This window comes from Corvus moneduloides, chromosome 6 (genome assembly GCF_009650955.1).
Source record: "Corvus moneduloides isolate bCorMon1 chromosome 6, bCorMon1.pri, whole genome shotgun sequence".
Taxonomy (NCBI): Eukaryota; Metazoa; Chordata; class Aves; order Passeriformes; family Corvidae; genus Corvus; species Corvus moneduloides.
The window spans coordinates 16,983,929-17,094,631 of NC_045481.1; the positions used below are offsets into that span (position 1 = coordinate 16,983,929).

The window sequence follows — 110,703 nt, forward strand, 5'->3', positions numbered from 1 at the left end:
CATGTACAACATTTGGAAATTAATTAGAACTTGACAAACCCTTTACAGAAGTGTACTACCCAGGATACTTCATAAGGAGTATATGCATGACTACAGCTGCTGAGCCAACAAACATCCAGCCCCCATGGGAATGGAGCTGCACAGATTTGTGTAGAGGGGAAGAATTCAAGGTTATGCTGTAGAACACCAAGCATGGGATGTGTAGTTAAGAGTTTCTCTGTGCACATCTGCTGCATGACAGACCTGGCACCTCTAGCACTGGGGCTGGTGCCTTATGAGCACACATGTCCTGCCTTGGGCAGCATGGTGCTCCTATGTTGGTTCCTTTCAGAGACATTCTCTAGCTTGGATACTTACATAATGAACTGTAACCTTTTTGGGAAAAACAAATTTATAATCTTACAAGTACCCTATCCAAACGTTTTGATGTTTAAGGTAAGATTACTAATGAGCATCCATCTTTCTCTCTTAAAAGCTGCAAGTGCTAGAGATGGGTACCTTTAAATTGTACTCAGTGTTACTCAGGGTTGCACACTTGTTGATTTTTGTGTATAAATGACTGATGACAATGAGGTTACTTAAAAGTCACTTGTCCTAGTTAGCCCCTAAAAAAAGATAAAAGAAGGTAATCAAGAACAACAGCAATTCTAGAGTAGTTGTAACAGACTGCCATGCCTCAGGAGAGTTGGGGCACCTGCACTGCTCCCTGCCCCATGTGGTGTGGGTCGCTGACAAGCACTCTTGGGGCACCAGCATTTGTTCTTGAAAGTAAGTCAGAGAATACAACAGTTCCATGTAAACAGCAGGACTTTGCCACCAAAACAGTTCAATTCAAATAAATGTTTTATTGGGAGGTGAAGAGTTACACCGACTGAAAACTCACAGCCCACCAGCTTTCAACCTGTTCATGAATGCAAACTAGCTGTGTGGTTTTACAAGACTCTCATCAACACAGAGAGTTCTGTATAGTTCCCAAAGAGACAGATGACTTAAAGATACAGTCCCTCAGGGGTTCCCTCTTGCTTTTTATAGAGAACGTTCTCTTTAGACTTTTTGAAATCTTCATTTGTTACTTTCATTCTCCGTTCCCTCAAAGCCATCAATCCAGCTTCTGTACAAATGGCCTGCAACACAGAAAGCAAGAATAGTTACAGGTTCTTTGCACCCCCTTCAAGCCACACCCTCAAAGGCAGCTGCATCTTCCTACTGCTCTGGTAACTGTAGAAGTGAGGAGTGTTAACAAGATCTACGTTCTTAAGTTTGATACTGTTCTGTAGAACTGAAGCAGGCTGGATAAAAGCAGATGAGTGTGTCCAAAAGGACAGAAGTAGTCAAGAGTTACACATCCCTGACAGAAAGGCAGCTTTGTAACAACAGTAATTTCCCCTGTGCAAGGAAAGACATGCCCAGCTGTGTGATCCTTCTACAGGGATGTGAGGGTTGTGTCATCTTGGTTTGAGCTCAAGAGTGTGGTAACTGTAGCAAGGCCTCTATCGGCTTTAAAAAGAGCAGACTGGGTATGGCTGAAGCTTCCTAATAAACAGTTACATTTTTATCTGCTTGCAGCCTAGTCCCTAAAAATGCTACTTACCCTGCACTATCTTAAGTAACGTTTAAGATACCTCACACAAGAGTCCATATTCTCCTTAGAGTTTCTACTTTGCTACTTTAAAATTTCATATTCAGATAACACAGGTACATACTCTTACCACCACAAGCTACCTCACAATTAGGATTTTGATGATTTCCCATTTGTAAAGCAGAGCAAATAAAAAGATGCAGCAAAAATGAGATTTGATTTTTGCATTGAAGTATAAACAATGGTGATGTGCACTGACCTTAATATCTGCACCACTGAGATCATCTTTTGCCATAATCAGCTCATCCAAAGTCACATCATCTGCCAACGTCATCCTACTTGTGTGAATCTGAAAGATTCGTTTCTTCGTCTTCTCATCAGGTAGAGGGAACTCTATTTTCCTATCAATACGTCCTGTGCAAAAGAAAAATTCAGTCTTGGATTTTTTGCATGCAGCCATTGGAAAGAGCAGGAAGAACACCTGACGGGTTTGACTGACAGTAACTGCTAAGCTGCAGCGTGTCCAGAGAAGGGCAATGGAGCTGGTGAAGGGTCTGGAGCACAAGTCACATGAGGAACATCGGAAGGAATATCTGGGGATGTTTAGTCTGGAGAAAAGGGAGCTCAGGGATGACCTTATCACCCTCTACAACTACCTGGAAGGAGGTTGTAGCCAGGTGGGGGTTGGTCTTTTCACCGAGGAAACAGGTCAAGAGAAAATGGCCTTAAGTTCACATGGGCAGGTTTAGGTTGGATATTAGGAAAAATTTCTTCATGGAAAGGTTTGTCAAGTATTTGAACAGGCCACCCAGGGAAGTGGTGAAATCACCATCCCTGAAAGTGCTCAAAAGAGGTGTAGAAGTGGCACCTGGGGACATGGCTTAGTGGTGGACTTGGCCATGTTAGCTTAATGGGTGGACTCAATGATCTGAAAGGTTCTTTCCAACTTAAACAGTTCTATGATTCTTCCTGCCACAATGAATCATGACTTGGAGTAGAAAGTGAGGTCAGACTATTTGCAATGAACAGGAAGTTACTGAAGCTGAAAGATACCATGCTGCTGAAACAGCCTGTCATTGCAGGGAAGAGACCCCTCACCTGGGAAACATGAGAAACCTTCCTTGAGTCGTATATAAATACAAAAAATTGCACTGTCTCAGTACAGGGAAGTGTTAAAGAAATACTTAGGTTCTTGTAATATATTTTATTCTACACTTAGCTTACATTTAGCTCTGAACTTTAATTTTCTGCTGCATACGCACACAGAGAAGATAAATCACTGTGCCAACTTTAATAACTCGCCCTATTAAAAAAAACCTAAAAAACAAACAAAACCAAAACCAAACTGAGGAAGAAAGGTTTTGCAAAAATAGTTGGAAGTTGCTACTTGCTGTTTCCTCTATGTCAGTAGGGACTCTGCATGTTCTGGTACCTGTTGTTTCAACTGAGCAATCTTTTAAAATGTGTTTTCCATCTTCAGATCCCTCCTTTTTTTCTTTACAATGCCTTTTCTGAAGAGGGTGATGGTACCTCATAACACAATCCAGATTATCATAAATCCAGACAATGGTAAATCAGTCCATCGAGCTGCTCTAAGTGCCCTGGTTGCTTCAGCAGTAGTTGTAATTTAAATACCTGATACACAGGTGTAGGAAGCTTCCTTCCAACAACTTCCAGATCATCTTAGCTCTCTTTCAATACTGGCATAGTATTATCTCCTCTGTATTCTAACAGCACTAGGTCTGACCTGAAGGGTCTAAAGCTAAATGATGACAAAACCAGACCAAACACACACCTCAGCAACTTCATACCATGGAAGTATTTCAGCTTATTCCATTGATCTCTGTGTTGTTTTCTACCTTCCAATTTAACAGACACCACAGACATACTGTGCCTTGGTACATTTTTAGTGGTCATTTGGAAATACTACCTGGGGGCTTGCTCAATATGTAACACACGCATCTCCCTCACTCATCCCCCAAATGGCAGGAGTGTGCCAGGTCAGTAAGGAGCAGCCTGCATTCCTTGCACCAGAATCCAGGCTGTCTCTGGTGAGGCTTAGGCTCTCACTCCCAAAACACAGGTGGTACTGCCCTGCCTTCCCCAGCTGCTGCAGGTGTGCTGCTGCTGCACACAGCCTCCCTTAATAATTACTTAAAATGGCTGTGCCATCTTAATAGAAAAGAGGAATATTCAAATTGCTTATGTATATGTAAAGAAATTAACAAGTTTCTTCTCTCCCAAAGATTTTTCTCCTATTTAGAATCTTGTGAATGGGTTCTGATTTTAACAGATGCAGCAGCATACATGAGAAGGTGAATAAGGACAAACTTGCAGTCTTTTTACCAGCCTGTGTTTGTCAAGTTAAGACAAGTCCTTTCACACAAAAAGTGGCTTAAGCATACACAGCAGGGAAGTCCCTTACCTGGTCTAATTAAAGCTGGGTCCAGTGTTTCTATTCTGTTTGTAGCCATGATAACTTTAACATCCCCCCGAGAGTCAAACCCATCCAGCTGGTTCAGCAGCTCCAACATCGTGCGCTGGATCTCTCTCTCACCCCCTGAATTTGAGTCATACCTTGAAGAAAAAAAAGTGTAGTCAGAAAAAGCACTATGTAACTGCCAAAAAGGTATAAACAAAAGGGGGAGAAAAGTATTTTGTCTGTAAACATCCGTAAGAGATTTTAAAAAAAAATTAATGTTTATCCATATAAACAAAATGCAGGTTTTCAGAATCATGTTGTGACAGCTAGGGAAGTAAAGAGACACTGAACTATTTTTGTAGTTGGGGAATGTAACAGCCATCATGTGAAGGAAATCTGTTCTTTTTCTATGTTTGTTATTTATTTGGAAATATCTTTTCCCCACCTAATAAAGTTAACATAAAAAAGGGAAAAACTTAATTCTTAAAAGCACAGACATCCATACATAAGGCAGCAGCTGGTACTTTGGGCTAGTGGCACTTTGGGCTTATACTGGCACTTCGAGCTAGTTGCCATGTAGTAAACATGTATGAACACCTTTTTATTTATTTAAAGAACACTGACTACTTTAAAGACTATTTGCATTAGACAGTTCCAACAAGCCTAAAGAATTTTTGAAGTAATACAGTTTGGATATGGGCTGAACAAGAGTTTAGTATGGCACAAGCAATGCTTCTCCATGACATACACTGTAACTTTCTGTAAAATCCTCTCAGAGCATAAGTATTTAGTCACCTACTCGAGAGGGAAACAACAAATGGATATATTCTATATTAAATATTCTGCTTTACTGTTGGATTACTAAAGCCAATTACTGTATGTGGACTTGCAGCTAGAGGACCCCATATACACAGTGTCTCTGGTTTTGACACTCTCTCTTAGAGATTCTGCCATGTAGCAAGACAACAGAGGTTGTCTCTGGTCATGTCTATTTAGTATGAAAAGGCTGTGATATATTGTGTTTCCATGGAAATTATTTGAAGTGTTACTTGTTACAAATGCTTACATCAAAACAGTATATGCAAATGGTAGCAGAGCAAAGAAACTGAGTCTCAGTACAGTTACAAAAGAAGTGTTTCTAGTAAAGCTTTGGTTGTGCTGGCAATCCCTATGTGTGAAGCGGAGCTCACAACTGCACCTCTTTGTACCGATGGCATCAATTTCATCAATGAAGACGATGGATGGGGCGTGCTCCTCAGCCACACGGAACAGCTCGCGCACGAGCTTGGGGCCGTCACCCAGGTACTTCTGGATGAGCTCCGAACCAACCACTCTCAGGAAGGTTGCTGAAGTTTGGTTTGCCACTGCTTTGGCGAGTAAAGTTTTGCCTGTTTTCAGTTGGAAAGAAATATTGTAATTAGTTTGCAGAGAAAGGAAAGAAAAAGAGAAGGAAAAAAGTGCCTTAACAAAACAGTTGTATGAAATTTGTGACAGACTTGGCAATGCTTTAAAGACTAACGAAGTGTAAATTATTTTACTTGCGTTATCTCAGCACAAGTGTTAAATAACTGTAAAATACCTGTCCCAGGTGGGCCATACAGAATGACTCCTTTGGGTGGCTTTATACCCATCTCTTCATAATATTCAGGGTGGGTGAGAGGAAGCTCCACAGACTCCTGCAGCGTAAGAAACACAAACGTGTTTTTATAAGAGTGAGTGGTCTCCAACAAAGATCTACAGGGATCTTCAGAACAGCAATAATGAAAGCAGTAAAGGCAAAAAGAACCTAACTGATTTCAAGCCAGACCTTAAAAAGCACGGCTTTCTGGTGCATCCATTTCAAAGGCAGACAATTACTCTATCTGCACAGGTCTTCCTATTGTTTCCACTTGATGTGTGGTAGAGCGGCAGTGAATGTTCCCCCTCCTCCATCCTCAGTGCATCATCCCAAATTTAGAACCCTGAACCCCAAACACTCGTGGATGACCTTGGGGCCAGGGAACCCTTTATGAAAAGATGCTTTCTATAAAGAGTTACCAGATACTACAGATCAGTATTTTAAGAGCATTTGTGTTTTTAGACCCCTACCCAGAAAAATAGGGTCAAGTTTTAGCAAGGTTCCGATAGAGTTCTGCTGGTAGGGAAGAAACCAACCAACCCAACCCACCCCAACCAAACAACAAACAAATGCAAAAAACCCCCAATCATCTCCGTCAGAGACTAAATCTTTAGACTGCACAGCATCAGACACTCAAAATAACCTCTGCAGTTTTTACAATTTAACTTTCATCTTACAACAACTGAAACTCTACATGTTGCAAAGTAATAAGCTATTAGAGAGATTTTATGAGCGCTGGGCTCTATGGGTTCCTGAGCGACTGTGAAAGGTTCTTGTGCACACAGCCTCTGGTGACCCACTTAAAAGACTGAGGTCCACAGGTCTGCCAAGTGAACTCTAATGAAGAAATGCCCCACAGAAAGACAAAGGACACCACTACAGGAACAGCAGCCAGTCCTGCTGTTTCCCTTAGCTCTTAGCACAACAGCTACATTTGTAAATGAGTACAACTGAGTACCTTGATTTCTTGAATTTGGTTGTCAAGGCCACCAATGTCAGCATACGTTTCTTGAGGAGCTTTCTCTACTTTCATCACAGTCACTAAAGGGTCTGTGTCATCCATCAGAACTCCTATCACAGCATGAACCTAATTCAAGAATTAAGAGTTGTCGAAGGCAAGCAGGATTATTAATACAAGCTGAAGTCTCATCCCTATGACCGCCTATTTAGGTGTGTGAAATAAACAGCATTCTCTCTCCTGTGGTCTTCAGAAAAAAAAAGACCAGTTAAAAACAGTACAAGAACTTGCAAGAAACTTCATTTTATAAAAACAACTCACCTTATGATTTAGCAAAACAGAGCAGCCTGGCTCTAGCAGGTCCTTGTCCACAAAAGACAGAATACTGACATAGTGTTCTGATCCCACTGATGTGGACACAATTGCGTGGTTGTCATCAATGATCTCCTCCAAGGTACCCACCGACATCGGTGTTCCTCTCAGATCATCCACCTTGGATCGTTCTTCCTGTTGTCAAGAAGAATCCAAGAAACAACTGAACAACACAGCCAAAACATTCTTGTACAACACTGGCTCAACAACTCAGACACAACATAGCAGAACCAGTCTTTCTTATTGTTGTTTCACTGCCCCAAAAGGCATAACAGCAGAGGTCAGTAACAAAATCCACTATTATTTTAGTCCTACCCTATAGACACTATTTATATGGATGTAAATAACTAGAATCTTCTTTCACTGTTGATGGGTATCTGGGAGCTGCACTTTGATAGAGCATTAAGAAAATGAAAACTCATGTGGCTTCATCTGTAGTGATCTGTGCTTGGTCTAAAACAATTTAGCCAAATAATGAGGAATTGCGATAAACCTGATATGTTTGCATCAACTTGCACACTGATGGCACTTTATTTCCACTGCTTTGGTATGAAGTAGTTCACATTAATTAAGAGCATTTCCTGTAACATTAGAAGTAACAGTTCATTCAAACCTCACCTCTTGTTTTTCTTCCAAAGGTTTCATCTGTTCTTGATTTCTGATAAATTCTTCTTCCATTAAGAGGTAATCTTTAATTCTCTCCAATTTCAACAACTTGAGTCTGCACTGTGTGTGAGGAGTCACTGTAACCAAAGCAGAATCACAGTATTTTAGAGCAAGTTTGACATGGTACCAACTAATCACTAATTCATTACTAGAAATCCTGCTTTATTTCCCTCACAGTAACTTCTACCTTACTTGTACCACTGTAATTCCAGGTGAAAAACAGATTTAATGTTTCCCTTGCATTCTTCCTCAGTTTAATTTCTCTCTCTCTCTCTTACCTGGGAATTCAGGGGCTGCATCTTGCAAAACAATAATCTTTATTCTATGGAGGGCTTTTCTACGTTAATTAAAAATAAAACTATATTTGACTTTGTGTCAGTGACCTCCACAGAGCCAGATCTTGAGGAGAGAAGAGCTCTGCACTTCCCAAAAAGCGGATAGTCCGCAGCTCTGCAGGGGAGGAAGAATGCTTACCCAGGGGGAGTTTGCTGGCAGCATCTGGTCCCTTAGTCTTCTTCTTCTTTTTCCCCACTCTGGTAGGAACTGGAGGTTCATATTTCTTCTTCTTATCCTTATTCATAAAAAGAATTCCATAAGAAGACAAAGAAATCAGGATAAAAACAAAGAAACAACACACACAGGTGTTAAGTGCACAGACTAAAAGAGAGCTCAAGGTGAAAGACTTCATAACAAAACTTTCTCCTTATGATCTGCAGCGAGAGGCCCAAAAGAAATATGACTCTTGTTTCTCAGGAAAGTTGAAGAATTTCTTCTCCTGCTTTCTAATTTAGACTTCTGCCAGTTTTCAGGGAGTATAGACCATGGAAGGCTCAAGACTGAAGTAAATCACAAACAAAACGAATAGATGAGACAATAAGGAAAATATTAAATCTCCACCCTTCTGCTGCACTCTAATCAGTAAGTAACACACATTCAGTTTCCCAGCCTAGACACTGCTTGCTGTGTACACTGTACTTCCAGCTCCAAATAAGACCAGAGAGGCCTCTGATGTTCCACAATGTGAAGTACAGACCTATTGCAGATCATTGTGTGGTATCACTTTCAAGCCAATAACAAGTTCCTTTAGTGACAGCTTGAAGGCAACTAGTCTTTCCTAACCCTGACACATTTATACTTCTATTTTTTTAAAAAAACATGTCACCGTCAAGAAATTTCAGATTTTCTTAAGCTCCCTTTTCTATTTATGAACAACAACTGTTTTCCCCAATGTGCACCCAGTAAAGACATTCATCAGAACCAGCAAAAGTGTAATTTTATGCAGTTCCAAATACAAGAATAACAAAAAAAAGTAAATTAAAAAAGCTTATTGCAGCCAGGCTCCAAAGCAACACACTTGTAGTTCATTCTGTAAGTATTTATTTGGGTTTCAGTTACCTTGTCATCCTTCTTGCTACCACCAGGACCATGTCCACCACTCTGACTTTGACCCTAGACAAAAGGTAAAAAACAAACGAAAAACCCTAAATATGTGTACAGTTCTATAAATCGAGAAGCCTATGGGCAATTTCACGTACAGAAATCCCATAACTGGATTTCTCCTATCTAAACAAAGCGATAACATATTCCAACTTATTGTCCAAAAATAAAAAGAAGTGTCCCGCCCGGCCCGGCCCCACCGCCCGCGCTCCCCCCCTCGCCGGGCCGCGGCCTGGAGGCGCCGGCGGTGACTCCGCAAAACGCCGGGCGCTGGCGGCGGAGCCTGAAGGGGCTCCCGTTGGGCGCCGCAAGCAGAGCCGCGCTGTGCCCCCCCGAGGCCGCGCTCGGTGCCGTCCCGGGCCGGGGCTGCCGGGGCCGCTCTCACCATCGCCGCGACCGCCCGGAAGCGCCCCGCACCGCAACGCTACGGGCCACGGCGGCCGCGTCACTACGGGCAGCGGCGAGGGACAAGCGAGCGGGCGGGGCCGAGCGCGGGTCCCCGGCAGCCGCGCGCCTGTGGTGCCGGCAGCGGCCGACAGAGGGCGCCATGTGCCCGCGGTGTGTGTGTGAGGGGCGCCGTGACCCCGCGGTGTCGGTGAGAGGGTGTAAGGGTGGGGGTGTGTGTGTGTGAGGGTGTAAGGGTGGGGGTGTGGGGGGTGTGTGTGTGTGAGGGTGTAAGGGTGGGGGTGTGGGGGGTGTGTGTGTGTGTGAGGGTGTAAGGGTGGGGGTGTGGGGGGTGTGTGTGTGAGGGTGTAAGGGTGGGGGTGTGGGGGGTGTGTGTGTGTGAGGGTGTAAGGGTGGGGGTGTGGGGGGTGTGTGTGTGTGAGGGTGTAAGGGTGGGGCGGGTGTGTGTGAGGGTGTAAGGGTGTGTGTGTGTGTGTGTGAGGGTGTAAGGGTGGGGGTGTGGGGGGTGTGTGTGTGTGAGGGTGTAAGGGTGGGGGGGGGTGTGTGTGAGGGTGTAAGGGTGGGGGTGTGGGGGGTGTGTGTGTGAGGGTGTAAGGGTGGGGGGGGTGTGTGTGTGTGTGTGTGTGGGTGTAAGGGTGGGGGTGTGTGTGTGTGAGGGTGTAAGGGTGGGGCGGGTGTGTGTGAGGGTGTAAGGGTGGGGGTGTGGGGGGTGTGTGTGTGAGGGTGTAAGGGTGGGGGTGTGGGGGGTGTGTGTGTGAGGGTGTAAGGGTGGGGGGGGTGTGTGTGTGTGTGTGTGAGGGTGTAAGGGTGGGGGTGTGTGTGTGTGAGGGTGTAAGGGTGGGGGTGTGTGTGTGTGAGGGTGTAAGGGTGGGGGTGTGGGGGGTGTGTGTGTGTGAGGGTGTAAGGGTGGGGGTGTGTGTGTGAGGGTGTAAGGGTGGGGGTGTGGGGGGTGTGTGTGTGTGAGGGTGTAAGGGTGGGGGTGTGGGGGGTGTGTGTGTGTGTGTGAGGGTGTAAGGGTGGGGGTGTGTGTGTGAGGGTGTAAGGGTGGGGGTGTGGGGGGTGTGTGTGTGTGAGGGTGTAAGGGTGGGGGGGGTGTGTGTGAGGGTGTAAAGGGGGTGTGGGGGTGTGTGTGAGGGTGTAAAGGGGGTGTGGGTGTGTGTGTGAGGGTGTAAGGGTGGGGGGGTGTGTGAGGGTGTAAACGGGGTGTGGGTGTGTGTGTGAGGGGCGCCGTGACCCCGCGGTGTCGGTGAGAGGGGGTGGGTGTGTGGGGGTGTCAGGGGCACAGAACTGAAGAAAAGTGGCAAATCTTCATGCCTTATATTTGAAGTTACAGGGTTTTTTTTCCTAGACCTGATCCTTCCTTCCACCTCTTGTATCAGCTAGTCAATATAAAAACATATTATTTTTGTGTGTGCTGTAAGAATTGTTTTTCTTGTGGGCAGCACTTTAAGAACACGGGTAAAATTTTCAGGAAATCCCTCCCTCCAGAAAAACATAACTTTTATACCTACAATGAGTTCTACTGGTCTGTGGTATTCCTGGGGAAATGCAGCAGAAACTTTGAGTGTCTGCTTTTGACATTTTCAAAAGTAAAGCTCAGACTGAACTCAAGCAACGTGCCCAATCCCGGATGAAAGCCACTTTTGGGCCAAGCCTGATTTACACCACTTCTTTGCACCAGAGGTCCCGTCCTTGTGCCGGGCCACAGCAGCTGCTCTGTGCCTGCCTGCCAGAACCAAAGCTCCTGCCTCCTCCTGGGGGATCTTCAGATACTTCGCTGCTTTGGGCTGAAAAGAGCATCACTATCAGCAGAAAGTTACAGTCAAGATGAGGGCATAGTCTAAAAATACTTACAGCCTGCTCTCACCCAGTTAACCAGCATATAGATTATATCTGCATCCATCACTGTTTTCAGTGTAAAGATCAGAGCATTTGTGAAAAGAGGCTTCAGTTCACAGCAGTCAGTAGGATGTGGGATTGTTTTGCTTTGCTTTGATATTGTTTTTCTTTCACACTTTCTCTAGAATTCCTGTCTGAGTAGGGAACGTTATTAATTATTAATGTAACTGGCTGAGCTGTGTAGAAAGGTGTGAGGTTTTGATAATTTACTTTGGTTTGGTTCCATTTTTTCACAAGGGTTACTGTTGTGCACTGTGGATTTAATTTGAGTTTTCTATTGTTTTTATCATTTTATGAATTACCTGCCTTTTTGTTACAGTATCAGCTGTTCTGTAACTTTTAAGGACATTGAAATGAAATTAAATACAACAGGTGTTCTTTGCTTTAATAACATTCATTTTTTGGAGTTTACAGTCTTACAGAATTGCATCTGTATTTCTTTTAACCTTACAGTGTAAAGATGCTAGAACATTCTTTCCATCATGCAATTTTTCCTCACCTTAACCTCCCTTTAGACTCAGACATACCCATATTTATTTCAGATTATACCAGTAATTGGTAGTTCTAGTTATGAGAGAATTCTTGTCACTTTTTTCTTAGAAAAGCCTGATTTTAGTGCCGTGTAGCTTTGCAGCCATTTTAACTGAGAGGATTATGGCGTAAACTGACCTAAATGGTAAAGGTGTAGGATGAATGTAAAAGCTGAACTTTCCATTTATGAGCTGACAAGACAAATCTGTGACAGCCTATCTGGTTTTGTAGTTTTTATAAGTATTAGGAAATTATGAAATTATAAATATGGCAGCAATAGTAAAATGATGTTGTCAAGATTGTTTCCCAGCTCGTTCACTTAAAGGCATACTATGGAACAGCTGTGACAGAAAACATGAACCACAGCAGGGAAATACTGTGTTTGGGGTGATCTGGTTAATGGCTTTCAGTTCTTGGGGTGAATAGTGCTGGCAAACGGGAAATGAAATAGAAATGTGGTTCTCTCACCTGGCTGCTTGCCTTAACTTTGCACATCCAGAATTTTGGTTCGGTTTCAGAGTACAGATAATGTCAAATTAGGAACTTTAAACAATAAATATGTTTAATGATCCAACTGCCTCTGATTTCTAGGGTATGCTTACTAGAAAAAAAAACCCAAAAGAGTGAGCAGGGGTAACAGGAAGGAACACACAGTCCTTGTTTGTTAAAGATGAACATAGCCTCAGGGGCATCTAAAAGCTCTTCGTATCAAAAAATACCAAGACTTGTTCAGAGAGGGTGGGGTTTTTTGCACTTTGTTTTTAGCTAGTGTTTTCTACCCGTCTTCTTTATTCTGCAGTAAGCTTACTGCTGATCTTTTAGGCATATTGTAAAGCCCCCAGCTCTGTTCCCAGGCCTCTGTGGAGGAAGAGGGCAGCTGAGGGCTGGGGGAATATTGGTCTTGGGATTAGGACATAAAGAGGTTTATTTTCCCTTTGCACATACAGGAAATTACTAGGATTGCTTATGTTGCTGATGTTGATTTGTCTTTCTTAGTATATGTCTAGCTGCCTAGAGCTTTTTATGTTTGCATAAAATGAAATAAACCTACAGATCAGAAAAATATTAATCTTGCTATTGCAGCTACATATAGTGGGTTGCATTTTCAAAAGCTGCAATTTGGACTCCCTCTTTTCATAAATGGGCTTTGAACTTACATCACCTTCAATAAATGAATAAAAATGCAGGGGTTTAAGGACCATTTGGATTTTTTTTTAAGTGTGAATGTGTCAAAGTACCAAATTAACTATTAAGCTTCTCTGCTGCTTACAAGTTATTCGAACAGTTTAGAAGTGGAAGGTATTCCTACCACTTACTAATTGGCAAGTAACAATGTGAAGGATAATTATTAGCAGAATACTAATTCTTGTAGGCTCCTCACAGAAACAACTCAGACTAAGGCTTCTCACCTTCTGGAAGGGTCTTTTACTTTACGTTGTCTGTCCATGGAACTAGGGACATGACTTTTTAAAATTAAGGTGCTCAAATAAATGCCTGATATCAGGCAACATGATTGCTTCCTCCTTCTCCCATCACCAAGATTCAAATATGATTTTAAAAATAGGAATGTCACTTTCACCTCCAGTGTTTTTCCTGAAGTCTGTACTGTACATTTGAGCCAACTCATTTTCAAAAAGGAGTGGAAGCCAATAAGCTTCAGCCCTAACTACATCAATGTCTCTTAGCTAAAACCCCTTTGATGTGAATTATTGGGTATTCACAAAGATGGCATTCCCTTAGGAAAGATTCACCTGATGTTTCATGACTTGAATCATCAGTCATAAGTTCTCTGGTCTTCCTTGACATCGTGCTGTGTTTCTCAGCTGTGAAGGGCTGTGGTCCTTATGCCTTCCTGGTGTTCTGTGCCTTGCTCCCAATGTGGATGTCAGCAGCTTCAGCCTCCTCTGGTATGCAGTGACTCTGCTGCATCCCCAGGCACCAAGAGCTCTCGCCCTGCCTTTGTTTCCTTGCATGTGCTGGCCAGGCTGCTGCCCAAGGGAAGAAATGAAACAGGAAATGAAGGCAGTTTGCTAATTCCTCGTTTCACTGGAGAGCCCAGAGGGATGCCCAGCTTTAGTGCAGCTTCATGGTTGTGAATTACCACCAAGAGGCGGTAGCAGAGTAGAGGGTAAGGGCTGCAGCCACGAGCTTATCCCCCTAAAACAGCAATGCATGTTCTCACCAGTGAAACCAAAGACTCCAGTGAGATTCTTCTGCTACTCAAATTGAAGCAATTGCCAAGGTGGACAGATTCTACTGTGCATTGGAAAGGAGATGCTAAAATAGAGGAGGAGTCCTTACACTCTTACTCCCCAAACAATTTGAAAACTACATTTTCTGCATGGCTAGAAATAATCTGGATGAACTTCATGTTCTTGGATATGCCATCCTCCATTTACACAATCTTAGTTGGCATTTATTATATTCCTAAACATATTTATGCATAGTTTACTGTTGTGAAATTTTATTTCTTGGCAGCAACCACATTAGAGCAATGTTTAGGTATACTAAAAATTAATTGTCTTGACAGCATTAGCTATGGACTTGCTTTGAAGCTTTGATTACTACAGTATTGTTTAGAACAAGGTCAGATATGAAAGGTTTCTGAGACCATTCTTTAAAAGTAGCTGATGCACTTAATTTTAACAATAACTTTAAGATTTTAAGAGGTTTATTATTTAAGCTCAGCGTATACTGTAGAATTTTCTTTGAAAACAGAATTAAGTTTTTTTTCATCCACATGGAAAGGCAGTATCTTACTGGACACATGAATCTTAACTCTCCACTGAGAGGGAGGGCTATGAAGGGTAACTTAGGAGACTGTTAAGTGTCACAAACCACCTAAAGAGATTGTATAAAAACAGTAGCTTTTATACGGGGGCTGCACATGTTTCTTTGGTTTTCTTGGCCATATACTTTGGAGCACACTGTGCCATCAGGTCAGCACGCACTGGTCTCTGGAAGGCTGCAGGGCTGGGCAGATGGAAACAGGAAGGACTATTCCCTAAACATGGAGCTTCTGCACAGGGTGGACGAGGTTGGTGTTGTCAGCCAGAGTAACTTCCATGCTGCAGTGTATAAACCTGTTCCTTGTTATCTGCTGGCTCTTCTCTAAGAGCTACAAGTACAAGCATTTTTTGTCATTTTAACATATTTATTTTTCACTTTTAAAGTAAATAAGTTGGAGTCATGGTTTAGTGGTGAAGGTGACAGTGCTGGGTTATCAGTTGGACTCAATGATATCAAAGGCTTTTTCCAATCCTAATGATTCTATGATTCAAAATTAGCTAAAATTTCTAAACAGTATGGCATTAATGAAACTGGTTTTAGTTTAAAAAGCAAGTACAATGAGTTGACAATGTTGAAGTTTTATCTCAGGCTTTCTTTGAGTAATTAATTGTAACCAACCCTTGCCATAGTCTTACTTTTGGGGAAAAAAAAAAAACCCCACAAACATTTTGCAAAGAAAAATGTCAAAATGTCCAACCAGATATCCCTAATTAGCTTTGGAAAGAAGTGACATTTTTGTCCACTTTCCAGATTAACAACTACTGTAAATAAAGTTGAGCAAGTCTGGTTTTGGTTCTGTAGCCAAAAGGACCAAATTTGATATATCAAAGATTTATCTGAAGGGCAAATGATGCCAAGTTGAATGGAATAGAAAAAACAATTTCAGTCTGCAAAGGGCACAGTAATTCAGACATACTGTTACAGTTGAAGAAAGGTATTGCACTAAAAGGTATGTATTTGAGAGAGGGAAATCAGGAAATAAGGAAAAATTACCAACTGCTGAATAGCAAGAATCATAAGGAAATAGAAATATGTTTGTTTCTTAGCTTAATAATTATTAAGGAGACAGCTGAGCAGTACAGCAAATGATTACTCTCAGAGCTGTACTAATCACACTGTGCTTCAGTGTAAACAGGATGGCGTAACTTCACCTTTCTGCTCTAGGGGGTGAAGTGTGCTGGGCATGTTGTGAAGCGTCTGTCCCATCCTGCTTACCTGCTGGCTGTGGCAGGTGTTGATTAGTGCCACAAGTGATATGTTTAATTTCTCTGCAGTATCTATTCATTTGGATAGCTCACCTGAGTTTCTGGCTACTGACCCATCTGCACATCATATCCTGCACAAATATCCTGCTGATATTTGTTGGTGTCGTGGTCTGATTACCACTGAAAAGCAGACTTCTTGGAGCAGAAATTATTTGGAACTAGACAAGCAAAATTCAAAGTATCTGAAGTGCACAGATGCTTTCAAAAAATTTTGGTAATAAAATCCTTGGGAGTCTTTCCATGCTGTAGCAAAGTCTGGCACCTTGAAGATTGTTTCATACATGTTTTCAGAATACTGCAGATCAAGTCATTTTATTAAAAATTATGTTTATAATATCCTATGCCTTTATGTTTATAATATCCTATGCTCTCATTTGGAAGTCTCAGAGCAACATACAATTCCCCTAAGTTAGGCCTCATAGTCTTGCAGGTAGCTGAAGGAGACTGTCTCAGTCTTACCATCCAAGAGCTGAAGTGAAACTACTTCTCCCTTAGTGTGAGAAGTATCAGAGACACTTCTTTCACCTGGTGGCAAATATATTCCCATAAGTGATGGCAAAGTTTAGCCCAAAGGATTCCAAGGGATGAGAGCAGAACAAGAGCAAAGTGGAATCGTAAACCCAGTGGAAAGTGAGTGTAAGAAGAAAATACCTTTCACCCTGTGCAGAGGTAAGCAAAAAACCAGGTAGTGTGGCTTATTAGTTCTCATATTTAGGTAAGAGAAGATCCTGTGGTACTTCAGCAGTGACCACAGAATGATGTTGCTATGGTGACTTCTTGTTGCTTGGCAGGAAAATGTAATAAGAAATTGATTTTTTTTTTAAACATATTAGCTGGTCTAAATTCTGTAGAGTTTTTGGTAGCTTTATGAAAGCTAGAACAAAAGACTGTGTGATAACAAACTTACTACACTTGGGGCAAAGAGAAAAAGATAAAGGATCAAATATGGAGTTATCATCTAAACGGAATACAGAGTTCTTCACCTGGCTAATTAATGGTTGCTGATGTTGAAAAGATGCCATCACCCAGTGCTCCTCAGAGTCAATCCACTGATATACTAACAGCTGAGGATGGTTTTAACAAACTGAATACTTCATCAGTAATTACATCAACATTCACATAAACTAATTGGATTCACTTTGCAGGACTCAGTCAAATGATGAAGAGATACTGAAATAACTTTTATGGAAAAAATGAAATAGGCTTTTCCTTTCATTTCAGAGAAAGTAGTATTTCTAAAGACACAAATGCTTTCTAAATATTATACTGACTACAACATAGGCTGTGAGTCTGAAATTCCTAGACAGTAATAAATCTTTGCCAAATCTGTGTGCTCCATTGTTTTGCTAACTGCTAATGACTGGTATGTTTTCCATCATGAAAGGGCAGAGTTGTTATAATTACTCATCTAATGCTGCAAGTGCTCCTGCTTTGCAAAACCCAGGAAAGTCATTATGCCTGCTCCAGGTCCTCTCCTCACAATGCAGTGCAGAGGGAGGCCAGAGGGCAGAGCACATCAGCACAAATACACCAGCAAGCCCTCATTAAAGACAGGAGGTTGGAGGAGAGTCTTAAAGTCAGAAAGCTTTAGGAACGGTCCCACTGAAGCAGACGGAAAGAACGGCTGAATCTAACAATGAAAAGCCTAAGTGGACTGAATGCACTGGAGTATTAAAGGGAGTAGAAATTGGAAAGAAGGGAGAGAGCCATCATCAGTGTAGGGGAATGGGAATTGTCTGAGACATCAGAAAAACAAGGTCTCTGGTAACCTAGGAGCCACTAGCTTCACCACCTTGCCACTGGAATTGAAGATAAGTTGGCTTTAATTTCTCCTCCCTGAAGTACTGGTTCTGCATTAATCTGTTGACTATAATGTAATGGCTCCTTTGTCATTTCCTGCAACACTGTAATCTAATACTGCACAAGTGTCTCACCATGTTCATTCTCTGTTGAGTAACTGTGGCTCTGGTTTCATGGTGCGTAGTCTGTTCAATCAGCCTGTAATTGCAGCACTATCTGGAGGTATGGTTGATATATCTATGTAATTATGTTTATTGTTAATAATGCAAATTGAATCTGTTGAGTTAGTCAAGTCAGTCATCCTCAAGAAGCAGTTCCTACAGATGATTTTTTTAGCTGCTGAGGACTGATTTTTTTAGTTCTCCTTTGCTCTTTCACAGAAAATATACTCTTATTGAAAGATAACTTTGAAAATAAGAACCACAGCCCCATCGTGGAAGTGTCAGCATGTACTGTAGAGCCTCTGCAGAAATCTTGTCTATCCAAAACATCTGGAGAAGGCCCTGAATTCAGTCCAATGAGTGTGGTACTAGCATGTGGAGTGAGAAATGAGAAATGCATGAATTCCTGTTTGCTTGGGTATTGCTTCATATGGGCTTTTCTAATAATTGGCAGGGTGATGAATTCAGGAGTGTTTGGAGATGCCAGTCTTGTCTGGAAAAGCACAGAAGCTGTGCAGGTGCTGTGGCTCTGAAGCTGTATTTTATCTTCTACAAACATGTCTGTTAAAAAAAACTTTGTCGCTCCCTGATACAGATTTCTTTCCCCGCCAATCTTGCATCAAGTCAGCCTTGGCAAAGGTTTTCAGATACAGGTTTATAGTTGATGAAATTGTCTGTATTCCCTGCTGTAAATATAGCTCTCTGTATAATTTTCCTTCATATTACTCAAATGTTACATCTATCAGGATAATATACTTCATATTCTGTTCAAGGCCAGGTTGGATGAGCCCCTGAGCAACCTGATCTAGTGAATGGCATCCCTGCCCACAGCAGGGGGGTTGGAACTAGATGATCTTTAAGATCACTTCTAACCCAAAACATTCTATGATTCAATGGTTATAGTGTGAAGTGTTCAGACTGTCTGCTTCCTAGTCATATATGGCACATCATTTCCTTCTGCTGAAACCCGCTTTCATGGGAATTTTTTTGTTAAAAGGAATTGCTCATTTTGTGGTCTTTTTATCTCAGGATGCTCTTTTTGTAAATGAAGAATTGGTTATACAGTATGAATAACACTTGAAAATGGGTCTCTTGAGCGCATTTAATTGAGACTGAATATAGCACTGTTGCAATAAAATAACTTCAATTCTGCATCCAACAGCTGGGAGCACTGCATTTTACATTTTACAGCCACAGAGTTCTCCCCCCTTTTCTGCATTTAGGTGGCTGTTGGAAACCATTTGTTGGTTCTGCATTGTTATTCTGGCCAACTGTATTGCCTATGGCTCTGTAAACTCCCTGAAAACAACTCTGAGTTCAGCTATTTACATAACGACTGTGGAGTTTTCTTAGGAAGTGCCCTCTGAACATGCAAATCTCTCCTCACCTTGCTGATTCGTATGGTCCCTGTGAAAAACGAGGTTCACTCTCCTGTTAGGATTTAAAGGTTTAATAAAAGACAATAAGGGACAAAGATAATAAAGCAAAATTCACAGCGCTGGGTGCTTTGGCACTCAGCCAAGAGCACACCTGTTATTTCAGAGACACCCTTTACATACCTGTCCTATGGCATCAGCCTAGTGCATATTCATAATCAATTATGCATATTCAAACTTTCCCCAAACTAGTTTACATGTCCCAGGAGCTGTTTAGCACGGCTCTTCCTTGGGTCCGCGTTTTTAGAGCATGCGCATTTCTTGGCTGTGGTTTTAGTCAGTTTTTATTATCACCTCCAGAGTGGGCTTTGGTCGATGGTTTCAGTTGCCGAGAGTTGGCATGTCAGTAGCAGGGGTCTTCAACACATGTTGGTTGGATGCTATCCAACCAAGCAGACAGTTCACAAGCATAACTATATTAGCTATTTCACTATTATGTCTAAGTTTTTAGTTAATGACAGAAATAAAGGCATTAGTTATTGCTACAAAACTATATCTTTATAACAAAGCTACTTTTACATATAGCAGAAATAGTAGAAAGCCACTATTATAATATGTATCTATTACAGTAACAAAGCTGCTTTAACATCACTCATTTTAACATTTGCAGAAAGCCAACATTGTAACATTTATCTATCACAGTCCCTCAGCTCTGACTGACTCCAAACATCACTTTAAGTTCTTATGTGATGGCAAAAGTGCACCAAGAAAGAGTGTCAAAGATGGAGCATTCAAAGGCTAGTGTTATTTTGTTTACACAAAGCTCGTAAGCACCCTCAAGGCACTCTCCCTCCATCTTCCTGTCTCACCACTGGCCAGCTGGGTGGAGATGGCCCTGGCCATGCAGCAGCTCTTCAGAGTCTTGATGGCAGCTGTGGGGCGGGGTTACAGAAAAGGTTACAGAAAGCAATCAAGGGGAACCTACCAAATTTTCTATTGGTTCCTAGCAGCACTGTCAACCTTTTTATACTTCATTCTTCTGTCTTCTGCTTAACCGTTGAAGTTTCGGAGTATTCACAAGGACTTCAGGGTATTTTATCAATCAATCCAGGCTTTTGGCTATTCAGACTAGTGCACAGTTACTCCTTGGTAAATTGGAAGCACTTCTAAAGTGGTGTTACTGCAATTCAATGGGAACACTCACTGTTTCCCTGGCAGGTAGCCAAGAGCCCTCTCCATTATTGACGTCCACTGTTAGTCCACCTCCCCTCTGCTCTGAATGTGGGACTTTATAAGGTCATGAAATAGTTTCTTTCTCTACAATGTGAGTGACAAATAATATTTTTTTCTCTTTTTACATCTTCTTGATAAAGAGACACTATTTGCCTTTTTTGCTTAACATAAGCACTATTCCTCTGGAGAAATAACAGAGGCAAGTGAGTATCCCAACAAAGGTGAAATCCCCGTCCCAGGGCTTGGGCAAATGCCAACCATATTATTGTATTGGTTTAGCACGGCCTGGTTTTGGGTTTCAGGGGGGCCACAAAGGTGGCTCCTGTGAGGAAGCTGCTGGAAGCTTCCCCTCATGTCCAGCAGAGCCAATCAATCACTGATGGCTCTGAAGATGGATATGCTGCTGGCCAAGGCTGGGCCAATGAGAGAGGCTGGTAACGCCTCTGTGATGACATTTTTAAGAAGAAAAAGTCACAAGATTGTGGATTCTAGTCAGAGAACAGGAGGAGGTGAGAATGTGTGAGGGAAAATAACATAGTGACACCAAGGTCCGTGAAGAAGGAGGGGGAGCCGAGATGCCTCTGCAGGCCGTGGTGCAGACCATGGTGAAGCAGGTTGTCCCCCTGCAGCCCGTGGGGATCCACGGGGGATGCAGAGATCCACCCACAGCCCGTGGGGATCCACGGGGGATGCAGAGATCCACCCGCAGCCCGTGGGGATCCACGGGGGATGCAGAGATCCACCCACAGCCCGTGGGGATCCACGGGGGATGCAGAGATCCACCCGCAGCCCGTGGGGGAGGTGCCCGTGCCGGAGCGGGTGGATGCCTGGAGGAGGCTGTGATCCAGTGGGAGACCCGCTGGAGAGAGAGGGCCCTGCTGCCAGGCTGGAGCAGCCTGTCCTTGGGGGACTGCACCCCGAGGAAGGAGAGAGCCCCGGCGCAGCAGTTTGGGAGGGCTGTGGGCCCGTGGGAGGGGCTCACGCTGCAGCAGGGACGGTGCGGCCGCTGCTCGGGAGAGAGGACCCACGCCAGGGAAGTTCAGGAGAACTGTCTCCCATGGGAGGGACCCACGGCCTCACAGGGGAAGACTCCTCTCCTGGAGCAGCGGAAGGAAATCCCGGTGATGGACTGACCAAACCCCCAGACCCTGTCTCCCTGCGCTGTCGGTGGGAAGGAGGGAGGGGCTGGGGGAAAAAGGTGTTCTAATGGCTTCTTTTACTTCTCATTATCCTCCTCTGGTTCTGTTAGTAATAAATTCACTTCAGCTTAAGTTGAGCCTGTTTTGCTCTTGAAGTGTTTCTCCCGGTCCTTATGTCACGAAGCGTTCGTTAACTTTTTTTCCCTTTTCCCTCCTCTGCCCGCCCAGCTGTGGCAGGGGAGGGCGAGCAAGCAGCTCTCGTGGGTGCCTGGCGTTGGGCCAGTGTCAAACCATGACAATTATCTGCAAAGTGATTTCACAAGAAAAGTAGGGCACTCCTCTGAAACATAGACAGCAATGGTGTGCTCCCAGAAAGCTGGTAAGTCTCAGGAATAAGCTGTGATCAGGGAAAGTGAAAACTTTTTTCTTTTTTTTTTTTTTTTTTTTGGTCCTGGTCAATTCTTTAAAGATGCCACACTTCTTCTACAGCAGACAGTACATGGCGTATCTTAAACACAGCCCAACACTGTGACTCTTGTTTTGGAGGTTCTGACTTTTTCTAGGCATTTCCCCCAGCCAAGTCAAGGTCATCATTTCCCAGAGGTGACAAGAAGGAACTCAGAGTCATGTGATTCCAGAGGATTTTGGTGGATTTCTGATGGCCAATTTGACATTTAGCCATTTGAGAATTTAAATTTATGGCCTTTGTAGTAACTACAAACTCCCCTTTACTAGTATGAACCACACCCAGGCAGATGAGAAGCCGGCATGGTACTGTAAGTAATAATGATATTTAGATAAAAGTCTTAATATTAAATATCTGTTCTTGAGCCAGAAAGATCTGTAGCATGTATAGTCATGGTATTTTCCCTTACGCTAGATTCCAAGCTATGAATATGCTGTCTTTAAGATATATGGAAATTAAAATGCTGTCTATAAGATATAAGGAAATTAAAAAAGAATCTAACTCGTTACCTTGTAAGAAGACTGTCTCTCTCTTATTGACTAACTTCAGTCTGTGTCTCCCCAGGATATTTGGAGCAGCTGATCTGTCTTTCACCTCATGACTGGGTTATTGGCTATATTTCAACAGGATAAATGGAATCAAAACAAATGGTACACAAACGATGCATTTGTACAGTGAAGGGGAACAGTGTCAATCATGGCTTGTGTGGACTTCAGTGAAAGTTTTCAAATTGTTTAATATCATAAGCAAGGCAAACTAGAAGATGGAATCTCTAGAGCGGGTGGATTTGCTAGCCCAACCAGATGCATTTTTCAGAGGTCCTACTGCCCATTAAAAAGTGATTGGCTTTGTAATTATGGATATGATTACAAATATTAGATCAACAGGCTGACAATGATCATGGCAGCCAAGTTTTAGTCTCTGGCAGAAATGAGATTAACAATTGAGAGGTTCTTTCATGGAGACTAACCAGATTTCCTGTGCAACATAAGCATTTTTTATTAAGGTTGTCCAATGAAAAGGCATCCTGAAATAGCAGTTTGTTTCACTGTCCTCCTCTGAATAGGTCAATGTCTGATGTTCCCATCAGTTTGTTCTATAGGCCACTGACTGTGTGTGGAATGGGTGCCTGGTTTGATGAGCAACCCAAACATGGCAGGGAAGGCAGCAGAGCTGGGTCACCGCTAGGTGAGGTGTCTCATCTGAATCTGAAGCAGTGCGGATTCTGGCCAAGCAGTGGGACACTGGTGCACAGACTGTCCACAGGCTGTTCAGGGCAGAAGCCAGGTTTGAATTGCAGTCAGAAGTCACCAATTTCCACACTAAGCAGGCAAAGGTTTTGTTTGAAGGCAATGCAACTCCAGGGAGGCAGCTGACACCATTCACTTGAGTCTGCATGTTCACAGCACTGGGTACCTCCTGTTCCTGCCAGTTTGCAGAGTCCACTTTACCCCTCAAGAAGGCTAAATCCATTGTTAGAAGCTTTTCCCAGACTTCTCTGCTGCCTCCTCCTGGGAGTTTTTCAGTGGGAGCTGCAGACAATCCACCCCCATGCTAACAACTGCTCTCTGCAGGGCTTTTGTATAGCATTCACAGCACTTCCAACTCCAAATCCCAAAGCCATACTGTAAACACTGAAATGAGAATTGCAATATTTCCCGTGATTTTTAGAAACACATTTTAATGGTTCCTCTGCCCACAGCTTTATGACCTTACAGAGTGTAGCAGGATCTTGTGTTCCAGCTTTTTGTGACCATGACAGAGTACTTTTTTTTATAAAAGAAAGCTGAGATTCTCCCAGATGACAGTGACACAGGGGCTGGAAGTTCGAAGGAAAGTGTTCAGGACCTGGGAGTTCCAAGGAAAGTGTTCAATATGCTCAATACACCAATAAAATCATGGTGTTGAGAAATCCCATGATTATGGATGATTGCACCAGGAGCACAGACCTTGCAAGGCAGTGATGGAACAGTAAGAACTTGTTGGTTAGACAAAGGGCAGCAACAAGTGAAGCAATGAAAAGAGAGGCAGGGGAGCAGAGTTTTATATGTCTGTGCTGTCTGGCTGCTGGCTGAAGTGCAAAGGGATTTCAGCTGATTGCTGTCACCTATAGCCAGAGAAGGTATTTCTGTAGGAGGAAAGTAAGAGTCTGGAGGAGATGTGTAACAGCGAACAGAAGAAAATGGGAACATCATTTAATTTTCATCACTAGCTTGTGGTAGGAGCACTGGAAAGTCTCTGTTTACATACACTCCAAATAAAAAGGAGCGCCGGGCAGGCAGAGATCTGACATGTATCGAATTATTACAAAACCAGCAGGGATGTGATGTCTCCATGCTCTCAAACTCCTTGGAGGAGGCAAAAATTGCTGTGGGAACCCTTAACCATTTACTTGCTTTAATGTCCTGAGTTTGTAAACAATTTGATTCCTTCCTTCCATGGTAAAAGAGATGCAGTTTTGGTTCTGGGCTGAGATATCCTTACACTGCTTCATGTCCTGTAGAGCGAGCTTAGCCAGGCTTCACAGTGACTTGGGGCTACTGGACAGCTCCTGTATTCACTGCTGGCAGCTGAAAGACAGCCTCACACAGAAAGGACCAGGAGGTCTTCTTTTTTCCTTCTTCTTTCCATTCTCCATGCATCATGGCTCAACATACTCACTGACAACCCTGTGACTGAAGATTTCTATACATGCAAAAGACAGCCTGGATTTCATCCCTACTTGTGTGACCTAAGGATATAATTCCAAACAGACAGAAGTTCAGTTTTCATGACCCTATCCCTCTTAATCCTTTCCCCTCAGCTCAGGTGGTGGCTAGGCATCCCAGCTGCAAAATATCATGAGGTAGGAGCATCAGTCCCAGATAAACTGGGAATAGACAACTCACTTCCCAAAACAACTGCAGAGGAACAACCAGGTGCTGAAAGCATCCGGACTCAGCAGCCACCTGGAAACTTGTAGTGACAAGCCCAGAGGGAAAATCATGGACTGTCACCGTGGTGCTATGAGCTCTCCAGAACAAACAAGTAATACGGAGGAATGGAAACATACACAGTAGCACCTACAGTGTGTCAGGAAGCTCCCTGCACATGCTATTCAATGGTAGACATATATACAGTTGGGCCACTTGACATATTGATTTAATTTCGAATGGATGCACTGTTGAGAAAAAGAAGAGATGAGAATTTCCTCTCATGTGGCTTGTAGCAACTGATTATTGTAGCAACTCACTGTGAGAATATGAAAAACACAATACCTCTTGAGAGCATGTGAGCTGTTTGGTGCCTTTTTGGCCAGCTCCATGTTATCTCTGGTGTAGCAGAGAAGTTCTCAAGTCCCTTGTATACACAGATAATTGAAAATTAACCTCCACCTCTCCAAGCATGAATGCAACACTCAGGACCAGAACTGAGTTTGGTCATGAGGCTAATTCAACTCTGTGAAAGTAAGTTTGCATCAGGGCTGACTGTAAGAGTCTGCCTGCAGTATAGGCAGTGGCCAGAGCTAAGAGCTCTGATGGAGGTCCAGAAGCAGTAATAATACAAATACTGGAAGTTTTCTCACTAAAAATTTGATTTCTATTAGAGGCCTGTACATTATTTCAGTTAGGCTTAAGTGCGTGGGACCAGAAGCACATGCTGCTTGAGGATTATGTCATTGAGCAGCTATTGTTACAATTAGCCTTAATAGAAAAATCCTCCTGAAAGAACATTTCAGTTCATTGTCTGAACGCTGCCTTTAGCTCAGTTATTAATTTCCTATCTAATTACCAAGTCATATTTCCTCTTTGCTACAAATCCCTTGCTATTTTATGCCTTATAAAGAGCTAGTCTAAATTTTTACACATTTACTGCTATTTATCTAACAAGTAAATTGCTTCAGGAATTCCCTTGGGGCAGTTTGTTAAGCAAAGCTCATTAATTTACTTGCCTGGATTGCCTACACACTTCTCTGCAGCTGGGAGTCCAGGTGCATGCAAACACTGATGACCTCTTTTTACAATGTAATCCTTTCCCTTGCTGGCACTGGTGAGTGAAACGTGCTCCCTTAACTCACCTGAGTCTGCTCAGAGCAGGGCCATGCTCCTGTCTCCTGCCTTGGCAGCTCCAGCACTCATCTGTCCTGAGTCAGGCACTCAACTGCCTCTGTGCCCAAGAGTTTTAGTTCTAAAGTCAAGCAAAACTTTACCTTGTGCATCAGAATGAAAGAGCTAACAAGCACATAACGTATTTCAACAACTTCAAAAAGCTGGAGGGGGCTGTTTGGGTCATGAAACACAATCCCTATGACCCCAGACAGCCACACAATAGAATTCTCCAAAACATCCCCTCTGTGATATAGCTCTGGCCTGGAAATACTTCCCCATTTCCTGTAATAAATATAACCTCTTTTGTACTCACTACCAAAAGTCCACAAGACTGTAACGTGCTACAGCAAAAAGGCACAGGAGATACGGAGAGAGTCACCACAGTCCCTGCAGCACTGGGTCTTTAATGGATGAACATGCCAACCTGATCTAGAAACTGATGGCAGCTCATCTCCACTTGGGTTTGAGTCTTCCTCTACAGATTCTTTCTTTTGTCACTTGGCAACAGGGAATTTCAATGAGTTTTCTCTGCCTGTAAATTGGATGGTTTTGTTACTGTGCTGCCATCTTTGTACCTATGTTTCGAAGCTGTCAAACAGCTTTGTAACAAAGCACTTCTGATTGCAAATTCCAGACTGTTTACTTACACTTGATTTGGTTTCTCACACGTAGTCAGAAACCATACTGGCAAATGAGAGAACAGGGCTGTGTTGCTAATTAGTGTCCTGCCAATTTATAATATTTTACCAAGCCTAAGCTCCCAGCATGTGGTCCCATGCTACACTCTGCTCTAAATTTGCTCAAAAGATCAAATGGAAACTACAGTGGTTCTTTTTCAAAAAAGGCAAATTAAAACTTAAAGTGAATGTCAAAGATGCTCTGAAACCCATTGTTCCACTTAACAATACAGAATTCCTATTGATTCATCTGGAGTTCATGAAGCATGTCTAGGTCCCAGCACAGAGAATCTGAAGTCTGTCAAGAGGGAACTGGTCTGTAGAAGGACCAAATGACGTCCAGAAGAGTATCAGCCCCCATGTTCCCCAGCACTGCAAGCAAGCCTCTGGAGCACCTGTTGCCCAGGCAGTGGAGGCAGGTCTTTCAGCAGGGGTTATGCTAGAAGGATGTGCTCTGTGTGTGGAGTGCAGAGACAATGCCACAAACAGGAGTGTCTGTAGAAATACTCACCCAGAGGAAACTGGAAGACAATGATGAAGTACAAGGGCAGTGCCGACATTCCCAATCTTTCAGTTGTCTTCCTGCTTTATACATTAGTCCTGCAGAGATCAGCCTGAGCTTCCCAGGGAATACACTTTTTGCCACAGCTGGGGTCAGGGCAGTCACCAAGCTCCCCACAGCAGCTGGTTGTCTTCTTCTCATGATGGAAAGAACAACTGTAGTAATATAAGGGCTTTTATGTTTTGTTGACCCCTAAATTTGCAGCAGCTGCTGCTACTGTCCTGGAGGTACTTGGAGCTAGAGATGCAAGCAGAAGGAATAACTCATTGCCATAGCAATAACCTCCAAGCCTTCAGTGTGGAGTGAGGCATGAAGGAAGGAGCCCGCCACAGGAGAGCAGCTCCCAGGATTTTGAAGTGCAAGATTTCAGTGAATCGGCCTATCCATGGGAGGTGTGAGTGGTTTAGTGTTAAGTGCAGTGAATGACCTTACATCTTTTTCATACTTCTAGAAATCACTCTGAGAAGTTAGCACAAGTAAATCCTCTCAGGAGTATGTGCCACCACTGCTCAGGATACCAGCTGGGGAAAGCACTTGGATTTTAAACATCTAGCAAGGACTGAACTGCCTCACAAAACTGTGACAGCCATGCTGTGAAACATCCTGCACTCCAGGTCCCCAGCTGCTCTGCAACATCTGTTAATTCTCACAACATGCCATGGTGTTGATTTTGATTGCTTTGTTTTTACAGGAAAAACCAACTTGAAGAATAGGTGACTGAGCCTAGAAAGACAGTTCTGATGTGTATAATTTTGCCAAGTTCATAGATATCCTTCTTAAATACTGAAGGAAATTTTACATACTGGTGCAGAGATGAGGAGGTGTGGACAACACCAAAACTGATATCAGCAGAACACAAACCACTTCCCCAGAGCGCAGCAACATTGCCATTGGTACCTGATGGTGCCATCCATTGTCACAGAGTGGAGAATGGAGGCTTTTAAAGAGAGTGTTTCCCTGCTCCAGGGCAAAAGCACCCACACAGATAACTAAAAAGAGCATTCATGTCAATCTAATGCCATTATGTTTAATGGAGCTAAATGTGTGACTTCTGCAAAAACAAAATACTCCTACAGCAGAACGAGGAGAGAGAGACGGACATTTTAGATTGTAGCAGCCCCATGGGAAAGAGAATAAAGGCTATTGATGCTGTGAGCCTAATCACACAGCTCTGGTTATTTTGCGCATTGCAAAACATGGGATTGATATTTACATAAATTCCCTGGGAGAGCGCTCATAAAAGTTACACAAAATTCTAGTGTTTATGGTGTGCAGATTATGGATATGCTGCTACCTCCCTTGATCAAGGTTCCATTAATATCCCAATTAACAATTGTGGCCTTGTTTTAGAACCATGTACCAGGGCAGATCAGTAGTGACGTTGGTACAGGGCAGGAAACATCCCAAACTAAATGCAAAATAGATATTAATTCCCAGTCATCCTCCAGAGTTGGATATCTGGAACCAAACCACATGACTGGACAATTTTTGGAGGAAATAATGTATGTGCCATTTGGCTTTGTAACATGGCCCCTGCAATCACTCTTTCCTCAGTGCATGTTTTCATTGTACCATTCATGCAGATTTTGGAACAATAGATGACAATGTAACTGCTAGTCAGTTTTTTACCCTCTCTTTTGCTATAATTATGGGTCTCTGTTCAGCTCCTTATTACTAAAGGAATCTTTGGTTTTACATGACTATTAAATTAATCCAATTAGTTTCTGAATTAAAAACCACATCTTCAATTTCTCAACTTCTCTCCAGGGTGGGAAACTGCTCAATTAGTTTTACAATACAGAATTCTCTGAAGGTCTGATTATAGATCAGGTTCTCATCACTGTGTTGCATCTATCACTTGAGGCTCAATCCCTTCAATAACTAACAGGAAAATGAAGAATTTTGAATTTAAATGTCATTTTGATCCCAGTTCAACAGAGCACTGGGGAGCTGGTTCCTCAACAGCAGGGTTTAAACAGCCTTGCAGACTGGGAAACTGGGGTGGAAATCTGAATGTTCATGCCCCAGCAAATTCCCTGGTAAGCTGCCTGCTCTGCACTGGATGAACTGTGAAGGACTACCTGTGATGTTCATGTCATGGGAGCAAACCTGGGAATGGACTACCAGATGTCCTACCCAACCCTGCAACACTTCCTTTTGGATCAAAGAGGGCAGACATGAAAGTGTTCTTCTGAGAGGATGAGAAAATGTTTTCTTTGGTGGGTTGGTTTTTTTTTTGGTAGCCTTTTTTGGTGCTTTTTTTTTTTTTTTTTTGGTGGGTTTGGGGTTTTATCATTTGGACTCCACTGTGAGCCTTTTGCAGGTCTTGACTTCGCTGGTCTTACTTAATTTCCCTGGTTAGATGAATCAAAGCATCCACATCCTAAAGAGAGGAGCCCTGGCACAGTGCCACTGCCAATGCAGTCAGATGTATTTGAGATTAACTGGTTGGGAGCAAAGTGCTCTGACTTCTGTTTGGTTACAGTCAACAGGTCAGTGAGATGGAGGTCGTACAGATCAAAACAGCCTCTTCTGGAGGGCTTTTGGTTTTTGGAGGGAAGTCCTGGGACTTCCCAAACTGACAACATTAATAAAGTAACAGCTGCTATGAGAAGAGTTTGTGCATCCCATGCTTCAAGAACTAAGCACATTGATGCCTGAGTGAAATGGACTCTGCTATTGAGTCATGCAGTCTTTATTAGAGAGTTTCTTCCAGAAGAAGCTGCATTTCCTACTCTCTTCAGGGCTTTATTTATTAGTCTTAAGAATCTCAAAGTCTTCAAATTGTCAGGCTAAAGCACAAGAACACACTGGAATGGGGTAGAAGTTAATATACTCTTTCAACAATTATACTGAATTGGGAAGACAATTTTTAATTGCTTTCAGGTCCATAAATATAGATTAAAAGCCCTTAATGCACAACTGCAGTGCATAAATGCTGCTTTACCACTGGTGCTTTCCTTTTGTACATTTCAATGCATCCTACAAAAGCGAGCTACTGCAAACTTTTATAGAGGTGGTGAAAGTGAATTACAGAGAACTTAAGTTACCTTTCCAAATCCCTGCTTGGAACCAGCATTATCCAAGCAAAGTCCAGGCTTCATAAATCCATATCCATAATGCATGAAGTATTAATCACACATAGAAAAGCAGTAGAGTTATGCTCCAAGCCACAGATTTCCCAGCTCATTTTGGAGCCCACTCTACCAATTTCCAAGCCTTAGGTGCATTGGTGTGTTTGTGTGGGCAGGTGTGCTGGAAGGTGGAAGTTTGCACCTTCCCACTGCTCCCTCCTTCACCATGGCTCTGGCTCCCACAGGGTCTTCTGGTGAGGTCCTGCTGAGATTCCTGCTTCTCTAAGTGAATAGATTCTTTTCCCCGGTGCTTGGAGTGTGGATAAGAGCCCTTCTTTCTTCTGGCAGCAAGCTGTTGTTGCAGTCTGAGTGATCTTGTCTCCTGAGACAGCCTGTGCTTCGACTGACCATGGCTTAAGGGCCTCTAGAGCTGGATCTACTGTTTCATAATGCAGAATCGAGCATGAAGCAAATTACTAATCTGGTAACAATCCTCTCAAATAGCTGAAGTTCCTTCAAAATGTTTGCACTGACAGACTTACCAACCTTGTACTTCCACAAGGTCATGAAGCTGATGTAAACTCCTTATTCTGTACTCTGGCTAATTTAATAAAAATGCAATTGCGTGTATATGTAGGTCACTCCAGGGTTAAAGTTTTATTGTGTGGTCTATGGATCTGCTATTAACAATTACAGACCGACAGTGGGTCTGATCACAGGCATACTTCCTTCAGTCTCTCCCTGCTGCTCAGTAAAGAAGGATATTCATCAGCTAACCTGTTAAACTAGGGCAGTTTATCTTCTGTGGTTATCTGAACTCAGTCACTAAAAATGCAATATACTGTTGCACCCTGAGGACAGAACTCAAATAACTTCCAAAAGAGAAACATAAAAAGCCACATAGCCAAAACACATACACTGATTTGTTCACTGTACAGTGATAAGATAAACATTCATCTGCATTTATACCTATAACATCACAGGCCTCACCGGAAGTCTAGTCACACCTCATAGCAAGCTGTAGGTTCTTTAAAAACAGTCAGTGTACTTCTAGGGAGGTGTAAAGGCCATTGTCAGTCAACACAGATATGATTACATTGTCTGGTGATCCATTGGCAGTTGAATTATGATATTCTTGTTGTTTTTCAAACAAACCACGGCAGCTTTAAATTTCTGAAGGGAAATATTAGCTGTGATCTTAAGATATTGAAATGCTGTGATATATCCGGGTATTTAGTGTTACCATTTCTGTGTTTGTTTGAATTAGTTTACTGCACATGGCTCACTCTTGCAGAGATGGCTGGAATTTAACTTCTGAATGTTGCTCTGCTGCTGGCAGGTCAAGAGTCCCTCAGTTACAGGAAACCACCGCAAAAAGCAACAACAATTGGAAAGTGAGTACAGTTGTTTTCCTTTCCTGCACAGGTAACCAACCAACCCATCACTCTCTGCAGGAGCTGGAGTGTGTGCTTGGGGCCAGAGAGCCACTCACTGCTGCTGGCCATACCCCTCTCTGCTTCCCCCTTTGGAACATGGGGAATATGGAGGTACAGAGAGAATTAATGGGATAAAAATGTTTTGGCTACATGAGTAAGATGTCAATTCCAAGGATATTGGCTTGATTAGAGACATCCTGTTGGGCAACACTTATTTTTACAATAGAAGATTAACTGTCAGTCAATATGAAATCTGTATTCAGTCACAAATATGCCCATATAGAGACCCTAAGAAGAGGATTCTAAATATTATAAAATGAGACCTGGTGACTGATTGTGTATTTGTTAGAAAAAAAACCTGAACATTTCTGCTTAAGGAACATCCAGTATTACTGGTATTGCAGGAAACAATTGCCCAGACAGGCCCAGTGGTTTGGATCAATGCAACAGCCACTATATCCCTGGGGACGCTCTGTAATTATTCTATAATTAAACAGTGACTAGAGTCTCAACCCCCCATCTTCCTGATCAAAGCTACCTGCACATAATGAGGTCTCTCAAAGTCTTCCTTCCCCCACCATACATACTGCCAGCAAGCCTCATTGTCCCATTTCTCACAAGGAAGTACACTTGGCTCTCTTTGCATCAAGTAACAGGACACAGCTGCTGCACTGTGGCCTCTGGAGGGAACCCACATGAGGAGCTGGTGCTCTCACATCCTTCACCAGTGCTACACCATCCAGCCTGTGCAACCAGCTCCTGCTGCCTCCCTCTCTGCACTTCACTCTACTAAACTGCCCCATGTTGCAGGCCAGCTCCATTCCTGTCTCACACAATACAGCAGTTCCTGTACTTTTTTGGACCATCAGACTAATTTTTGTTCTCATGATATGTTTTAGGAGAGGTCTTCCTCAGCTAAGAGCCAAAAGGGACTGTGGCACTCATTCATGATGCAGAGCCTTGGCTTCTCTGAGGCTTCTCCGAGGAATTGGCACTGCTAGTAAGAGTGATGGATTTTTCCCTCCCTGCACTGTGCCTTTTGGTGCAGATCACTCTGCTTGAGTCTCAACACAAAGAGCACAGCAGAAGAGGCCATCACCCTTTCACGTCTTGGGGCAGAAGGAAAGAGAGTAAAAGGCAAAGCAAATACAGCTTTTGCTGTGCCCCACTGAGGAAGCTGTCACCCCTGCAGGGCATTTTGGTGTATTTGTCTGAGGACAAGACTTCCCCTTTTTCAAATTGCCATAGAACAGATTGCCTGTTCTAAACAAGGGAACTTTTCAGGGAGGCTTTTCTCAGAAGGGAAAGACTTGCTTCTTGCCAAGCACACATAGCTTTTACCTGCATCACCTAATTAGCTTCCTGCAGTCCAGTCTGCATTGCTTCAGAACCTGATAGATCCCATATCCGACAAAGTCATTGCTGTTTCTATGTCATGCTTCAATTGCACCAGTTTGCAGGAAGTATTTGGATGTTAAATTTGATTTAAGCCATTATGTTTCATTTTTATTGAGACTCTTTGACTCACCATTTATTTAGCTGCTCTAGTTGCTTGTATGGCAGGTTGCCCATTGCCAAGGCATCTGAGAACCTCATCACCAGTTTAAAAATGAGCAGACTGACAAGCCCCAAATCCTGAGAGACTGGGACAGATTTTACAGGGGATGATTCATCTTTCAGTTGATAACTTCCAGCTGCTGATATTGGGAGGTTTAGTCCTCTGCACTGATAGCACAAGTGTCTCAGTCAGTCTCAGTCATTTGAGGTGATACAAAGAGATAATGTCTAAACTAGCTGATCCCTGATGTGAAGGGGCTTGCCCCTGTTTATCGGTGATGTCAGGAAGTCTGTGCACTCTCTCTAGTGCCACTGATAGCCCTTGACATCAGTGAGAACGGAGTAGAGGCTGTGTGCCATTTTCTTGATGGTATCAATATTAGGAATCAAGACCAAGTGTGAGGGTTCTTGTGATAAAGCATTACATCTGGAAGCTGCCCAGAGAAGCATGCATGGTGCATTTGTTAGAGCCTCAGAGGTCCTAAGTTAGCATGTAGGTTTTGGGAGATCCTGGGGTTGCTTTCTAATTATCCTGATGACAGTCTCACTAAACAGCCCTGTTGAGAGGCAGAATCATTTCACTAGGCTGTAAAATACATGAACAGCAGACAAGACTTATGACACACTATGTGTGAGCAATGAAGTTGTTTTAGTAGTAACAAACATTGTCAGATACAATGAATAACAGAGATTTTCCAAAATTAGAGTATTTTATAAAGTTGTTCTTAGAAAGTCTCAGAACCATTACAAAGAACTGCAAAGCCAAATTAGGGACTTTGGAGAAGCTTCACTAAGCTTTGATGTTAGCAATTAGCTATAATGTTAGTTTTAGACAACTATACATTCATTTTAGACAACTTTAGATTCTCAGAATGAATGTCCTGTTAGCACCCAGGGCTTGAGGACATATTAAACAGATGCAGTAAACACACAGCCTTTGGGCATGTGGACAACAACCAAGTGCTGCATGGCATGCAGTGTCTTCAGTACTGTCTGACCCACACTGCTTGCAGAACCTTCATCCAACAAGCTAAGAGCAGTTTCATTTCACCACAAGTCTGGGAAAAGGTAGTGCCATCCTTTTTGGGCAATGCTTATGGCAGTCTCCATGAAGTTTTTCTACATCCTATGGGACGGTACTTAACACAAGCTATAAAGCATGCAGGAACATCAACACCTAAACTGTCAGACACTTGAGGCATTGCCTGGTGTTTCTGGTGATTCCTGTTCTCTCACCAGCTGCTGTGATGGCTACAACAAAATCTCAGTCCTACACGGGGCCATGATGTCAACTTGAGGCTGCTCCTGCACTGCTTTCCTGACCCCACCAAATCACAGAATCAATTAGGTTGGAAAAGACCTGATATCGTCAAGTACAACCCCTGACTGAACACCACCATGGCAACTAGACCAGGGTACTGAGTGCCATGTCCAGTCTTTCCTTAAACACTTCCAGGGACAGTGACTTCACCACCTCCCTGGGCAGCCCATTCCAATATCTAATCACTGTTTCTGTGAAGAAATTCCTCCTAATGTGCAACCTAAACCTTCCTTAATAGCTTAGCTTAAGACTGTCCTCTTGCCCTGTCACTGGTTGCCTGGCAAAAGAGACTGACCCCCACCTGGCTACACCTTCTTTTCAGGGAGTTGTCATAGGACATGCACTCCAGAGCCTTCACCCGCTCTGTTGCCCTTCTCTGGACTCAATCCAGCACCTCAATTTCCTTCTTGAATTGAGGGGTCCAGAACTGGAAACACTACTTGACATCAGGGCTCACCAGTGCCAAGTACCAGGAAACAATCACTATCCTGGTCCTGGTGGTCACACTATTGCTAACCCAGGCCAGGATGCCATTGGCCTTCTTGGCCACCTGGGCACTGCTGGCTCATGTCCAGCTGTTGTCAACCAGCATCCCCAGGTCCTTTTCCATTAGGCAGCTTCCCAGCCACTCTGTCCTAGCCTGTGGTGCTGTGTGGGGTTGTTGTGACACAAGGGCAGAACCTGACACTTGGCCTCATTGAACCTCATACAGTTCTTTTTGGCCCATTGATCCAGCCAGTCCAGATCCCTTGGCAGACCCTTCCTACTCTCCAGCAGAACAGCACTTCCACCTAAATCAAGCTTTTAAGACAAGGCTGACAAATGTGTTGGGGCTGTGTGAGGGAAATTTGCAAACTGGTATTTGCATCTGTGTCTCCCCAATTAGCTTTGAGCCCAGACAATAAGCTGTCCTCTCTTCACAGGGCAACACACACCATTTCATCCCTGAGTCAATGCCACAGAGGACAAAAAACAAATAGGGTGCCTGAATTGCAGGATATGGGTCTTCTGAATCACATAAATTTCATAGCCCAAATGACTACTGATGAACAAATATGCTGAACTGTATAAACACCTGCATCGATGTTTTACATTATTTGGCCCTCAATTGCCTGCTTAGTGTCAAAACACTTGTTTGTCACAAACTCTGGCTTCTTTTTTGCACCTTTTTTTAATAATTGTATATAAAATACATAGGAAGAAGATGCTTTAAAACGGTTTACATTACTAATTGAAGCATCGTTAATATTAAATTCGTGCAGAATAATGAAATAGAGCAGAAACTAATCTTGATTTTGAATAAACTAGTTTCTTAACACCTTCAGCTGTGGAGGGAAAAACCAATTCTTTCTCTACTACAACTTTTGATAGTGTTTTATTCAAAATCCAATTCAATCACAGTTACATCCAGGCATGCAGTTTCTGGCTCCCTCCCAGGAAGGACTGGTATAATTGGGCTGCAGGGGAAGGGCATGCTCTTTCTTACATTTGGTTCTTTCACCAGGTATCCCTAGGGTAGCAGTATAATTTTTTTTTCCTATGTCTTAGCTCAAAGATACTAGTTACCACAGGGAAAAATAATTTTATTGGATAAACAACAAACAACTAAAGTGATTTTCTGTGTCTGGACCTGCCTACTTGCCTTCCTTAAATTAACAGCTTCTCAACTGAAATCCCAATACTTCCTAGTGTAAAAACCATCTACCCTGTTTATTTACATCTAGCAGGGTGAATAGTTCACTTAGTAGGCTCAAAAGGAAACCACCGTAAGCATCATCCGCAGCTGGAGAAAGGTTGCCCCAGGGCTCTCTGAAAGTCTTTCCTGTCTCTGTCCTTCTGAGTCACACAACGTGCCCGAGGCAGCTGGAAGGTGTCTGGCAGTGGCAGAGCAGACAGGGCAGTGTTCCCTGAGCCAGGAGAGTCAGGCTGCAATTCACTTGTTGTGTGGCCCTGGTCAAAGCACCTCTCACCCTACCTTATCCGTGGGTTGTCTACTGGTGGGACACAATGTTTGTGGGTAGGGGCTGGATGCAGCAGAATGAGAAAGGATGCTTCCTGAAATCAGGTCTGCCTTACCTGTCAGAGCTGGAGGTGGCTTCTCCATATCTTGGAGGTGTTCACTAACCAAACACTGGTTCATGAAGTGAGACTGGGGAGAGCTTTCAATGTGCTCTAGTCATTAAAGAGCACTGATCCCAAAACTGAGTAAAAAAATTAAAATAGTTTCTCAGAACTGCACAGAACACAGACAATTAACTAATTCTTTTCTGGCAGTCTTGACACTACTCACTTTAAGGCAGTCTTTCTAAGCTCTGTACTAAGCTACCTTATGGTAAAGGTCTGGAAATAAATGCTAACAGAAGATTCAACTTTCATGTTCTTCACTGTAAGCTCAGTTGATAAAATAGACCTGCTCTGGTATGCACAAGTAGTCAGTTCCATTTTGGCTGGATTTGTTAATGTTTTTACTGCATCTCATCTAGGCTGTCCTGTTTACATGTAAGTAGGAAAGTCTGGGATAATACCCTGTTGAGAGAAAATAACACTTATCCTTGGTGTAACCTGCAATTATTTCTATTAGGCAACCTGTGAGAAACTTGGACAAGAGAACATACCTTTGTCCAGATATTCTTCTAATTTTTTTGAGATAAATAACAAAAAAATCACAGAAGGGGCATTACATTGTAAATTCCCATTTTTTGTGTTTTGGAGTGTCTTTTAAAGGAGAATGTCTGATGCAAATTTCATTTTAAAATGCGTAACTGAATACCTACTGGAGCTGATAAGCTAAGCACAGAACTATTAGGAATTCTAGGGTCTCTGATCATGATTTTTCTCTCCTTAATCAGGTGCATTAGGTTACAATTTTTTATTTTATGTGAGTATTGGGAGAGTTCAATAGCCCCAACCAGAGTCCTTTCTTTGCAAATAAAAATCCAAACTTTCCATAAATATTGAAAGAAAATTTTTATAAAAACAAGCGAAGAGCAGGCCTACTTCTCAACTCCAAGTAGATGAAGCATATCTGCATGGGTATGATAGCCACAAATTGTGGCAAAGCAATGTAATTCCTTTCTTCAAGAGGGGCCCTTCTAGCTAAGGGAGAAGAGGTAGAAACCATACATCTTTGCAAAGCTCTGATGCCAACTTTCCACAATATTTCCGTAAGTAATCTAAGGAAATGTGGCCCAAATTAGACGGCTTGAAGGTGAATCAGAGCTCACTGAAAACTGTTAGAGACATGGTTCACCATCAAAATGCAGTAAAAGACACTTGGTATAATTCCATATTTTCACCAGCAAAGAGGTCAGAGTTAATACACTGTGAAGTGTTCTGCACACTATTGATATTACATGCACAGTCCTTGTGCAGTATTAACTTGGCAATCCAAAACCGTACTAGGATACTGTTATATAATCTCCTCTAATTTAAAGATATTTGAGTAGGTTCCAAACCCCTAAGTTTAGGGAATCCAGTTACATAAAATATTAGCTGTTTTTGAAGCCACAGGGAGAAAAGTTAGGCTAAATTTTTTTTCCATTTTATCAGTAAGCTACTTGTGAGGCTTTGCAATCATTGACCTGACCTAATCATCTAATTGCTGTAATCACTCCTGACATCTGATACACACATTTTCTTGTATTGAAAGAAAAGTATAAAATAATGGTCTTAGAATTATTTCTGAAATGCAAGTCTGTCCTGTTTGAGCAACTGCTACCTTTACTCTCTGCAAGACAGAAAGCCTCATGATGCTCTTTCCAGAGAACTTGGGGTGAGGCAACCACAGCTCAATCCCTCCCAATGCTTCTGGCCTCAGGTCATATCTGCTTCTGCCACACACTCCGCAGAAATATCCTGTGACACCTGTAGCACTCCTCCCAGAACTTGCCCTACACTGCAGAGCTCCTGATTGTGACTGGCACACAGCAAAGACAGTTTGGGAACCCCTGGTGTAAAATTAAGAAGTCCAGAGTAACAGCCTGTAACACTGATGATGCTCAGTAACACTTCTCACTTATGATTTTGCCTACAGTAAACTATGACACACTGCGAACATGGGACTAAGTTTTAATGAACAAGTGCCAAAAACTCCCCCGTCCCACGTGTTAAAACTGGAAAGCTGAAGCGATCAGCAATGACTATACAGTTGCTGGGGCTCAGGGAAACAACATTGAATGTCTTTCCCAAGGACTGTCATAGGAGCTTGAATCCTTCTTGTTTGACTTAACATTAGTCATCTGCTGATTTCATTACCCATGAACAAAACCTGGAACTGTGTGTCTTGTTGGAGTAGTTATATAAGGAGACTTTATAGCACAGAACAAATAATGCTGAACTGCAAGTATTTTTACAAAGAACTTTTTAGACCAAGAGCCAAAACTGAGAAAACTTGCTTGAAACCAGGTACTGATGGCAGACTGACCCAGCACACCAGTGTTGCGAGTGTCTGTGCCTGACACAATTTCCAAAGCTGTGGTACCTTGCAGTGTCTCACACTACAGTGTCAGCCTTTCAGCCCCTAAATTACCCACACAGTGTGTATGTGTGCACACACTTCTGTACTTCTTGACAATGCTCAAAAGCTACCTATTTTGGTTTTTTATTACTCCAGGGTAACACCAAAGACAACAAAATTACCTTAGCTCTTGTTCTGTAGCAGGTTACATACAGGTTGCTCCACGAGCAATAAATACCTTCACATCCCTCTAAGTGGGTCACCTGCACCCTTTTTCTGTATGTGGAAGAATGTCCTACTGTTACTCAATGTATGGCTGTGCCATACAGCTTTGTGATGAAAATTTTTTTTAAAACTTTCAGGCTGAAGGTTTTGCAGGTTCAAGTCCTGTTATCCTCAGATTGCATGTGACCCTCGCTGCTAATCAGTGCACTGTAGGCACTGTTCCCAGCCATAAAGGAGGATCCTTCTTTCTCTTCTCAAATACTGTGGTGGCATTTGTCATCAGGAAACCTGACATGAGGAAGTGTATAAACATCAAAATCAAGTTCCAGCTTTCCTTAGCCGCTTGCAAGATTACATCAATAAGTATATTGACGATTGATGTACACATGAATCTAATGGTTTCATGCCCACCAAGCTATTAATTTTAGGCCTAAGCTGGGACAGAATGGGAACATGCAGGAAAGACTGTTTCAAAGCAATAAATCTGTCCTTTGGATGAAGGGTATGCATCTATTACACTATGAGAAGTCAGAAAGCAGTAACTGAAATACACAGTAGTGTCAGATACCTTAAAATGAAACTATTAATATTTGAGTCAGAGTTCATAAAACTTAGGTAGTTTTTTTAAAATGAAGGATGCCTTAGAAGAAGACAATGAAATATCTTTGTTCTTTCACTACTGCCACTATCAATTATTAAGTAGTATCCATATGCCATTTTGCCTTACTTTGTTACCAGCTTGGGAAAGTGTTTAGCTGAAAGGGATATAGGTGTTTACATAGGTGTAATAGAAAACCATTTATTAGAAATGAAAAATGTCTTTTCCCTGTAAAATTGGAAGAATGAATAAACGGGAAAATAAGTAAGGCTTTCCTAGCTCAGTGAAAACATGATATTATGTGAGTGAAGATGGGTGAAGATGGTTTAGTGCTTAAGGTCTTGGAGAGCTTTGATCAGGAACCTTTTTCACAGAAACATCCCAGCTTTAGGAGCACAGGCCTTATTCTGCACTGTACTTTGTGTAGGTGTTAAAATGTTCCACTCAACCCATGAAACTCTGACACAAGGTTTACACAGAACAAAGTAAGATAGTAACATCCATCTGAACATGAAAATTTGATATTAGATGGGACAATACTCTAAGCAATATATGCTGTACTGTTCCTGGACATAAGAAACATCCTAAGTGAAACACATTAAAGAGATGGCTCCCAGATAAGCAAATTATTTCATAATTATCAATTAATAGAATTCAGTCACTCTTCTCTAAGGCACCTTGCACTGGTTACTGCCAGACACAGATCTGATACACCATTTATCTGTATTCCAGTATTGTATTCTTCTCTCCCCATAAAGATAAAATAAAGTCCTAGCCGTTTATTCTGGAATTTTTTTTAGGGGGGTGAGTATATAAAATGAGACAAGGAGTTGGAGAATTTATGGTTTTGAAGTTTTTGTTTCAAGAACTTCCTACCACCTGTTAACTTCAAATGCCTTACAATTATAATATAAATAGTTTAACTACACTTCAGGGAATTAAAAAAAATTATCACCACATGCAAAAAATTTCCACCATTAAAGGCATTGGAAACTGGATTTTAAGTAGAGCAGAAGAAAATGGTGGTAACATTTTCCTGTGCAAGTCTTGACATTCTTTAAAATACAGAAAGGCATTATTTTAAGAGAGACTGACATGACAACAGATTTTGAAGCCAGACATGCGTCTGTTGGAGCTGGATGGGATCATCATGCCCAGGATGCCTTTATACAGCTTAATTGAGTAACAACAGAAGCAAAGCTATGACAGGCACCAGCACTAACTGCACAAGCCTGCCAGAAAACTTTAATATTAACTCTTGCATCTAGGGCATGCCACAATATTTATACTGAAATTGTCATTCAGTCTCACTTGGCGGAGTGGGAAGGGGGCTGCTACAGTGACCATCGTCACAGAACTGATACCAGACCTAGGAATCAGTGAACTGCAGCCCTTTAAGCATGATTCCATCATGTCCAGTAGTGAATGTAAGAAAAGACAAAGCACAGACAAAATGTAAATCAGCTTTTTTTCACCTTTCAGTAACTAGCTGAAGAACAATTCACAAAGAAGTGGTGGTTCTGGAAGATCAGGGGCCTGAGATGTCCCATCTGTTGGAGCATCACCTAATTTCCAGAAGCCAGGCTACTCTAGGGTCAACATTTTTCTCCCTTTTTTTATTGCAGCTGTATTAAATCTTAATATTTGTATAGAATATTTGAACAGTCACAGTGCAATAGCCTGGCCTTTTAGGCAACCTAGCAGGTGAAATACCAGGTTTTCATGCCCCATTCATGGGGAAGTAAGTTGTCTGTATATGAAAAATGGGTCATCAGCAATATACTCCCTGAGAGAACAAAGAAATAAATTTGAACACTTGGGGTACAAATGCAATGTGAAGCTAGACCTCTTTCAAGAACCATAAATTGCAACCATAAGAACTATAAACCACTATCAAGGCTAGCAGTAAGAAGTTTGGTATTTTTTATTACTTACTTGTGACCATTTGGTCAACATCTGATTTTTATAACTAAGACAATTTAAATGGTACTTTTTTTTCCTTGTCAGTGTACTGTTCTGTTAAGCTTGCATTATCTGAGAAGATAATTAAGGGAAAAAGTAAGTATCAAGCCCTAGATCACTGTGACACCAGGAGCTGGCTCTGAGCAGGGACAGGATCAGGAAGAGCATTCCCACTCAGAAGCAGGCGTGTGGGCGGAGCACAAACACAGCAGCAGAAGTCCCCAGGTGGGCCATGAAGCTGGTGGGGCTGAAGGCTACGAATGACAAATGCGGGCAGCAGAACACAAATTAGAGGCGGGAATATGACATTTCAGTCTGGCATAGCAGCCTCCTAGTTCATAGAGGGAGAGATATAGAAAGCATTGGGACCGTGTTGAGAATAGAGCTGGACTAGAGGGCTGCTGCAGACACGGTCTGTAGTTGGCAAGGCCAGGAAAGGTTTGAAATGTTGGCACAAGTATGGAACAGTTGAAGGAGAGATGGCACACCTTCCGATTGGAACAAACTGGAATTGAAGCAGTCAGCTGCTGCTGTTTCATCACAGCAGAAAAAAGGTGTCTCCAGCTGACATCACAGAAGAAATATTATTGATCAGTAAATGAGACCTTCAAACTTGTAGTTCCAAGTTGCCTGGGTTAACCATAGACAATCTAGCACTCACCACCATAACTCAGCTGCCTCTATATGAATGCATATTTGAAGATCCAGTTACTTAATGGAATATCCGTAAGGAAGAGAGAAGCAGCAGTTTCCTTCTGAAGTGTTTATCTGAGGAGCGGAGAACACAAATGAGTGACTAAGAGATGAAATTACCACCCTCCCCTTGTGAGTTCCATTTTGTATTTATCAGAGCCAAGCTGCTCTCTGAAGGCTGAAAGTACCCTTGTATGTTTTTCTCTAGACTCGGATAATTTTCCCCATGAAAATACTCAGTTGAGCCACTTGAGATTGATGAGATGTCTGAGTCTTGTCAGGAAGAGATGTAGCTGCTGTAATTGGTGAACAGAAATTGCAGGGTCTTACTTTGATAAGCAAAGACAGTCCAGGCTGTTGGGGAGAAAAATAATTTCTATAGCTCATTGGCTTTGAATTTTCCTTGTTTCACATTCAGAAGAGGTGTCCTGACAAGGCCTAGGGATGTTTCACCAGTCCCTGTCTTTGCCACAACATTTGCACTAGTATAATGATTAGCACAGGGCCACTTGGCTGTTTCAAATTCTGATCCTTGCAGACATGACCTTTAATTTTAGTGTCTTAGAAGCATTTTCCTCTTCTCTCTCCACAACCCTACACCCACAACCTTTTCTAGCATTCCTACCCACATCCCATATTCAGTATGTCTGCTAGAAGTGGAGTTTGATTTAATTTCTCTCAGGTGGATCAGTTTGTTGGCTTGAATGATTCCCTACCAAAGAGGACCACAAGTCACTCCAGAGAAACACCATTATGATGCAAATGCAAAGCACTTAACACACTTTATCCAAGTGTGGATGTAACTCATTACTGCCCATGGTTAAATTCAGTTCCTCACTCCCTGAGAGGAGTGAGGTAAAGTGGTAAAGATCCAATATTCTCAGAATTCTGAGATTCATTTATCAAGATAATACCTAGTGGCAACAAAAGAGAAATGTCTTAAAAGCCCCAGAGAACCAGCTGCACTGTGGTGCTGTTTAAAGCAGGTGCTAGTCTAAACACACTTGCAAGAAGCAGAATATCTGCAAATAAACTTAAAGCTTTGTGACATATTCTCAGAATATTAGAACTATTATAAATCAAAGCTGTTTTTAAAAAATGTGTAGTTGAAGCATGCTGCATTAGGGATAATTGTGTACAAAAAGTGTGTGATTATACACTTAATGGCCAGATGCCGTTCTTTTAATACTCTTTCGGTATTGGAAACCATATTTGAACTTGCTATTATATTTTTGCTGCAAGTGGAATTGTTCGACTTTGTGCTATATTGCTAGAGCTGGAGCAAAGTTACCTCCTATTGCTCGAGCAAAAGGTGAGTGCCAGATGACTGTGACATGCATGGTGATGAGCACAAAGTTCTGGGTGGACACGGATTTGTAAAACAGGTAAGTGACACTGTCATCACTTTTCCTACTACAGATACTTCTGTTACTTCTATCTTCAGGAGTTGAAATTATAAAGTAATTTTAAGTAGTTTTGCCATCAAACTTGTCTGCTACCAAATCATTAAGAGGTAAAGAATTCTCAAAGTTGGGAAGAGAGATACATAGCAGTAAAACCAGTGGATGAGTGAAAAAAAAGATTATGCACAGTGAACATATTAAAATTTGTTTAGAGCTGATATAAAGTACACATACACATGCAAGAGACATAATCATGCAATTTTCAAATGCAGTTTAGCTGAATATGTCTCTGAGACGTATCTCAATTATTCCTCTTGCACAGTCTGGTGTATGAGCTTATACTGGAGACTTCAGTTCAGCCTCATTTCCTACAATATGAGAAACCTTACATAGTGCTGCTGTTTAATCTATTTAGTATTATTCTCTTAAGATTTGGCTACCATCCCAGGAAAAGCACATAGATAAGGGAAAAATTTGCAAAATAAGGGTGAAGCCTTGGAGGAGTTAGTTCAAATAAGCTAAATGGGATTGTTTTCTGCAGAAATCTTAGAAAATCCAGTTGCATAAATCCAAGGAATTTTAACATATAGAAATTGTTTTTACTGTAGGTATGATAGTACCACTTGTAAATAAATCCACTGCTAGTTGTTAAATTAGCTGTCTGGATAACAATAGCAATGAAAACACAACCCATAAACACATTATCAGATTGCCTGTATATAGGGCAGTTGCATAGACAGAATCCCTAGGCAATTTGTGTTCTGGTTCTTGGCTCACAATAAAACCCAGACTGACAGACCTTTACTCTGATGTTTTCCCTACTGCAGTCATTCCTGAAGCTTCTTACCCAAACATACTCCAGATCTCCTCAGTGTTGTTCCTTTTACAGTGACTTTCATCTGGAGGGCAAGGAAAGAAAATTCATATTTTTGAACTTTGTGCATATAGACTTGAAAAGATGTGCACTCCAAAATGGCACAGACATTAAATGGCAACTCCAAAGAAAAGTGCTAAACTTCTGTCTAAGGCAAAAGACTTGAGGTAAAATCCCGTAACAAAATCCCAACTTTTTCTTGTAGCTGTTCCCAGAGAAGACAGAATGAAGTATTCTGTATTTTCTGCAAATAAAGAATGGAAAGGAGAAACATGTTTCCTTGTTCTTTTTGAGGTCATATGTCCCATCAGAAATTCCATTTAAACAGGCTACAAGAACCCTGGTGTAATAATCAGGGGAAAATGGAACCTTCAATCATCTTCTTTTCAATCAAACATTTTAATTTGGAAGCAGAAGACTGAAGTATAGGAATATATGGAAACTCATTCTGCTCCTGGATATCAGATAACTAATTCATAAGGGTGCCACATCTGCTATATGCAGGGGGAAGAGGGAGTGTCATAAAGGCAGAGGAAATTAAGTAGCAAATTTCCATGAGTGTCCTCAGATTTCTATCAATCTACATATGTAGTCTTCCTCTGAGCACAGCTTCTGACGTTCAGATCAAAAATAATGGTCAAGAAATGTAAATGAGACTACTTGCATTTATTTTCATCAGCAACAAGTGGTTTTAAATTATCATAGTGTCACTGATGTGCTATGAAAACCTCTGAGACAATCAGGAAGTAACAGGAAGTAATCAGTAAAATGTGGGAGTCTAAAAAGTAAAAAAGAGGACAATTTTAGCAGGGAGTGTGTGAAAATTGACATGAAACACAATTCTCCCCTCAGATGCTCTCAGTATTGGTATAAAAAATATCTTATCAAAAGTTTGTTTAATCTATTTGACTACCCCTCAGAGTAGGAATAAGGCTTTCAGGCATGATTAGAGTAACCATACCAACTAGAAAACATACAAACCGAACAAAAAAAATCCAAAATCTGCCTCGCTATTTCATTTGGACTTTATTAATAAGCACTGAGAGAAATCAGTCACTCAATAAATGTCAGAAGTAACACTTTGAGTAGAAAAAAAAAAATGGCAGAACTTGGGATTATTGCATTGGAAGACTTAGATTCTTAGAACCCAAAGACTGAAAAAACCCCCAACAAAAGAGGTTGCCGACTAAAGGAATGTAAGTTAGAATGCAAACAAATGAAGAGTACAAAAACCATAGCGTAGCTTCTTCTGTTCTCTTCCATTCTCAGTGCACTGGCCTGTCTGCGGATCTAATCTTTTGGACAGACTTTCAATTCTGACCCTTTAGTTGACTGGAATTTATGAAGACCCAGCATCTGGAAGGCTGGATACTAAACTTGAGGTCTGAACATATCAAAAGGAATAAAAAGGCAGAGCATGAATCTTCAAAACCTATAGCTTCCCAGAAGCTCCTCTAGTCTCCTTGGCACTGACATGAAGGAAGGGCAATATCAGGCATTGACAAGCCAGTGTCATGTACTCAAAGCTTTTAACATCAAACGAGCCTGATGCTCAGGGTAAAGCACAACACGTTCCTAGCAGAGCCCTTGGTGGTTCGTATTGATTGCACTGGAAATGAGGAACAGGGAGAGAAAAATGAAAATAAAATATTAAGTTCGAGGGTACTGACAGCCAATGAGTAAAGAACAAGATTCACACTGACATTTTCATGCGTTTGTCCTGTTTCAGCTTGGTAAGTGCTTACCAGGCCTGCTATATTATCAGTCCATCATGCCACAGTGTGCTACAGTCAGGATTAAAATGGTGCTTTTTTTTTTTTCAGCTAACACAGCAGAGTCCTTCACCACCCCAGCTATTTAGTAAAATAGGTCACATGGAATTTTAGGCCCTTGAACAAACTCTCTTTTGGTTAAAAAAAAGCCCGAAAAAGCACCTGGAAGCATCCTTAACAGACCTTCCCCCCGCCAGTTTGTTTAATTTCCCTTTCAAATAATTTGAATTTTTTGCCACTCACGAATTGGTAAAATTTTCAGGACCATATTATCATTTTTGTAAGATATAACCTAAAGAAAGCAGATCATGACCCTGTGACTGAGACACTAACCTGGGGTGTAGGAGCCTACTCTTTAGAAGAACAAAAACTAGGTCTGATCATTTGTTTCCAACAGGAATTTCAATCTGAATACTTGTCTGTTTACACAAAGCCAATGCCAGCATTTTCCTGCAGGATTTATCTGATACTAAGCAAAGCAGGAGGAGAGTAAATCCAGTTACAAAAAAGCTGTAAAACATAACCCCCAGGTTATGCTCTGAGAACATTATCATTTACTTCCCATGTGGGACACGAGTTCTCCCCTCACTCACCACTGACAGTGTTTGTCAGGAGCACAAACTCAGACACAAGAATAGCTTGGAAAAAATAGAACTGAAGACATAAAAATCATCTTACTTACAGCAACGGAGTTTCAGTGAACAGAAGCATCTGCCTTTGGGCAGACAGCACACATGGAGCTTGTGCGTGGGTGCGATGCCTCACATCAGAAGGGATGAGTGTCTCGATCAGCTGTTTGCTGAGACCATGGGAGCACTTAGACCAGCTTCTTACACACCCCAAAAAGGTGTTGGGAAGAAGCCCCAACGTGTTTCCTAAAGTTGGCTGGATTGTAGTGTTAAGCAGGTGGTCAGTTTGGTCAGTGTTACCTGAAAAAAGACTTAATCCACACATGGTAACCTCACTGCCTTTTATTGAACAGAAAAATATCAGTATCTTATTTTTTAAATAACTTACAAACCATCTCTGGGCAAGAAAATAAATGGATTGCCTGCTATTAATATTCTCATAGCTTCGTGTTTGCGGGAGACAAATTTGGTGATGATAATGCTTCTATAGGGTCAGATTTTATACTTATGGCTTTCAGTATGCTGCACCAATCTTTCTAAAAGCTGCTTGAAAACTTAATATTTCTCAATGAGAAGATGTTATCAAAGGAATAGGTAATTCAAGAAATAGTGGAAAAATCACTTTGAAATATTTGTATCTCATAAAATGTGAGTTTTGAGTGATACATTATTGCACTTGCCTATCTTTGTGAAATGTTAGCCTAATCTCTGATACTAAGCTTATGTACCAATTCCCAGTCTCTGCATAAAACAAATAGCTGTTAAAGCAGAGTAAGATGATGGAATACAACATGTAAAATTCAGTCTAAAAGATTCATAGAGCTGCATATATTAGTCATACTGGTATTCATTTCCTCACAGGTCTTTTTAATGTAAATGTTCTTCTGCATTGTTCTCCTCCTACTATTCTAAATTCTGCAAGAATCAGAAATGTGGGTGCTCCAGAAAGCTTTGGAGAGAGCAGGACATTATTTTAATGGGAAAGGGCTGGCCTAATATTTAGGCCCCACAGTGGCAAAGGCCAAATAATTCTTTGGTGTAAATCTGCTAGTTTACCCACACCTCAGAAGTCTGTCTGCTTCACCCTTAAACAGCTCACACCATTTACTAAAGCTGGAAAGGAACGTGGTAGTTTGCATCTGGTTGCAACAAACCTGTTGCTTTTCTGGGCATTCATCAGAAGAGTAGAAAACTTTTAAAGGTATGATATGGTTGTAATGTATAAACATATATTTTGCTTTTACAACAAATATTCTGTTATGGGATCCATATTGCTTTTAGCACAGATACATTGCTAAAGTAAATTTACTTCGCTTGTGTATTTGAGCTTGTATACCTGAGCACTTTAGTAACATGGGAAAAGTGTTTGGGATAACTGTAGAGGCTTACTGGTTTGGTTACGAATCCTTAATGTCAAGGAAAAGCTTCACATGCACTTTTTAGTAAAAATTATGTTTTTCAGGAGAGGCCAATTGTTTTTTAACACTATCTGCCTGGAAGAATGAAATTCAGCAGCATTATTTTATATCAGATAGCACAATTACTCATGTAGACATCAATTTTAAAAAGTCTACTTCATTTTTACATTATTATTGTACTGCTCTAACTAAACACAGTCTTAAAAGTGCATTTTTTTTCCTTTTATTTGCCTTTATTTGTCATTCTTTTCCCCACTTCAATCTTTTTTAATGCTTTCAGTGGAGATAAATGGGTTTCAATATTTATCTGTTCTGTTCCTTTTTTTCTACACAAGGTAATTTGGTCATTCTGCTGGACACCGTGGCACTTGAGTGAGACATGTGAGTCTTACTTCTGTTGTACCCGCACAGGAGGGAACAGCTGCCTTCCTGAGCATCCAGTGGAGCTCATGCTGAAGGACTGGCTTTTCTCAGTCGTGCCCTCTGCTCCTTACTTTTCCTCTTCTTTCCAGTCATGGTATAAGCAAGACTCACACTTATTTTCATGTTTCAGATCTGCAAATAGTCCTGACTTTTTATTTTCCTGTGTTATGTGCCTTGGAAGCATTTAGGGATCTCAGATTTGAATTTTTTTAATGGCTTTTCCTTGGACTTTTTTTTTTTTAACCTTTGTAACCAACCTTTTGTCAAACTATTATAATAACAACCAGGATGAGGATATGTATTTGATCTGTACAGCATAATAGCATATCTTTATACAGTCTAACTTGTTTTTTTTTTTTTCACCTGCCTTGCACCTTGTGCAATGTCATCATTCAGCTGCTTTTGGAGATACAGGCAATAGCTTCTTTACTTGCCTCTATAAATATCATTCATCTCATGCAATTTAATGTTTTTCCATTTAAAACAATATACTCAAGTGGTTTGTGGTGTTACCTTTTTAATACCAGTGTTTCTGGAGTGCCTCAGAGTTTTCTCCTGTTCTATGAATGTGAAACCCTTGCAGCCCTCATGGGATGGGCTGGCCATGCCTTGGAACCCTCCAGGTGTGAAAGGGCCCCAGCTCTGTGTGCAGAGAGGGAAGCATGTGGTAGCTGTGTTCCTGTCAAAGGAGGCATTTGGGGTGGCATGGGCACACTCCCCGCTTTCTCTGGAGCTGTGGTGTAAGGGGCTGGTTGAAATGGGCTGGTGTTGGAAACATAGCTGCTGTTTTAGGGTGACCAATGGAACTTGGCTGAAAATAACTCTATTTTCAAGTTCAAGCACCTAAATTATCTTGATATTTTGGAAATTTTGAGCAGAACCTAGTCTGTTTAAGATATTCAAGTCCTTTTCTTCCCTTCAGAAGAATACTCTGTTCCTGTAATAATACCTCAAACACTTTAATTATCATGCATTCTACTGCTGCAGTTTACCATGACAATAGGATTACCATGCATTTGCTTACACATTTCTTAAAACCCAGCCCTAAAAATTCCCACTTCAGCATGCCATCAGAAAGGAGCATGCCATCAAGTGCTTCTCTTTTTAAAGTCCCAATGTGCATCCAGTCTTTGACATCCAGTGTCACTTCCCAATGGTAGTAAGAAGATGGGGAGTATGTTTAGTCAAATCTTATCACTTTCCTTTCTGTGGTCCTGTTCTACATTGTCTCTGGTGTTTGCTATTATTATTAACTGATATTTGCTTCCAGAGGCCCCATTTAGCTCTGCTGGAAATTGCTTGCTGCAGTTATTGCTGTTGCCAAACAGTTGTGATACAACTCCTCTCATGAGCCCATTCAAAGTTTATCAAAATCAAGAGATTGATGGCTTTACTGTACTGACCTATTTCATACAAAGCTGATTTTGTATATTTAATGTGTAATTCTCCAGGGTTCAGAGAGGGAGCAGCATAACTTCCTTCCTGCAAGCCTTAGCTCAGGCCAGCTTTCCTGCAAGAAGGATTTGCTTATGATGGGTACCTGATGGGAACGCAAAGTACATTTAACACCTTCTTTTTTCTGTCAGAAAAGGATTTGCTTAGACATAAGCCAAGATGCCTTAAACTGGTGAATAATTAACTCCCTCACATTCAGCACAATCATTATAAATCCACAAGGTTTGTTTTGGGGATTGAAGCAAGGAAGCTTCTATCATCTGCTGGTCACACGGCTCTATTCCTGCTGTCCTTAAGGAGATCAGTGTTTGAAAAAGATAATGAACAGCCTCACACATCAAGGCAAGAATGTTCTTGAAAAACCTTTTTGTCACATACATAAAAATACTTGTTCTGTGTTTCAGTACTTGTAGCCAGTCAGGTTAAATATGTCTAGCATCATTCTGCTTCAAATAGGATTTGATGTATGAACTTAAATTAAAATAATATTTATGGAAAAATATTCCATGCTGATGTTTGACTTTTTCTTTTAATGGATTTTAACCAGTAGAACAGAAATACATGCTGTGTTTTACACATGTGTGTTGGGGGCTAGGATTTTTCCTTTTGTTTCTTTCTCTCATGGAATTTTGTCCCATCTGTTGCTAAGAAACAATAACTAACTACATGTAAGAGAACAAAAGATGTGGCTGGAAGGAGGAGGGGGAAAGGTGCAGCTGGATACTCTCTTACCTTGGGGGGTTTTCTCTTTGGAAGGGCAAAGGTACCTCGAGAGTTTGGCCGGGTGGTGAGGGGCTTGGCTCAGCTCCTCTCCCTCTCTTGCTCTTGGCATTGGAGCAGGCACAGCCGGTCTGCGGTCACTGCCTGGAGGATTCGCTGCTGCTACAGAGCTTTTGTCCTCCCATTGCTTCTCCTACTGTGGGTGAGCCTTTGCTCGTTAGCGCAGCTGTGGCACTGGGACCTTAGTAACACCTGATCCGACAGGAAGGGACCCTCACCATCTGTTCAGGTGCCTCAGGGGAAAAACTTCGGACCTCAACCCTCTCCCTCTTCCTGGAGGGCGCCTCTGCCTGGCTGCGTGCAGCAGCTGCTACGGAGGAGCCCAGCTACCGCTGCCAAGCCCCGCTGCTTTCTGCCACTGACTCAGGCTTCTTTGCTACACTCTAACCCACAACCCCGGCCTGCCCGGCACCCTGAGCTCCTGCTGCAGCTGCGGAGTTTCTGATACATTTCCTCTGCTACTCTGGGGTCTGCTCGTGGCTGCTCCCGCAGCTGCCGGCTGCAGCCCGTTCCTCCACCCACTCGCCTGCCCCGGCCACCTGAGGGAGACGCGGCCGAACTCGCGCCACAGCGCCCCCTGCAGGCGCGGGGGAATCATCGCCCCCCTGCCCAGCCGGGAGCCAGCAGCGCCCCTGCCGGCCGTGAGCGGAACTGCACCGAGGGGAAAGGGCCCGCGGCCGAGAGGGGCTGGTGCTGGGTTCTGGTTCTGTTTGCTGCTGCTGCCGTTGTTGTTGTTTGTTTGCCTTGTTATACCTACTAGTAAAGAACTGTTATTCCTTTTCCTATATCTTTGCCTGAAAGCTCCTTAATTTCAAAGTTATGATAATTCGGAGGGAAGGGCGTCATATTTTTTCCATTCCAAGGGAGGTTCCTGCCTTCCTTGGCAGACACCTGTCTTTCAAACCAAGGCAATGTGTAAAAATCAACCCAAGTCCTTCCATGTATTGCCAAAGTACTTTTGTATTTTTCAGACTGAATTCTTCCAGGTGATCTTTCTAATAGTTTCATCTATTTCTGTTGCTCTGGGAACACAACTATTTTATAATACGCAATTGTAAAAGGACAGAGTGGAGTTTTATGTTGGACACTTGACAAATAAAGATTTTCTTTTGTTTATTTTAAATTCTAACCACTTTTCCATCAACTAATCAATTGTGCAAATTCCCTTGGGATCTAAAAGCTAAATCTTTTTTGGCTCATATCTGACAGCCTGGAATAAAAGTATTGCAATTGCAGCTTACTGTCAGTTACACTTGATGAAACTAACACGAAATGAGTGTAAAATTGATTGGGAATCAGCATCCAGACAACAGTATGTACAGACCAATAGTTTAGTTTCAAACAGGAAGAAGGTATTGACTGGGTTTTACAAAGCTTGCCCTGGGCCAGTATTTTTATTACTAACTTGGATGATGGAATACAGAAGATTATTTTAGGTCTGAAGATGATCCCAGGCAGTCAGGTGTGGCAAAGATGCTGAAGGACTAGGATTCAAACCAATAGGGATATGGGAAAGAGATCTGAAAAAAACAGAAGCAATTCAATGACAAACCATGAAAGATGGTACATCGGAATAATCACCTGCATAACTGGAGGCACTTAACAGTTTTGAAAAAAACAATCTGGCATTGATATCATACGAAAAACTGAAGATGAATCAACAGTGTTTTAAAACAGCAAGCACCAGCCCAGAAACAGGAACAGGATAGGTTGGTAAGATGAGGAAAATAATTGTGCTGCTCCATGCTCTATTAACAATATATTTTCTGTGTCACTGTATCTCATTCTGAGCACCTTACTTGAAAGGAACAGAAAAGTGGACCAAGGGATGAAGCACAGTCTTGAGCATGGTAGAGCAATGGTAGAAAATGTCACATAAGGAAGGGGACATTTCTAGCCTGAGATAGCAAAGACTAAGATGAGATATTGTAAAAAATACCTTCCTTTCAAAAAGGAAGGGAATATTCTGTTCTCTGTATTCAGCAGGGCTCAAATGCAAAGAATGTGCCTCAGCTGTAGCAAGGGAGAGTTAAATTAAGCATCTGGGAAAATGCTTAAAATTAAGATGCTCTGCAATAGGTTGCCTGGGACAACTGTGAAATCTCTAGTGCTGGAAATTCATTAGACGCACTACAAAGTTCTCCATTTTCTTATCATCATGGGTTTGTGGATTCTAACTGTGGTATTGCACAGACCTATTACATGGTGCCAAACAAGGATGAAATCTTCTGCAAATAGGGTCAAACATTTCTGTAGTTTTGGTTGTTCATACACAGGGCCTTAAAGCCTCAGGCATTCAAAGAAGGTAAAAGAGTGAAGGGCAGGGATAGAGCTGTGAATAAGGAAGTTAAAATCCTGGCAGATTAAAGGGATTGTTTTTTTAGAGATGCTAAAATATCACAACACTTGCTGTTTACCCTTTGGATCTATGCTGCAATCTGAGGAGGTGTAAGCTCTGTTTGACACCTTCTCAGCTGATGGGGCATTCAGAACTCTCCATGTGCTTCACTTGCTTTTCCTCCTGACTTGCTCTGTGTGGTATATATACCATGGTATATTTGGCTAACAGAAGAATTTGATGAACTAAGAAAAAAATAAATTGAAAGAAAAAAAGAGAGAGAAGGGTCTTACAGGTGTGGACTGAGAGCAGAACGCTGAGGGAAAGAACAAGCTGGCACAAGCAATCAGCACAGAGCAAAATCTACCCTTGCAAAACTGCAGGAAGTTTCATGGAAAATGTGTTAGACTTTTTTCAGCTCAGGAAATGAATGACTACGAAACAATTCTTACCGATAATAATCTGGGTACCTTCAATTTTAAATTGGTCTTCCTTAGAAGTAGATATTATTTTGTAGACCAAAAAATGGTTCCTGGGCAATAACTTAGTGCAGAGCACAGCACTGCATGAATAGAATTAGCATTTGCACAGTTGGTGGTAAAGGCAAAGCAAAAAGCTAGTCACATTTCTATGGATTATTTTGTAAAGTGAAATTAATTCTTGTGGAAAAATGTTAGATAAAGAATCCAGAAGCAAAGTCTCCATTGATTTCAGTAGAGCAGAATCCATTCCTGAGCGAGAACCCAGCCAAATCCAATGTGTAGAGCCAAAGTGCAATGGGTTGCCTGCCGAAAGAGTAATACCCCTGCCTAGGAGCCTAGGGCAGACAGACTGACTGACCTTTTCAGTCCTTGCCATCTCAAATAAGACTGCCAACAATAATGATACCCAGAGATCAAAATACTCATCTGCTTTGTATGAGAGTGAGAAAAGCAGCTGTCTGGATGCTATTTACAAAGAAATGTGTTTAACTTATAGCTAAGTATTTGCCCAAATGCAATAGTTCAGAGGAAGGGCTGTCACTTTCTCTCGGTAGAGGTGTTGAATTCGTTATTTCATGCAAGAACCGCACTGTCATTGTACTGTGAACAGAGAGCTGAAGAACCTTCACCCAGCAAATTACAGATATATTCACTGAGATGGGCCAGAAACTAGTAAGGCCTGATTTGGAATGGCATCCAGAGGCATCTTCCATAGAAAATTATTCTTTGAATCTCTGAACAGCATTCTCTCTGTCTACTTCTGGCCCTGGGCACTAAATGCAGACCACAGGACACCCAGAGGTTAATAGCCAGCAATTGCTGCTACTGCAGGACTAAGGACTCTTCTGGGCACTACTCAGTGTCTCCCTGACCATTGCAGAAACGAGACAATGGTGATTGCAGCCTTTTGAATGCTAACAAACTTAGCACAGCACCCACTGCTCAGACCTCAGCTCATTCTTTATTTGAACTGTGGCTACTCACTAATAAGACCAAACCTCTTTGATGAGCTGGAGAAATTACTCGATGTAAACTTGAGTTAGGATAAAGAGGAGAATTTCAGCAGCTCCAAGCAGTACATGTCAAGGTTATGTAAGGTCATTTTCATTTTTTCTCATATGCATCTTTTTTTTTAAAGATATCAAAAAGCAAGGTTAAGTTTTCTCAGATAAGACAATCAGAAAACACTGACAGTGTTCTATGGCCTTAAAAGAGGGAATAGCTTTGAAAAACATTTCAAAAGATAACATGTGAAAACTAAGCCATCTTGTCTCTTTGGGAGCTTCTGCATGTACCTAACAGGAAACCCATTTGAGTCCAGAAACTGCACCCTTGCTTGGAAACAGTTGATTCTGCCTTTCATCAAACTCCCCCTTTATAGAAAGCTAGGCAGCCTGTGGAAAATAATATTTAATTTAAAACTTATCTCAATATTATGCCTCTCAAAATCTTTGCAAATTTATATTTATTCTATTATCACAAATAATTTCAAACAATGAAAACGGAAGGCATATATTAGAGTTAAACTATAGAAAAACAAAATATAACATAGTGTATCTATTCGACAAGGTTGTTCTTAGACTAACTTATGCTCTTAAAAGTCTGCAGTGATGTGGTTTTTGTCTGGTTTGACATAAAACAGGTCTATAAACACAGGCTATATCAAAAAGCTTCTGCCTACTTGGACCTGAAGTGTCATTCTTCGTGTTTACAGTTTCTCTTTAATCTAATAAAAAAATAAAAGACTGTGTTGGTCCACCTTGATGAGCAATGGCTTTAATTTTCCTGGTGAAACGTGACCTTTTAAGCAATAAGTAGAGTATTTTGTAGAGATTGTTGCCAATAGATGTTTGGAAGATAAGGAGTAGGGAAGGGATTGTATTCTTATTTCCTGGATTAAGCAAAAAACTACTGTGAACATTCTCAAACAGACACATTGTACTTGTGTATTTGGCAGTATTTTCTGCCCAGGGGAAATAAAACACTTGGTGATTCTCCACAGCTTGTACATGAAATTGGACGAAATAACTACTACTTCTTGAAGAATCTAGGAAATGACTGTATTAGCACAGTGTTAGTAACCTAGATCAAAACAACAGAAGATGCCAACTGTATTGCTTGGAAATGCTGACCCTTCTCTCAGCTAAGGCTCTCTGAGCTTCTGTTCCCAGCGTGGGGACATCGGCGGGTCACACAAACAGTTCTACTTCCACAGCTGTTGGAGAGGAGTCATCCAAAAAATTTAATACCCTTCACCTCCAGAGAAACTTTATTCAAATATAATGTTAATCAAGAAGCTCTTTTCCCAAGCTGACCTTTTCCTCTAGATTAATTCAGTCAGAGAAATGGAGCTGGTTTGTCTTTCATGCCTAGTCCAACCTTCCCTTTGTTCTTTAATTTGTAAATGTGTCAAATATAATTAAAACTGACAGAGGCCAAGGTTAAATCAAACAAAATCTAAACATTGTTTGTGTTATTTGGTTGATGCAAAGCTTTTACCATAAAAGGCTTTTAGATAAATGAATTTGGCTATTAGAGTGCTGCAGCACTGAAACTTTGCTCCAACTGTTTGAACTTTTCAGGGACACTGTCAGGTCAGCTTAGATTCAAAACTTAATACATGGCTGGGGTTCTGAAATTGCCTAAGGGAATTAGGTACCTGACTTCTATCATAAGTCAGTCTGTGGTGGAAGTTAATTGACTTCCAGCAGGAATTAAATGCCTTTGAAGAATCTGTTCATGTCCTTGCAAAAAGATGCCCATGTCCTTCATGGAGATAAATGAGTGTAACTACTTTCACACCTACATACCAGCAAAGCATCTGATGGACACATTTTACAAAACCTAAACTATCAAGAAAACCCTAAGACCTACCTCTACTTATTTGATTGTATTTTGATTAGCACCAGATATTTTCTTTCAATGTGCAATGATTATACTGTCCAATAATGATATTATTAAGATGTGGCATAACTATAAGACTAAATTTCAGCAGATTACTCCATTAAGGGCTTTCAGTTTCAGCCTACCAGGCTGCAACCTGCAGTTTAACCCACTAATTTTAAAGTGACCTTTCAAAGTGCAGATTCAGAATCTCAATGCATCCAAGGTTTCCCCCCAAGCATTTTTGCCTTAAAAACCCCACCCCCATATCTCAACAGCCACCATAAAAATTCATGGCAGGCAATAGAGAAGCTCAGTACTTTTGAAAAGAGGTTTCTGTCTTGTTGACTGAGATTATAGTGTTAAGCAATATAACATAAAAATTTATACAGCTTTGAAAATAGATCTTTGACTATCTTATTTAATTCTTCATTGCTGCTTAAAAAAGCAATGCAAGAAATGTGATATCATCTGTACTTTTATTGCAACTTACTTTTCACACAGGGTGGGCATTTGTCACTCCTATGTTAAATTCTCCTCTTTTTTCGGTACGTGTAAGTTTGTATCTCCACTTGTTTTGAGAATTTAAACTTGATACTACATTATGAACAGAGCTTTTGGGGATTTCTCTCTTCAATGCCTTTAGAAAAAACAACTGTAGTAGTACTATGGGACTGTAGTCAGAAATTTCTCTCTGATCTTAAAAGTCTTATTTATTTATCCACAGATATTCTCTAACTATTCTACTGGTCTCCTTTGCAAAGCTACCTCATTCAGTGTTGAGCATGGCTGCCATAAGGGGAACTCAGTGACAAAGTCAGAGGTCTCTTAGGGACAGGATGACATCATGGTACAAGATGGCACAGGGACAGAATATGCCCGTCCTTCATCTCTGGCAATTGACATCTGAATAGTGATGATTAGTGCAGCTATTTCCTCATTATCTTCAGTGGACATGAAATCCAACCACAAGTGCAGAGATCTTGCACCTGGCAGGCTTGGCTCATGAGGAAGGCAGTGCTTGAGCGAGCAGAAGGTCAGGGCCGATCAGTGAAAACAGAGCTAATGTGCACCGAAGATCCCTCACAGCCTTGTCAAGTCTCTTTTAAAAAGACTATTTATTAGTCCCTTGCTTTCATAACCATAGATGTTTTCAGATCTACTGAAAATAGCTGACAAAGATTCCTCCATGGTGATGAGAAACCAAGGCTGGTTACCAGAAAGAATGGAACAGAGCAACACCACTGTATCATGTCTTCAAACAGTCTGAAAACCCTCCTAATGATTGCTGAAGCAATGGGTTAAGTCCTATAGTATTTCTGCTAGTGGGCAGAGGAATGCATGGGTAACAATGAGATCTTAGGGGATCTTAATGAGGTCTTACAGGCAGTGAACTGAGGTGTTTCTGAATGAATTTGGAAAGAAGGCTTCAGAGCAGTACTTTCCTCTTTTTATAGCCAAGTATTTTTATTCAGTGAGATTGAGACAAAGAAGGCCTTGGGATAAAAAAAAAAAAAAAAGAAGTGTAACAATGTAATGGATCTTGGGTATTATAATTTCATCTAAAATAACTCAGTGGCAATTTTTGCTAATACACAACCCCCCCAAAAAACCAAATAAGACCACTTTTCTCTCGGATGCTGGGGTTTGGAAGCTGATTCAGATTTTACATGGATGCAAATATGAAGGGATGCTGTTAAGACTATTCCACTGCTGCACAGCTGAGTTGATGGATATCAAAATTTGGACTAATGACTTCAGCTTGAAGCTTTTCTTGTAACTAAGGACAGCAGGATTTGACTTTAAATCAGGATTTTTACCCCTAATAATGTCAAAAGAGATTGCAATTTTTTCTCTAGTTAAGTACATTTGTTGAATATCTGGGGTTAGCTTATTATATGAAAAGATTCCAAGCTTGTGTTTTCAAATTCAAATATTGATAAAATGAGTATCAAAGTGTTATTCTACAGTATTATAAACCTAGGTAAAAGAATTTTTGGCCAGAATGAAGAAAAAGGTTATGATATTAATTCCTAATACAAATTAAACTGAAGAGGCTATCTGCCTTGTTCTGTATGAGAGAACTACATAATGGTGTTCTAAATTCCTTAAAATTGCAGTATTCTGAAAGGCTTTCCGACTGTGAGAAAACATTTAGTCCTGATGCATACACTATTCTTTTCAGGTGATCAGGTCCTTGGTGACCAATTTTGCTTATCTACACTCTCATATATTGTTTAGCTTTAATGCATTGCATATTTAAAGAAGAATCAGGAATTCAGTCCGGTCTTCCTTAAATTCTTGCTAGACTTAATTTAATCCTTTATTTCTCCAGCTACCTAATACAAAGGATGATTTCACTGTTATTAAAGAGCACTTCTTTTCCTGTTTTCATATTCTTCCAACTTGTTGTTATTCTTCTCATTGAAATTTCCTTTCTAGTCATAATGAACACTCAGAGCATTTCATTGAGAAAAACGGGCAGTTAAAGCATTCTCTCTTTCCCTAATCAAGACTCTGTCATTATTATCACTGAAAGCCAGAGAAACAAGTGAAGAATGACAGAGTTACATGAAAGAGAAAAAGGACACTGCCAAAGTGATTTGGTGGTCATAGTCATTTACAATGACACTCTGGATGCTGGTATGGCAATCTAATTGCACACTAAAGCCTGTTGTGTAAACTCAGTTACTAGTTGCATTTCACAATGCTGATGCTTCAGTCACAATTGAGGCGAATACGAACAGAAATTTTGAAAGTCTTTGATTGCTATTGTGGAAAAACTCATACCACTCATCAGTAAGTCAATTTTCAATTTAATTTGACTTTTTTGAAACAGAAAGACACAGTGATTCAATTCTAGAAGAAGAAGTGTCCTTGAAAAAAATCATGTTTTGCAAATGAAGAAAATAAAACAAAAGTAGGATAAACTTTTATTCTATCACTTTTGACAGTATCCTCTTATAGGAAAGACTAAATAAATTCTAAAGGCAAAATTCTCTCCTCATTCACAATATAATAGCTCCAGAATATACCTACCACCTTTCATACTATTTTCTATCAAATTAGATCTGCAATATCACAAAGGCTGATTCATCTTTTGGACTCAGATAAGTTACTTCCAGGAAACAGGCATGATGAGAGTAAGACAGAAAGCTCCAAACACTCTCTGAATTAAGAATATTTTCAGTAGACACACTTGGTTTCTTCCCATCCCACAGATTTCTTATCCTGACATCTGTATTTCACATAAATGGAGAAGAAAAGAACAGGACATGGAAATTTTATCTGAAGACTAAATTAAAATCCTCCTGCAGTAACCTGCGTGAGGAGCAGAATGATGGGGAAGAAGAAAGGCTGGGACTGGTGCAATGCAAAAGCATTAAGTGACAGCCCCCAAAAAAGTCAAGAGGTCTTCCATCAGGAGGTATGCTCTTCACATGATCCCACCCTCTGGTGGCACTCTCTCCCTAGCTATTTCACTTGAATCATGTTGTTTCAATATGTGTTGAAATGGTTCGTACTGTTTCACTGTTATTACTGTTATTATTTTACCTATCCACACTTGTCTCTGCCAGTCTGTTATTCATAATTGCTAGAGCTCCAACCCCACCAGAGAATCCATTTTGCTTTGAATTAGAGCTCATTTGCCTTGGATACCCATTAGCAGTTTCTGACAGCTGTTTCTGCATGATGGCCAGTGAGACTTTATTGGAGGCCAGGAAGTCTTTCATGGAGATCATCTCTCCTGACAGACGGCGTCCGTCCGTGTCACTCTCATTGACAACGTCAGTCTCGATGGAGATGTTTCTCCGGCTGCGCACATTTCCTGGCATTACTACATTCCTCCGTGAATGAAATAATCTTCTTTGGCATCTGTGGCAGCACTTGCAGGCCAACTTCTTTAATATCCAGTTTATGGACTGCTTGATGACAATAGAGATCACATTAAATAAGGAATAGATGCAGCATACCCCCATGAGTATGAAGACAAAGTTGCCAAAGCGGTAAAGACCTTGGCTCTCATACCTGATGTTCTGGCTACTGACCAGATCACCAAAACCAATGGTGCTGAAGGCCACAAAGCAGAAGTAAAGTGAGTCAAAGTAACTCCACCCTTCAATCGGTGTGTACATTGCAGAGGCACAGCAGGAAATGATGAGGGATGCTACACATAAAATCAGCATAACATAGTACACGGAGGGCTTCCAGCCCGCCAGGCTGTCCACCTCAGAGGTCCCTGAGCCCCTCCGGCCGTTGTGAGGGAGAACCCCTTTCCTCCTCAGCTGTCTTTCGTGGCAGGACTTCATGACGTAAGCTATGACAGTGATCAAGCGCTCCAGGAACAGGTTAAAGAACAAAATGGTCCCTGCACATCCTATAAGGCCGTAAAATATCAGAAAAATTTTGCCTCCAACGGTGGCGGGGGTGGTCATACCAAACCCTGGAAGACAAAACAGAACAGTTGAAAAAATAAACCTGTAGGTACCATGTTAGGACTTTCATCACATGCAAGACTGATGAACTGGTAGCAAATCCCTGTGGTACAGCTCAAAAACGTGGTTTTTTGAGAAAAAAACATTCTCCCCAGCTGTTACCGACTTGTGCTTGACTATGTCTGAGCTGTAAGGGGAAGGAAAGCAGGCCAGCATTTCCTCCAGAATCAGAATGAAACAAAAAGCAGAATAAAACACACGGGAAGGAAAAGAGTTTAGAGGAGGTCTGAATTTTGGTCTGGTTGCTAGGTTCACACTTTCCCTCTTTGTGCTTTGGATCACTTCCAGGCTTTGGGGTTATCACAGCTGTTTTGTTCTCTCTGATGCTGTTCTGCACCATGGATCTGTCCCAGGGGTGGCTCTTGCCTTCCAGAGATCCATCTGCACCCAGCCTTTGGAACACAAGGTGAAATTTCTCTGAGGCTCACTTGACTCCTGCTGTTAGTGCAGGTTGCATATCACCCAGCACTCACCCCTCACTGTAGCCTGACCATGGAAGCCCAGGCTGGGAGCACACACCAGATGATGTAGCCCCTGACAGGATCAACAGCCCCTCATGAGAGTCCCAGTAGGAGTTAAATATGCCCTGCATCTGACCCTGCTGTCTGTCACCCACTGTCAACTCCTTTTTAAATCAGCATTGCTGAAGTTTTTCTATTTCTCTCTGTCCCACTCCACAGTTCAAGTCTGCACATGGATCTTATCAAAAGTCCTCTCTGGTCTGATTCCCTGTTATGGGATTTCTCAGGCCAGAGGTGCTTCAGTCTAGTCTCAAATATTTCCCATCCTAAAGCCTGAAAATAGTAATTTTGTTTTGGTTAAAGCTGTTGATAAGACAATCTTGCTTTAATAAGATATTACTAAAGAATAAAAAGATGTCCAGAACATCGTTGAGAAAATTGGAGTAACACTCATGACAAAACTTTGCTGTTGTTTTATTAGGATTATTAAATGATTACATAACTGACCAACTGAGCAAAAACAGGTTTTTTTTGAGGAGACAGAAAAATCACAAGAAACACTGGGGGTTTTTTTCTTACGCTTTGTAACTATGACATGCCAATTATGAAATAAAAATGTTGGGCTCTGAGAAGTAAAGGAAAATGTAGTCAGTATGATACACTTGTACTTCAAAGACAAGACAAAAGCAGTGTGAAAAGACCATGTTTCCAACAGTGCTGAACTGCACCCCTCTTCCCTTCACTGGCAACCTGCTTCCAGCACAGATTCCTCTCTAGCACTGGTCCTGCCTCACACTGTGAAGTGACAGCCCTCACCCTCACCCTTCCAGCTCGACCCCCACTAACAGCTCCAAGCGTGGGCTCTCCAAGGTCACTGCACTTTTGTCTGCATCCACAATCAGACACCAAGTGGTCCTACAGGAGGCTCCAGCCTCCTCCTTAAATTTCTGTGCTAGAGAGAGCTGGACTGCGGCTCTGTGGTGTGCCAAACAACACAAGTGAAAAACCACACAGACAAAACCTTCTTTGTGACAAGAACTTTTTCCTGCTGTTGCCTTTGGCACACAAATATTTTCTCTCGCTTTCCACCCTCCTTTTCTGGTCCATGACCTGATCCCCCTATAATTCTAGATTTAATGCTTATTTTCTGTGCAGGCTGGCTTATATGCAAGTCATGACCTCCACCCTATGGACAGACACATAAAAATCAAGGGACAAGAGGAATCTCTCAGCAGCTGGTGAGATCTGCCCAAAGCAGCTGTGGGGAGGGAAGTGAGGGGCTGCTGTGTCTCTGGGCCGCTACGTCCCTTGAAGAAGAGAAGCAGCTGCAGGCTGGGCAGAGATGGAAAGGTGGGGAGTCCCTGGCCCAGGGTGAACAGCATTAGGGACTGGCAGCCATCTCCCACAGCATAAAGCAAATTCTGTGGGAAGAGAAATGCAGTTAAGGCTCACACTCCCAGGGTGATTTTATGCCTTTGCGTTGCTTCCCACAGATCCCTCTCAGGATCCTACCACTGGCATCATGGCCAGAGCCTGAAGTCCTCAGGCTCGTTTTTTTAGTTGACTGGATTTTGTTGCTAGGTCTGTTCTGTAACCCACTAGCAAAGGCTTTACAAAGGTGCTCAATAGGCATTCCAGGGAATTATGGTGAACCATGAGTAAATGACTTAGCGAGCAATTATTAGGGCACCAATGTGACTCATAGAGCACAACAGCGACAGAGCAAGAAGTTACACTGCAGACTGGGAAGCAAATACGGAATGAAATGATGAAATCATATAAAAGAGGAAGTAAAAGCAGTGGCTGACACTTGGAGAGTATTTGAGAATACAAAATTGCTTCTTGTGATGAAGAAAAAAAACAGGACACAACTGCAGGAAAAAAAAGGCAGATGATTTTATGGTATGAGAGAATGCTGATTAAGTTTAGTGAAGATTATTTTACAAGTTGGGTGACATTTCTTGAAAGCACTGTTTCAAGTAGCAATTGAGATTATAGTTAATCAAGTGGAAATCAGATCATTCTGAGTTGGGAAAATATAATGTTTTTAAGGTACTAAAAGGTGTTTCAATCAATTTGTTAGACATGTCTGCAGATACAGCATTGGATTATCACCACTGATACAAATGCATGACAAATCCTAGCTTCACCAGCCCAGCAATGAAGGCAGCATTCTTAGTAAAAATTTCAGGATCCTATTTTGAAATCAGTATAATACTGATTTGCCTGTGTCCCATGATCCATTGACTACTATAAACTAGTGTGATCTTTCCTAATATTCAGCTGAACTGGTCAAGAACATTCCTTATAACTTCAATTTTCCTCCAAATATTGTGGGTTTGGTTTTTTTTGGATTAATATTCTTATTAGTTCTGAATTTCTCTGTAGCAGATGTACTTTTTCAGAGGTCGGAGGAAATTTAAACTCCAAGTAGAGTCAATAAAAGTTTTCTACACACTGCACATCTCCTATGGGAAAAAAAAAATTTTAGGTTTTGTTTTGGCAGCAAAATTTCTATTATGAAGTCTGTTACTGCAAAGCACTCTAAAATTCACCTGTGTGTTTCGGTTATATTGTGTAGATATTCCAAAAGGATGCAGTTATGTAAAAAAACAACTAAAAAGTGAAATCACATTGACAGCATAATATAATCATGCTTCATTTTTTCTTGAAGTAAGTACTGGGTATTAACGGAAAAAAGCAAGCAGCTGCAATTCTTATCAATAGGCAGTTTGATAAGAAGGACTGAGGTCCAACAGGAAGTTCTCCTAAAGCAGAATCATCCAACAGACAGCAAACAGTGAATAACATCAAACAAATATTAATCTCAATCTAACAGTAAAAAGATTATCTTGAAATCTAACAAGAGGAAACAGGCATCAACTGCTTATTCCAGGCCAATATTAGGTCATTTCACCTCTTCTGTTGTGAACTGCTCCAGTGCTACCAACTTCTGTAAGTGTTTCTCCTGGATCATTACCCATACTCATCTCCCTCTGCCTGGTGACACATGGTTTGGCATTTTATGTTTTAATTCTGGATGTCCTGACATTCACAGGTTACATTAATTAAGACTTCAGTTTACATTTCCAGGTGCACCTGGTGCCATGAAAAAGAATGAGAAATAGTTCATCAGTCCTAATGCCTCATGAATGAAGCCTGGGGTGCCCCATATAGCGTGTGTGTAGGGAGACTGGGACAGACATATTGATTTCACAGTTAATTTTAGATTGGGTCTTCCTATTGTTCTGCAAAACATCTCTCTTTTCTGAGAGGTCTCATTTCCTTTTTGAATGTGTGCAGTTCACTCTTCCTGCCCTTCCCACAAAGAGGAAGTAGGTAGAAAGAGGGGGCAACACTATAGCAACAGTGATGAGTCATTGTGATGTTAGAAATATAGATATTAACACAAAACAGCGTTCCAGTTTAGCCTACAGTCAGAGCTCTTTGTGATGTTGTGTCTGTATTCCTAATGTATTTTAGGTTTATTTCTTTTTCTCTGTCAGTTCTGTTTAGACACTCACTGGGGAAATGATAAATTTTCAGTGAAATAGACACTGGATAATAATTGAAGTTCATGATAGGTGTGAATCAAGCTAAATAGGACAAACAATTTCAACCACAATGAAAAAAATCAAGAAAATAGTAATTAGTAAAGAGAAATAGAGGAAGTCTTAGATACCTGCAGAGATGACCCTTCTTTTCTCAAACACATTCTGTACTGAACTATCTACATAAGGATGTTTTGTGCTTCTAAAAGAGACAGAAGAAACAACTCTAACAGAAGCTGTATTTCAAAGACTTCATTGAGAAAATGTCCTGTACTTTGCACTTTTCCAACACTGTGCAGACACCAATAATTTGGCAAAATTCACTTCTGCTCTGATAACCTACTCTGGTGCTCTCTGAGCAGGATAAGTAGTCCTAATAAAACTACTTCTGCTGGAGTAATTCTTACCTGTAGGGACTTTTGTAGGAACAGCTAAAGGACTCTCAAATCTTGTAACATCACTGCAAGCTTGTAAAATTGTCCTGTTCCAGAAAGGAAGGAGGACATTAAGTCCTTCTTTCCAGAAAGAGAAGAAAAAGACTAATTTCTTCCACTGTATGAGAGGAGATGTCCATGGAAGCAGGCATGGGGCTGTCACAGCTACCTGACAGCAACAAACCTGCACTTAGGTCCAATTTCTGATATGAAGAAATAGAAACACACACCCACACACACATGCACGCAGACACCTCTGATTTCCCATCAGTCGAAGAGCAGTATCTGAACTGGCTGGTTAGACATACATCCATGCATGTTGTCTAAAACATTAATTTCAACATCTTGATCTTCTCTCTTACGAGGAAGGGAGAATGAGCTAGCCATGAAACTTTCTTTTAATGAAACAATTATTTGACAGAAGAATATTTCACCGGGACAGCTTGGGGTGTGGCATCATTTATTTAATTGCCAATGCTATTTTCTTGTGTGGATGGCTATGTGGTGGGGAAAGGCTCAGCCTGCCCAGGGAGGCAGAGATACATGGCTATAACAACATTCCTGTGTGCTCTATGCTCTTCTGTTTCCAGATTTGTCTGCCCAAGCAACCTCTGCACCTCCTGCACTCCAGAGCCGTAAAACCTGGAAAAATGTCTCCAGGGCTATTTGAGCTGAGTCATAACTGCAGACAGACTGCTATGATGAGTGCTCAGCTGCTTGGTGACCTGGGACCTGCCCTGAGTACTACTGCTGTACCTGCTATGTCATGCACAGGCAGGCTGAGAGAGATGTAACCTTCTGCAGACCTCCTGGCAGGGTTCAGTCCCTTCCAAAGGGACAAACACTGATGCTGGAACTCATGGTGTAAGATGTCTTGATGAAAAAATATATATATGAGATTTTTTCCTTCTCTAACTTGTTTGGAGACTTGTCACACGTGACAGACAGCCCTCTTGACACTGTTTCAATGAGGCTGAAGAGCTGGTTGGAGATAATACTTTGAGGACTACATGGATGCTGTGCTCTGTCTGTGCCACCATGGGGACAGAAGACTTGTGTAAGAGACTGGGCATAACATTTGTTGCCCTCTGAGAAAAGGCTTCTGTAAATGCAACCCTGTAACACAGATGTAGCTTAGTGTCACACCAAGTGTGTGAATGGGACTTCAAGGTTAGAAATGCCAAAACCTTGGGCTTTCACTGATTTGTTCTGGAAGGCATAAGAAAAACTCGTTTTGTGTTAGTGTGTGAGGCAGCGTCTCTGTTTAATACAAAAAAGTTCAGCTCACTGAGAGCCACTGTTAAACTCTGTCTGGAGAGCTGGATGCGTTTTACTACCCTTCTCTCATTTCACATATAGAAACTGCATGTTCTGCCTTCAGCAGAAACCTACCTTAAGAAAAGCTTCCAATGTTAAGGAATCTAAAAGACATAAGAAGAAGGAATACTAAAGGGACAACATTAAATGAACAATGTCATCAAAAAATCAGTTTTAATAGACACCTTGAGGGGTCTGTTGACACCTCTGTTATCATGTCTATGTAGTCCTTAAAGAATACATGACTGTAATTTTCATTATTGCAAGATTTTCACAAAAGATAATTTATGGAAACCTTGCCATTCTGTTTTATATAATTAAGGTTATATTTTTAATTTAAGGTTCACTCCAGGTCTTCTGTAAGAAATGTACATAGCCTTGTTACAGCTGCTGTGTGATCATAAATTCAATGTATAAATGCTTTATGCCTACCTTCAGGTTTCTGTTTATAATTTTTATGTAGTTTTTGATGCTGGAGGTGCTAGGTCTAGTGCCTTTCCATCATCCCTAGATAGATTCATACCTGTGTACAGCTTTTGTGTTACTATAGGGATAGAACAGGGCTCAGTTCTGAAATACCTTACTACTATTTACAAACTTTGTAACTTGTTGAACAGTCATTTAAAGGTTTTTATTTAGCCTTAAAACATATAAACATTTATCTAATTTAATAACATGTATTAAATTAATATTTGTATTTAATATTCAATCACATTTTTGTTTTAATATGATGTATGAAAAGGCACTTGTGCCTGTATGTGCCTGGCCCCAAGACAACCTGAAATCCTTGCTCAAATGTACTTAACAGCTTCTGCCTTGGTATGGGTACAGTAATACTGACAAGTGTTAGTTCTGTGGACAAGATTCGCATATATATATGCAAAACGGAAAAATATACAAAATTACATCTGAGTCAGATATATATACATACATAGAAACCGTTTTTTTTGTTGAATATAAACATTTCTTTTCTATTGAATAGTCTGCCTTACTAACAAATAGCAGTAACTTCAAGCCATAATTCACCTTGGCAGGATAATAGTTTATCTGAATCGTGAATGTAATGAACACTGTTTCAAGGGTTTGTTTGCAGTCATTCAGTCTGTGTAAACATGATAACCCCAACTACCACGGAATAGGAGCATAATGCTGTGGGTTCATTAAGCTATGGGTATGCCTACTCTAAAATTTTCCTTTTTAAATCACACAAAGCTGCCCATATTTCAAGAATTTTCAAAGGTTAGTTTAAATTTTCTTACTATTACTTTTATTGTTGGCATGTACAGCTTTTCTCTGGAGTAAATCTTTAGCATGTCTTCTCATTTAGGTGTAAAACTACGGGAACGAAGGCAGGCTTTTTGGCTCCCCTCAGGGGAAAAAACCAAGTGGTGCCTACTTGAATCCTCTTGGTGACCTGAGCTTGGGGACATACTGTTAGTGGAGGCGATTTTGTAAAATTAAAGCTCTTCTCTGGCTTTAAATACCAACAATTTTAAGCAACAATGTCACTTGTGATTCAACTAAAGTAAAAATATTTCAGCTGTGAGTATTAAAAAAGTAAAGAAAATAAAAAAGTCTGCAGTATTACAGGCTGTAAGGAAGCTGGACACAGATAAGAACTTATTTTTGGTAAGCTGAAAAAACAGTGTATGTGCAGGTGTGTTTGTGTGTGATTACATTTTCCTAACCAATTTCAAGCCTTATCTTGATGTCAGAGAGGAAGTTTGGTAGCCACCGCTACCAGAACCACCACGTGCCAAGGACTTCAGCATCGCTACCTCCCAGGAAACAAAAACCTCACCCAGAAAATTAGGTTGGCCTGATGCTTGCATACATCAAACTAAAAGACAGATCAAAGGAGCATAGCATAAAAGACAGTACAGATACTGACAGAGAGCCCCAAATAACTAAGAATAAAGGAAAAAAAATCATAGTACCCATGCAGGTGCTTCAGGGCCTACAAATATAAAGCAAAGCCCATGAGCTCACACCATATAGGAAAGGCTGTTGGTATTGTGTGTAGTAAGGATTTTTAAATATTCCATATAAAAGCAGAAGCAGATATTAATATTGTAATTAAAATTTTAAAAACTGGCAGAGGATGACAGACAACATTATCAGAGATTTCAGTGAATATTCATCACTGGAGAGCTGGTGATGGAGAAATGACAAATCTGAGAGTGGTTGCAATGAGCATATGATGATAAACTTCAACTTTGGTTTTATTAACTCTGAATTCCTTATCCATTAATCTGTGTCTCAAAAGCTAGGACTTATGAAGGGGCCAAAGGCTATTTCTCACTTTTTTGACACTTTGAAAGCAAAAAACTTATTCTGGGGTGGGGGGTGATAGATGGACACTTGGGGAAAAAATCTGAGTTTGTCAAGTAATCATAGAATTACAGAATGGTCTGGGTTGGAAGGGGCCTTCAAAGATCATCTCATCCAATCTCCCTGTTATGGGCAGGGACATCTTCTGCTAGATCAGGTTGCTCAACCTGAATAATGTCAGGCTTCTCCAAAGACTATACCACCTACAAAAAAAGCATTTTTGGCACCAGGTACAAAAATGTCAAGACAAACTTAAGATAACATAACGAAGAAAAAATCAAAGAAATGTAACAACAGTAGAAAGCACAGTGAATTTTGGCTCAGAGAAAAGAGTAAGTCATTGCTGAAACCTTGTGCTGGCTTCTATCCACACAACAGCAAGGCGTGTACCTTCGTTTTTGAAATGTCTGGCATTTTCAAAACATAAAAGCACTTGCTAAGTCCCTGGCTCATGGATGTCCTAAATGTAATGCATATATCCCTTCCTGTGAACCCAGAGACGCTCTTTTAGTGACAGCTCTAGTGGCAAATGTCTGTAAGACAAACATAAATTCAGTGACCAAGTCTACTCACATGATTTTAATGGGTCCAAACATTTATGTAAAACGGGACCTACATGTAAAGTATGACAGGGAGGTTCAACACTGTGCTACTCCAAATCCTCCTAAGCAACTCTGGTTTGCTGTCAAAGTGTTGTGCCATTGCAAATGTAAAAACACCCACAACACAATACCTATTTCAAGGGCTGAATCTCTTCTCACCTATCTGGGTGATGATCAGTCCTGCTCTCTGTGCATCAGACATATTCAAGATCTCAGCATTTCCTTACCCACGCAAACAGTTAAACAAGGACAAGACAGGCATGCAGAGGCAGGGAGAACTGAATGAGATTATAGCAAGATGTTAAGGAGAAGTTAAAAGCTACAGAGCTAGGCATTTTCTGATATAACTGAACAAGTGATGTAGTAAGGGCATTCCAAAATCAGAGAGTGGCTAAGGTTGGAAGGGACCTCTGGAGACTGGCCAGTCCAGCCCCCTTGCTCAGCAGGGCCTCCTTTGCACCTGGTAGGTGCCCAGTTGGATGGGAATTCATCTAGAGGATAAAAGGCATCTCTGGCTTTCCAGTCAGATATTTATAGATTTGTGGAAATAAAATCATACTTCAGTGATGTCTGGAAACTGAGATGTTCATATATACAAAGATAAAACTGCAGTGAATCCTTTCAGAGGCAAAATTGTGAAACTGTTTCTGAAACACTTACAATTAAAGGTTAAATGGCCCATAGTAGCTTTTGACATCTTTATTTAAAGATCTTTATTAAAATTATTCATTTATTTTAATAAGTCTTTACTTACTTTCTCTCTGCTTTATGAGCTTTTTCTCTGCAAGTGGGTTAACTGAATTAACAGCTTTTGTTTGTGAGCAATTACTGCACTACTGTTGGAAGTGTCAGCCATTCTAGAGGAGCTCTCCTATCCACCCAGAGGTATCTGCGCTACCTGACCCAAAAAGGGAGATTTCCAACAGAGCTTTTGAGAAGACTTCATCTTCTCTGATGACAATTCCTGAATGGAAATGATAAGGCTGAAAAATACAAGAGTAAAAACTTTGTGGGTGAAATGCCTGGCTGAACTTTGAAGAGGTTACATGAACTCTGGAGGGCAATGTAGCATGCTACTCATTTTCTTGAAGCCTGAAGGTCATGTCCCGGCCTTCATGCTAAGGAACAGGGATTTCAGAAAGGCCCATCTTTTCAAATATTAGTGTTTAGAGAAGGAAACACATTTTAAAAAGCAGAAAGAGAAATTTATCACAAGATTCATCCTAGAGATTTCAGATTATTTTGGAAGATAGCTTTTCCCAGTCTTGTGGAAGCTGTTAAGCCTGGAAGAAGGAAGGTTCAGCAATTGGCAGCTTATGTACAACACTCAGCTTTGCAAATACCTTTTTCACAGATGTGGCATGTTTTACTTGCTACTGTTAACGATGATCAGTTAAATAACTACATTTAATTAAATTTTTTTTTCCTATCTGCTTATGAAAATGGTGAAGCTGAGAAAGCTTCAATAAACTAAATATGTTTATCCAAAACCACAGTAGTATTGTCTATTTAATTCATTAAATATTCTTCCAGAGGAAGAAAAAATGCCCAATTTACTCCAAATACAATCTACTTGTAAATTTCAAAACCCTTGAAAAAATGACAAAGTAAAGTCCTGGGTCTTTCTAGAAGTTTTGAAGATGCCACCTGTACTAGTAATAGGTTTAAGGTTTAAGGGCTTCTATCCTCATCATTCACAGCACTGAACAGCACATTTTGCTTTGGAAAAGACACACATAATTAAATAATAGGATTTCTTAGGACTCTAAGTGTTCAGTGGCTAACTGTGTGAAAAGAAATCTGAAAGTTTTGAGGCCGTTTATCAAGTCCTATGTGCACTAAAAGGACTCTGTGCCATCTTTTGTCTCTCTATAATGGCTTCCTAGAAGCCAAGTCCAAAACAGTTTGCCATATATGAAAAGGCAATAGTGCTTTGATACAGCATACCACGTACATGCTGAAAAATAGGTACAAAATCCTGTGCCACAAAGGACTCTTTTCTAAAATAAAAAGCCTGTTAGTGAAGTACTTGAAGAGACTGAGTCTATCAGACTTGTGAAAGAAAGGTTTTTGAACTACACAGAAAAAAATCACCCAGCCAGGAGCTGAACAAATTAATGCTTTCAAAGTCACAGCAACTTCTTTAACAAGTAGAAAAGTAAGTCACATTCTCCAAAGGAGTTTTAAATGAAGAGGAAAAGATTATGCTTTTACGGAGTGTTTTCAAAAAATTCTCAACACGTATGATAAAGAATGATGTAGATAGAGAAAAATTAACCCGGTTTCAGCAGCATAGGCAGACCACAGCTGCCAAACTCCCACAAGTGCAAAATATAGAAAAAAGCCCTCAAAACAAAAACACACCAGACTGTGCTGTGTGTTGTCAGGAGTATAATATGACTTAAATATATATTAACATTAGAATGTTGAATGACCATATTAGCTGGTCCAGTGCAAAAATATTTTTTGAAATAACAAAAGGACCAAAGAACTGGCTAGTAATTATTCCAAAGAACTCGGCTTCATCAAGGCAATTAGAGCTCATGGGGTGCTGATACTTTAATGAAAACTGTTGTTGACCGGGTGATGCCACATTTTGCTGTGTGCTAAATGTTGCTGCCTTCCAGGATCTTTGGGAACATGTGAAAATCTGTATCACACATACTGGATTGGACAAAACTCACCACTGTCCTTTCCTTTCTGGCCTCCTATAAAATGAAAATTGGCTAAAGTACTTTTTGTTCAGTATATTTATAAGTGTGTGTATATATATGTGTATATATATACATATTTTTAAATACATATTTAAATATGTGATTTTAAAGTTTGACTTTGAATAACGTTTTGCTTTTTAAGTGCCACAATGGATGTTTTCTAAGAAATGGTTAAAGAAAATCTAGCAAAAAAAATAAAACCAGCCACCAGCTGTCTTGCAGTCCCAAGAGTGATGTTTTGCTTACCAACATGACAATAGCATTCTTTACCAGATTATGTCTGGGCTTGCTAAAACATGTTTTTCTATAATCTTGACATGTTTTTGGCTTTATGATTTATCTTTTTCAAAATGCACTGCTAATAGATCTCCTAACAGAAGAACTGGAATGACAAGCTTTAGGTAATTCAAAAGACCACTTCAGAGGTGGGTCTGTGCAAACTTCATGAAGTTCAGCAAGGCTCAGTGCAAGGTCCTGCACACAGGTCAAGGGGATCCCAAGCACAAATACAGGCTCGGCAGAGAATGGATCAACATTAGCCTGGGGAGAAAGACCTGGTGGTGTTTGTGGATGAAAAGCTCGACATGGCCTGGCAATGCATGCTTGCAGTCCAGAAAGGCAACCAGATCCTGGGCTGCATCAAAAGATGCGTGACCAGCAGATTGAGGGAGGTGCTTTTGCCTCTCTGCTCTTGTGAGACCCCATATGGAGTGCTGTGTCCAGCATTGTGGCCCCCACACAAGAAAGATGGACCTGATGGAACGAGCCCAGAGGAGAGCCGTTAAGTTGATCACAGGGCTGGAGCACCTCTCCTGGGAAGACCGGCTGAGAATGTTGGGGTGGTTCAGCCTGGAGAAGAGAAGGTTCTGAGGAGACCTTACAATACCTCCCAGTACCTAAAGGGGGCTTACAAGAAAGATGGAAAGAGACTTTTGAAAAGGGAATATAGGGATAGGACATGGGGGAATGGCCTTAAAGTGAAGGAGGGCAGGTGTATATTAGATACTAGGAAGAAATGCTTTACTCTAAGAGTGGTGAGACACTGGACAAGTTGCCCAGAGTTGTGGACTCCCCATTCCTGGAAGTGTTCAGGGCCAGTCTGGATGGAGCTTTGAGCAACCTGGTCTAGTGAAAACTGTCCCTGCCCATGTCTGGGGGGTTGGAACTAGATGATCTTTAAGGTCATTTCCAACACAAACCATTCAGTGATTCTATGAAATGATAAATCCTTCTAGTTAAGAAACAAAGCTTCCAGTGCTGTCCATGCTAAAAAGCATTGAAAGTACCTAGTGCAAAATCAAACATAAAATCTATCCTTATTTCAACATTTAATAAATATTCTGGAAGCGCATGCATGGTTCAGGGAAAGAGGAATGAAGATGTCTTGCTGAGTGAATAGCAAATTAAACCCCATTGATCTCTGTGAATGTGCACTGACAGATGAGCCCAAAGACATTAAGACACCCTGCCACCCCAAAAAGTTTTCTTTTGTGTAAGATCTGTTATTGCCCATGTAACACTGATGTTAAGGTGTCACAAGACAGAAGATCTGAATACTTGAACAACCTTTGGCTACAAACGGCAGCTGTTTCATATGCATGTTTTAGCCAATTCATGTTCTCTTCCTTCTATCCTCTGAACAGCAGTTTTCAATATCAGGACCTTTTCAACATTCATTTACAAGACCCACAACTGACAACATAATGATTAAAGCGGAAGATATCTTAGCAGACCTTCTACTGAAGACATCACTAACAAAAACCCTGACACCTTGCTTCAAGAAGTACCTCAGGAATTGTACTGCCAGTAATTGGTCCAGCTGCTTGACCATCTGTGAGTCATTACCACACACCCCACGCAGTATTTGGCAGTGCAGAAGGCCTAGCAATACCTTCACGTCCTTCCCAAAACCTGGTATGGTTGCAGCCTGTAGATTACCATGTTTGCTTAGATCTTCACTGAGCAGGTGAGCTTATTGAAAGTCATATTAATTTCCATTTCCATGTCTAGTAAACTTGTCTTGAAAAAGATCTGCTGTTGGACAGAGGGTCCACAAGCAGAGAAGATAGCTTCTAACATCCACATCCAATGATTGTGTATGCTGAGGGAGTACAAGGGGAATGGACTGATGACTTTGACCTGGTGTGCATTCCCAAATGGCATCATCTCCTGCTGCTTTTGGAATGACACAGGACTAAGGGGACTATTGATCTGGCTTTGCTGGGAATTTTTCTTGTTTTTATAGGAGCTCTGCTTCCCTGCTTGCTCAGTCAGGATTTGCATGTTATTCCAACTCTGCTGCACATTCTATCCTTCCTGCCTTCCATCTTCTCCTTTCATTTTTGGTTAGATGTTATACTTTTTTTGTGTTTCTTAGCAAAAAATTAATTCAAGCTCAGAAAATCCTTTTAACCCTGCTTCATTACTTAATAAAGCATGTATATTAGAAAATAGCTACTATGAAACATCTTAGAAGCCTCTAATTAATCAGCTTCCAGCATTTCATTGAGATTAAACATGACATACTTACTGACACTATAAAAAACAGAGATGAGGGAGGCTGGGCTAACTGACGTCATGCACATGATTGAATTTTGGATACCTCCTACCAAACAAATTTTGATGTGAGAACCAATGTATTCTCATAAAATCATTAAGGGATATTAGCAAACCAGATTTACTTTACTGGATGTCAATTTAAATTTGAGAACAAGATTCTGTGGCTAAAAATACATAGTTTGAATGGCAAATTACTGTAATGTCTCCATACATTATTAGGGTACATGTTTCCCTTCAACACAGAATAATCATGACTACACGTATTTTAGTTTTTGTTCACAACTCAATTATGAAAACACGCAGTGCTCTGTAGATTACCTCCTACATGTCTTGCCACAGCTGAGGCCTTGGAGCTTGTGGGGAAGAGGATGTGCAGTTCTTCCACTCTTGTCTTTCTACAAAACATTCACAATTTCAGTTGAAGACTTTGCTATTTTTACCTTGGAACAATTGTGTCTGAGGACACCTCTGAAGCTTCAGGCAAAGACACCATTTTCTTTGCAGCCCATTCAGCACATGGGATGGTTTTTTTCAGGGATGTTGCTCACCTCAGATTTACTGAAAACATCAATGCTTATGGAATATTACTTTCGGTACATTTGAAAATGCAACTTCAAAAAACCCCAACCTTCCACCTTTTATATATCACCATAAAAAGCATCCTTTTAAGGAGACTGTACAGTTATGCTTCTTACAGTACAATTTAATATTGCTTTATTTGTTCTACTCGGTTAGTAAATTCTGAGGTTTTATTACGGTATCCTCCAATTAATTTTCTTTTAAATAGGCTGAAGTGACTGTTTTTAAACTCAGCAGTGTGAGGGCAGGCAATTCAGCATAGTTACAACTTAGGGATGCGAGCAGGTGTGAGGAAATGACAGATTTATTCCAGTGCTGTAGGAGTAAGCACATGTCAACATAGTCTGCCCAAGGATCAGGTCTTCCACAACACAGTGATACCAACTGATAGAGCATAGATTTCTTTAAAAATGAAACATGCTTTACTGCTTTGGCTTGTAAAATGCTAACACATAATTTTAAAACTTCTGCATCCCCCATTTTACACAACCTTTTGTTGCAGCAGTGCTCTCTTTGGAGTGAGCCAAAGCATACAGTGCTGCCTGTACTGATCCCCGAGAGCTGGGTCAGGCACACAAACAATTTGACAGGCTGAAAAAATTTAAAACCTTGGCTTGACTGCTTTGAGTAGGAAGGTATCTTCTGAGTAAACTTTTCTACCCACTGCACTGGCTAAGGAAAATCTGGGTTCCCATTACTGTTTCCATAAGCTTCTCTTCCATGATTTAGACACCTGCTGTGTATTTTCCAAGTCTCTCTAAACCCCATGTTCTACATGACCAATAGAAATTCACTTTCAGTTTGAGAAGCTATAATATACTTCTATTTTACCATGTTTATTAGAGATCTGCCAAACACACTTCTTTTCTAATTTGTGTTTGAACTTGAGAACAGCAATAGCTGTAAGAACAGTGATAATATAATTCCCACCTATTAAGATAAATTTAAGGGCAATGAACACCAAATAAGAAAATGAAGGCATTATTACCATTGATGGGGGGCAGGCTTGAGGATTTTGAAGCCTCAATCCCCCGTTTTGAGCTGCACCACTATTGTGAGTAACAACATGCCAACTTCAGCTGTTCTTGATCAGAGACCTCGCCACGTCCAGCCTTGTTAATTGCTGTTGCAGTTCTGCTATTTGGTCAAATGGAATTTGTGTAATCTGGTGGGTCAAAAACTACAGAACTATGGTTTCACAAGAACTGGCATATGCTGGGGATGAAGGAAGAAAAGAAAGAGAATGCAGAAGGAGCTTGGAGTGAGGATAAATGACCTGATGTAGAGCGCAGATCTGAGTCGAAACATCCCAATAGTTGAAAGACACTAGGACTTGAATCTCCAGGAACAGACTTGACAGATGCTGGCTCTGTATACGCAATGGGCACTTTATATCAAATCCTTTATACTTTCACGTGATAGCAAATTTGAGTGCAGGACTCCAGTGGATCACTGTAAGTGGATCCCACCTACCAAGTTCTGCTTGAGCCTGGTTGCTGCAGTTATGCCAGCATCGCCACATAAATATAGAATTTGTCAGCTACACTAATTAAAAAATGTAGCTTTCTCAATTTACACTGATATTTGATAAGAATTTATCTCAGTGGTAATGGCAGCAGAGGCAGCTCTTGCCCACTTGACCCTGGCACTGTCTTTCTTGTGCCAGTGCAGCTGTCTGTAGCCTCACATTGATCCAAAGGAGAGATTAAAAATCATAAAATCATAAAATGACTTGGGCTGGAAGGGACCTTAGAGACCATCTCATTCCAATCCCCCTGCCATGGGCAGGGACACCTTTCACTAGACTGGGTTAGTCAGAGCCTCATCCAACCTGGCCTTGAGCACTTCCTGGGATGGGCCATCCACAACGTCTGGGCAACCTGTTCCAGTGCCTCACCATCCTCACAGTAAAGGATTTCTCCCTAATACCTAATCTAAACCTACTCTCTTTCAATTTAAAAATGAACCTTTTGTCAGGGTATTTTTAACCAGTTCAGTCTTGATCCAGCAAATTGCACAATCCCACAAGAAGCAGGCAGGTGTGAGAGAGGAGGTGGTTCTGGGTGTGAAAGGGGTTTGGGAAAATGGGGTGCAGCACTGACTCTAAAGAACATCAGGGATGGGGTTTCCACCAGACCAGCTCCTAGTAGGTAAGTGATTCATCAGATGCTTTTGGTGTTGGATATGCTGCCCTCTCATTCCTGGAAACTGCTGTTTTCTGGAGGTATGTTTCCTTCAGTCCTGCTCACTAGGGGAGGCTCAGAGAGCTGAGCTCTGCCAGTGGTGCTGCTGGCACCAGGGGCCTTTTCAAATGGGTGTTGCTACGGGCAACTGTGTATAGGAGAACATAGGCAGAGGCTGAGAAACCCAGAGGGATGGAGCAGAGAAGAAACAACAGCCCAGCAGGAATGGCTCTCAGAGCAGGTTGTAAATGCTGATAAAACAAAAAACTACAGCCAATGTGTCAACGGTCTAAAAGTTATTTTATTGCTCCCAGAAGTACATGTGAGTTTTCACCCTTCATAAAATGAAGGTGCTGAGGATGGGGAGCAGACAGAGAGGTACAGAAGCACAGCAAAGCAGTCAGCTCTGCACCTTCCTCTGCTGTCTTCTCTCCTCTCGTGAAAGATAAGGAGGAGCTGGCATCTGCAGAGGGAGATTTCTTCATCATGATCAATTTACTACCTTCCTCACATCTAACAGGGCGCCTTTGTTTTTGCTGTTGTTGTTATTTTGTACCCATCAGGGGAATTCACATTTAAGTTCTTTTAGAGAAATTTAGTTTCTCTTGCAGAGCATGTGACAGGAATTTGTACAAGCAAGTTTAACCTGAGCAGTTCAGCTCTCCAGGAAAAGAGCAGGTTACCCTTCTGTGTGACCCTTCATTGAAGAAAAATTTTCATTCTTTCCATTACCACAAAAAGTAGCAGAAATAGCTATTATACATCTGAGTTTAAAAGCTGGCTTTTACCTCCCGTTCTTTTGCAACTGTATTGAGAAATGTAAGATGGACAGCTCCATGCATGCCACCAGGCCTCAGCTTTGTAACCTTTCCATGACTATAGCAATGAGCCAGAAAGCACTGTAAAAGTAAGATAACAGGTATGTATGCCAATGCTACTGCTGGCAACCTGTGGCAGTGTTTTTCCTGTGTCCTCCAGTTTGCCTTTTCCTGCTGTCCTGGTCTCTCCTGTGGATACTGATGCAGGGGAACCAGGAAGACAATACTGCTGCTTCCCTCTCAAAGGCCACCTGGTAAATCAAATAATTGATTTTTCTTATTTTAATACTCCATCCCATTGCTGTTTCCTTTCTTTTCCCAGATCCAAGATACCACATTAGCTTGCTTGCCTGTTTTATTTTTCCTTAGGCCCTTTGCTGACAGAAGTCCACGCAGTTCAGGAGGAGGGGGAGGAACTAGGACATTACACAAATAGTCTCCTTTGCAACACACTTGTTCAGATTAGACTCTATCCACCTCTGTTTTATATGACGGCAATTCAGCTAAATCAATCTTTTTTTCAAGTACGGCAAATTACTCACAAATCCAAGTAAGACTAAAGTCTCCTGGGATCTTATTCAGCCAAACATTATTCATGTGCAGCTTTGAGTTTCGTGCTTTATTTATTTATTTCTAAGGCAAGAAATTGACTGCAAAAATAAACAAGAATTTGTCCCAAAATTTGCAAGGAGGGCTTTAATAACTTATCATATCATACCATTTAATTTATTCTTCTATTTGCCAGAGGATAGAAGAAAGCTCTCTGAAGAAGTCATAGTAAACAGTCATTGACAGTTTATATTTCATTTTTTCAGTAAAGGATAACTTTATCCAAGCCAAACTTCAGTAAGTTGAACTAAATCACATCAGAACTGTCACATTTTCAGGTCTCCAAATATTTCCCATCATCTTTAAACAGATACAGTAAAAGTCTACTAGCAGCTCATAGAAACCTGAGGTGGCTTCTAAGTAGATGTGATTCTACCTAAAGACAACATTCAGCTCTCCTGCTCCTGGTTTTTCTCTTCTCTCAATACAAATCGAAACCAACTCAAGCATTTATTTTTCTTCATTGTTAATTCAGCTCTCCTCCTCCTGTTTTTTCTCTTCTCTCACTTGATACAGGCATAATTTGCTAGAAATCAACAATCTTACATTCTTCACATTTTAAGATTCTCCCCCCTACTATTTATGCGCAGGTAAACTAACTGGAACATTGCAAGGGAGAATTACAGCTTTGTACACAAAACACAGAAGAGAACAAGATTCCACTTCAAAGCAGATGCACAGCACATGTGCATCCACAGATGGAACACTGTGTTTTAGCACACTGGATAAAATGCAGTATTGACACCAAGAATTAAGAAGTAGTTGCTAACATTTCCCACTGTAGAACAAGCGAACAGTTCCATCAATACAAGCTTGGTTTTGCCAATTTAAAGTAACAAGATGCAGGAAATTGCCACATTTACTCTTCACAGAAAGTTAACTGTCTCTTCATGGGTGATGGATACTTTTGAGTTCTTTTCACACACTCTAAAATTTCTCCTTTTCTGACAAAACTTTCTCCTGCCTTCCAGGATGAATCCCACTGAGTGTCAACGAGCAATATTGTACTGCTATGAAGGGATGCTTCGTTTGAGCTTGACAGATAGAAATTAGAGCCTTTCAAGGGAATATGCACAGATGGTGTGTGGCTTATGCCTTGAAAAAAGTGAAGTGAAGACAGGAAACATGAACTTCAACTCTTTTAGAAAGAAATGCAGTTGTTGACGGCATGTGCAGATAAGAAGCGAGTGTGCAATGTGTGCAGTAAGGCTGAGTCTCAAAGACTTCCCCTTGAGCTTCTGACCAAAATGTGAATGACTGAAAATACTGTCACTACTTCCAAAAACTGGCATATTTGCTTAGTTTATCCTATGGTGAGAAATTGTGGGCTTGAAGCTATGACAAATTGCAGTGCATGTCTTTGCTTCGAGAAATGAATAAACGTATGGATGGCCATTCAATCCCACTGATGATTCTTCATTGCACTTTCAATTGCAATGTATGGATCTGAAATTTTCTTTCAGTGATACAGAAGCCTGACCTTCTGTGCTTTTTATTTTTTTAATATATTTTATATTTTTTATATTTTTAATGGTCTAAACTGATCCTGATATAACTGGTTCTCTCAGTCTACAATACAAATCGAAACCAACTCAAGCATTTATTTTTCTTCTTCATTGTTAATTACACAGTCATAGACTACTGAAAGTGAGAAGAACAACAAGAAAGCATTTCATCTGTGGGTCTTCAGAGGGTTTTTTTAGTTAGTTTGCAGTTAGTGAAAACAAGTGAGTTCTGCTTTTACATCTGGGCAGATTCCTGGGCAGCAATATACAATGCCATAATATTTTGGCTGCAAACACTACAGAAAAGTGATGATTTAAAAATATTTCCATTAAATAATCACCATGTCTGCTACAATAATGTGTTTATCAGCATATGGAGTGGTAATAAAAGGCTAGAGTAAAACATTAGACTAACATTCTTTCTATTATTTAGAGTTCTATTTTAGAAGCTGGAGACAAATATCTTCCACAGAGCATCTTCTCATGTAGTTTGATGCCTAGAATGCAGAGAAATATGGAAGGAGTCACTTTTCCCCCTATGTAGCACATGAAGTTCAGAAAACCTGACACATAAAAACAGCAAAAACTGTTCGTGTCTGAAAGGGAGCACATTATGTAAGATAGGAGATTATGTTTAAAGCAACAAAACTGTTTAGATTAAGAAAAGAAATAGTTGTTTACTTGGAATTATATCAATATTCTTGCTGTCAATACTTATTGACATGGGAAAGTAATGAAATTCTCAGCAGGAAAAAAAACCCCTTCTTCCTAAATTCTAAAGGAATGAATCTCTGTCAATGCTGATGGACAAATTCTGCCCTAACTCCAACAGCTAAAATGAAAGAAACACTGAAAGTCTAAGCCGGTCAAATGATACAAACCCAACTGCTAGACTGGCTGTATCTAAAATCACTTTTCTGTTTCTCATGCAGTCACAAAAGCATCACAGACCCCTCCTTTTTCCTAAGTTAGAATGATCTCTAGACTTTTCTTAGAAAAAAAAATCTCATGATATCCTATTATTTTCATGACTTTTTCCTAAAAGCTCTATCTTCTTTCTCTACTCTTTGTATGTAGCTTGAAGCAAGAAAGACAAAGCATAAACTTGACCAAGGGAGAGAAACCTGGTCTTTTTAATATATTTCAGGTGTTCTATTAAAGAAAAAAAAAGACAAAGTGAAAAAAAACAAGCAATGAAGCAGGATATTAAAGACAGACTGTCAGAACAAATGATTCGGTCCCCCCACATTACTTACTTTCAAACCAGGTGAGGCACAAAATTTACAAAATATTTCCTAATAATTTTAAACCTGTATGGGGTAACTAAAAAAACCCATTCCATTGGGTGAAGTATACAAAATCCCGTGCATTTGGAGTAAAATCTTGGCTTGGCTGAACTCAATGGCAAAGAATCACTCTGAAAACTGCAGAAGCTAATGAAATGATGATTCACAAGGCTTTCACACTGGTATTTGCTTGTACTTTTCATAACTCATAAACTCAAATATTATATTCCATTATGTATTCCATTGGAATGGAAATAGAATGTACATTCTACTGTGATTAAACTGAATCTCGCTGGAGTTGTATTAGATAATTAAGCATTTTGCCTAATTTGGCAGATATTTAAAACCAAGACATAGGAGAAGCAAAGTCTATCAGCTAGTGGCAAATCTTTGACTCCCTTTTCTTTTAACAACTTACAGCACTAATTCCTTGGCTAAGCAGACGTACCACGAGTATAAAACAAGTGCTTATCAAGAAAGCATATTAAAGTAGTAAATGCAGCAAAAACACACTGGAACTCACAGCATCTAACAAATTAATCCCATTGGCGAAAGGCATCTGCACGGCTGACCTCTGACTGACTTCCCATGCACAAGTTACTCTACATTTGACTGCATGTACACTTCCACAGCTAAAGCTGCCGTACACTGTTGCTGAGGGGGCAGAAAGGATGTACTGCAAAAGACCATGAACAGCAATGGCCTTACATTCCTGGCCTTTCCCACATTTCCAGCCTCCCTAACAAGGCAGCACGTTAACCCTGCAGCCTAGTCTGGGTTTGCTGGCTGGTTTCAGTGGCTGCCCCCACTGTTGTGTGCTGTTGCCCATGTTAGCACCACCTAAGTACTTCAGCACTTCTAAGAGAGCCAGGCACTGACAGTCAGACACTGCCTGCTACACAGTACAAGGCAATATGCTCAGCATGGGAGCCGCATGTCACAAGGTGGAAAAGATTGTAAATGGCACGAAATAAAGGCAAAAGCATGCTTTTAGAATTACATTCACTTCACCACTCCTGTGCTACTGTTTGGTTTCCCAGGGAATATAGGTATGGCATTATGGTGTTTGCCTGCCCAACATGGTGTTTCCCACCTCTGAAAATAACCAGGTAACTAGTCTTTGTAAAGGGAAGGACTGCTGCCAACTTCCTACAAGAAAATACGTCTATATCAATTAGACAGGACTTTAGTCCCCAAAGCATAATTATTTACACAGCTTATAAAATAATTAACTCTATTAGTGTATATTCTCATCTGCCATGCACGGATGTTCGCAGAGGAAAATTTTACACTAGCCAAAGGGTTTGGTCTATGTTACATCACTTCTTTCTTATGCCTTTGTAACTCCACTACAAAAAATCTGTTTACACTGGGGAAACACAACGATGAGTCAGACACCAAGATAGAAAATTCAGTGACTTATAAATGTGCTGTCAACGACAGATGTAAAACTTTGCACAAATCTAGAAAAATGCACTATCTAGAAAACAGAATAAATACTAATTCATAAGGTTGAAAAAAATTAGGGGAAAACACCAAAATCTCCAAATCATTTCAATAGCTTAGTTGAGTAATAAGCTACATAATACTTCAGCTACATTACTTTTATATTACACAGAAAAAAATATGAAAATATTCTGAAAGCTACATGTTGGACATAGCTTTTCTGTTAAAATAAAGTTACATGGTATTCCTGAATTTTAAGGAGGATTCTTATTATATCAAGATTTCTAATTCACTGAATAATTATTAAATTGGGTAAAATATATCATGCAGTACGATCTCCATAACTCCTAGCAAAATATCACTCATTGACTCATAACATAATCAAAAATCTTTTTCTGTGCAAGAACCATATCTTACCAGAAGAGGTGTTACATAGATCCCTCTTCTGCTTATGACTGAGCATGTCAGTTCCCTCAGCATCTCCAACTGTAGTCCATCTCACACTCTGCTTGACACAATTAAAATCTTGGATGGAAGGAAATAATAAGAAAATATTCACAAAAATTTTAATTGACTTAAAGATAACAGACAATCCATGTAGCTAGAACACTTAACAGTAAGCAATTTGTAGACCACTGCTGATTCAAACCCACAATCTGATAGCTAATGATTATAAAATTTCCATTTTTTCCCCCTGATATTTATCTTACACTTTTTCTTGCTTAATGTTAGCCCCTTACTATTAATCATGGTTTTTTCATGTTAAGTAAATCCACTCCTCCCATAATGTTACATTTTCAAATACCTTCAGATTGTCACCAGTTTCTCCTACAATATCAAATATTTACAGGCTGTTTCATAACTAACTCTTACCATGCAATTAGTATTTGCCTTTTTTTAATCCTCTGGCATTTATTCACACCTCAACCTGCTGGAAATAAGTGTAGCTCTTCCTTTAGCTCTCTTTATTTGGTAACAGGTTTTTTTACAATAGAAAAAAAATAGTCAAAAATCTCTGTGTGTTTACCCAGATGAAGTCTTGAGAAAGCACTTCAGGGCCCCAAAAGCCTCCTCCACTTTGGCCAGTTGTGTGAGGGACTGATTGGGACTGGTTGAGGTGGGGAGCTGCCCCAGCTCATTGCCCACCCTCTGGTACCATTTGTCACTCCTCTGCCTGGCTGTGGACAGGGATGGTGGCAGATGATCTGTTTGCTCCACTTCCAAACCCTGTGCAGCCCTCTGGGATCCAAATGAGCTTCTAGGAGGCTTCAAGAAGCATCAGCCTGAGGGTTTTCTAGAGAGGCTCTGTGCTACAGAGGCAGTACAAGAGCTGGCACTACCCTGCCACCTAAACGAGGGAGGCAGAGCTCCCGACTGCAGACGTCTGCAGAGCAAGGACAAGGACAGCTTTCCTCTAGTTCCTTGTCACCTTCGCAAAACTCAGTGAACTGACTAAGCAATAACTGAGTTTTCTGGTTTCTAGAAGTACAGTGGAAATACATAACCTGACTTGCAAAAAACAATTGTATTTTCCTTGCCCCTAAAGCATGTATCGTGAAGACATGCCATTAGAGCTTTTAGTGCTTGTGACTCAGAGGGGGAAGGAAACTGCTGGGTTCCATTCTAAAGAAAATACTTTCTTAGAAAAGTGTGGGTTTATTTTAAAAAGTCTGTAAAAGTCACTTTGATTCCTCAGAGTTCTTTCAAAATTACTGGAATGTGTGATGTATTCATACCTACAACAATCACATGAAGATATTTGTTAGGAAACTCATGCTGTCTGCAGCCTAATAATGTTATTTGCTCTAAAACTCAATTTCCATTGACCTTCATGTTCTGAACAATGATCTATTAAAGTTAACTCAGGGTAGCTCTAATGAGGACTTAGGAGAAAAGTCTGTATGTAGGTCCCTGTTAAAGCTTGTGGTGACTCTCCAAAATCCAGAGTTTCAGTGGTAAACAGTTAACAGTAATTTTATCCCTCCAAGTAGCCTGTGTCATAGATTAAATTGATTTTTTTCAGGGTTTTTTTTCTGATGAAGACAGACAGAATTAAAACTTTATTTCTAAGCATCGATTTCAAACCACCATTCATATTTACGTGCTACGATGACTATCAAGGGCTACTTAGACTGTAGCCTTTCTGATTTCATTATATATTCTGGCCATGGGCAAAATTAAAAGGCATACCAAGTGCTAAAATGGCAATAATACAAAGTATAGAGAGGCTGAGTTTATTTTATCACTAGCAATTTTGCTGTTACTATGGCAAGTGTGAAAGTATTCCCATTATTTAAGCCAGGATTTTGCAGTGCTACAAGTCCTCATCTCAGAGATACTTAAACCCTTTTTTCATATACAAATTACTTCTACTAAACATCCTTGACTTTTCCCTTGTGAAAAAATGTTGTCAGCCCATGGTCTCACACATCAGTTGCAGCTTTCAAGACAGTTTCAACACAGCATTTGGATCTGATTCTGTCTAAAACTGCATAAATAAACTGGCTCTCCTCCTGATTTTATCCTCGGCCAGGGAGACCACAATTGGACCTTGAATTTTGCCAAGGGAATAGTTCAGTAAAGTCTCCCTAAGAAACAAAAATCATCAGACTGTGGGGAAAAAAAGGAAAATAAATACAGAAGAAGCAGCATAAACTATAATAAAAAACTACTTTAATGCATTAGTGTATGTATGTCTCTTAACTAGTGAATGATTTCTTCATCAAACCATGCCCAGCTGTTCCCTGAGAATCTAAGTCAAACTCCATGCTTCATCTTCCAGGAGAACAATTACAAAATACTTTCTCCCTAATTTTCTGCTGTGCCTCTAAACTTCTGCCTGCTCATTTTCAATGGATAACTTCACACTCTTTTTGTCTTTCTATTGCCTTTAGTTTCCAAGTGAATAAGTGGTTAATCCATACAAAGCAAGCAGCAAAGCCGTCACAACAGGTAAGGAGCAAACCTCCGAATGCTCCAATTTGTCTTCCTACCTGTTGTTTAAGGGCATACTTGAAACAAAATGGTTCATCCTTGCATGGGAAGATGTGGGACGACAACCTCATGAGGGCTAGCACTTTTCTCCTGATTTCTTTTTACCTTGGCAGAATATCACAAATGATTTCTATTTGGTTAGAGAGCTTCTTAGGAAAGCAGGGAAAGGTAACACCAGCAGACCATTAATCCTACCACGGTAAAGGCCGGGGGCCCAAATCAACAGCGTTTATGCATGTTGCAAAACATGAAGAATGTGTGTATAACACCTACGTGTTCACCCCTCACAAATACATCATAAACACTGTATACACAGACATATGTATACTATCTCATGTATCTCTCATATACTATTCCTTAAAATCATACAAGCATTTTACTCCTGGTACATTTCTATAAGGCCAGAAGGCAGTAAGTGCTTCTCCTCATGCTGAGACATTAAGCCAGTGTTTCTTCCATTCATGCATGGTTGTGGTGGAGGTGGGATGTAAAGATCCCACAGCATTTAAAAGGTGTGGGGAAGTCCTGCAGTCCTACCCATATCCCCACCTTCCTGTCTGCCAAGGCACTCATCGCTTTCACTCTGAGAAGGGCCCCAGATAGTGCTGTAGCATGAGATCAAATTTGGAAATACAGGAAGATCTGCAGGAAAACATCACTTCAGAGATAACTAAACACTAATTTTCAGTAGCTGGCAAATCATCCCTGACTTATATAAATGGGAATTCTAAGGTGACTGAAACTCAGATGATAGCATAGTCCACTTAAATTTTCATGTTCAAAACCATCTGCAACAAATTGACAGCAACATCTTGGCTGGCTTAAGTGTGAGAATTAATTTTAGGGTCTAGTCTCTTGCACTAAGATAATCAAGTCCATATAGTCCAAAAGAGCAATTTTTTTCTGATTTTCTACTTAAAATACCTTGTTAAGGGAGGCATCTTTGCAAGATGACACTGTTTGCAGTATCGTAAAGACCTCAATCAAGTCACACCTTTGAGCAATATCTGGCTAGTGTAGCTTGCTGATTTCTTGGCATACTTCCCATTCCAAAGCACTGAGCCAATCTTAAAGATATTTCAAGACTAAATACAAATCACCACAACTAACATAACTGGATGCATCAGCATGAAAATATTAAATTACCCATTCCTTAAATACATTCCTTACCTTCCAGATACATGTTTATTTTTAAGAACAAAGCATCACTTCTCAAGGAATATATCCAGTAATACAGAGTTTGGAATAAAGAAAAAATTCATAATCCAAACTCATGTAGGCAAGAAACTGAGATATTTCCTTTTTTTCTTCCCTATTATAAACTGACTACCAAGAAATAAGTGTTGCTGAGTTCTCAAATTCAGGACTTTCTAGGTTTAGGTAATTACCATCAGGCTCTAATCTAAGAAAATAAGACTTGTGACTCGAAAGACACTCAGTTGCCAGCAGCAATCACTGGCACTGCCTCTATAACAGAGGAACTAAAATCACCATTAACAGCAAATTTCATATCCCAATGTGCTAAGCAAAAACATTACCATTGTAAAAGGTGAAATCACCATTTTTTCCCTAATGGCAGAGCAACTAATTTCATTGCAATATGGCTCCTGAAGTGGACAGAAGTCTTAGGATGATTTGCATTTCAACATGGAAACAAGAACCCGAGAGCTGCAAACTCAGCTTCCTTCATACACTCATATTATTAGCACTGCATTAGCAGTGATCTTTTCCTAGCAACTGACAAAATTACAAGGACAGCAGGCCTTTTTGCCTGTGCCTGTGACACTGTTCTTTCTAGCTGATATTTTTTGTTGGTTCTAAATGGTGGTTCCATATGGTGAATCGGTGTACTTTTTTCATTCTTTACATTTCAGGGTTTATTATTTGTCCTGGATTTTTCCTACTAGGTACTGAAAGCTCTGATAATTTATGAGCCCCAGGTTTATACTGGGGGATGGAAGAGTGAAAAATCTCCCCCACAGAATTTCCTTTAACTGACTCAAAGGCTGCTTTCTCCAGTAACTTTTTTCTTACAACTGCTGAGGAAGTTCCATTGTGCTCTTGATTTTCATTATATGTGATCATGAGCAATGTGTAAGAGTGAAAGATGATTCCATGACAGATTTTATGGGGGAGAGAAACACAGCTGTTCCATTTTTACACAGCAAGTTTTTTCATAGTCCCATAACAATGAGGAGAAATGGATTATTTCAGCAGAAAAAACAATGAAGGTAACAAGGATGCCATATACTAGTTTCTAAAAATAAAAGAAAAGTTTCATCTCAATCATTTTCATGAAAGATTTCAGTTTTATCTTATCCACTTTCATTTCCAGCTCAGAAGTTGCACAAGTTTTAATCCAAATATGTGTGAATACCCAGTCTATATCCTTGCTTCTTATCCTTCATATTCTAGTGTATTTAGATGAATATTATTTACAAAGCAAAAACATTTTTAGACAAAGATCATGGTTTCCCTGCCTAATTCTGTCATGAGAAGTCCTCTACAATTCTGTTGAACCTATGTGTGTATATTTACATACAACATGTGAATGCAAAACTATTCTTTTCATGCCTAGCTTGGTATTAGCACCAAGTAATTACACCCACAAATATGTTGTGAAGCTCAAAGCTTTCAGAAATCTAAAGAAAAGTTTGGCATAGCAAAATCCAGTACTGATGGCATTAAAAAAAAAAAAAAAAAGAGGCATATCTGTAGTATTAATTGAGCTTTACAATAAAATGGAGCTTAGATGCCCACTTGCCCCCATCTCCCTGATTATCTGTCAGTCATACTCTGCTTCAGTAATTTTTGGAGTTGTTGATCAGTCTCTGTCCAATCTGAAAAGGGGCTAGAAATCTCCAAGATAATTATGCTCCTACACATTTTCTGACAATATGAGTTTGGGTGACAGACAGAGATGCTAATTCGTGTCATTCTAAAACAAGAGCAGTCTGATTAAACTTCTATATATTATGTTTGACAGAGATCAGCATATTCACATTGCCCAGCATTTAGCAATGTAACTTCATAAGACACAGTATGTGCTGACTTTTGTGAAATGTAGGGTATCAGAAGATACTTAACAGTTTCTGTAGAGGGGGTTGGCTGAAGAAATGAAAGGAATAAATTAAAGGAAACCCAGTTCAAGTAAAAATTAAATGTAAAAAGAAATCTGATCAAATGGATACAATCTTAATCAAGTTTCAGTAGATCCTCACAAACAACAGGACGTTTGGGACGTTAACACATTCGCAGTCCAGTTGAAACCTAAGTTATAACCCTGCTTTCTTGAGGTTATTACCAGATATGTGAGTGCATCAGGTACAGATAGGACCAAAATCACCCCTAAATTCTATTCCTCTACATGGACTTGACAGTCATCACTAGTCTCCTTGTGACTTTGATCAAGTACACACCTTTTGATGTTCAATACAGAGGTATTACTCCTGCATTTCGATTGCCTAACAAACACAGAAGTCAGCTACATGATAGATACAGTTTCTACATGAAAACATCCTATCTGAAACCAGGAAAACCCCATATAAAATACTGATAAATTTGAGGGGAATTTTGCAGGTTTGGTTCATTTTTATGTTCATTTCACTTTTTTGTGTAGGTCTGTAAATGAATACAGGCTTTCTACAGCATGGCATGTGTCAAATACACATTCACAGCGAGGTGTCATAAGAGCCTGGGCAGCCCCTCTCTGTAACTTCAGCAAGGAAGCTATCTGTGAGATTAGAAATCTTCATTTCTAAATGCTGATGCACTGAAAAAAGTGCTTTCTGGCAAGACTAAGCCAATATCACAGCCCTGCACCTGCAGAGAGGCACAGTCTGCAGGCATGGTGGCTCTGTCACTTTGGCTCCTGGTGACATGTCCAGGCCACCCTTGGCAGTGTGGCACCTTGTGACATAAGGGCAGAAAGGCCCCCAGTTTAGGCTTCACACTTCAGGCACAGAGTTTGACTCATGACCATGAAACTGATATTGCCATGATTCATTATGTTGTGTCAAAGGGGACAATGATGGTTTTTTCAACAAAATGCTCTTAATTTAATGAAACTAAACTGGTATCAGTTGCAGTACCGAAAGGTTCAAAGGAGATAATAATCTCTACAATGCTGCAGGGTTGTTGTTTTAATTGCTAATTTGTGCATGTTCTGACAGTAATCACAGAACCCTGTGATGGTCCCAGAGGTTCCCATGGTGCTGCTATGAGAAGGTTTGGCAGATTCTGCAGTCCTCAGATCAACAGTAGGAGGATTTACTCAAGAGCACATATTGGGTTTATTCCTTTCAGAACTTCAAGCCTATATATTTTTGTCACAATACTTTGAAAATTTTATATGTAAAATTGAATGGACACTAAAGACTTGAAATCTAATAAATCTAAATAGTAGCTACTTTTTTCTCCTGAGATTGAGGTTTTACAGAGCACTTCACTTTGTCTTTTGCTTCACCTCACTGTAAGAAATGCCAGGATGAAGAAAACAAACTATACTTCATTGTCCTGTGAAGAAATTAATGGAGAAAAAGGGCAAAAAAGAAATTTTGACTACATTTACATTTTGTGTGTAATTTCAGAAGGAAAAATTACAACTAATTTCTGCAGAGACCTGTTTATATGTTTTACTTGCCCCAAGGAAGAAAACAAGTAGTTCTGATACTTCAGGGTTATTAGGTTCTCCACATGAATCTGCTTCTGGAAAAACCACTCCTGTCAGCCCCCTAGCTTGTCCCACAAGACAGCTGGCTCAGGTAAAAGCCTGAAGGAGATTCTCCAGACCTCTGTCCTAGAAAAGCACTCTTCAGAGAAGCCAAGATCCAGTCCAACACAGCCTGAAACCCTCAGTCACGCCTGCATTGTCATCAGCGGCAAGGTAATGGTCACGAAAAAATGAACAAGTAAATAATGAGGGACAAAAAAGGAAGATTGGGTACAAAGTCTGTGGTTGTTGAAAGCAATTTTATATAAAGTAGAAAAACCATTCATAGCAGTGTCTGTTGAACTTCTCCTGACTTGAGACCCCACAGCTTCACTGAGTCCTGAAACAAAAAACAAGACCCAGGAAGGCTCTGAGAGGGATATGTTTCTTTGACCAAACTAATGGCAAACATGACATTCTCCATTTTAGAAACAAACTTCTGAAATTAAAAACCCTACTGTTATTGCTTCTATTTGACACAGAACTGAATTAATGATTTTAGAAAACAAAACCTAACCAGTTCATGTTATTTCTTAGCCTGATCCAGGGTTTGATTATGCATCTACTCTGCTGAGTATCTTTTTGTTCTACATTGCTTAGTTTTGTGGTATCTTGCACAGATTTACCTTTTTGGATTTCCTCTGAAAGGGCAAGTGCTAAAGACAGTACATGGATATAAAATCAGTAGTCATATGCTTCAAAAGTATTTGTCATTCTTTTGATAAGACTGTTATTCCAAGTACTTAAAAGTTGTCTTTGATGCAATTGAGGCTTTTGCTTTTCTCTATCTATAGGTCTTTTGATCACCTCCTAATTAATGAAGTAATGACAACCAATTACATTTACATCTAACACAAAGCATATTGTTAAAGTTTATCATTGCCACTTTCCTTTCTTGCATGCTAACACCATGTTGTAACCTTAAAATTTTCTGCCTCACTGCTGCTGGGAGCATTAATCAGTAAAGTTATTTATTCCATTTTAACATTTTTATTAACTGGCAATTATATATGAAGAGATGGAATGTCTGCATAACTTATGACTCTCAAGATGCTTCTTTCAAGACAAGTTTACAAAATACTTAAAATGCATTGGGATCCTATTGTTTTGCTCTGGACAAAGCTTCATTAAAGCCATAAAAGGGAGCTACACACCTCTCTGCAGGTCTACATCCATGTTTTATCACTGGTTTGAATTATCTAGTCTCTGAGTTAGAGCTCTGCAAGAGCACAAGCCTCAGAAACTGTGGTGAAAGCTGACTTCACTTTCTTATATTTATGTTGATCAGCACTGTTGGGTTTTTTGCCAAGGAGAATTTGAATTTGGTTCTGTATTTAAGGCATAGGTTTCTGACATCCTTCATGGAACAAAAAAGTTTGTTTTCTTTCTCTGGATTTAAGTAGGATTCTGTTGGCCACCATAGATGAACTTCACCAGGCAGAATAAACTGACTTCTTACCAAGTCCCATAATAGTCACTTGATGTGAAGAAAATACCGTGTTGCCAGTGGCTTGATTCATTTCTAATTTTAAAAATAGAGCATCTTTGAAAGATGAAAAACAGTAAGGGAACAAAGAAAGAAAATTACTTATATGCTAATTGTTTCTGTGTAGTAGAATTAACTAGGAATTTCTAACAAAACATTTTTTCATGGGATATAACAAAGTATCAAACCCAAGCAATTCAAAGAAACATTTTGGTTTTGACATATTTTTCCCAAAACAGAAACAGGATTCTGACAACTGAGCAGCCATCGTCCTTAGTGGTCTGCTAAAGAGCTCTGGTTTCCTTGTGTGTGGCTCAGGGACAGCCCCCTCTGTGGCTTGTGCAGTCAGAAGTAACTCATTACCCCAACACGAGTTTGTCACAGAGCCAAAGGTTCATGACAGCCCAGCTGTGCTGGCAGTTCTCAGACACACAGCACTTCTCAGGCTCCCTTTGGCATGGGGAGAAACTATCCTTATTCCAGTAAAAGGTCCCCAACTGTCCCAATACCAGAAAGATTCTAGAAACCACTCTCTTTTTTAGATTCAGCAAGTGGAGTCCTTGGAGCACTTGGCAGTGTGCAGAACCCCTGGCATTACATATCTCCCTGCTCCATGCTGCTCTGAGAAATGAGAAGAAAACAAATATTCCTGCAGGTAACTTTTTGTGTGTGATCTGTAGAGACTTTTGGAGTCTCTGTGTAAATGGTATCTTGAGCCTGAACTAGCTCCATGAGGTCACCTGCTTCCCGTAACTCCTTTGATGACAGCGCTATTGCAAACTCTCCTCTTGCACTCTGAGCACCAAAACTGTGCCCTGGAACAGTTGCAGAGTTGAGGGCTTTACTGGGCTGGTTACCAACTACCAGCCAGCTTCTTCCTCAGAAAACTCAGTGTCTGCTTTGTAAACAGCTCTGCTAAGAAACACACCTCCATTTGATACCTTGGTCTGTATTATGCAGTAGCACTTCAGAAATGAAGACACAGATATTCTGCAGCCTAATTTACCACTAAAGGATAAACAAAATTATGACAAAATGTTTGGATTTACAAGAGAGAAATTTTTTCTCTCTTTATTCCAGGTCAGAACATTAAATTCAGCTGATGTCAGGAGGAAATTACCCCATAACACCCACATCTTTGTAACTGGTTACCTGCATCCGTGATTTTTGCATTATAGTGGAATACAGGGCCAGGGCCCACTAAGCATTACATGGAAAATAACACTTGCAAAACAGAACTGAAGAATGAGGAAGAAAATATTTTTGCCAAAACCAAGTCCTTCTTCAGCTACAGGAGGCATAATCCCGAGGCAGTGGGGGAATAGGGGGCTGGATACTGAGAGCCAGTAAGACAGATTCCATATCCCCGGTTACAGAAGACTCTTACAGAGACAGTATTAGATAAATGCTTGTACATACTGCTTTGCTGAGAGCAGCTTCCCTCTCACAAATCCCAGGCATCAATCAAGGCACATGGGTCCAGTTTTTCCAGCTATACAGTTTGTGCACAGCTCCAGTCAGTAGATAGGACAAAACAGCAGAGGGTGAGGAGAGAGAAAGGTGACTGTATTTGCAATCAAGATGCTATTTAACATGAAAGGTAAATAAATGATGTGATTTTAATACTTCAGACCAATCAGAGAAGACCAATCCCTGCTGTGGATACTCATTGTTTTCCTGTAAATTCATAGCCCTTTACATTTATTCCTTTCTTCCACAGCTATTTTAACTTATAGCTTTGTCACTCAACCTTTCTAATATCATAGCCAGGCAAAATCTGGCTTCTGACTCTCAGAGCCTCCTCACTGCAGAGAGCTGCACCTCAGAGCAGTGGCCTGCACTTGGAGCACGTCCCGAGAAGTGCTTATGGAAGTCAGAGCAGCACTTCTGCTCACCCGTATTTCTTGCTTTCATTTATCTTTTTTCTGATAAGGTGCTAATTCTCTGTCAACTTAAAAATATCTCAAACTAATACTTAAATGTGTTTCACACTTTTTTTTTTATTATTACTCATTATGTCAGGAGTTGACATGATTTTGTCAGGATTGCAAACACTTGCCAATGCTCCCCTTTTAATCTGCTGGGGAGGTAATTCTAGGTATGAGACTGTTGTAGCTCACAGCTCTAGAAGCAAATAAACACATAGAAAAATGAGCTGGTGTTTTTGTATGTTTTTAAGATGGTCATTTTCATGCTAGATTTGGACTGCTCCCTATTACTTTGTCCTTGTGAAATATGTTCTGTGATGGAAAAAATTATCTGTTTGCAAGTGAAAGTGCTGCTGATATAGCTCCAGGAAAAGAAAAAAAAATATGAAAAAACCACTACTTGAAGTCACATATTCTAACCAGCACTTTACTTACCCTAGTATGGACAGTTACACCTCAGATGGTCAGAGAGATTGCTCTACTGCAAGGGAATTTTCTCCTGAGCAGCTGAGTGGCGTGTGGGTATGTGTGTGTATGGGTGTGTGTGGGCGTGTGTCAATGACAGCAGGATCACCTCAGGCACCCCACTGAATCAGAGCAGTTTTGAAATCCAGCTAGGATTGCACAAGAGACTGACAAAGGATGCCCCAAAAGTATGCAGAATCAGTGACAGTTAACACACTTGTGCCCTTTCTTCATCAGCTTTGGTGACTGCTTAAATACCAATCTGGCTGTCTCGGAGCAAAGTGACTCCTTAGCCTGGAAGAGAATTTTCTGCCATCCAGATACGTCCTGTCAATGGCACTCATGGTGTAGCTGTAGCAATGTGAGCTGAATCTCTGCAAACAGGATTGTGCAGAAATCTGCATAATTTTCTACATCCTTAGGAAGGTTCCCAGCATGTTTAGGACAGCACAGGAGATGCCAGGCTGAAGCTGAGACAAGAGGGAAGCTATATATATAGAGAGATTATTTTTATCCCAAATACGTTCCTGGATCGCATTAGTTCCTTGTTCAAGAAATTCTTACAACAGCTATAGGATGGGTCCCTCCCCTATCCATACGCATAGGTGAAGTTTTAAATTCAGAACTCTTGTTTATGATGAGATTATGCCAATTTTAAGCCTTTGCCACAGTCAAAGAAAACACGAACTGCACCCACTCCAAGTGATGATATTTTCTGCAAACGCTCTAAGGGATTAAAACACTTCCCACTGAAACGGTGAGAAGAAAAACAGGCATTTTCTGTGTAAAATAAATGGACAGACATCATTAATGAATGGATCCCTTCATTATGTTAAAGGTGTTTTCCTCTTTAGGAAGTTATCAACAAAGCTTCAAGCTCAAAGTCATTAATAAAGAAATTAAATGTTGTAGGAGCAAGCACCTGTGCGATGCCCTAATTGTCATGTATAAAGGACAAAATCTTAGGACGGATTATAGACTCACAGAATCATTTTGGTTGGAAAAGACCTTTAAGATCATTGAGACTAATTGTTAATCAAACACTGCCAAGTGCACCACTAAACCATTAAAGCAAGTAGTCCAGGAATACACAAGCCAAAATGTTTTGGAGCATAGCTTCTTTGTCGAAAGGCAAATGCCTACATTGAACATGCTCTTCATCCAGGCCTATGCCTTCAAAGCACCTATGAATGAGGCACAAAGACATTTAGCCTGGATAATATCAGTGACACTAAAAGAGAGCTAGATTGCTTTAGTTTGAGCAAGGGGTAGTGAGTACCTGTGCTGTTGCTGTAGTTCAGCAGGTGACTCTAAGCTTGTGATCCTCATCCTTAACACCCACCTGCCCATTACAGGGAGGTCCTTTTTGTCTGCAGTTGCCTTGATCACTTCTACTGGCCCTTCCCTCCTCACTTCTGCCAGCTTGCTGCCCAGGCATCTGCTTAAAAAGAGTGGTGATATTCAGGTGAATGAAGCTCTGCCTTTAACACAGACAGAAGATTCGAAGTAGGATTTACATATTCTTTTTCGATGGGGTATTTAGGTTGATGAGCCTCAGCAATAGCAGGAAAGAACTTTAGGAAGAGCAAATACACAAACTGATACTAATGGATGATATTGGATGTTTTTTATTTAATGGGAACAAAATTAAAAGTTCAAGTTTGTTATAAAACATGACTGTAAAATCACCTAGTAAACAAAGCAGATCTGTGTGTATTTTGAGTCATACTAATGCTTTCTTTAGGGTGAGAAGGCTCTGCAGACAGGTTGTATGAAACACTTTATTTATCCCTTTGAATGCTGGTAAGATTTTTTTTAAGTCTTAAAATTATATGCAATAACTTTAGTGCAACAGTGTTCCAAGATAAGACATAGACTTGAAGACTAAATAAAACCATACTTCCAAACTCAGTATTTTGTCCTTGAGTTGAATAGTGAAAATCTTTACAATCTGTATAGAAGTACAGTGCAAAAGATGGCTTTTAAAGTGATTGAAAATTCACTCACCTTGTTATTCACATGCTCAATTTTAAATACATCAGGAAAACAGTTCAAAAGTTTCTACAATAAAACCTCATCCAGTTAATTTCTTTTTCCAGTACTCTCCTGAATCAGTTCTTGAGGTAGGAGATAACTCATTGTAGAGGAGCAAGTGCAGTAGCAACATTTCTCCTTATAAAAGGACAATTTGCAAAGCTTTTTCTAATGCAGCTTTAGCTGTATAAATTACAAAATATTTAGTACTTTGACAAGCCTGTTACCTGCTACCTTCTATTGCTTTGCTCTTTTGGATTCCAGACAAAGAAATTAGAAGGAAAAAATGTAGGAATGTTGAAACTGTCACTGATGGTCCTCAAGAAAGTTATAACTAAGGACATCTGTGAGTATTTTATTATTTATTTACGTTTTATCTCTTTTTGCAATACTTCAATACTATAACTTCTGAAACTTATATCCCTGTGGGGTGCCAGAGAACAGCCAGAATATAGTGTCCAACTGAAAACATGGTGAAAATTCCTTTTATGTACCTTTACCAGGAGCATCAAAATTAAAATATGGGCAAGGCTGAAGTTTTACAGAGGGTGCCAGGACCATTCTAATGCTGCAGGGTTTTGGTTTACAGCTTGTCTGAAAGGCAGCATCTCCTTCAGCAGAGGATGTTTAGATTTGTGGCAAAAGAGGAAGGAATGGCCAGAACTGCTCCCTGGAGAACGCAGACAGTCTTAAGAACTTTCTCATTAAACCACAGTCCAAACATGGACCTGCTGACTTGATGAACTATGAATACTGCAGCATGAGAGGGACAAGGCAGACTCTAGCTCTTTGAGCAGATGAGAATTACTATTTAAAGCATTATACATGAAAAATGAAAGGAAGAAGAGCAGCCTGTATAACAAAATTAACTCCTACTTAGAAAAATAATAGAAATTGGCCATTACAAAATATTTTTCTTAGAACAAACAGCAAAACACTGCCAGTGCATAGCATACAGGGAATGGAAAAGAGATGTGATGTAAGAAGACTACAAAAGGAAGATCTATTATGAAAAGGAATTATTCTGCAATATGAAAGAAAAGTTACATATATAGAGAAGATTTTACTCTAACAGCACTATCCTATTTATATCTTTATGGAAATAACTTCAGAAAAATATTTCTGCCTCTAACTGGACTATATTTCCTTATTTTCCATGCCATTCATGGAACATGCTGGTTTTGCTCTAAGTAAGTTTTTCAAGATTTTTGAGCTTGACGATATAAATAACTTCATGTGTGCGCATAAGAACACGGAACTCAGTATTATGCCTATTTGGTAAGCATTATCCTCTACCAGAGAGAATCAACAAAACTCAGCTGTCCCTACAGGCAGCTATGAATGAGAGAATCACTAGCACAGATGTACATGAGGAACAGTCTATTTTAGCAAGAAGGCTGGACAGCTGTTGCTGTAAGCTCTGACTAATTACCGCAAAGAGTCTTGTGGAAAAGTACAAAATGGATGCAAATACATGCTTAAAAGAGGAAACTCGTTTTTTTTAGTCTGCACCTACCTTTAGTACTTTTAAATTCAATGTTATGCTTCTTGGTTTGGGGTTTTTTTACAATGTTACATATTTACACTGAAGGAATATATACTTTCCACTTCTTTAGTTTTCCAGTAACTGAAACTATCAGATTTTCAGCAGAACTGCTTTCTATTAAAACCAGTTACACTTAAAATAGGCATGATTAGTTCTGTGTGCATAAAATCACATTTAGAGTCTTATTAATATTCTCACTGTGAGAACATAACCACCTCAAACTCAAAACTGGTTAAGGTTGCAAAAAGCCTGGGCTATATTTGCAATCAACAGCACCTACTGATATATTGAATTTTCACTTGTCAAGAAGTCTGAAACACTTCCATGAGCCATATTCTGCCTTCAGGGATGGCAGTGTGAAATCAATGGAACACTGAAGACTCATGAATGCTATAAAATTTTCCATGTTACAGTACTAAGTATTTTTCCAGGCAATTTAAATTACAGAATAATATTTCACTATTTAGCTAAAAAAGTTCTTTTTTTTCATTTTTAATATTGAAACAATTCTGGTTTTAAGTATTTTTAATGTGCTGAAAAAACTTTAATATATTAACTGTTGGTAAAACAGTCATCTGAAACTAACAGCAGAAATAATTCCACAGGACAAACAGTACTATCCATGAGTAAACATAAATAGTAACAAAGCCTTTCAGTATTTTATATCTTGACCAAACTATTCTAAAACTCATTTAAGACAGTCAGCTAATACTGGGATTTAAGTTTGCAAGCGTTCCCCCAGCATTTATGATATAATTAAGAAAAAATTTTTCCCTCTCTGTATATGTGGGTTAATCCAAGTCAAAATACTTATTTTATATTAATAACTATAATATACATCATTATTTAAACTGACTAGTTATTAATCACTTAAGTCAATACAGTCTCTTTTTTCTCTTTAACAGCCTCACCATTCAGCATACCCAGACCCTCTTTATCCTAGAATTCATCCACGGGACAAATTAAGGCTGCTCCTGTAACCAGCAAGTAATTTGTTTAAATAAGTGTTTTTCTTTTCTCCATCCAACTTATCCCACTTCATGGCATGTCTAATCTTCTCAGCCCTGATTAGGCTTCTGCTTTCAATTTAAAAAGTAATTTTTCCTCTAGGAAATAGGAAAAAAAGGAATTTTTCCTCCAGGAAATAGGAAAACTTGTGTCACCCCTCTAGTCCAAAAACAGAAAACGTGGTGAGTGCTACAGTCCATAGAACTGATCTCCCGTTCAGCCTGCAGCAGGCTCCTCAGGAAATTTCTGGCTTGGAAAATTAGAGATGCCTTAGAAGTAAGTATTAGGCAGAAGTATCGGGATAATAGCAGGGCTATCAGTTCACGAGGTGAGTAGGCTGGACTCGCCTGGGGAATGGATGCATCCTCCAGCTGGCCCATCCGGAGGAAGGCAATACCTCCTGGAGCTTTCCTTGGCCCCGTGTTTGTATGCCCAGTCTCCCAAGGAGCTGCAAAGGCCCTGATCTCCTCACAGTTCTGCAAAGGGCTGCAGTGCAATAGCCTGGGAATGGAGGCTCCTTCCCATGTCCACCCAGAGAACCGGCAACATTTCATTCAGACACACAGGGCTCCTACGTGGTCCCTTCTGCATGTCACCTGAAGGACCACATTCCATTTTCAGCAGTGTTTTGTGCAAAACATGGACAGTAACAGTACTTTCCTCGTGCTCTTTGTCTCCAAGTCATACCAGAATGTCAAACACAAGTAGAAGGAGGTACAGCTGCCAAAACAGAGACTTCCAGCAAAGTACTTAACTCCATGCAGGACCAAGATCTTCAAAAGAATGTTCTGTTTATTTTTAGCTGGTTTTCTTGATGACTATTTTTCCATCCAGCTTTGTTTTTTTCATTCCAGCAGCAAAGATATTGTTATATCTGATTTCACTGCTTTAATTAAGTAAGTGCTTCTCAGTCCATGATCAGTTCTATTTTGGGCTGGTTTAAAGTTTATTTAATTTGAGAGGTATACCAAGCAGGGTAGCATAATTGCACATCTCAAAGCCTGCTTAATCTTAATATTAAAATGTTGGTTTTTTCCTGAAGGTTAAAAAAAAAAAAAATCTAAGAAGTTTGGCGTAAATTTGTCAAAAAATTCTTTTTATTTGCACCCTAAAAATACAAGTTAAAAATTACCAAAGAACAAGACTCTACATGCAGCATGATTAACACCTTGCCTTTTTTTTTTTTTTTTCCAGGATAACAGGAATAATAAATACATACTATCACAGAATCTGGGGAAAAAAGCCCTGGCAGAGGCAGAAAAAGGTCATCTCATCCATTTACTGCAAAATGAGGGAATTAAGGATTCTGACATAATTCTTGTGGGGTATCTGGATAACTTCAGTGTAAAGGACTCTGGCGATGAAGTCTCAATGTCATTCCTAGGGAGACTGCACATTTTTTTTCTAATTTCATTTAGAAAACTTTTTCTCATATAGAACCTGAAACTTCTTTGTTGCAATTTAAACACATTCTTTTTTAATTTCTTCCTGTCATCACTCCTTTTTTAAAGACTGGCAAAATGTTTGTCATTTTAAGTTGCCTGGAATTTCAAATCCTTCTATGAGTTGCCAGAGTGCTCCTTATTGCTTTAGCAATTTCTTTGAATATTCTAGAATGCAGCTGAGTTAGCTTAAATTATTTAAAAATATCTGACAGATTTAGGGATTCTAGCCCATTCTTTTACTTTCTCCTTTCTTACAAGTGTTAATTGCACCACACATCAGTTCAGAGTTGACCTTTTCAGAAGACTGATACAGAAAAAGCCATTACACATTTCAGCCTTCTTGGAATCAATTTTTGAGAGCTCTTCCTCTTTTCTATACAGCAGACCAACGTTTTTCTTAGTCTTTCTCATCAGTATTGTGCTGATGAAGCACTTCATATCACCCTTGACACTCCTTGCTAATAGCATAGTTTTGTATCTGATCCCATATTTCCATTTTATTCCTTTTATTTGTCTTCATGGATCTAATTTTCTATCCATTTTCTATATGCGTCCTTCTTGTAACAGACATTAACTTAAAATTTAACTTTACAGTTCCTGTCCTCCTTCCACACTTCACATTTGGATCCCTTGAGCCAGGATCATTCATATCTTCTGTCCAGGAAACTGATAGCCTGCCTTAAATAATTTTTCTTTAGTTTTAGTTCCTCTGAGATTCCAAACTGCACATCTGTATTTAAAGTTCTGCTCTCAAAATCCCCTGATTTTCTGACTTCTTCCTTTCCCTCTAAAGAATAATGAACTCTGCCACTCTGGGGTCATAGAAGTTGCCTTCTACACTTATTAGGTTAAAATCAAATCCAGAAAGGTTTTTTCTCACATTGCTTATATGTTTCAAAAACTTACTAGGGAACTTGTGCTCAGGTCCCAGCATATTCACCTGCAAATAAAGAAATCCCCATAATATGATAAAGTCATGCCCTGGAAAATGCCAACTCCTCACACAAAACCTAATCCCAATCTTCTTGAGAGAGTGTAACCGATAACGTGATTTCCTTTACAGAGTTCAGAACGCTTTTAACTACTTACTGGTCTCATTTAAGAGAGAGAGAGAGAACTTGTGGCAGAGAAGTTACAGTCAGTATTGCCAACAGCGGTGTGCTGATCTGGTTCAGCCACTGCCTGGGTGTCCATCTGTAGATTGCTAGAGTGGGATTTTATTTCACCAAAATTTCAACATTAATAGTAGAAGTATCAACCTTTGCACTTGGCACATCAGCTATTTTATTCCAGTCAGAGAACAGGCACATTAGGACATATTAATTCATGCAATTTATTTTAGATATCTTCCGTAAAATTGGATGACTGGCACTAACAGAAGGAAGAAAATTTACTCGTGAGAATGAACTTGGCCTTTCCCCTAACCTCGTGGGTTATAACTATGTGGCTTAACTTTTATTTTAACCAGTGTCCAAGAGAGAAGATGCTAGGCTATCACACCAGTACCTTTTTTAGACCTTGCTTATAAAAGTAAGATTTCCAGGTTGATTTAATTTTATACTTCCCTTCTATTACATGGTTTGCTTTAAGATTTCTACATTGTTCTGCATATAGCAGAGACTGGTGACAATCCTATCATTATAACCAATGTTCTCCTTTTCACATTTTTCCTACGTCTTTGCTTTATACAGATCTATCATATATTATAGAAAGCTTTTGGTACAGTTAGAGTAACCATTCACTTGAGCGTGTCTTTCAAAGGTGGGCAATGTTCTAGTTTATTAACAGATGCAGTCCAAGGCTGGTGGCAATTACAACTTCAGTGAGTTGACAACTACATGCCTCTGTAAGGCAAGTAATTGGCCTCAGTTAGCCTGCAACTTCCCTAAAAAGCCTTTTGTTCTAGAGATGCCTTTCCTGCTCTGCTTATGGCTCAATGGCTAAAGCAGGTTATTTTGAATTGTTAGAGCTGTTTGCAGCTTGTGTGCAGTTTTGCGCACCACAATATAAAAAAGACATTAAACTGTTAGAGAGCATCTAAAGGAGGACCATGAATATCATCAAGGGCCTCGAGGGGAACTATGTGAGGAGCAGCTGAGGTCACTTGGTCTATTCAGCCTGAAGGAGACTGAGAGGAGACCACACTGAAGTCTACAACTTCCTCGATAAGGGAAGGGGAGGGTCAGAATGAAGAGGATCTCTTCACTCTCATGACCAGTGGCAGGACCCAAGGGAATGGCCTGAAGTTGTGTCAGGGGAGATTTAGGCTGGATATTAGAAAAAGGTTCTTCACCCAGAGCATGGCTGGGCCTGGAACAGGCTCCCCAGGGAGGTCATCACAGCCCCAAGCCTGCCAGAGTTCAAGAAGTGTTTGGACAATGCTCCCAGGGACATGGTGTGACTCTTGGGGTGTCCTGTGCAGCGTCACGAGTTGGACTCAATGATCCTTGTGGATCCCTTTCAACTCAGGACATTCCACAATTCTATGATTCTAAATACTTCAGACATGGTACTGTTAGGTAATGATACATGATACAAGCATGATACAAGCTTGGCCATGGTCCCAGGTGGAGAATTTGCTGCAGCTGCCACTCTTTGCTCAGTCTGTATACAGGAAAGAGAGGGTGGTCTCAAGGCTATGAACAGCTCTCTGGGTTTAATGACCTTGGTGGTTTGCTGGGCATTATCACACACTTTTCTTTTGCACACCTGTAACTCCAATTAGCAGGAACTGCACTGACAGGTGAAAATGAGGAAACAGGCACTTTCTGACACTTTCCAGAACTCCTTCCTTCACTCCGTGACATGGCTGCAATATGAGCAGTGCAGTTGTTTCACTCCATGCAGACTTTCCCATTAGCAAACACCACTTCCATGAGGAACCCTTTCTAAGAGGCTGCTTAAAGAAGATGCTGTGACTCCTTCTATCCCTTCCGTACAATACACCATGTGGTTGCTCATCACTCTCTATGGTAAAAATCTCAGTCTTCACTCCAGGCAATATTACCTTTTGGACCTCAGGTAATGCACCAGTTAACATATCTCTTTTCTCACCTTGTACCAAGACTTTACACTTCCAGCTCAATTTGCTGCCGCTTTTTGCAGACAGGAAGGATGCAAATTTTGACAATTTCTCCAGAAAATGTATCTCATTTTGTGAAGATGATATAATTTCCTCCTTTCCCTCACTGCTCACACAGTTCACACAGAGAAGACAAGAAGCAACAGGTGCAAATTGAAATACAGGAAATTCCATTTGAATGGGAGAAAAAGACACTCTTTTAACGTGAGGTTGGTCAAACACTGGCACAGGTTGTCCTGAGAGACTGTGGAGTCTCCACCAACAGAGATACCCAAACTCCAACAGGATGCAGCCCTGAGCAGCTGGCTGTCACTGATCCTGCTTGGAGTGTGGGGGTTGGACCAGACAATCTCCAGAGATCCCCTCCAACTTCCAGCAGCCTGTGAAAAGGGCAGGAATGTCGTAAGTCAGGTTGAGAAGTTGCTTCAGGTTATGCCTTTTTAACAAGATACATTTTATTCCACTTAAGTTAAAATGAACAGGTTCTAACCAAGATCATAATATGGGCTGGGCTGGACACAGGCGTTTTGTGGTGTTTGTTTGGGTTTTTTTGTTGTTTTAGTTAGTTTGTTTGTTTGTTTTCTTTTAATAAAAAGGAAATAAAGTTCTTTCAGTTTTCTAAAGTTATGGAAAGAAAAACAGCTGTACATGAGATGAGGGTGTCTTGATGCACTGATAAATTCCTCACTTGATGCAATTGAAGTCAATACCAGTTTATATCCAATGGTTTCACGGAACAGAGGAGGAACTAGTTGCTGCAAATACCCCAGTGCGCCAGGTCTCTGTATTACTCAGGGATAGTAATGTCCACCTATTTCTATTGGAATTCCAGTGGAACTGAGGATGCCCAGGTGTCTGTCACAAAAGATAAGCATGAAGATTCAATGCATAGATGTTCAAACACCTGGGCAGTAGCTCCCTACTTCTTGGAGGCACTACTGTGCCAGAGGTCCTTAGACATCAGAGCATCTGATGATGATTGTGACCCTACAGTCTAATGCTGCTGAACACCCAGAGCCTACTTAATGCTGTATGTCTCTGTATAAAACACATAAACATTCACTGAAGTGCAAATTGGGACTTAGATCTTCTTTTATTTTCTGGTCTGCAGGTATTTTATTAGGCTATGCAAAGCGGAACAATTTCAACAGAAAATACTGAGAGTCCCAATTTAAAATTATTCCCCAGGCCAGTGGGCAGGGCACTTGGATGAGACACAGGAATTGCTTGAAGTCCTGATTTAGAGAGAAGTTGCTTTGATCTCTCACATCCTGAGACATTACTACTACTACTTGATTTCTAGGCAAAAGGGACACTACATTATGTGACAAAGGGCTGATCGAAAGCAAAGTGGGCTTTTGGAGGAGGCCACTGCCCATGTATGGATTAGTTAGGCACCTGCCTTGAGAGGCTTTGACACCAGCTAATTCCTTGAGATCACTTCCTGGATAGTCTACGTAGCCTCCTATTTGGGCAGGTATTTGTGGTTATGTTCTTTCATTCCTAATGTTTCCACTTACTGCAAAGGAAAGCTCAGTACTGGGTCACACTGGACACATCACTGCGCAAAAGGCATAAACACTTTTATGGAACAAACTCTTAAATTACTAAAGTGAGAACTTAATTATTTTTTACTAGTTCAGCTCTGTTTAGCTTTGTATTTTCTTGACAAATGAAAATAGGCTGTTTATATTTAACTTTGACCTCTTGACTTGATGCACTGATACAATGTTCCAAAATTCACGTGACAAACATTTTATGCAAATCTTAATTTAAAAGACAGGATTATTCCCTTAGTTACCGCAAAACTCTCTACTTTCCTCTGAAAAATGTGATGGTATTTCTTTCTAGCTAAAGTACAGGAAGCAGTTGATGCTACAAGTAATGTTTGAGTGATGATTTAGCAGTATATCAAAATGGCTAGGTTCACCTTATTTACTGAGGAAGAAATAAATTTATTCTGATGGAGTAGCAAAATAATTCCTGTTATGTAAAAGAGAAAAAAAAATCATATAAAGTTTACAAAACCCAGCAACTTACCTGCTAAATATAAAGCTTCTACACCAGCACATAGTACTGAGTGTAGAAGGTGAGCTGATATTAAAAATATGTCATAAGCACCTATTCCTAAAAAATCACTTTTAACTGAAGGCACCAAATTTTGTTTAGCTGTAGGAATGTATACAACCACCAGAAGTATAGACGGAAAAACACATGAAAGAAGCCTTCTACTTTGCTCAGAACTAGCAAGGCTGCAGCTAGAGTAATACATTAATTTTGGGGCACTGTACGGGGGCATGAAAGAAGATGAGGACCATTTGGAAAGGGCTGAGAAGAGAGACAAAATATTCATTTTAGATGCGTAAAACAAAATCCATTGTTAGGATGCCAACATGGTTGATACAAATGAGCGTGTGGTTGCAGAGCCTGCAGGAGAACACTTCTGAGTAGCACATCTCAGGAGACCTGGCTGAAGCACAGTCCTGAGAATGCCCGGAGGGTCCAGCCTGAAGCACAAGCTAAGTTAAAGCACTGAAATGCACAGTCAGTCCCACAAAGCAGAAATTCTACCGAGAAGATTAAAAAAGAGATATGCCATTGATATGATTAAAGAGTGCAATGCCACTGACTAGATAAAGAAAGAATGATGCAATTCATAAAACACACTGAGAAAGTGCCATCATTCATAAGACTGAGAAAAGCAATGTCAGGTCAAAAGAAGGGACAGGATGTAAACTGCCAAAGTCTACAGACCATACACAGTCTGAAGGAAAAGGGAGTCTTGAGGATATTTCTGCAGAAACATTGAGGGAGCTGTAAAATGTGGGGAATGGAAATCAGCAAGTTACAGAAATTACCAAAAAGTGTGAGTGGATAAGTGGGTATTTGTGTTTGTGAGCATCTACAGTTCACAGGATGACAGATACGCTTCTCTCCTTAACAATCTTATTTATATAAGATGTATGTTAATGTAGAACTACTGGCATCAGTAATACCTGTGAGAAGTAACTGTATCACTGCAAAAAGGGTTACAACACGGTGGTTTTTGAGAGAAGACTGAAGGGACACATTGCCAATGGTCTTTGAGTACCTAAGAGGCCATTCTCTGAGTACAAAGGATGGCAAGACAAAAATAATGCAAGTCACTGAACTGCAGTAAGGCAGACACCAGGAAAACCTCAGGGTAATAATTCACAAGGCTGGATTCCTTGTGGAAGCTGCGGAATCTCCAACAGGGCAGATTTGAAATGGCAGCCTGGGCAAACATTTATCATGAAAAGAAGTCACATATAACTGACCTCCTCTAGGAATAAAGGCAAAGCAGCTGGACTTTTGAGATCTGGTGTGGTCTGGTCTGATATTTTTACTACAATTTCATGGCTGTAGCAAATGTTAGCATAAACAGTGTTTATTTATTTTGATCATACAAGAAGGACGCTTCAAGGGAGATGTTACAATGGCAAACAAACTACAGCAATCCACAAAAATGGGCTTAACAATGTTATAAATTACTTCAAATTACCAGTTCAGAAGAACACTGAAGCACAGTTCTTGGCTCTTACAGACTTTAGGTCTAAGGACACAAACCACCCAAATCTTGAAGCCCTGAGGAAATACAAAACCAGCCCAATGACACCTTTAACAACAGAATAACCACAGACCTAAAAAACCTCAGTAGTAGGGAAGGGGTGTGCTGCAGGACAGGGCAAACTCTTATACATCCCACATAAACCAAGGCATCTCTAATCTCCTCTTCAGGAAAAAACTGTTAATGGAGATTTCCTGAAAAATTAACAATCATACATCAATGTACATTTCATTTGTGAAGGCAGACTGATGTGAATTGGATATACCATTACTAAGATTTAGTGATCCCATTTGTCACAGTGATAATTGCACACAGATTGCCTGTCTTTAACTAAAGCAAGCTCCCTTCCCCCGAGGCTTTTAGCTGTCTGCAGATGCCTGAATGAAGACTTTCTGCTGACACCCATGGGCTCCCTCGGGTGCTTATGTCAGTTCCTGGTGCTATCCCTTTTCATCTTAACGTACATCTGTCAGACTGCTCGGAATTTCTATTCAGTATCACCTTCCCCGAAGGCTCCTTCAGCCGGAATAAACTTAGGTTTATTCAGAAGTGAAATAAGCTGCGCCCACCAACTTGACGGTTCTGCCTTGAAAAGCCTGAAGAGCAAAAAGCCGAGTGGTTTGAAACCCAGTCTTTCCAAGTTGTACACTTTGCAGCTGGCCACCACAAAATCTATTAAATGGTTCTTGTTAAGACCAGACGATCCTCAGAAAAGAGCCCTTCTGAGCGTATAGCCTATGAAACCTCCAGATCCAAGATTTGCTATAAGATTTCCCAGAACTTAAAGACGCACAGCGACTGTTTAAAGCTTTTGGCTTTGGATGAGACTGGTCTCTCACAAAGTCTGCCACCGTATACTGAGGACAATGACACCCGCGAAGAGCATCCTTGTATCCGCTGCCCTGCCCGCCCGGAGCTCGGCCCGGCTGCCCGGTGCTTCTGGGGCGCTCCCAGAGCTGAGCGCTTCCCGCGAGTGGTGCGCCCGCGGCAGCGCCTCTTTGGCAGAAAGAAGGGAAAAAAAGGAGCAGCGAAGAGACAGGACCATGCCCGGCACCGGCACAAGCCCGCTATGAGCCCGGGAGCCAGCGAGGAGAGGAACAGCGCATCCCCGACCCCCCAGCAGCCCTGGCCCCGCCGCCGCCCCGGGCCCCGCCCGTCCCGCCGCTCACCGATAGTAGAAACGACGGTGCCCACGAAGTAGAAAGCGCCGGTGAAATCCCATCGGGGCCGGATGTCATCGACGCGGATGCCGGCTACGCTCGCCTCCTCGTATTCCCGAAGGAAGTGCCGGAGCTCGGCACGGCTGAGGTTGTGGCGCCGGGTGAAGTTCTCGAGCCGTTCCTCCCAGCGCTCCTTAGCCTCCCGCTCCGTGGGCAGCTCGATGGCCGAGAAGACGGCGGCGCCGCACAGCATATACAGCACGATCAGCACCGCCAGCAGGAGGAACCGCGCGTTGTCCGCGTTCAGGCGACCCGCGCTGGAGCAGCAGCAGCCGCCGCGACACGCCATCCTCCGCCCGCGGGACCGGGCTGCCGCGCCGCCACGCTACGTCGGGGCCCTGCTGCCGCCGCCGGGCATCACGGCGCCTCCCGCCAGCCGTACGCGGGGCCGCGGGGCTCAGGGCGCCGCGGAGCCCGGCGGCGGCGAGCGGCGCTCCCGGGAGCCGGCCGGCACCTTCGCCCCGGGGGCAGGGCGCGGCCCCGCCGTGCCCTGCACGGCCCCGCAGCGGACGCGCTTCGGGCTGCGGAGCATCCTGCGGGCGAGGGAACCGCCCGTCCCGTCCCGGCTCGCAGAGCCCCTCAGCCCCACCGCCCGCCGCGCGGGGCTCCCGTCCCCGCCAGTTTCATATCCCCTTCCTGCCCCCGCCCCGAGCACGTCGGAGCGGGGCGCAGGGACAGGCACCGCCAGGCGCCTCCTGCCTGCCGGGGGGGGCGAGGCGGGACCGGCGGCAGCTCGCCCCCCGCCCTCCCCCGCCGCCCGGTGCCCCGGGCCGCCCGCACCATGGCCTCCGGGCAGCCGCGGGCCAGGCCGGGCCGGGCCGCGCCCCCGAGGGCAGCTCCTCCCAGCAGAGGCGCGGCCGCCGCCACCGAAGCTCAGCGCCAGCAGCGGGCAGGGCGGGCTGGCGGGGGACGGCTGCCCCGGCGCCTCCAGCCCTCAGAGGGACGGGGGCTGTCCCCCCTTCCCGCCCTCAGCTACCCGGCCCCGGGCTGTGGGGCCGAGGAGCGCCCGAGGCAACGGGGCCTCTTAGAGTCACCGGGCGTGAAACCCGTCAGTCGATGATATGCCCCCACTATCAAAGCC

General features: G+C 41.0%; 2 protein-coding genes across 3 annotated transcripts; both read right to left on the reverse strand.

Annotated features, from left to right (window-relative positions):
• Positions 1 to 825: 825 nt before the first annotated feature.
• Positions 826 to 9,501, reverse strand: PSMC1 (proteasome 26S subunit, ATPase 1). Its single transcript, XM_032112172.1, has 11 exons — positions 9,438 to 9,501; positions 9,011 to 9,064; positions 8,090 to 8,186; positions 7,568 to 7,692; positions 6,899 to 7,084; positions 6,578 to 6,706; positions 5,581 to 5,677; positions 5,200 to 5,389; positions 4,005 to 4,156; positions 1,839 to 1,993; positions 826 to 1,124 (listed from the first exon to the last, which is right to left on the reverse strand). Exons 1-11 carry the CDS (start codon positions 9,438 to 9,440, stop codon positions 990 to 992), a joined length of 1,323 nt encoding a protein of 440 aa, XP_031968063.1. The 5' UTR covers positions 9,441 to 9,501; the 3' UTR covers positions 826 to 989.
• Positions 9,502 to 60,026: 50,525 nt separating this feature from the next.
• On the reverse strand, positions 60,027 to 110,007 carry KCNK13 (potassium two pore domain channel subfamily K member 13). Of its 2 annotated transcripts, XM_032111589.1 has the most exons (3): positions 109,572 to 109,722; positions 76,007 to 76,083; positions 60,027 to 61,667 (listed from the first exon to the last, which is right to left on the reverse strand). In XM_032111589.1, the coding sequence occupies exons 1-3, from the start codon at positions 109,622 to 109,624 to the stop codon at positions 60,775 to 60,777; spliced, it is 1,023 nt and encodes a 340-aa protein (XP_031967480.1). In that variant the 5' UTR covers positions 109,625 to 109,722; the 3' UTR covers positions 60,027 to 60,774. The 2 variants fall into 2 exon arrangements, with proteins under 2 accessions (XP_031967480.1, XP_031967479.1); XM_032111588.1 differs by lacking the exon at positions 76,007 to 76,083 and having other exon boundaries at positions 109,572 to 110,007.
• Positions 110,008 to 110,703: the final 696 nt, after the last annotated feature.

Excerpts from the sequence above, each read along its gene's own strand:
- PSMC1 (XM_032112172.1), bottom strand. Across the intron at positions 5,678-6,577 it reads ACCAAATTCAAGAAATCAAG|GAGTCTGTGGAGCTTCCTCT; the intron begins GTACTCAGTTGT and ends CTTACGCTGCAG. Across the intron at positions 1,125-1,838 it reads TCAGTGGTGCAGATATTAAG|GCCATTTGTACAGAAGCTGG; the intron begins GTCAGTGCACAT and ends TCTGTGTTGCAG.
- KCNK13 (XM_032111588.1), bottom strand. The coding sequence starts at position 109,911 with ATGGCGTGTCGCGGCGGCTGCTGCTGCTCCAGCGCGGGTCGCCTGAAC. Across the intron at positions 61,668-109,571 it reads CACCGTCGTTTCTACTATCG|GGTTTGGTATGACCACCCCC; the intron begins GTGAGCGGCGGG and ends TTTGTCTTCCAG.